Source organism: Corvus moneduloides, chromosome 5 (genome assembly GCF_009650955.1).
Source record: "Corvus moneduloides isolate bCorMon1 chromosome 5, bCorMon1.pri, whole genome shotgun sequence".
Classification (NCBI taxonomy): Eukaryota; Metazoa; Chordata; class Aves; order Passeriformes; family Corvidae; genus Corvus; species Corvus moneduloides.
The window spans coordinates 31727078-31871256 of NC_045480.1; the positions used below are offsets into that span (position 1 = coordinate 31727078).

The 144179-nt window shown below is 37.7% G+C and overlaps 1 protein-coding gene and 1 long non-coding RNA gene across 2 annotated transcripts; one reads left to right on the top strand and one right to left on the bottom strand.

The window, feature by feature from the left end:
• Positions 1-1366: 1366 nt before the first annotated feature.
• On the bottom strand, positions 1367-11505 carry LOC116444765. The gene is made up of 3 exons (XR_004240475.1): positions 11287-11505; positions 9244-9381; positions 1367-4818 (listed from the first exon to the last, which is right to left on the bottom strand). It is a non-coding gene; the product is annotated as an uncharacterized LOC116444765 (long non-coding RNA).
• Positions 11506-12840: 1335 nt separating this feature from the next.
• FAT1 (FAT atypical cadherin 1) lies at positions 12841-119036 on the top strand. The gene is given in 32 exon segments (XM_032110457.1): positions 12841-12922; positions 18798-22086; positions 48064-48378; positions 67122-67183; positions 70015-70344; positions 70859-71069; positions 75252-75391; positions 82892-83167; positions 83381-83591; positions 86036-90103; positions 90715-90911; positions 92313-92466; positions 93875-94108; positions 95370-95759; positions 97027-97241; positions 97642-97779; positions 98085-98228; positions 100476-100673; positions 106104-106905; positions 107846-107977; positions 108087-108250; positions 108806-109268; positions 109800-109953; positions 110185-110295; positions 110509-111140; positions 111385-111522; positions 113584-113643; positions 116375-116410; positions 117318-117623; positions 117626-117693; positions 117695-117739; positions 117741-119036. Coding segments are annotated over 31 exon segments (13866 nt in total). The 5' UTR covers positions 12841-12922; positions 18798-18818; the 3' UTR covers positions 117945-119036.
• Positions 119037-144179: the final 25143 nt, after the last annotated feature.

The window sequence follows — 144179 nt, forward strand, 5'->3', positions numbered from 1 at the left end:
GTGTCTGTTTCAGGATATATATTAACTAGTGAAAGGGTCATCATGGTATTAAGAAGTCAAACAAAATATTTCTTTAATAACAGAATGAACTGCATACATAAATAAACTACGAAGGTCTCACTTAGACTAGACCATGTTATATAGACTAGTTTAAAGAAATATTACAAGATCTTAACCAAATAGAAAAGGAAGCTAAATAGAGCTCAATCATTGGCTAACTCTTTTTGGTTTTAATAATTCACAGCTGGAAACTTGATAGCTGTCTTCTTAACAAATAAATAATGAAAAAATTTTTCTGTGGCTTGTATGTGACATTTTTCCTGAATTTACCTTAATCAAAAAACACTATTGATTTTTCTATGGTTTAAGACTATGCTAAATATTTTTTGATCTTGAATTTTTTTTAGGGTACAATTCTGCAACTGGTTTTTGCTTATGGAAGGAGCATTGTCCAGTAATAGTTAGAGAATTTCTCCTTACATTTAAGCAGGTAACTTTAAGGAAAAATTATTGTCTGTATTAATCTGCGAATAGTCTCGAAAACTCAAGTCCTCGATATCCAGAGCAACACAGAGGCATGGCAGTACAGGCTTCACTCTATTGCTATTACCCACTTATTTGCATTTTCAGCAAAAATGTTAGTCTTATGATAAAGTCCCTAGAAGTATCCCTTTTCATCTTCTGAAATTTTAGGCATGTATAAAATCTTTTTTTTTTGCATCCTAAACACATATCTACACAAAACTAGATTAATTCACAAACAAATTTCTTACAGCCAGAGATGAGCTATCAAAAGGCCAGTATATTCAGTCTCCACTGAAATGGGCCACATTCAAGTCAGTGACCTGGCTGTAAAAACTCCACTCTCTCTGCATGGAGTATCCATCATCTCAGATAGCCTTTTTACTATGTAATTATTTATTTCCACTAAACTCTAAAGTACTGTATGATGATTGGGAAAATACAGACAATTTAACTTCCATATTTGATATTTCATCAAAATGCAGAAAACTCTTTCATGATCAGAGCTTTTAGTCTTCTGTGCAGTGATGTTTGCAATTAGAACACAATTGGAATAAATACAAAATAAGAAATACAGTCCACTGTATGTGAAGATACTCTAGAAAAATATTTTAATCAAAACTGAAGACATTCAGTGTTGCTAAATATTAAAAAAGCACAAAATCTTCATAACACATTTTACAAATACAGTTAACATAATACAATCAAGTAGTGCTGTTATAGCCACTGAAATTTAATTATGTATAATCTTTTTTCAATGAGCCTGCCTGATTGAAAACACTCATTTTCATCAGAAAGAAGGACAGAACTAAACAAAATTTTAATAATACTTTTATTTATGCAGTTAGATAGTTGTATGGTCCTTGTCACCATACAGACTAAGCAGTTTAACAATGTATTTTACAGTTTAAATCATGCAAGATGAGAAGACTTGTATGCAGCAATACAATTTCACATAATGTAGTTTCTGCCTGCTGCCTCCAGTAATGAAATAAGAAGATAGCCAGAATATTTCAAGTAGTTCAGTAAAAAATTTATCTCTTGCCAGCACAAACATAGTTACTTACTGAATAAACGAACTTATTCTATTGCGAGAAAGTAGCAAGTCTTTTTCCAGTCTGCATTTTACTTCCATTTTGCAAAGGACTATGAGAGCATTGTGGTAGTGATTTCATGACAAATAATCGCTCAGCTGCTTTTGATTCCCTGGCATACTTCAACCCTGACAGGAAAGTACAGGTGATGATAAATTCTTGCATTTATTTTATATGGTTTTCTTTGGGTCACCAGTTAAAAGTGCTACTGTACAAATGTTTCTAGCTCAACACACACAATCCTTAGAATTGTTTCATTTGAATAGTGTCTTGATAATATAACATATAAAAACGGAAGTGATGGGCTTTACAGCACAAAAATGATAAAAAAAATCTGAATTCAGTGCATTTGCAGGAAGTTTCAAAACCAACACCTGAAACAGAAAGGCCTCTTATTTATATTGAGGAAACACTTGATATTTTGCTGACCTCAGTTAGATTTTCAGCAAAAGTTCAAACGAAAGTGCAGTGGAGTGCCATATTCCTGAACACCTATGGTGGTAACAGTAATAGGAGAGAAAACTAAGCAGGAAGAAAAGTCAATAACTTGAGAGCAGAGAAGGAGTTATCATCAAAGCCAGCCTTCCGTTGTGTACTCAGATTCCTATTACAGTTACAGGATTATAAGTACACAGAAAAGTTGAGACACAGAGCATTAGCAGAAATATCCTTAAAACCTGCTAAAAATGAAAGAGGGGAGGGGAACAGAAGAGAGAAATACAATGATGAGCAATGAAAAACAGGTTTAGGTATGATTTTTCTTCAAAATCATTTAATTCGATACTATGCCTGTAAAATGCCAAATGCCGAATTTCAAGTCATCTTTTTCCTTATTACCCTCCTTTACTAGACTGCTCTTGATTAACTGAAATACATTTTCTTATGATTATTACTTAATCAGTTTCTGTTGGATAAAATACACGTTGAAGTACTCTTTATTCCAGATTTTGGGCAGCACTGCAGCACTGTGATTTATTTTGAATATCGTAATAGGTCTGGTAGAGTGTTTGACTCATCAGCCTTGAATAGTATATCTGATGTTGCTTCCACAGGTCTGAAAAATTCCATCTGTGCAAGATGTATGTAGATGAATGAATCACCACAAGCATTTATTACTGGTTACATCTGCTTTCAAGGTACAAATAGATCTAACTATGCTGGCTAGTTGAAAAATCTGCATGAAACCTGCAAAAATTCCCGGGTACAACGGTAAGTTCAAACATCTTAACTGAATGCCAGCTCTGTAACTCACATAGTACCTTTTCTTAATGTGAAAATACTTCCTTCTTTCTCATGAAACTCATCTGCAGAACTCTACCCTGTCTACCTCACCAATCTACTTTCTTCTTTCTGCTCCCTATGTAGACCCTCTTGGCAGATATATCTTTCTCTGTAGTTTGAACTAAAACAAGGGTAATTTTTTCTGAACTTAAAGAAACTGCTTAGGAGTTGTGTTTAGGTGGCATGCAAATTTTATTACACAGCTTCAGCTTCCAAGATACCACCTTTACAAAGACTGTCAATATAAAGTAATAATACAGTAGAATTTTATTTTAAGGACAATTCATGCCTGAAGGCATGCTCTATAACTTGCTGTAGGTAAGCAATGATGTTGCAATTACAAACAGAAAAGGACACAATATATTTCTTGTGACTGACACACTTATATATGCTTATGATGTGAAAATGGGACGCATTGATATTGATTCTTAGTTAGACCCTATTTTGATATATGCTTTTATTTAACAGACATTGCCCTTTATGTGATACCATTTATATGAGGGAATTTTTCCATACAGCCAGAGTGATACAATATTGGGCTGAATGAACACCTCTACAGTGTTCATTATTTGGCTAATTTAAATAGTAATAACCTATCTGATGTGCCATAACAGTACTAAAGATTGTATAGAGTACTAGAGATAGTATAGACTAGAATTTAAACATGGCATAGCTGTATTATGGAAGATGATGTGTTATATTGGTCTTGGACATTCTGTGATGCTTTCAATGATTTAGTTATTTAAAATACAGAACTTTGTAAAAAAAGAGAAAGAGTAAAGAAGGCAGAAAATTATATTCTCTTTGTTTATAATGAAAGAGAGACAGAAGGTTAATGTGTGCTGAAAAATAGGAGAAAAAAACAGGTTGTCAAGTCCTATTCAGTAGCACAGAGCATATGAGACAATAGATAATTTTTATACAGAATATATATATTAATTCTTTTATTTGGAAATTTTCTTTTGGCAACACAATTCCTTTGCATATACCAGAAAAGAAATGACACTGCTCTATGACAAGAATTGTGATGGAAAGCCAAATCATGTAGAGTGGACAGACCAAGACCTTTTTCTTACACAGAGCTGCCAAAAAAGGATAGTAAATTACCTTCAAATACAGGAAAAGTAGATTTTATTAGCTTTTAAAGTAGAGGATTTCAATTAACAGTGCCTAGGCAAGACAGAAAACAAATAAAAAGAGTTCATAAAAGATTCTTTCTCTGCCCACTGTGCCCTTGCAGGAGAGGTTCTTTTTTCACATGCTGGACTAATTTCAGCTGGATGAGCAATGTTTTGAGAAGTAAAGAACTGCCCCCTAGTACTCATGAAGCCATTGTTCTATCCATGACTCCCTACAGATAACTGTGCATCCTTTTCATAAACTGTCCTTAAAACAGAGACTCTCATCTCCTTGCTATGACGCTGTACTTGAACTAGACATCGACAAGGAAAGGGGACTTGTCATGCTGAGCACCTTCTGTTAGTTCCTTAAATATTCAGGCACTTTCAAGATCCAACAGCCATTCATTGAACTCAGATTCTTTTCATTGATTTAAGTTGGATTTTAATCAATAACACAAAGAAGAACACCATGCAAGCAAAGGAAGAAAAGGTTTTTCCATACATACACTCCTTCTGGATCAGACAACTCAGTTTACAGTAGATAAGATATCATGTAGGATGGGAAATGCTAGTCAGGAGAGTCCCCTCTTACACAGGATGAAATAATATTCCCGAATACATTGAACTCTAGAAACTGGATACATGTACACAAGGCTTAATCAAAAATGAATCCTAATATTAGTAAAATGGTATTAAAACTACCAGTAAAGACCAGGAATCTTCATCTTGGTGAAATCTAAGGGCTCTTAGCTGTAAATCCAGATTAATTGCAGCAGAAGAACCAGGTATAATATTCCATTCTGTGGAAAAAAACATTGAGTCTTAGTGATGACAGAAAATGTCTTCCTTTCTATCTATCAGCTTTTCAAAATTCTGAATTCATATAGGTTTTTAACTACTTGGATTTGCAAATCCTAAACCAAACCATAACCTAAGAATAATTAAATCTGGATGAATAAGCTATCTAGTCTTAAATAAACATGAAGTTTATGACATGGCAGATGTCAGCAGTATACAGTAAATGAAGTTAATTGGGTTCTAGACTTACATGCTATATATTTTAATACTATAGATTTATAAGCTGTAAGTCTAGACCTAGTCTATTAAAAAGGACCAATGACCAAAATAAGAGACTTGATGACTTGGTCTCAATAGACACCCATGCCTTTCCTTTTTTCTCATAACCTGAAGAATTTTGAAGATATTCAGAGTATTACATTCCACCCTTAATCATCCTACACTAAATTAAAACCATCCTACCAACTCAGGAACATTAGGTAAATCCACTGCTTATGCAGAGTCCAAAACTTATTTCAGATGTTTATGAGTACCAGAGTCACTTGGTCCCTCTACTTCCTCTATAGTTCTTCAAACTCTAATTTTGGATTTGGGACCAATTCTAGAATCAAAAGGACCAATACCTTAGTGGCACTTGCACAACATCACTCTTTTACTTCATTCAATCCTATTTAATACTGCTGTCACCCAAGCTCTTACAACTTCAGTGTTGTGATCTCACACCAGCTCTGGGTTTAATGGAACCTGAACAATTAATTCCAACTACTCAAAACCAAGGAAGTCAAACTATCACTATTTTTTAGCACTATGTCACATAAACACCATCTGGATTTCAACTTTTTTTAGTGTTGAAAGATTTGAAAGCTCTAAAAGAGGTAAAAGACCAGCTCAAGAAAACAGGATGTTTATGATCCAGTGGAGAACAGATTTCTTTCATCTCCTTTTGTCCCAGAAAGTCCCAGTCATGTTGGCTCTGGGCTGGTGATAAAATAAGCCTGTGTTTGATAAAATAAAAAATACCAGCCTACATAGCTTAATGAAATAATTTTAAAATTAACAACTATTATAGCCTAGCCCTTTTCTGATCTTTTCAAACAATTAAACTGTCCTTTAATTAGTTAAATCTAAACTCAATAGTTACTTGTGTTGTAGGCATGAGACTGTGAACCAATGCATTTCTGCCTTGAGATAGGTGGATCTGAACTCTATAGAGCAGTCCAAGCACCACTCAGTAGGAAGATAACATCTGATGGAGAAGCAGACTTAGTCTACCTTGCTGAGCCAGACAACACAAAAACCCCTGCAGATCTCCATCATCTTTCCACCCTAGGGAATATTGAAGATAAGTGGGATGTTCACTTTTGTTTGGGATGAACTAGCACAAACCATTACCCTATCTTCAATCTAGATCTTTAACCAAAATACCAGTACTGTCCATAACGGTGCAGCTGGTTCTGTTCCAGTTGCCAGTATGGCATAGAGTAGACTAAATGTCATAAAAACAAACTTACATTATGTGATTTTTAAAATTATTTATGAAGGTACATTGGTGAAGAAAAGTGTGATGAGGAAAAGTGACCTGTTTTTGAAGGGATGTTAAAATATTTCTCAAAAGTTGACATACACAGAGGCAATCTGTAAGACCAAAATGTTGTAAATGTGAGGCTGCCTAGCTCACTCCTGTTTAAAGAATATATTTCTCCTTCCTGCTGCTAAAAAAACAAAAATGAAAAATCACTCTATAACAGATCAGCTGTCTATGCCAATTTAAAGGCTTAGAAAATTACTATTGGAATATTTGGATGTCCTCACCCTACTAGTACCTGAAGAACTAGAACCTAGAAACATAAAATGGTCTTTTAAGTATGTTTTAATTTTTTCCCCTGTAGCATTGCTCCAGGTTTTCTTTACTATTGCATATGTGTGTATTTAATACATATCCACAAATAGTTGTAGCTTGTAGGTTTAATGATTGAGTCGCCTCAGTAAACTCCTCTTTAGGTTCACAGGGCACACAATAAATTGTCAAGTAGCTGAGATTGTTTAGCATTTCATTATACCAAAGCTGATATATGACTATTATTTTGACATTGCTGCCTTGGATGTCTTGAATAGCCCTATGAAAGAATACCTAATCAAATAGTCGGTGATATTTACGCAGTAATAACTTTCTAGGGCAAAAGAAAGTCAATAAAAATAATTAAAATATGAAAAGTTAAATATCCTTGCTCAAATTCTGTCAGATAAAGAGATGTATGCTAAGGTAACGATTTTCAGGGGTTTTGAAAAAGTTTGGCTTAGGTAAGAAAATGTCAGCACTCTCTCAAATGTATATTTCATAGAGCTTGCCCCCTTTCCCCCCTGTAAATGGCAGAAGAGGGGAAGGGGAGGGAAGTGGACATTTGTAGTTCAGCCCAAGTTTTCGAAGAGTAGGCAAGAACAGCCAGAAAGACAGAATTATTTTTTATTGCCTGGGTCTGCATTTACTAGACAGGAAACAAACTAGAGTGGTAAAGGAATATATACCCTTGACTGCAGGCCAGGGAAAGGATAATTATGAAGTTTTGGGGAGTTGTTTTGTTTTGCTTTCCAAAGGCTACAACTAATTGAGGTCTGGAGAGTTCTTCCTAAGACCAGATGAGGAAAAGGAGAACGATCAGAGCAGAGCTGTTACCAAACAGTCTCCTTCTCCCTGTGTAAATACGGTTCAGATAAAGTACAGGTTTTGTGTTGGCCTTTTGTACTGTACAGAATTTAGTTCTTACTGTAAAACCAATCAGGTCAGTTCATATTTAATTGACAGAGAACTCACTTGAAACTGTGTCTGACCCCTTTACTGAAAAGATATATTTGCCCTCTGTCACAGACCCTCGATGTTTATGGCCCCTTTATTGCCCCTGAGGCACAGGCTGCTATTGTGCTCAAAAGTGCTTTTTTTGAAGCTGCACTTTGTTTAGCAGTTGCAACGGGTTTACCCTCATAGAGACCAAGACGAGTTATCCTCACCTTTGCCATCTCTGAGCCAGTGCAATTCAAAGTGCCAGTTTTGATCTTCAAAGTTTTATGCAGCTGAAGTCACAACTATTAGAAATTATCTTCTCTTTAACAAAATGGGAACTGAGAAATCAGTCCAAAATACTTCAGATATCATTCCCCAAGTGCATACCTCAAGCTGGGAGCAGGAAAATTTCTTTGGAGGACTCTTGAGTTCGGTATTTACTTCCGATCTTACCCAGCTAACTATCAGCTCCTCTTTGTTAAATACATAGCAAACAAGAGATGAAATCTGTGAGGCTAGGTTTTGAGATAAATTAGTGAGAAGAGTGTTAGTGCCATAATGCCTTAGAAGAGGATGATAATGGTTATGATTATGATTATGTGGAAATACAATTTCTATTTCAGTTTTGGGGAAATTCCAAAGTTGAAGGATCCATGTTTCTCTTGAAAAAAAACAGTCTAGTCCAGATAACTCTTTTTGTTTTTTTTTTTTTATTGATAGCTGAGCTGAAACTTGTTTCATCTTAGGCAATTTGATAAGGACAGACATATGTTAATAGATGACAGGGACAACCAAACATATTCTGCAACAATGGTTATAAGACTGGAAGATTTTCAGCGACGTGGATGGTGCCCTAGACAGCCAAGTGTGATTTCAAGTATTCTCTTTTGTACCTTTCCTATAGGTTAGCAAAAAACATATCACAAAGATACCCTTTCACATTATAGTGAAAGCAAACAATGATTGTAACAGCTTTATTGACACTATTTCCAAGAAAAAAATTAAAGGGCAGAGAAAACACAAAAAGAAAATGGAATATTCAGTAAATATCAAAATGACTTTGTCAATATTATTCAAGATGTTAGAAACCTGTTTTAGAAGGCAAACCTATCTATATTAAGCAGACTTACGAATAAACTTGCCTGGACATCATGGCTCCAACACTTCATGTGAAGTGCTAAGCACCATTACCCACTGTTGGAGAACGATGGCAAACCCCTTTGTTCTTCATCTAAAGTTCTTACTGTCAGCATAGCATGTGTATAGTAGGAAATCCAAATCAGAAGCCTTAAATTTTCTGTTATCTTCACCAGACACTATTTAGAGGTCTTCCTGTCCAACTTATGGGACATTATTGCAATTCTGCCACTGCACTTCTCCAGGCATTAAGAATTAAAGTTTAGACAAAGTTTAAGCAATCTGTGGCCCTGACCTTTCACTACTTAACTCAGCAATCAACCACAATATGGTAAGGAATCTGAAAGGTAGGAAATTTCATACACCAAAATTATGAAATATTTGCAACTGTATGGAGTAGAAGTGTGGTCTACATTTGTTTCTAGCCCTTAGCTATAATGGCCTAAAGTATTTCCCTTTTAGCCCTTTTCTGGAATGCTATTTTCAATGCAGTTTATTTTATGCAACTCACTTTGAAGCAGTTTTCACAGAAGAAAAGGTCATTTGGCCCAGTTGCACTTGGATAAGGACTCAGTATAATTCCATTTAGGGTCTTTAGAAAGAAGATGAGATGCTAAATAAATCAGTCAGCTGTGTCTGCTGTGGAAATCTATAAGGACAGAGAATTTTGACATTAAACTTTCCAGAGGTTTGCTCAAAGTGAACATTCCTAGACTGAAACGGCATGTATGCACTGCTTGGAAATGTACTTAGTATTTATATACTGCAGTTTGCATCTGCTCTTCCTAACCTAGAATCCTGCATGCTCATTTGGCTGATAGATTTTAGTGGTGTATCTTATAGGAAATAATGATCCAATGTCTTCAGAAGTCAATTTGACTTTTGGAAGAAGGCCATGACTTTAAGGTCCTTAGGGATAAATTGTTTAGTAAAAGAATATTTTACCTTCTGAGAACCTCAGAGTGCTTTACACTATAATGTACTGTTACACTGTATCTCTCAGGCAAATAACTTTTAAAGCATTTTGTGTAGTTTTCCTAAAATTTTATAAACCACGCCATTCAGGACCTAGTAAGGCCCCTCCTTTCAGCCGATCCCTGCCAATATGCAGTGCAACATCCCCTGAACTTTGTCGAGGAAGAGTAATTGGTGCTGACTTTGAATGAGGGAAAACCACATTATAAATACATCTTGCTTGCTTGTGATGTATTATTTTGTAGAAGGAGCTGCCCTTTTGCACATTTTTGGTGTGCTTTGAGAAATACACCTCCCTTGAAGAAAAAATAAAGGAAGGAAAAAGAAGAAGAAAAAGGAGGGGGAAAAGAAAAAAAGAAGGGAAAAATGAAAAAGAGGAAAAGGAAAAAGAAGAAAACGAGGAGAGGAGAGACTCTTGACTTAACGTGGGAGGGAGAGAATGAGAGATTCCCGTGCTCGGCCCACTTGGAGCCTCCCTGTTAAGCTCACGGCTGTGCCCTGCCGAGAAGGAGCCGCCAGGCGCTGCTGCGGGGCGCCCGCAGCGTGCGGCGGGGGCAGCGCCGTCCCGCCGACTCGAGCGGCGTTGCGGCGGCGGAGCCAGCGGGGCCTCCAAGCGGCGGCGGCCACGGAGAGTTGCGGCGGCGGGAGGCCGGGGCGGCGGGGGCGTGCCGGGCACGGCGCCTCACCTGCGGGAGGGAGGGCGGCTGCGGCCCCGGTGCGCGCCGGAGACCCCGCGCGGAGCCGTGTTGGAGCGCACAGCTGCGCGCTGCTCCCGCCGCCGCGCTCGACTGCAGCGGCGAGGGCAGGGAGGGGGTGGTGCTGCCGTGAGCAGGGTCCGAGGGGGACGGACAGAGTGCGAAAGAGGACGGAGGGAGAGGGAGGGGGAGAGGGAGGCGGGGGAAGGAGAGAGGGAGGGAAGGAATCGGCGCAGCGTCCCCAGTCTCACTCTCTCCGCTGCTGTAACTCCTCAACTCTGCCTGTTCTTTGCCTGGACATGTCTTAAGAAAGTTGGATCTCTCCCTCCCTCTCGCCTTTCGTCTTCTTTTTTTTTTTTTTTTTTTTTCTTCATTCTTCTCCCACTCCCCGTCTATTTTTCCTTCTCCTCCTCGTTCAAGTTTCAAGCAGCGGATGGGTCGGAGCCGACATGCCGCGCTGTGGCGGTGCGGCCAGGCGCCGCGCTGGCTGCGCGCCGGGGCCGCGCTGAGCGCCAGGGCCGCCGCGGGGTTCACACTCTAGAAGCGTGTGGCCACCGGGGCATTGCTCGCGCCTTCTCCAAAGGACAAAAAAGAAAGCGGGGGGAGGAAGCGTGCGGAGATGAACTGAGCTGGAGCGGACTTTGTGAGAAGAGTGCCGAGTCCAGCTGGTCTGGTGAGTTCTTTGTTTAATGAGTTTATTATCAGCAGGGTGCTGAGAGGGATGATTCCCTTGAGAGTTCTAGCGCTCTAATTTCTTGCGTTACTGAAAACAGCCGGGTCTTCGATTCAACCCGTAGTTCGTAAGTGTGTAGTGTGTATGTTTATGTATAAATCAATACGTGTATATATACCCGCACATCGACTGTATGCAAAGCTACGCGTACCTGGAGCTGAAGGGACCCCCAGCTTTACCGCCACCTTCACTGGGAGAGCGAGGCTCAAGTTTCCCGACTCGAAACCCTGCAGCTGGAGCCGGGCTCGCCACCGCGGGGCTACGGGCTCGGCTGTGTTCCCTTCGGAAGAGCCGGGGCTGGGAGCCGGGGCTGGGAGCCGGGGCTGAGAGCTGAGGCTGGCTGCCGTGCCCGCCGCCCGTGCGCTGTGGCGCGGCGCCCCCTGCCCGGCCGCCGCCGAACTGCGCCGCCGCGGGGCAGCCGGTGCCCGGCCCGGGGGCTGCAGGGCCGGCCGCGGGGAGGGGGCGCGGGGGCTACGGGGCGGAGCTGCCCTGCTGCGGGCTGGTGACCTCGAGAACCAGCGCTTTCTGACGGGGTCGGTTCCTTCTGACCTGTAGCCCTGGGCGTGTGAGGCTGTGGTTGCAGAGGGGCCCCCTGCGCATATTTATTTATGTGGCTAATAAAAGACGTGGCGGGGCTAATGCGTGGTAAATGCGCCCCCGCCGGCGGCTCCTGCCTGCAACCCGGCTTCGTCGTGAGTCTGCTGGGACGGGATTCCCCAGGCAAACATTTGATCGTTATTAAGTGTGATCACTTATTAATGAGAGGGGAATCCTTCAAGGACTGCTTCGGAATATTAATCTTTAACGGAGGGCTGACACACTGACAGACATCCCTTCAGCATGAATCCGGCAGGGCGCTTTTCCGCTTGAGGGTACGGAGAGGTAGCGTTTACCCTCTCCGCAGGCCGGAGGGTGGTCGCCGCCGCGCTCCCCCAGCTGTATACCCGACTCCGCACCTCCCTCTCACTGCCGCTGCTTTTCCCGACGCCGGAGCAGGGCGCGTTCCGTACAGCGGTGCCGGGGAGCCGCGGAAGCCTTGCTTTTGGCTTCTGCTGAGCCCTCCCTCCTCCGCCCGGCCGTTAAGCGGAGGCTCGCCCAGCGCAGCCGAGGTGGGGAGGCGTGAGCCCAAGCCCGCCGGCGCGGTCCGGGGGTGGCAGCCCGGCCGCCTGTGGGAGGGGAGCGGCCGCCGAGGCGCTGCGGTCGCCTCTGGGCGCTCCTTGGGAGTTGTCCCGGGCACCCGCTGTTCCTCGGACGGCAGAGCACCGCGTATCCCCGCGAGTTCTGACGATCTCCCTTGCCATCCCCGGCAGCAGCTCTCCGAAGTTTCTGAGTAGCCTTTCTTGGGGAGGACTTTGCCATATGCGAAGTCGCCCGCGTCCCTGGACCGGTACCCGATTCCCAGCCGCTCCCGTCGTGCAGGAGCGGGGCGAGCGCGGCGGAGGTGACGGGTCCCCCAACCTCGGGCCACTGGGAGGAGCAACTTGTGGTTGGGGTTCGCCCTTCCCCCGCTGTTCTTTTCCGCGTTTCGTCCTTCCACGGTGGGGTCGCGCAGAGGTGCGGGGGCTGCCGCCGCTCCAGCTGAACGCCGCAGAAACGAGTTCCGGAGGGGCGGCCGTCCAGCGCCGCGGAGGTATCCGGCGGCGGGGGCGCCGCGGCCCGCAGGGGGCGGAGAGGCACCGGCGAGGCGCGCTGGTGGCCGGGGAAGAAAGGGGGAGCGGCGCGGCAGGCACCGTGCGGGGCTGGCCCCGGCCCGCGCCCTCGCCCCGCAGGCAGCGAGCCGCAGAGAGGTGAGCGCCGGGCCAGCCGGAAAGTTGGGAGAAGTTTTGGCGGTGGGGGGGGGACGGCCGGCGTGGATCCCTCGGGAAGTTGAGGTTCTGAGGCGAGGCCGGGACGGGGGCGAGGCCACCCAGAGACACTGGGCGAGCGGCCGCCTCGTGCTGCGGGGCCCGGTGGGGCGGGCTGTGAGCGGCGCCGGCCCCCTGCCCCTGTTCCCCGCCGCGCCGGGGTGGCCGCCGGGCGTCGCGGGCCCTGGCGCCCCGTTCCCCCCGCGGCTGGCGGCGGCCGGCCGGGCTGGAGCCGGGGCCACGCTCCTCGGGGAGCCAGCAGGACTTTAGCGGGCAGGTTCCGCCTAAGTTGAGCAGAGGAAAAGAGCTGGCGGTGCTGCCGTTCCCTGAGGCAAGGTGTTTGTGAGTGCGTCTGATGGGCCATTGCAAACTTCGTTCCCGGGTGAGCCGGCAGGGGCGGTTCGCGGCGGGTGAGAAGTACCTTAGGATGAGTTTCTTCCTTTGTTCGCACTTCCACACCGTGTTCAGCGCCGGATTGACCGAAAGGTAAAGCGCCGTGCTGGCCAGGATCCGACGTTTGGCAGCGGCTTCCCGGGAGAGCCCGGCTGGACTCAGTCGGCTTCTGCTGCTTCTTTTGCTCTTCTTTAAGGCAGTTGAAGCAGAACAAAGTTATGTTTGAAAGATGCACTTTTTAGTCTCGCTCGTCAGTAAGTGACAGCGTGTTTTACCTCTGATAGTATCCCCCTGTTGTAAACGTTTTTTTTTTTTTTTTTTTTTTTTTTGGAAACGCATATAAGTTAAAGAAGTGCTGCCTTCTAGCAGCAGGTTTTCCTGCGGTTTGAATACTTGCATACAAGTTGTTCCTAGGGAGTGGCATAGGAAATACTACCTGTATTCTTTTACCACCTCTGCTGTCTCTCTGTAAAAGAAAAGAGCGTTGTATATTAGACGTCTATTTCCCTTTTGCTTTTCTAATCATGTTGAAATAATACAGCTTTTTGGTGAGTAGATACCTTCCTTTTATGCTGTAAACTATTTATTTTTTAAGTTTTTGATTTATTTGCTGTGAAATCCTAAAATCTCTTTTAGGAAACTGAAAGGTGAGCTTTAGTAGTCATCCCAGAAGAAGTAAAATGCCTTTAAACTCTCGAAGATTTACTTTTTTTTTTTTTTGAGTTTAAAACTGAGTTCAAAATCAGTAGAACTATTTTTGTTATCAGAAATTTTAAGGTACCATGCTAAATTTCGATTAAACTCTCATTTACACAGATTGGAAGTCTGCTTTTCCTTGCACAGGTGATGAGTTCAGCATTAGGCACACTACTAAGTAACTGCCTACAGATAAACAGTGGAAATTCTCCATGTGAATCTTTGTTTCATTCTGATTTCAGAATCTTTGCCTGCTATTTGAATATAGCTGCTGCATTTTCCTTTTAACAGCTAACATCTCAAAAATATAAATCAAAGTATGTCATGAGATTAACTCATGATGTGGGGAATACAAACATAAAACTTACTGGGCTTTAGTCACAAGTTGAAACTGTTGTGTTAATCTCTGCGACAATGTTCGTTTTTTGAATAACTTACCAGCTTTACTAAAGTAACACTACCATACACTCTCATCATGTGTTAATTTTCTGAATATCAAAATAGACACCCCCTCTCTGAAAAGCAAAAGACACTGTTAACTTGTTTGATTGGAAAGTGTGTTGAAACAGCTAAACCTGGTATTTCTTTTTTCCCATCAGACTACATAAATAATTGCTTTTAAACAATTGAAGAGGTAGGTGTAACCACAGTTAGTGCAGCTTGCAAAGTCACACGATCTCTCATAGACTGCTACACTGGAAATCCTGACATGACTGCTTAGTTTCACAGTGTGTTTCTGTCAGACATAAGTTGAGTGTGCTGATCAAAACTGACCTTTAAGGTAAATAGTTAATGTTTTGTGTGGTGGGTAGGTTCTTCTGGACTTAATTGGTAGAGCTTGCACATAGAAAAAGAATAGCAATGAGACCAAGACTCACTTGGGTATATGGCCTGATTTAGGACCTTTTTCTACCAGTGACTTCTGTTGGTGGGGGAGTAAACATGTCAGGGTATGCTGCCCATATAGATACATTATGTATCTATGATAAGCTTGGTTCAATGTATCTATGTTAAGCAAGATAAGCTTCCTTCGGTCTTTCTTTGCTTGCTTGGCATTGAAATTGCTGTTTACTAAGTTCTGTATTTTATGCTTAAAACTTCCAAATCTCAAACTATAAACTTTGAAATCCAAATACTGTAAACTTCCTGCTAGGAGAAACAGTCTTTTGTATGATTGCTATCTTATCCATCTTAATTTGTAAGTTATCAATTTGAGCTCTGCTATCTCCAGAATTAGACCTTTAATGTGAAGACAGTTCATATTTCTGAGTTGTGTTAGTATTTTTTCCCATGTACGAATTCTGCTAATGTTTTGATGTGTTAGTAGTTTTGATAACAATATAACTAAGTAGTAAAACTGTCTAACATATCCCAGTGCTGAATTTGCATATAAATAAAAATTATCTGAATAATAATTTCCAGATAGGAAATCAAAGTTTGTTTGAAAGTAGCTTTTCAGCATAATATGGTGTGCACTTCTTATAAATTTAGGGCTATGATGTTTTGTTAAGCAAATGGTTGCCTTATGCATTGAGCATAAATACAGAAAATTCTAAACTGGTCATATTCCAAAGCTAATACAAATTTAGGAGTACCAAGTGTAGCCTTTGGCTAAAATGCTTCTGAAATTCGGTCATTCTGGCACACTTTAATGAGCCATCTGAGTTTACATGTAACACATTATCAGTTTATCTTAATACTTCCATACTTTCTCTTAAGTAGCTAACTGTCTTTGTAACTGGAATTGCTTAATATTTTAGATATTTTCCAAGATTACACTATGTTGATTTTCGGATAATCCTAGTCAACATTTTTTAGTTTCTAGTAGCTATATGTAAATTATGACAAGATGGAAATAGTGTTGTGTAAAATAAATTGCTAACTTGTTTTTATCTGGCGGGGTTAACTGTTCAGCTGAGAGGTGCTTTTACGTTCTTGATTGTGACTCAGCAAGTCTTACGGGTTACTGCTGAGGAATGGATTCTCTTACTGGTGGTTACGTTATTGTTTGTAATGGGCTGCCTGTTGCTGGTTCTGAGCAGACTTGAAGTTATTACAGAAGAGCAGCAAAAAGTGCTCAAGGCGTTATGGCACAGAAAAACGTTTACAGTAATAGTAAAACATTCACATGTGTTCAACTTTGAATATTAATGAGAAGTTTGCATATCTTAATGTAGTTTAGTACATCTTAGTGTGGTACATGTCCTGTCTAAGGTGCCTGAGATGTGAGAAGCAAATGATAAAAGATACAGATACAATGTTTTATATTATAAATCTACCACTTCAAATAGCCTGTTGCCTCACATAAGCCTAGGTAGTGAGTTAGCACTCTGATGCTACGGCATCAGAAGTAAAGCTAGGTTTTGGACTTCAGTATAAATTAATAATAAAAATCCTAGTGTAACTGAGGGAGAAAAGAGGGAAGCATCTGATCAGATCACCATAAAATTTGATCATTAAATAGATTTTGGTAATAGGTGGCTTCCAAAATTCCATCAAGATGGAGAAGAAGCTGGGTTTGCTGATTGCTTAGAAATGGTGTTTTAAGCAATCTTCTTAATATTGCCTTTTAGGCCAGTCTGGTGGCATCTCGAAAATTTCAGAGTTTTGGAAGTACTGATATCAATTATTTATTGCAGAAATTTGGTTGTGTGTGGGAGTCTTTGTTTGTTGTTTTGGTTTTAAGCAAATATTTGTTGACTTGGCAGTATGCTAGGGCATGAAGCCCTGGAGACTCAAGTGTCTCTGTGTTCCCAGGACATATCATAGCCTGGGAAGAAAAGTAGATAGGGGAGGAATAATACTGTTAACCCTTTGAAACGGTGACTGTTCTGACCTCATTCATTTGCCCTCCCAACCTTTTCTTCATCCAGTGTTAAGACCTTGTAAGTATTGGTTCCAGCTAGTGATTTACTTTGAAGAGCTTTAAAGCTTTTTATTATTTGCTTATTCACTTTTTGTTTGCTGTATTTATAGCTTTAATTGTGAAACTTAAATGCTAGATTTGGAAGACAGGCACACTTTTCTTTTTCTCCTTCCAAAAGGATACTCCTTTTCATTACTTCTCTGCAATACTTCCTATAGTTTGTGTGCATCTGAGTCTTAAATTCCTGTTAAAATCATTGAGCTTGTAATGTCTGTGACGGAATTCCTTCTTCTGAGGTTTTGAAGTGAACTGTTGACACAAGTAGATTAATTTGCTCTAATATTTGCTAGTGGGCAGAGTCAGTCCACAGAATGTCAGCCATTGTGATCTTTCACATACCTACCTGAGCAGGTAGGAAGTAGGGATGGGAGAAATCACTGTAAGAGAAAATGCGAGTGGAGGAAGGAGACAACATGATGTGATATTATTTTAGCAGAGGTGGACAGAACTAGCATGAAGATAGGCACTTAGGAGTGGTTTACAGCCAAAGAATAGGATAAGGGCAAACTAGGGCTAAAATGTGGGGAAAAAAGGTCAGGAACAATGAAAAAAGGACACAGTTAGTAATTAGTATGATTTGTATAGCAGATTGGACAGGAAAGAAAACTCAGAAGGAGAGGTAAGGGAAAAAATTTGAGGATAAGTAGGGAAAGGAGAAAGAAATGAATGTGTACTACTTAATCAAAGTAATCAAGACAATGTTAGATTGCTTTCTACTTGCTGGAAAGAAATTTTGCCCCCAAGATCTTGTTGAAAGCTTGGGCTTGTTGAGGGAGCCTTCTGAAGCTTTGGTTTATTATCCTGTGAGACTTGGGGAAGTAAACACTGTCGCTGTAAACCCCAATGAAGAAGGTGATTCCAGATGTCTTGTTCCTGAGGTTTCTGCCTTTCTTCCTACTGCAGTCTTGCCTAGATTTAGGTAGTGAAAATGCTACACTGACTTCTTTCCTTTTGACAAAAGGCAAAGCCAGTGAGGGTGTGCCTCTATGTCTGTCTTGCTGTTCCAGGCTCTTTCCTTGTCATTTCTGGAGTGTGTTGGAGAAACTTGACTGAAATGTTCCTCCAGTTATTTTGATAGTTCTCAGAGCTCTTGATGCTAATTTGTTTCAGATCTGTTCTGAGAGGGGAATAAAGGAATAAGTCTCATTCTTTATGGGCTTTACAACTTAGTGGTGCTTGATAGTTTGTTTTTTTTTTTTTAATGATAAGCACTAGTCTTACAAGTGTAGTCAGAGCTGGAAGGAATACAATAAGAATTATCCTCTGTTTATAATATTTATAATTGTTGGAACAGGTGCACATAGGATACTTTAAAGAATTCATAGTAATATCAAGCCACCTCTTGCAGTTTACTTCCACATAGTTGGACATCAGCCATTTTACAGTCTAAATGAAATGACAGAGGAGAATATTTTACTAGAAGTCAATGTCATGTATGAAGTAGAGAACTGGAGTGAGTGTTCCCTACTCCAGATAAGTTCAGACCTAGTTTGTTTGCTCACAGCAGACATTGGCATGTTTCTTCTAGCATGTTGCTTCATGGGGTTGTTCATTTGAGCTTAACTCTGTGTTCCCCTCGTGTTGCATTAGTAATTCCTAGGCTTTTGATGTAATGGATTCTTGGCTTTTTTTAATCTGTGTTTCTATTACTGCAATAATTTTGAAGCTTTCTGCAAGAAAAGGCTATACTCTAGATGTGTAACTTACAGTTTTCTTAACTGTTAATTCTGAGCTAAGCATCAGTGTTTATTTGATAAACATTTGAACAGTCGTAAGTCTTACCACATCTCTTTCTTGTTTCAGGGTTTCTTTGTAATTGCTGCCATGGGAAGATACTTGACTATGCTGTTGCTGCTGATGCTGCTGGTGCAGCATTTTGGAAACTGTGAAGGAAATCAAAGGCCACATCATGCTTCATCAATGCAATTTACACAAGTACAATATAATGCCACTGTGTATGAGAACTCTGCAGCCAAGACTTACGTTGGGCATCCAGTGAAAATGGGCATTTACATTACAAATCCACTGTGGGACTTAAGATACAAAATTATTTCTGGTGACAGTGAGAACTTGTTCAAAGCTGAAGAGTATGTTCTTGGAAACTTTTGCTTTTTGAGAATACGGACCAAGGGAGGAAACACAGCTATCCTTAACAGAGAGGTGAAAGACCATTATATGCTAACTGTTAAAGCAGTTGAAAAAAATACAAATGCTGAAACGCGCACGAAGGTCAGGATACAGGTTCTGGATATAAATGACTTGCGGCCTTTGTTTTCGCCAACATCTTACAGTGTTTCTTTGCCTGAAAACACAGTAATAAGGACCAGCATCGCAAGAGTCAGTGCAACAGATGCAGATATAGGAACAAACGGAGAGTTCTACTATAGCTTTAAAGAAAGAACAGATGTGTTTGCTATACATCCAACTAGTGGAGTGGTAGTTCTAACTGGTAGGCTTGACTACTCGGACACTAAGCGTTATGAGATGGAAATTCTTGCAGTGGACCGTGGGCTGAAGCTGTATGGTAGCAGTGGCATAAGCAGTATGGCAAAACTAACTGTTCATGTAGAGCAAGCGAATGAACATGCCCCTGTTATTACAGCTGTTCCATTGACTCCATCAGAATCAGACACAGATCCAACGTATGCAGTTGTAACTGTAGAGGACAATGACCAGGGTTCAAATGGGGAAATAGCATCATTAAATATTGTTGCAGGAGATGCACTTCAACAGTTCAAAACAGTGAGGTCTGTTCCAGGTGGCAGAGAATACAGAATAAAAGCCATTGGTCCGGTCGACTGGGAGAGTCACCCTTTTGGATACAACCTTACCCTGCAAGCTAAAGATAAAGGGAATCCCCCACAATTTTCTTCTGTAAAAGTTGTTCATGTGACATCACCACAGTTTAAGTCTGGTCCTGTCAGATTTGAAAAAGATATATACAGAGCTGAAGTAAGTGAATTTGCCCCTCCAAACACACCTGTGATAATGGTGAAAGCTGTACCTAGTTACCCACATTTAAAATATGTATTTAAAAACACACCAGGAAAAGTAAAATTCAATTTAAACCCTCACACTGGTCTTATTACCACGTTAGAACCCATAAAAGCACAGTATGCATCCCATTTTGAACTTGAAGTTGTGACAAGTGACAGAAGAGCTTCTGCAAAAGTATTAATTAAGGTACTGGGCATGAATAGCAATCCTCCTGAATTTACTCAGACATCCTATAAAGCCTCCTTTGATGAAAATGTGCCAATAGGTACAAGTGTCATGACAGTAAGTGCAAAAGACCCTGATGAAGGGGAAAATGGTTATGTGACCTACAGCATTGCAAACCTAAATCCTTTGCCATTTGTGATTAACCATTTCAGTGGGATTATTAGTACCTCAGAAGACTTGGATTATGAATTGATGCCAAGGGTTTACAATTTAAGGATTCGAGCCTCTGATTGGGGTATACCATATCGTCGAGAAGTTGAAGTTCCTGTTACTATTACTTTAAATAACTTGAATGACAATATACCTCTGTTTGAGAAAATAAATTGTGAGGGAATAATCCCCAGGGATCTTGGTGTTGGAGAGCAAATAACAACTGTATCTGCTATTGATGCTGATGAGCTCCAGTTGGTAAGATACCAAATTGAATCTGGAAATGAACTGGATTTATTTAGCCTAAACCCAAATTCTGGAGTCCTTTCTCTCAAACAGTCACTAATAGATGGCATAGGTGCTAAAATGTCTTTTTACAGTTTGAAAATTACAGCTACAGATGGAGAGAACTTTGCAAAACCATTGTATATCAACATAACTGTAGCTAACAGTCGCAAACCAGTCAACTTGCCATGTGAAGAAACTGGTGTTGCCAAAATGCTTGCAGAGAAACTCTTACAAGCAAATAAGTTGCACAATCGTGGAGAAGTTGAGGATGTTTTCTTTGATACTCACTCTATGAATCTGCATGCACCTCAGTTTAGAAGTACTCTCCCCAGCAGCATTGAGATAAAAGAAGACCAACCTGTGGGCTCCAGCATAATATCCATGAATGCTACTGATGTTGATACTGGCTTCAATGGAAAGCTGGTGTATGTTATTTCTGCAGGTAATGAAGACAGTAGTTTCATTGTTGATATGGAAAGTGGAGTGCTGAAAATTTTATCTCCCCTTGACCGAGAACTAAAAGATAAATATACCCTCAATATCACTGTCTATGATCTTGGAATACCACAGAAGTCTGCCTGGGCCCTTTTAGATATAAAAATTTTGGATGCTAATGACAACCCACCAGAGTTCCTCCAGGACAGTTATTTTGTTGAAGTAAGTGAAAACAAAGAGCCCAACAGTGAAATAATTCAAATTGGAGCTACTGATAAAGATTTGGGGGCTAATGGAGAAGTCAAATACTCTCTTCTTACAGATACAGACAAGTTTACTATTAATTCTGTGACAGGAGTTGTGAAAGTTGTAGGGGTCCTGGATCGGGAGGAACAGCACGTCTATTTGTTGAAAATTGAGGCTAGGGACCAACCTACTGAAGAACCTCAATTATTTTCAACCGTTATTTTGAAAGTGGCTGTAGAAGATGTCAATGACAATCCTCCCAAGTTTATTCCTTCTAATTATCATGTGAAAATTCGAGAAGATCTTCCTGAGGGAACTATTATTACGTGGTTAGAAGCCTATGATCCTGATTTAGGCCAGTCAAGTCAAGTGCGGTACAGTCTTTTGGACAGTGGAGATGGCACCTTTGACGTTGACAAACTAAGTGGAGCAATACGTATTGTACAAAGACTAGATTATGAAAAGAAACAACTTTATAACTTGACTGTGCGGGCCAAGGACAAAGGAAAACCCCTTTCATTGTCCTCTACGTGTTACGTTGAGGTTGAGATAGTTGATGTGAATGAAAACTTGCACCCCCCACGGTTCTCCATATTCGTGGATAAAGGCTTTATAAAAGAAGATGCTCCTGTTGGCTCCTCAGTAATGACAGTATCTGCTTATGATGAAGATGCAGGACGAGATGGGGAGATCAGATATTCCATCAGAGATGGATCGGGTATAGGAGTTTTTCGAATAGACGAAGAAAAAGGTAAGGTGGCTTTCTGTTATTTTTTTATACTAAATAAAATCAAGTGCCAAGAAAGAGGTAAGAGAAGCAGCATTGTCACAGTTGATGTAGGTGTTTTTATTAGGACAAGAAGATGTCACCAACAATGTGTATTGTTGTGTCTGCTACTTTAGTGAAATTATTTTTATACATTTGATAAGTAATTTCTCTCTAATATTCCCACTTCCATCCAGCCTACCTAAAGCCATGCTTAAGTCTTAAAAGCTATGCCACCCAGAAAAAGTAATACTCTTGATATAAAACAGAGGTCTGCCTCATGTGAACACACACACATGCTGTCTTGTGGACAGTGGAACTGTTACACTTTTCAGTTTTAAGTGACATATCTTTTGCTCCTTTTACTGGAGGTATGAGTGGCTGTGGTATTGCCATACATGCTGGTTTTGTTAGTTACTTTCAGAGTCTACAGGTGCCCACCTAGAAGTCAGTAAGCAGCGCCTTCTTCATCGAAAGGCTTCTGCCAAAGAATGCACTGATGTAGCCTTAGAAAAACCTCCTATGAATCAAACAGACTGAACTGTTGCCTTATTTCATTAATAATGCATACACTGATGAGCAATGTGAAAATTTTTCCAGTGTCATGTGTTCAGAAGAAACATAATCTTATTTTCAGTAAAATTCTAGTGCTGACTTCTAAAATTTTGGTTGGATGTTTGTGTAGCTATCTATTTATTTCTTTGATAAAGATAGAGCATTGATACTTTGCAATTATCTAAGCATCTTGAAATAAATTGAGGAGGAAGCTTGTGCAGAATTTGTCTACAGGTTACATGTAGGTAAATGATGACATATGTGATCGATTTCTTAAAGAAAAAACTTGAAACTGAGAATAAAAGATGGGAGTGATGTCTGATTCATCCAGTAGTCGTTCTGTGTGTTCTATATGATACCCAAAATATTGAATGTGGATAATAGAGATTCATGAAGCCACTTTACCCTTTAGGGTTTAGGTGAACAAACTGTTCCTGACTTATTTTTTCTTCTATAGAAAGTCAGTTATTAAATTATGTGGTTTGTGGCTAAAGAACTAACTCTACAGGTTGAAATGTAACAATGCTTCCCTTAGCTTTGCTTTTAACAAAGCACATAGTTAAGATGCTGTAACAGATTTTCTAAAAACGGAGGATTGAATACTTTCTTTCCAAGACCTTGTAGTTTCACTTTCGGCCATTTGCTTTGTGTGCAAAGTATTAATTTGTGTATCATTATGCCTTTCTTTTGACATAAGTACATTAAAGTTCACTGCGTTATGGTATTTTAGAAGTGTCTCTAGTTGTCCTACAGAATGAGTCTGTGTTTGGCAATTTATCATCTGAGTGATAGATACCAGTAAGTGAGAATGAACCTGTTTATGGGTATGTGGACAGGTATGTGTGTTTTTGTGATGGTACTACCATGGCACAATTAGTTGTCTGCATGTGTTGCCTCTCAAGTCTTTTGGCATAAAGCTAGTTTACTTGACTGACGAATTGGTGTGAGTTTAAGTAAGTTGCTTTTTATCAGCTGGGTTTACAAAGTTGGCCCAGCCTGGGGCAAAGCCAGATTCTATTTAATAATATTGTCCAGAACAGTGGCTCTGTATTTTCAAGGCAGGGCAGAGGCATTGTCTGTATTCATATCTGGTATCTAGTGTTTGCAGTTCTTCAGGGATGAAAGTAGAGGGATTTGGTGGGAATGGGGTGGTGGTAAAGAGGGGTTGCTAGTTTTAATCTTATTGAACGAATTCCACTTATGACACGGGTGTGGGAAAGAAAGTGTTTATTTCAGTTTGGTTGATGTGTTTTTTCCATCAAATGGTGATCTTAAGGAACTCAGGAAAGGACACTGAGTATGTACAAACTTGACAATGTAGCTTAAAATTTGGATTGACACTTTTTATTTTGGTAAAAAGCCATCAGAATTGTTCTTGAGGGCACTCTTTATACTGCAGTGTCTGAATATTTGTCATGTTTTTCAAAATAGACTGGCCTTGATACAGGGAGCAGACTGATTATCAGCCAACAAAGTACATTGAAGACTTTGTGAAAGATCTGTCAAGCAACTTGCTAACTTTTTCAGCTTGCTGAAAGGTTCTTCTGACTTTACCCCTGAGCTGTGTCTCATCCAGCAGTCTTTGAAGAGCATCATACTGCACTATCAGTTCAAAGATGGATAAATCAGATTTAAGAACTTACTTTGAGTCAACACTTAACTATTAAGTGGCTCAGAGGAATTCTTTTATCCCTTGCTTATAAGAAATTAAGGACAATAATCACATTTGCAGGTAGACTAGATGATGATAGAAGCATCAAATAGCTAGTTCCATGCATTGATTTTTGTTGACTTTTGGGTAGTCTTTTCCATGTTAAGTTTGTTTTAATTTTACAGTTCAAAAGGTAGGAAATGGTATTAAGTGTTTGATATTTGTACCTGTAGTTCTGGTATTTTCACCAGGGAATTTAATATATCTTTGCCACTATGTCTTGAGTTTTGTTTTCCAAGACTTACCTTTGGTTTAGGTCAGTGGGTTTTCATAGGTTCTGTTATCTGCAGTTGTGTCCAAACCATTAGAAGTGAATCTCTTAACAGGGTGCACTAAACACCAGTATATCCAAACTCAGGAGCTGCTTTGATTACTTATTTCCCTGACTGCTCTGATGCTTTTCAAGTAGACACAGAAAAAAGGTACGTTAGGGGTGAATTTGGTAGTCAGTCATATTTTAGCTTTCTTAGTGTTCTTAAGCCTGAAAAGGCAATAATGGTCAGAAAAGGAGAAGAACAGGATGATAGAATTCTAGAAAATTGCAATAGTTTCTGTAGCACCTATATCTCTGTTTTTTTCAATGCAAGAAATAGGGCACACACAGTTAACAGGTTTTAAAGGAAGTCTTTTTCCTTTCCTAAGCTAAAGGGAAGTATTTTTCACATGAAGCGTAATAAAGTCATGAAACCCATTTCCTGAGGAAGTTATAGAGATTGAAAGTATGACTAAAGAAAATAAATGATACTAATGAGATTATTTTGAGGTTCAGTCTCATGCTATCTTCAGCTCATAAATTGTTAACTGGAACCCAAGTGGGTAAGGGAGAGAGATCAGAGGTCATCGCTCAATATATGATTCGGAAGTACAACAGTGCATTGTGACTGTTATTGCAAAGAAATAAAATTCAAATTGCATGATAAATGGAGACTTTGGGATATTATAGCAGTATGAGAGGAAAAATGCTAAAATGAGATTTTTGTGCTCTGAATTTATACAGCAAAACAAAGTTTCAACAAAGTATAAACAACGTTTGTCCTTTAAGTATGTGTTCAGGAGAATTTGGAATTTAAGATAGCTTTTTATATGTGAGCAGAATTGAAGGCTGTAAATTGAGGTGACCAATTGGCTATATAAATTGCCTGCTAAAGCAGCAGTAAAATATTTTCTCAAAGAATTTGATAAGGAGTTGAGCACATTGGTGTGTATTAATAATAAAAGGCATTGTGTTGATGCAGATCCCAGTGTGCACAAGAAAAACCCATGCGCCTTCTAAATCCCATTAGCACTGAGCAGTAAAAGTGAGATAAATCATGTCAATGCGATGCTGCTACTTCAATTTAGAAAAGCTCTAAAGAATTACAGAAGCAATTGCTAGAGGGGAACATAAAGCAGAAGCTTTGTGGGACCAAGGCAATACTGAAACTTCCTTCTCCCAGTTTTCATACCAGCGGGCAAGGAGGGAGAAAGGAGAATGTCTTCCTCTTTAGTTTTTTGGTTTTCAAATACAAGGATGGAGCATTTCCATTGAGTATTTGCACTTCTCAAAGGTTAGTTGAAAGATGGAAGCTCTAGTTTGTAAAAATGGTGTTGGGAAGAACTCTGAGTACTTCTTCCAGTTCTATAGGCAGGTGAACAGTGTCACATACAGGGCTGGATGGGACACTTATCGTGAGAGCACCAGCATGTGGTGAGCAAATGTCCGCACCGATTTTCAGCTGTAAAAATGAGACTGAGAAAAACTTGTAGCAGTTATCTGGCCTTCTCCAAAGAATTTTTGCCAAGCAGATTGCTCTTTTCTTTGCGATATCAGGACTTCTAGCTTATTATTGAGAGCTGTTTTTATCTTGTTTCAAGGTTGTTTTCTTATAGTTTTGCTTTTCTTTCTAGCGCTCAAAACTTAGATAGCTAAGGGAACCAGCAGACTCTGGGTGTGTAGATGCCATGGTCTCAGTGAAATGTGTAGGGAAGATGGGAGCCCATCCTGGAAAGTGATGTTCAGAAATGAAGGAAGGTTTAAGTAATGACTTCCACAGTGTCTGTTGTAACTAACCAGTTGAGTGGTTGCATTTACAATCCTTACACATGCGGATGTTGGGTCTTACATGTAGGCCCTGCACAGTAAAATTTCAAGCCACAGTGAATTTTATAAACTGATTGTTACCAGAAGCTTAGAAACTAGTTAAACTTGCAGGGCTAGCAGCAGGTGTTTTGTAAACTTCTGCAATTGAGTGTATTTCGCAGTACATAACCTAGTTCCAGAATGGTGTAAAGGATGATGTGACAGTCTGAACCTCATACATGATAGCCTTATTGCTTGTGTTCACAGTGTTTAATTATTTGTTACCAGGAATCTTACTGCTCTTTCATTAACCTTAATTAGAGTTATTAGGCCATAAGGGTTATAGAATAACAGTAATTCTGCTTTAACGATACGAACAAAGTTTAAGGTGATTAAACTAATTTGCTGACTTAAAAAGGTGTATGACTGTGGTTTATTAAAACAAAGATATGTCTAGCCTGAGATGCTGTCTCCAGTAGCATAGGCAGGCCACAGAGATGATACTTTCTTCTAATACTTTCCCAGTCTCTGGTTATTTTCTGTTTGGGGAGTTTTCAAGTCACACGTGGTTTGTAACATTCACACGCTTATCTTTTTTGTATAGTCTTCCCTTGAAGCCATGTCACTTTCAAGTGTAACCTTGCTACTGTGATAAGGAAAAATGATTTGTTTTGGTAAAGAATACTAAAGGAGCAATTTAAAAAAATTAGCTGGGGCATATGGAAGAGAATTAATTTTATTGCACTATCGTTGTATGCATAAAATAGCATCAATAAAGCTTAGTGGCTGCAGGATGCTATTTTTAATATTACCAGAACTACTTCCAGCTAGGAAGACATTCATTAAGGTGAATGAATAGGATTTTAACGGTGTAAAGCAAAGTACTGAATTACACCCATAAAAGGAACAGAGCATGGCTGACATGTAATAAGTATGTTAACATTGCTTTTTAGTGTTCATGTAAATTCATTAATTTAAAAACAGGATATGATTAACATTTATACATAAGGGATAGCTTCAGGTTCCATTTCTTCAGTGATCTTTGGATTTTGACCTTTTTGAAGACTGGCATTAGCAAAGTTTAAATGCTATGATCATCAGTGGAGCAGAACACAAAAGTACCCACTGGATAGTTGTTAAACCAGCACTATTTTCTGGAACAGAAACCAAATGGCCTGCATCTGTACCAACAACTCTCATACCTTTAGGAAGTGTGGCTGTACCCAGATCATCTGTTGGGAATGCTGATCCTGCAGTTCACTCCTAACTGTACCCCCCCCTGCTCTTTGAAAAAGTGGTAGCTGGCACAAACCAAAGCAGTTTAACAGTACGCAAGTTCCAGTGCTTGGGAATGTTTTCTGTCTGTTTGTTGCACAGATATTGTCGTAAAATACTTGGAGATAGGGGAGGCATTTTTAATCAAAACTGGGATTAGTATGATTTGGCTTTGAGTTAATTGTAGTTGAGCATCCTTAAAAATCCAGGATTTTCTTCATGCTCTTTCATTGAATGCTGCATCTTGTAGTTGCTCGTTGTGTATACTTTGTTACCCGTATTGTATAAGTCATGGATATAAACATCAGGATTTGCAAAAACTCAGTTTCTCAGTTTAAATTTAAAAAAAAAAAGAAAAAAAGGAAAAAAAGACACCAAGAAGTTCTTAAATAGTTTCCATTTTTCTACTATACAAGTTCCATGTTATATGTTGGCTTAGTGTTTATTCTGAGTCTTTGAAGATCTGTCAGATTGTAGTCACTGAAAACTATGAACAGAAAAATATATAGAGCAAATCCTTTTGTAAGAAAGCTGTTAAACATTAAATTAAAAATTGTAATTGATTAGGTGATGTTGATACTTTGGAAAGAATATTCTAGGTGGGTTTAATATGGTTATTCTTAGAGTATCTTCACCTCACAGACTAGGTTTGTTTACAGACATTGTGACAATAGCATTTCCTGCTTGGCTTCTGTCCACAGATGCAGTATCATGCATAGGTTTTGCAGTTAAAATTCCTTTTGTGAGTGTTTTGACCAGTAAAAGTGAGGGATAACTCGGAAGAAGACACTCACAGAATGGGTTCTTCTGACACCATTTTATTCCTGCAAAGCACAGTAGTTCTTCGCACTACATTTGAAGATTAAGAGGTTCTCTATTTCTGCAGAATACTAAGTGGCTGCAGCTTTTTGCACAATAAATTTTTACCCTACCTAGCTTGGGTACAGTCATGAGTGAAGCTCAGAGCACAGACTAATTTCCCAGGTATCTAATTAGCTTTTTGGGTAAATTTTTTTCCTCCTACACTGCATTCTGTACTGCCACATTACATTGTACTGAAGTTAATGATTTACCCATATAGCTATAGCAGCTAAATTTCTTCAGTAGCTGAGGCATACATGACTAAGAATGTAAGATTATTCTGATGCAATTTGGAAAAAAACCACAAAACCAACCCAAACTAAAAAAAAACCCAAAAAACCAAAACCCAAACCTAAAACAGCAACAAGAAATAGCCTGAACAACCCTCAACGTGCAAAACAGCCAAAACAAAAAAAAAAAAAAAAACACCCCAGAGTGATTACTAGGTTCTGTAAACTCCAAGTTAGAGTTAAATTCTTAAGCTTGTAAATGTTAATTTGGAAGGTTAATCATTTAAATGAGGGGTTGCATCAACACTTCAGTTTTCAATTAAGAGAAAACCTAATTCTAATGTATGCTGGAGGTTTGAATGACATTCTTGCCAGCAGACAGGAATTTTTTCTTAATCAAGGGACTTACGCAGATTATTCTTGGATTCTGGAGTTGGCTGGTCAGTTGTCACACTGACATCTCGAACAGAATTTCAGGTCAATACCTGAAATTTGAATACACACTGTTAAATTTATGTCTTTGGAAAATAGTAAAAGGGCAAGGATCTATTTGTTTGAATACTGTGTAATCAAAGCTCCTGAAAGAATTAAAGTAACATTTTCTGAGTTTGAGAGATGTATTTTTGTGTGTATCAGGATAAAAGTGTATGTTGGGTTGGGGGATTTTTTGTGTTTTGAGAAATTTTGGGAACATATCTGTTAAAGAAGTTTTAGTTTATCTGTGCTAAATAAAAATACAGCTGTTCTTCTGGAAGCATGAAGTAGTTTAGGTCAGAAATGCAGAAATAGTCATTTCTTTAGTCTTCTCTATGAGGAGAGTTTTGTAAAAATATCACTTAAAACACTTTAAAAAAGGGGGCGAGGGCAAGTAAGGATTACTTTGGCAGTTAACTGCTCTGGAAAGATATTTTAATGCTGATCCATGTTGAGGACTTTTTCTAGTGGCATATTTATTTTGTTCTTTGCCTGGGCATTCTCTCCCTTTGGTGTTGAATTGAGAAAGATGAGCAGCATGAGAACAACTTCACTGACCCTAGACCAGGTCTGCACATTTCAACTCTCCCACTGACACTCTTGTGAATCCTTTGCAGAAGAGTCCTTATCACGCTTCTCCAGAGCCACCAGAAGAAAGGTTGCATTGTGACAATAAATAATAAAGCCACTTATGATACTATGCCCACCCAAACACAATGACCTGTTTTTTAAAGCATTTATCCCATGTTTTTATGACCCCTGTTTCCTACCATAATTTTCAGTGGTAGTCTAGCATGCTATATATATGGAGCAGAGCTGAAATTCTAGTTTAGTCTGCAAGATGGTAGACATCTGTGTGGGACACTTAAATTGAGGAGGCATACTTGTGGTTGTTAATTACAGATACTAAAAAAACCTGGGTAGACTATTTCTAAAATGGGGTATTATTTTCTGCTTTCTAGTTAAGGATATCCAGTGGGTTTGCATGTGTTCAGTATGATGTTGAAAAGAGAGTGAAGATGATGCAGAATATGATCTGTATGATTTATTTCTGGTTTTATGGCATTTTTCTTCAGTGGCATTAAGGCAAACTTGTGCCATTGTGAAGAAGAAATTAGTTATGTTAAAAAAACCCCAAAAAGTAACTGTGCCTAAATTGAGTAGTATTTTGAGTTTAAAAAAACATTTGCTTCAAATTTCATGCAACTAAAATATATTTTCCGCCCATTTGTTATGGTTTTAAAAATGAGGCGTTTGGCACATAGATTCTCTTTTATGAGACAGTACAAATAGTTGTAACACCAGCCTGCTGAGAATGATTTTTGTACTTCTACATCTCCTCTAGTATTAGCAGAAATCTAAAATCTTGTCTTTTAAGAGTTCTGCACAATTTGTGTCTGATTAAAGAAATAAAGGTGAGAGCCAGGGACCCACTATCTGTTAGACTGAGGACAAGGCCTAAATTTGCTGCTATCCATGAAAAGCAATCCAGAAAGTATTTTACTAGGAGATAACTAACTTTCAAGTGTGAAATACTTTGCTTAGTTGCTGGTACCATGGGCTGGCTGCCTGACACCTGAATTTAGTCAAGTGCTTGTTAGTACTCCAGTTCAGAAGAGGTTACCTGGTTAACCTGTCAGGGACCGTCTGCTTTTGACTCCAGTTTGCAGCTTTGTGCTAGACTGGACATGGAATGTATTCTAAGGTCTAGAACTAATGATGCCACTGGGTTAAACTGTGATATGATGCTGTTGCATTTGTGTTTCTTTTTAGGTTCATCAAAGTAAGCCTGGCATTTGGAACTAATGTTGAGTTTCAGTTTGGCAGAGGTTAAAGAGGCCCGGGTTTGGACCAAGGTCCTGAGCAGCCTGGAGCTAGGGAATTACTTTTCTTTCTTAGGCTTGAAGGAAACCATGTAATTTGCATTTGTGATGGTGGCAACTCCCAAAGTGCTATTAGGTTGTTAATGCAGCTTTTAGAATGTGTCTTTGGAAAAAGCTGAATTAGTTTTAGACAAACATATTCATCATATGTTTTCTGTTGGCAGGGGCATCTTCCAAAATAGTTTGAGTTTTCTTAGGTATCCTACTGAGTAAAACATCACCTTAGCTGCCAAATAGGGATCCCGTACAAAAGCTGAGGCTCCCCTCCTCTACTGCAGGCATGCTGAAAGTAAGGGATTGTTCTGTTGTGAAAGGTGTTGATTGGGTTACAGCTTGGTTTGATGAAAACAGAGCTGCCTGGGGGTCGTGTCTCTGTAGGAGATGAACTGGGGCTAAGCCCCATGCGGTCCCGAAGATTGCCTTATAAACAGCAAACAGTTCGGGCAGCAGAATAGATATTAAGGGCCTATTAACTTGCTTGGGTCTCTCTTTGACTTGAAAAGTACTTGTGGGCAGAGGAATAATAAAAGGAAAGGGTTGCCAAAAGCTATGGAAGGTGCATCTTGCTATGTCACTGTTAGGACATCTGTCAAATTGGGGATTTATTTCCTACTAAGCATCTGCTGAGCTTTTGAAGTACATATTAAGGTCAAAGGAGGGGAGCTTGAAATGATTGCGTAATGTTTATTCTTTTCTTTGAAGATTTTAGGCTTTAATCATACAGCATTTGGACATACTTAACAAAGGACAAACCTACATAAGTATTTGGCAAACTCCCAGAACTTATTACATGCTGTAGTTGCAGCTTTAGAACTTGGATTTAAAAATACTTTGGGCTTTGCTGAAACTAGGTTTTGCAGGTCCATTTTTTAATCTGTATATCGTTCTTACTGCATCTGTGACTTTATTATACTGGACATCTGAATGTGACCAAAAATGAATTTTCAATTCATCACTCTCCATGTGCCTCAAGAAAAGAAAATCTCTAGCATTCCAGTGCCATCAGAGAGGGATTTTTGGAAAAACAGAAGTGTCCAAAGAATCTAGCAACAGGAATGCAACAAATCATTTCTGTGCTCAGAAATGAGGTTTCCCCAAGCTCCTTGTGTTCTATACGTGATTCTAATCGCTGCTTCTTTTTAATTTAAAATTATTTGTGAACAAGGATAATCAATATGTTCATGTTTCTTATAAGTAGTTGCGTAGTTTGGATTGGCATTAGGGTTAAAGAGCAAACTGCTGAGTTAGTGGATATTAATTGACTTGACCTACTAGTAGTGGTGGTCATTAACAGTTCTTTTGGCTCAGAGTTCTGTGTCTTTGCAGACTTGTCAGTGTGGTATTGCTGATAACAGAACTGAATATCTGCCTGTATGTTGGAAAGTTACACGTAGAAAATTCAGTAATTGCATTGCTTTGTTGACTAATCTTCTACCTAGAATAATCCTCAGTGATATGAATCATTTCCAAAATCTGCATGTTTCTTAAATCAATCATTTTGGGTGTTTATATAAAAGTGTTTTATTTTGCTGATGCAAGAAGCTTGAAACTACCTCTATACACAAGAAAGTGAAAATTCCCGAGTTTTGGTTTTGAAGTTGCTGATCATAGTGCACTTGTTCATATTTTGTATAGGATTTAAAGATTAAAAGGTTATTATATTACAAATTTCAAAATGCAAGAAGCATAATAACAGAATAGCCTTCTGATTTTAGTGTTACTGTTAATGTACATGAGCATTACAGAGCTGATCCAGTCATGTGGTAAAAAAATGAAGATACTGGTAACATAATATGCTGAAAGTGAATAGAGTGAATCAATAATATGCTAAAAATGAATACAGACTTCTTGTATGTGTTGCCTGTAGTCCTGGTTGTACTTATGAGAGAGAGGGAGTTTGGTAGTTCAGCTCTAAAGACTTTCAGTGCAAAAAAGTTTATGATGGAATTATGGATTATGGAATTTTGTATGTGGTCTTTATTGTTGATAGGTTGTCCCCTCTGTTTCTCCAAAGCTGTGAGAGTGACATATATAGCTCTTTCACAGGGAATACATCTCCATTCTACAGGGGCTTTATATTTATTTTTTTCTTAATCTGCCTCCCCACTTTGCCCGTAGATTTGCCACGACAGGGTATATCCTGTCTCTATGAAAATTAGAGATTGCTGTCTAATGATAAGGGTTTAATCTGCAACGAATCAGACATGTGGAAACTTCTGTCTGTGGAATTTTCTGTTTGATCTGAGAGGAATGCCCTTGCTGTGCCCTTCCTGTAATGAAAGCGAGGTAGAGTGAATCAAAGCGATTCTAGATAAGATTGGAATGTCTGCATTGGTTATGCCTCTATTATATTTGGTGTTGCAATTCTGGTCATATGTATTATTTTATTATTCGAAATGTTAGCAGCACAGTTCATCTTCTTAAAAGATATCTCTTTCTGTTTTAGCTAAAAGTGCTAGTTTTTTATTGATGAAATTTCTGAGTTAATTACTTAGGTTTGAACACAGAAAGTCTTGCTCACAACAACAAATATTGTCACCAAGATATTGAATGAGCTATGATAATACAGCATCTTTTTCTTACTGTAAATAATTTTACAGTATTCACTATATCTTCTGTTTGAAAGGTTTTATTGGTGTACCATTGTGAGAAATAGCTAGCAGTTTCTCTCCATCATTATTTCAAAACCAGTTAATGATTAACAAATGTCCAGCTGCCTGTGCAAGGAATGTGACTTACTTTGGGAGGGGGGAAGGAAAGATGATTATTCCTTTGCACAAGAAGTCTGGTATGATAGTTTACTTTGAAGGTAGTTTAAATATTACAGTGTCAATTTTAGTAGATTAATCAGAAGTGGAAAAATGACCTGTGCCTTCCTTTAATGTTTGTTTTATCTTTGTGCTTTCTACCTGTCCTTTTAGCTAGTACAGTAATATTTTGGGTTGCCTGTGGTTGTTCAGACAGTAATTTTAAAGTAAAAAAATATGTAAGAAGAGATGACAATTTGTTAATAAGTGGATTACTTGTGTATGGATGTACACAAAAGATGGCTCAAAAAAAAAGTGATAAAAATCTAAGCAGGTTATAGTCCAAACTATTTTTCACCATTCCTCATCAGATTTCTGAATGGGGCCTTGTCTGTTAAGTACAGAAACCAACAGATCAGGAACTGTGCTTGTAAATATTAAAAACAAAAACTATCGTAGAACTTGCACTTTTCAATTAGCTTTTTCTGGCTTCAAAATGTTTGTACTGAATGGTGAAATTCTGTAATGAAATTTTGAACTGACTTGAATCTTTCCAGATACAGTTAAGGTAGAGGAGGAAAGTGTGAGAAGGTTCAAAAACTGTTAGTGGAAAATGAGTTGTCAAGTTGTCATTGACTCAAATGACACATCAGTTTTAATGTGTGTTGTTTAATAAGAAGGGGGTGACGATTAGAATGAGAGCAAGCTTACTGCTGACTGTGTGGAGTAAAGGTTTGAGTGAATATTGATCCAGCATGTGATGATGGGAGGAAATGGAATAAGAAATACATTTCTGTAATTCCAGGATGATAAAAAAATACCTTGGAAACTGAGTCATTCAGTCTAGTCAAACACAAGAATGGCCAACATTAGAGAATGTTTTGGGTTTTTTTGACAACAGCTATGCACAGATACAGAGATTTGAGATGGTCTCCTGGTGCAACTCCATCTAGTTTCTGTGTATTCTGTGAATTTCTTAAATAAGGAAAAGTACTCAGTGGTTCAGGAGCAAAATGCATTTTGTGTCTAAATGGTCTACTGCTTACCTACAATATCATATTGTTCTTTCATTTACAGAGGGTTCTAGTGTTGGTTGACAGAGTTGATTTACTTCTGTTACGGCTTCATGACAAATTATGGTTTTATGAAGTGTTATTCATAATATTTCCTTTCTTTGGTATTGTTATGAAGGGTGCAGTTATCCAGCAAAAAACCTTTCTGTGGAGAATAATTAAGAGCTTTTTCAATGGAAATTCTGTCAGAGACACTCTGTGGTCTCTGTTCATCCAAATGCTTGCAGGTTCTACTAGTAAACAAAAAATATAAAGTGAATATTTTTACTTTTTAACTGTAACTTGCTTTCATTTCTACAACCTTTAGTAATTTTTTTTTATTCTGGAGAATGTTGATTAAAACCGTACATGCAGTTATCCATTATTTATGTGAGAAAGACTGAAACCATTTCCCAACAAGCAGCCAGAGCCCCCACACATAAGTATACTTGACATCTGGTAAGTAATCTCTAGTTTTCTAGTTACATGTCTTCTTTTTAGATGGTAGGTACTGATTCTTCAATGTGCTATAAGAATTTGCTCACAGATGGAGGATTTCTCATTTGCTTGGTGCAGTAATCATAACCAAAGAGAATAAACATAATTTTATGGTAGCAAAACTCTTTGCCTTCATTATTCCTCTAGTTTTAAGTTTTTACTCAAAACCAGACAATTGCAGAAATGTGTCTCTGTATGGCATTGTGTTTAATTTGATTCATATGCAAAGGCTAATAAGGCTAATAAAAAAATTAGTGTAACAGGTACTGATCAATGTAGAATCCCCGCTGGAACCATGTAGAAATAAAGTCTGAATAAATAAATGGATCTTTTGTAAGTTAATAAATCTGACTTTGTCAGAACAAGGATGAAAATGTCTTTTGATGTCACTGGATCCCAGATGCTTTAATTTCATGACTTTGTTGATTTGCTTTGTTCTCCTAGCATTAGCATGCCCAGAGGTATATCAGCTCTTCTTTGTACACAGAAATCTGCTTGGGAGCAGCATTTCTGTTGGAAGTAATTAAGTGCTATTGTGTATATAGCTACCTGGTGCAGTAATACGAACAGCAGTAATAGCCTGATTTCCAGTATTCCTCAACATGCTACCTGCCTTTTGATAACTATCAGTATCTTTTCTTGCTCAGTGCTGGTCTGGAAACTGTCATTGCTAACCAGCAGTTTCTGCAACTGAAAATATTTTGGAGACTGAAAGCTTGAAGCAAAATTGAAGCAGTCAAAACCACAACCATGCGTAAATAACACACACGTGCTAAAAAACAGTTTTTTGTTGTGGGTTAGTCATGAGCCAGAGTTGCTGTGGAACACAGCTGTAACTGCTTCTTACTGAAGGGTAGGACTGCTCTGTTGGGCTTGCTGGGCCTTCAGTGTCACTTTTGCAGAAGTAACACTAGGTAAGATGCAGTTTCAAATAGACACCAAAAATGGAGTCTGCGAGAAATGCTGTGTGTGCAGGAAAAGGATTCTTGGGATACATGGAGCAATTTTCCTTATTTAAGGTGGTCATTAAGCTCCGAGATTTACAGACAAAACCTGTAATCTGTAAAGTTTAATAGTTTCAAAGTGTACTTGTTGTAGAACTGTCCAAGTTTTAATAGTTTGCAGAGGTCTAAACAGCTAGATCCTTCTGGATCAACAAGCCAGTTTCTGAACAATTAAATGTGTTGCTCTTGTGCGTAATTGGCTTCCCATGCGTCTCATTATTTTCCTTGTAGACTCTTCTTCTGCCTAAGGGGGACTTAGGTTAATCTGTCAACTCCAGTTAGTTTTGAAATTCCTGGGGCCATTTGCAGAGGAATTTCCCCTTCAGAGGGTCCCCGTTTCCCAGCTAAATTATTAGACTTACCACACCCTTTGTCAACAATTCTTTACTAATAAGACGACTGATAGCAAAGTTAAGAGGGATTTTGCAGTCACTGGTGAAGCCAGAGTTCTAAAGAGCATGTATGTGTTCATTCGTGTATGTATTTAAAAAATTTGTATAAACTTTAACAAAGAACATAGAAATTCACCCTTGGCATTTCTCATGCAGAGGCTAGTACACATTCTTTATAAAAATTGATTAAATAATTTCCTTCTTTATCTTTGATGTTCATAAGTAAACAAACAGTGGTCCTGTAAAAAGCCTTCACTTGTTTGTGAATCACCAACATTTTAGTAGAAATTCTCTTGGTCATGAAGGTAACTTAGCTGAAAATAGCTTAACAATATTATCCCAAAGTGTTTTGCTTAAACATAGTTTCTTATTCTAATTTTATACTACTATGTAACTGTGTTTCATGAGACATAGAAACTGGTTGTGTCTTTATCTGAAGATATAAAACTGTCCTGAATAAGGGGATGGGTGATCAGAGCAACGACTTGCATCACATCCTACAAACCTTGCTCATGTAGTGTAGTAAGAGAAGCTGCTTTTGCAAGTACCGAAAGCCCACATGCTTGGCTTAGAACCTGCTGGCAGTTTGTTCTGCTTTCTCTAGTATTTTATAAACCTGCTGTAATTTTGGTGTTGTATTGCAGTCATGTTTTTTTCAGCAAGCTTTCTCTTAAATCATGAATGACTGCTCATGTTAACAGCAAAGCTTGCTTTGCTTGCTCTCTGTTCAAGGAAACATAGATTGTATGTGGTTGTATTACAATGATTTTTGCAATTGACATAGGAGTTAACATTACATTTCCCTAATGTGGACTCATCAGGGGGTTTTTATGTCTCTCCATATTGAGCTTTAGCAACAAGGTACTGTTCCTCTGTATAGCAATTATATTGCCTGTCCGAAAGCTTGACATACAAGCAGCCTAGCTGACAGAAATAAGCTGGAACTATTAAAATAACCATAAATGAGGCTGACAATGGGAGCTGTCTGCCATTGTCCCAAAAGATTTTTTGAACTGGAAGTAATCAGTTGAGTTCTAAAGCAACGCCATCACGGATCTTCTAATTGCGAAAATTCCCCCTCACCAACCCCCCAACTTCCTGGAAGGAAGTTCACAATTCTTGTGGACCTTAGGAGAGTCATTGCCCGTAGCCCAGGCTACCTAGTACCAAATCATAATTTCTGGGCATAATATTTTATGTAGACAATTTTAGGAATATATGTAAGAACTGTTTTTCTTTTATAAATGGTCTGAACACTGTGTTTTCCATTCATTTGACTTGTTTTTTGTAGAAATGTGCAGAAAGTAAAGTGGCAGGAACTAGAAATTAAAATGTTACTGCATATAATTATTTACAATTCTCTTTTTGCCCCATTTTTTATTCTACTTTACCCATTTAAATGCTATGTGAAAAATCTATTTTCTCAATGTTTTAAAATATAGTCTGTCTTTGGTGTAGAGCTTTAACTATCCACATCTTTGCTTCTAGGTCTTTTTACTATCTCTAGATGCTTATTTAAGGGATAGCTCCTCTTAACTGTTGAACATTCTGTATTTCTTCAAATCGACCAGGTCTAGCTGCCTGGTTTATAAGCTGTATATAACACAATTATACAGCTGAATAACACAATTCAAATTACTGCTGTATGTTCATAGCAAAGAAGTGATGCATAAATTTTTCTGTGTTTTAAGTTTTATGTCAAGGTTTGGATTTGACCATATGCTGAGGCTCTTTGGATGCCAAGTTTTTGTCCCCAGAAAATATTTTAAAAGGACTGTATTGATAACTTGTTTGGAAAAGTGAGACAGGATTCACTGGACACTGATAGCATCTGATTGTTTCACTGACTGCTTTTGCTGTTCCATTAGTGTCATAGAAATTCTTTGATTTCAAATACAGTAATTTTTTAATGAAATCTGGAGGGTTTGAGAGCTTGTACTAATATCACATTTACTTAAGAGACTGCTACAAAACTGGATTTGGCTATATATTTCGCTACATCTAGTCAGTTCAAATTCAACTAGTGAAGTTGAATTTGAGGTGTAAACCATCATTTTATTATGACTGAGGTTTTTTCTTTATTCCATTCAGGTTTGTTTTAGTTAAAATTTTAAATATGCTCTGCTGGTGATAGTTCTGTTTAAGGGTGGGTTCTGCCTTCCAGTGATATTCTTCCCTTCCCACCTCCCAGAATTTGCAATATCTGGTCCCTGGAAAGAGAGAAAGCAGTGGTGGACTTGGTATGTTTAAGGTCTTGCTACTGCTGTAGTACCATCAACTTGCTGATACTGATAGTGATTTTATTTGAAACTTCCCAGGCCTTGATTTGTTAGAAAATGAGAAATTTGTCCTTGAAACAGCAACAGGAGTTGCTTTCCATTTCACATTTCTAGCTAAGCATGACTTCTCAGCTGGTAGTACACAAGACACAAGTTGAAATGTGTATATTACTATGTCAAAGAGCTCTAAACAAAATTTAATTACATTTTCTGGAATCTGCCTTTATAGATTCTGACAAAAGACTTGTGGTTCCAATATGATACTTTCAGCTTCTTTTAAGTATTTTTTTTGTAGCTTTTCCTGAGACAAATTTTTCTGTGCATTCTCTGAAGCTGAAATTGTGAAGTTTAAGATTTTTCATTGCCTTTCTTATAAAGAAGAATTTATTTCTGATAAAGAAGAAGTATTATATGCATATAAAGTGAATTAAAGCCACTGTGTAGTAACTTACTGAATAGTTAAAGAAATAAATGTGTAAAATATGTAAAATATATGTGATAAGCTGTAACTATTAGAAGGAACATTTATATTGATTATGTATGTTAGATGATACTATCTTGGGGTGCATGTGAAAATCTTAAGTTTGTTGGTTGGTTGTTTTTTGGTTGTTTTTTCCCCCCTAGCATTAAAATGCAGTTAACCAGGATGCTTGTAAAGGTAAAGCACCAAATCATTTAAAAATAAATCAGAATGTGTTAATTTGCATGTCAGCTTAGGCAAAACAGAAGAATTTCTGAGTGGTTGAAAAGAAAAAAATAAACTACTTAAAACTAGACTGGATCATTAGTTTTGCGCATTCATATTCCTCAGACTTGTTTGCAGACAAGTCACCCAAATTCTTTGAGGTATGGAAAACACCGTATTGATGGTTTGTTGCCAGGTTACAGTCTTTCTATCTTTGCCTAATTAATACTTCTGGGGAAGAGGAGAGTGAAAAGCAGTGAACATCTCTTGTTCACGTGTAATTCAAAGGCAAGCAATAGTTGCTAAAACTTTTTGCTCTCCTTCAGGGCTGCAAGCAAGGATTATTTATATTCTGAAACTGTACTGTTTAGTCTGTGTGAATCTTCAGATGCAAGATGTCTGATACAAGTAGCTTGCATTGTCAGTGATAAGCTTTAAATTGCTATGGAGCTGAAGAGCAAATCATATTTCTCTGGGTGGCTTTTGCACTTTGTTCCATAGAGGCGTAATCACATAATGCTTCCTGGTGAAAGTGCACATGCGATAAAAATAAGGAACTTTTCCAGCTCAGCTTATTTGTCAAAAGTAATACTTCTTTAAAAAGAAGAGATTGTATATACTTTTCAAAAGTTCACACTGCATGCCACAGGTCTTTAATATTTCAGGAGTTAGAGTGCAGTGCCTCTCTTGGCATTCTGCCGTGTTTATAGAGTGGATGAGCTGACATTTCACTTTTGCAAGAGGAATCTCATTCTGTTCTTTCTTTAAAAAGAGATTGCTTCATGGAGTTACCAGGGTGGAGATTTTGGTCTTTTCAGCTGATGTTTTTAGTACTGATACTGACTAGTTTGTTGTCTCTGTGGCAGGACATATGTAAAATTTTCAGTGCTTAAGGATAGTTGGTCTGTGTAAAATTAAAGTGATATTGTGCTGTCTTTTTTTGGTTTTACTAAGTGATTATTTATGACACTTGAGTGATCAAATACTATTAAATTCTATTGACATTAGCATTGGATGCTATTAGAAGCATGGAAGGCTTAAGGTTTAGTTGTCCCTTACACACTGGTGCTTAGTAGAGGCCTGAGTTACGGTAGCACAGCAGCCTCAGGGAAAGAGTAATTTTTTTCTTCAGAGTTCAATAGGTTACATGTTTCAAAACCTTCAAATTGTAAAACTCTTTATGGTATGTAGGGTTGTGACTGCTGCTTCAAGGCATTTCCCAATGTCAGATTATAGTGGTTGCCAGAAGTTCCAGAAGTTATCAGAAGGAAGTTAACTTAACAGAAACACAGATAGAGGGTTTTTTTTTTAAATTACTGTAAAAGTGGAAAGAATCTGAGCTATGACACTGGCCACAATTAGTAATAAAATCACAATTTTACTGCGTATTACAGATGGGTGTAGTACTTGTAAATAATGCACTCTAGTCTGCTATAGTCTGTTTCATCTTGTGTGGTCAGATACCATAACTATTAATAAATGCACTCTTTTTTTCAAGTCACCTTCCTTCTTCTTAGCATTTCTGACAGGGATCATAAAGTGGAGGAAAAAAAACAAGTAAAGAATTCCCATGTGTAACACATAGGAGCACACGGGGTTGCACTTGCCAACTGTCCTGATTTGACTGTGCCTCTAGAAGTTACTCAAGGGGAAAAGGAGGACAAAAGAGTATGGATGTGTTGCTCTTCAAGGCATCTGGGGTCTGCTGAGAAGCAGACAAGCACTTCATCTTTTCCTGTGCCAGATGCTCTTTCCTGGTTTCTTGTGGGTGCAGGTTTTTGAAGGGTGGGGGGCTGGGTTTTCTTGGTTTTTAATCTTGTCTTCTCTGCTATAGCCTCTGTATTTATATAGCTCAGGAAAATGCTTATCATGTCATGGTAAGTAATAATGTAAGAAAAAAATCTAGGAAAAATAGAGCATATAAGAAGAGTTGAATAGGAAGTAATTAGTGTTCATTTGTGTTTGATCTGGATAGGCTGAAGAACTGGACTGTCATTAACAAAGTATTGGTTAGAATAGATGCTATTTTAAATAAAATGAGCTGGCCAAAAAATCAAAAGTTAAGTGGAAAATACCAGCTTTATAAAATATCTCTGTTTTCCTGGCCTCTTCTGGCCATGCAATTGTGGAGAGTTTAGTAACAAGCTGAAAACTGTCTGTTTTGAATTGTATAACATTAGAAATCAACGTATGATGGTATTCTGTTAAATAAGACTTTACTTAGGGAGGTAACCAAACCGCTAATAAGTGAGGCTGATGTGACTCTTTTTTTTATTTAAGAACAACTTAAGCAAAGTTTCACAAAATGTTAAGCAGAAATTTTCCCAGAAAAACTGGCCAGTAAACTTGTGGGAGGTGGGGTCCTTTGGACCCTTGTTCGTATAATAACTTCTGGAAAATATGTTGCCTATCTTGAGGTAGCAGAGATTCACATAGTAAACTGCAGTATGTGCTGAGCAATTTTATCTCTAATTCAAGAGTGTGCAGGCCTTAGTGATAGTTTACCCTGCAGTGACTTACTGTTTGTTTAGAATTCAGGAGAGTTTCAGTGTGGATTGGTGTGCTGAAAGTCTAGTGCCATTGAGGGACAGCATGTCTCCGTGTTTACAACATGCTTAATCCAGTGCCTTTTAAAACTTTGATTTGAAATGGTTGTTTGTTGAAGGTCACATTTGATCAAAACTTTTGTTCATGCAATTTGTAAAATATTGCTTTCCCTGTGGCCCCTTGAATGGCTTTTAAAGCAGCTGAAGAAGCTTTTTGATTTTCCCAACTTATTAGAAATTAGATTAATTGAGTTTGTAATCAGATTTCAAGCATCATGTTCCAGGCCAGGGATTTCTCTTAGTTTGTTTCAAATGTCGTTCCCGGGGCAAGTTCTGCTAAACTGCATTTTCATGCTTTGATGAGAAATGATAGCAGGTTTTGATTTCCATTACAGAATCATTAATATTGTTAATTAGAGTTCTTATGGATAAGCACACTTAAGGAGGATCATCCCTGGGAATTGGGAGTATTATAGTTTGAGCGTTTGTTAATTAGATAGAATTGGCATATGTAAGAGTGTCAGGTTTGAGGTGTATTTTTTGCGTATTTTTGTTTTAAGAGTGGCTTTGGTTATAGTGATTTGTGTTGTGGGATTGAAATTGGAGGAAGAGTTGGTTCTTGTTGAGAGTGGGGTTAATGTTTCAACTTTTTCCTCAGTTGCTATATTCATAGACCATCCTGTTCCTCCACATTAAATTCTGTCCAAATTCTGTTCTACAGTAGTCACTTAGGACTTTTGCCTTCCTTTAATGAAATTGATAGAAAAGTCCTATTGTATAAAGTGGGAACAATATCTAGTCTGAAATTTCAGACATATGAATATTGTAAAATCAGTTCTGATGTCCTCTTGCAGATGACTGAGAAACATTTCTTTAGAGCTCTTTTGTGCTCCCCTCTGGTGGTTAGTGACTGAATTTGAATTTCTTTTTATCCTGATCACCTGAAAGGCTGCAAGATTGCACAGCCAGTCAAGTGAAAAATGATTTTGAAATCCTCACTTCACCGTATGTTTTGAATAATAATGTTTGTAAGTTTTTGGGATTACCATACATGCTAAAGATTCTTTAGTAGATTTCTCCACTTGTCTTGCTACATAAAAAGCAAATGGTTCATGAAAGTCAAAATTAGCCAACTGCCTTAGCATAGAGGATGGATGGGAAATCTGCTGATTTAAGATTTTCTGTGAATGGGAGAAGAATTAGAGCAGAGATGGAGCTTTTACAGCATTGAAGGTACAATAGAGGCACTTAAAATGTACTCCTTAAATGTGCCTTGCACCACTTGAAGAAAAAGAAAAAATTCTTCCTAGGAGCCAAAACATGCTGTTGAAACTGATATGATCAGCATCCTATTGATGCTTAATGGATCTAGATGTTTGCAAGATTAAAGCAAATTAACTCTTATTAGATTTTTTTATTATTTCTGTTTGATATAGGAGTTCTGATCAGTTTTCTCTCTGTTGTCTTGAGAACCACTGGAATTATGAGCCAGTGAATTTATGAACTCCAGAAGTGCTGAGCGCTGGCTTTCAGACATCATACAATCTTACGCTGCCCTAACATGTAAAATAGGCTACTGTAGTCAACATTTGCAAAAGCAGAAAATTGACACACAGACCAACGGTACTTTAAGGACTGGTTCTAGACCTGTGATTTGGTAGGAGAATGATTGTTATCTCTGTAAAAAAAAAAAAGTAATCAGTTAAATTCTTTGAGCTTGTGTTCCTTAGAAGGTATAGCAGGCTACCTAAGTTTTCATGCATTTTTATTCATTATTGTTGCATAGAAATTAAAAACAAAGCTACTAGTGTTCTCATAGGCAAAATCAGGAAAGATTTAGTGTTAAACTGGCAGAAGCAGGAGCAATTTCAACTAGAGTAATGACAACAGGATGGTGTTTTGTAATTACTGATGTAAGATCAGGCTATTGAAGGGGCAGAGAAAAAACTGAAGTAGTTCATATAGTTATGTGCGTTTAGTTTTGTATTCTGTGACATAAATGCTGATGTAGAACCAGAAAACATTCAAGTTTTGATAGTCAGAGCCTGGTCCCCTCCCCCCTTCCCCAACATGTGCTAGATTAGTATATCTGTTCCATTTTATTGCTGGGCTGAAACATCAGGAAGAAAGCTGAGTCACATTAATAGACCAGTCATCCCTTCCCTTTCTGTTGCCTGCAGCTTTGAGCGATGAGGAGAGCTAGGTGTGGTGGCCTCTCCTTCATATGTGAAGGCTGAAGGGAAATTTTTGTTCCTTGTTTTCCTGTTCCCTTTTGCATAGCTTTTACGATGGAGGAATGTTATTTCAAGTCTTCATTTTTTATATTGTTAAAGTAATCCACTTACCTGTGATGCCTGTCTCTAGTAATCATGGAATTGTAGAATAGTTTGAGCTGGAAACAACCTTAAAGATCATCTAGTTCCAACTTTGTGCCCATGGGCAGAGACACCTTTCAGTAGATCAGGTTGTTTGAAGACCTATCCAAGCTGGCCTTGAACACTTCCAGGGGTAGGGCATCCACAAATACAGGTTTCCCAACTTGCATACTCATACCTGTCTATTGCATCTATTTTAAACTGTCTTTTGTGCCTTTAAAAAAACCCAAAATCATTCAGGAAATAACCTGTTCATTAGTATTGAACAGGTAGACAGTTTTGCATAGCTGACTGATCACAAAATTGTTTTCCTGAATGCTTTCTATTTCAGATTGGAATTATAAAAGCCACATAAAGAAAAAATGTTCACCCTAAAATTCAGGATCAGTTGGGTGAGAAACATGAGAAAAATGGACAAATAGAGATTTTGCATTACTTTGACTAATGCATGGTTAGAGTGTGAGTGGCCCTGTAGAAAATCAGAGACAATCTGAAAGCCAGAGCTATCCTATTGGGGAATCTGTTACATGATGCATCCAGTGGTCAGATCATCAGATTCTAAACCTTTTATTGAACACTCTACAAAGTCTGTGTAAAATATACAGAAGTAATATTATATATGCAGATCTAATTTGAAATTAAAAATTAACCAAAAGACAAAGTTGCCCATGTGCGCTGTATCATACTCCAAGTCTTTCCACATACTTCTTCTTGAGATGCTGTTTTTTGGGTGTGGTACTTCTTTCCTCTTCATCCCTTGTGACAGATGTGACTTAAGGGAATGGGCATTTGAGAACTGATACACTACAAAAGTAAAATAAGTTCAGTCATCTTTTTACTTGAGGGCTTTGATAACTAGTGAGGTAGAATTTCTAAATGTTAGGTGAGCAGATTGCAGGAAGTGAGCTTCATTTCCAACAACAGTCTATTTTTATCTTTCTTTAAAATCAGTCAAGGCTCTGTTAAAATTAATCTGCCACTTCTGATGCAGCTACTGTTTAGAAAGTGGGAGTTGTAAAATAGAAACAGTTGCACTTTTCAGCACTAATCACAAGCAGTAAAGCAGCATTGCTGGAACCCTTGCTAAAAGGGAATTAACACAATCCAGTCATCTCTTTGGTAGGACATGAAGAGTTTACAGAACTTTCCAAGGCATACATAGAGTCTACCCAGAATTAAGTGCTTATATGCTACATCCAGTGTTTAGATTTAGAAGTGAGGCCACAGTGAGTAACAAATTTGTTTACTCTCAAGCAAGTCTCCTGGCCGAAGTAGAGTCATGCAAAAAGTGTGCCATGAGTTACAAAGCAGAATCTGAGTAACTGAGTGCTCAAGGCTGTGTTCGTTTTTAAGAGCAAATTTGTGCAGAAACTACTCAGGTAACCAGTGAACAAATCCAATGACTACTGGATAGTATTACTTTTTTTGTTTAATGGTAAAACTGTCATCAAACAAAATATAAATTGTGAGGCAGAGGAACTGGAAATGTGAAATTAACAATGTATTAATTAACACCTGAACTAAGTTGTTGATGATGTTGTTATGAAAAAAAAAAAAAAAAAAAGGAAATTATAAAGCCAGTAGTTTACTTTCAGGAAAACTTTGCAGACTGCATGTATATTTTGAAATTGCAGTGCCCCTCCTTTTTATCCCAGTTCTGCAGCCTTTGACGCTATATTAAACCAATTTCCACACTGACATCTGGTGGTAGTTCTGAAATGCCATGTTGGTTGAAATGCTATATATGGGAATTTGCAGGTCTAAGCATCAGTTTCAATCCCCTCCAGCCCTTCTGAAGTGATCTTATTGACATCTTAAAATGTTAAACTGTCATGGTCAGACCTTTACGCAGCTTCTCATAAGGCAAAGAAAGTAATGAATAAATAAGTAATTCCTTAATATGTTGCTCAGTCAGTATAATGTATTAAAAAAACATGTCTGTATTGAAAGGACACAATACTTGGAGTTAATTCGTTTCCTGAAGATCTCCTGTGAAAGTAGTGGCATATTTATTTATTCACTGATGGTGTGTATATGTATGTATATACACATACATATATCTCTGTGCAGTAAATGAGCTCAGAAGGAGTGCCACATCATGCATAGTCACATTATGTAGCTTTATCCAGAGTTCAAAACTGGCTGTCATGGTGATAGTTTGACTCATCTTGGCTCCAATCCTGATTAAGCCTGGTGTGTGGAGTGTATAACAAATAGTAAGAGCCGTGACAAAGCCCTTCAAAATTTCCACTGAAATGGCTCTAAGGGCTTGTGCTGTCCCTCATCCTGACATGTAACAGGCTGATTTTAAGTTCTATTCAGAAAATCTCTCACATCAGGCACCCTGTAGGAGTGACTGGATCAGGAAGAGGAAAGGGTGAGCTTTTATTGTGCCATAGCTCCATGAATCTATTTAATATTCATCCCCCATGTTATGGTTTACACCATACCACATACCCTTTTGACACATGCATAATATGGCTGTACCTGTAGAGTAAGCTGCTTATAAAAATAAAATTGTATTTCTTCTTGCTGGGTAAATTCTTTAATCAGTTCTGGCTTAGACAATCTCCTGTATGCATAGCAGACAGCTTTTTATTAAGTTTGTGAATTGTGTAGTTGTTCCTTTTTTTGTAATTCATTTTATGTTTGTAAGATTGAGCAGATTTTTGCCCCTTTTTTTTTTCTGTCTTCCATTTCCAGAGTAATGGCAGCCATTGGTTAGTCCTAATGCTGCAAAGGTTGGCTTATGTATAACTTTTGTTTTCTTTTCTGTGACATTTCTGTGTGAACATAAATCAGGACATTAAGAAAGTTCAATCAAATAATTCATTTGGGCATGGAGATAAAAACATTTAAGTAGTTGCTCATTAATATGAATAATAGTAAAGAGCTCAAGAGTTTGGCATCTAAACCAGATAGTTTAATATGGTATAAAATTTACTGTAAGGAGTAAAGAGGGTCATTCAAATCCCAAAAGATTGTGAATTACACATTTGATTTAATCTTTCAGGCAAAACCAATTTTATGAATAGTGCTAACTGGTCTGATGTATATTTCAAAAGATGTTGGAAGGAAATCAAGTAGTATATTGTTTTAATATGTGATGCATAATTGCTGAAAACTGTTACGGTAATTTTATTTTTTGCGGCTTCAGGTTAGCCTTAATATGTTTGTGTGTGTATATTAGCACACGTTTTAGAATCAGTGTTGGTTATTTTAAACTTGTATTCATTTTGATTTATTAATTTATTTAAACTTGTTGCTTACTGTATTTTTACATATTTCTGCATAGTTACTGAGCATTTTCGATTTCTCTTTCTTCCTGTTGAACAGGTGTTATTGAGACTGCAGATCACCTGGATCGTGAGACTACTTCACATTACTGGCTTACTGTTTATGCAACAGACCAGGGCATTGTGCCTTTATCATCTTTCATTGAAATCTACATAGAAGTTGGGGATGTTAATGATAATGCTCCTCAGACCACAGAACCAGTTTATTACCCAGAGGTCATGGAAAACTCGCCTAAAGATGTATCTGTCGTTCAGATTGAGGCATTTGATCCAGATTTGAGCTCAAGCGAAAAATTAACCTACAAGATAACAAGTGGAAATCCGCAGGGATTCTTCTCAATAAACCCCAAAACTGGTAAGTACAACACAGTGTTTTATTTTATATATTAATAAACTAATGTATTTGCATAAATGCATAAACCAGGTGAAATCAAAATCTTTGTTTAACATTGAAAACATGCTTTCACAATAGCTGGAGTTAACCTGGTGTCTTGGGCTGTGTCAATATTAGTAAGTTATACAAACATGTAGAAAAAGATTTGAGAAACACTTGGTTCAAAGTACTAGATGTCTACATCAGGCATATCTTGTGAAGGCTTACTTCTGAGTAGCTCCACTCTAGACTGGTCAACGTCCATGCATTTTTATAGTGCAGTAAGTACCCAGTAAAAAAACGTATTTTAGTTTAGTTTCATCCCAGTTGTTTTTAGCAGTCTTCAAAGTTTCATGTGTAGTTTTTTTTGCCAGGCCTTGTTTTAAATTTTTTTTGTTGTTGGGGGCAGAAGCATTTATTATCTGCAGACTCACTTGTCCCACAGTCAGAAGAGACTTTCTTTGTAATTAACTACTGCTACTGCTAGAAATACGTAATCTGGAGGATTATTTTCAGGTATGGCTTTTATGCATTGGAAAGAAAGAGTTCACTGGTTATTTGGAAAGCTTCAGAAAAAAATACTGAGGTTTTAACAGGGGAGTAAAAATACAAGAAGCAGGTAACCTTTTAGGAACTGAATTGCAGATACTGAAAGGTGTGTAGGACAGAGAGACAGGAAACAAAATAACCAGTCTGAAGCTACCCAGTAATTTTGAAAACATTTTAAGGATTGCCTACCATCCCTTGCTTCTGAATGTAGAGAAAATAAGACATATACTGGATGTTTTTCCCACAGATTATTCCTGAGGAAAAGCTTGGTTTTATTTCAATAATATTTTGCTGGGTTGTGCCCAGTTTAGCTTTTTATGTTGTGTTTAGGTATTATTTCACAGTAAAAATTATGAGAGATGCTTCTGATTCACTCAACCAGATTTTTTTGCCCACTATTCAGAGATTTTTAGACTAGATGTCCTGCAGAGGTGTAGTGAATGACATTTATCTATTACAAATCCAGTAAGTACAAGGGAGCAGTAGAAGCTTTATTAATTTAGCTCTTTCTCATTTGTTGAAGCAATTTCAGGAGACTTAAAGGAGCAAAAATGGAGTGAAAAAAAATGTTTTGAAGGCTATGGCCTTCATTTTGTTTTGTAGTTATTTCAGTTCAGGGTATAAAAGACTTGTGTGCTTTATCAATTGTAATTGCTGTGTCAGCAAAGCTCTGAGTACAAACACAGGTATGTTATTTGGGTTATTTCTGACACTAACTTCTTTGTCAGCATGTGCTGCATTTGTAAAAATACTGCTAAGAGGGACATCTGAACTAGCTATACCAACAGAAGACAGTATAGTTAAAGAGTGTATCTAAACACTGTATTTACAAAATGTTGGGTTTAGAGAAAAGGCAGCCTGACAAGTAAAACAAGAAAAATTCAACCACAGTCTTGTAAAGTGAATGCAGAAAGTGTTTGTAGACTTTATTTCTATTTGGTTTTCTCTATGTCTCTGCTTTCCCTCATTTTACATGATGTAAAAGGAAAAAAAATCTGCCTTTTTATCTACTTCCTTGCCCTTTCTGATTTTGAAAAGTACTTTTGCCTGCCACTTTGATATTTCTTGTTGTCTCAATATAATACTGATAAAAATAGAAATAAAATTGCCTGTGAGTTGGGTGGAAAGAAGTGAGTGACTGCAGTATTCAAATTGCAAGGGAATATAAATTCTACCTCCATTCATTTCATCATTACTGTATAATTGGCCAGTTATTTTTGTTTGTTGTTTCCTTAAATATTCCTGCAGGTCATTTTCTCTTCCTCTTTCTTCTGTTCTTTTCCTATCCCTTTCTGCTCCCTGTATCATCAGGTGGCATTGTCCAAACTGTGTTTTGAAAAACGACACTTCTGTACCTCCCTTGCCGAAGTTTTGACATAAAGAAATATTTTTATTCCTACTTAATGGGTAGCAAAATTAGGGCACTGGGACATTGTGACTTGTCTTCAGCCAGAGTTTGCAGTTTTCCACGTCCACAGCTTCCTGTGATCTCATTTATGTTAGAAGGGGACCTTGAGAGAGCTCAACACACTAGATGGTGAAATGATAAGGAACACTTAATACAAAAGTAATAAAGATTTTCTGTCAAGAGAGTTTCTTACCTGCCTTTATTGCAGCATGCATACTGTAGAAGGAAGACTGCCATTCGCAGTCCTTCTCTGCTTGGTGTCAAAAAAAAAAAAGCGAAAGGGCAACTGGAAATAATTAAATCATTATATTATCAGAATGCAAGCACTGAGAAGAAAAGAATCTCCCTCTGGTTTACATTCAGCAGAAGAAAATCACTTTTTTCCCCCAATATAATTAAAGGCCCAGGCTTAGGTATTTACCTATCATGTGCCATTCATATCACCCTTCACTGGTATCTATTACTGTTAAATGTAATGCTAGATAGACATGCTTCTAGACACACATCTTAAATGTAATGAGGATGGAAAGGGAAAAGGTAGGCAGAAGAGAGAAGGGAAACTTGTTCCCAGAGTGTACTCAGGTAAGTTCAATGGGTATTAAAAAGCTAACTCATATATACTGCCTTCCTTAAATAGGACCCTGAATTTCATGTGCTCTAATGGGCCATGCTGCCTATCCTGTACATGATCAGTTTGAAATTGTCAATCTGCAGTGGTCGCTAACGTAGTGGTCGAGTTTTGATTGAGGTTATCAGGTTCATAGCTTCTCAAGTCTCTCTTCTGTTTATTAGGTATTGAAGACATTTAATCTGAACAGATCTTATTTGGTGTGAAAGCATTTTCAATAGAATTGATGCGTTAAGGAGTTGAAAAAACACTTCAAAAGACACTGATTATTGTTCTAGTTATAACAGAGTGTATTTTTTCTTCCCTGATTAATTAAAATAGGGCTCAGCTGAAGAGTACGTTTGACTAGAATTGGAGAGATCAAGTCCTGTCTTGTTTGCTTATGTGCATATATTATCCTTGTTATACCTTGTGAAGTTACCGCACTATAAGGTGTTTGTCCAAGGAAGAGAAACCTTCAGGGCCTCAGGTTTCCCTTCCAATCACAGGGGAGATAGTGCTGGAATACGAATCAAGTCTTTTTAACTGTATCCTGTTGTAACATTGAAAGCAACAGTATGAGTTAAGTGTGTGCTGTTGTGCATCCCCGGAGGTGAGTTGAGGACTGTAATGGCATTCAGTTGAAGTCAACTAAAAGCTAGTGTTGGGATGCTTAAAATATGTGGTGAGTGTTAAAAATATTTCAGGTGGTAATGTGTTATTATCTCTTCTCCAGGTCAAGGATCCATTGTTTTCTTTCTCTTTATAAAATTTATTGCTATGGTATTGTTGTCCACAGCTAGAATTCCCATACATAGTAGTAAGGCAGATTATAAATAGGAACAACCTACATGTAACCTCTATCAAGTGAAACACTGCATTCTATTTTCCTGATGTAGCTAATGCATTTCTAGAATTTTGTGGACTCCAGACTAAGATGTCTGTGTCTTAATGCAATAATCCTGAGTTTTTACAAACTCTGACATGGACCCGTGTTAGGATATAGTTCGTCTTTCACAAAAAGAAGAGTTTTCTTTTCATGACAAGAACTACTGACTAACTGGTCTGTTTCTCAGAAATGCTACTGGCTTAAGTAGTATCTGCATGCTTCTTACTGCTATCTGTTTCCAAGTATCCCCTTCAGTAAATCTTCAATGAGACTTAAAAGCGTCTTCTATATTTCAATTAATTATAAAATAACTTAAGGAAACACTGCTAAGTTTTTCTTTGCATGCTATTTCACTTCTTGGAGCAGGATATATCAGTACATCACAGGACATTTTTTAATCTTTTCACATATGTTTGGTCTTTCAAGAAAGCAAATTTTATTTATCTTTGGAGTTTCCATGTAATGAGAAGAAAGTGCTGTATATATGAACTATCCAGGTAGAATAAAAATAGTTATAATATTATATGCCAGAAAGAATGAGAACAAAGACTTAATTCCACAACTTTCATGCTCAATCTGAACACAACTGTAGAAAAACATGTAAGTTATAATAACTACTTTGTATCTGCTTAACTTCTTGCAAAATAGCTTGTAATTAAATACAGAAATAATTGACAAAGTGGAAGCATTTCAACTCATGTTAATACATTTAGATGGAAAGAGTTGAAGTTGCGCGATTTGAAAGCTGTTCTGAACACGCGTCCTGGGACTCTGTGGTTAATTCTCAGCACTTAACACTAGAGCTAGTGCACTGAGGATCAGAAAAGATCTGCACGTTTAGCAACATTCGTATAAGGCAAAGGATTATATAGCAGTAAACAAGTTCTGGGATTTGTACCTTGGAGCTCAAAATACATACACAATGCTTATATAAGCACATGTAATACATATGGGGTACATATAATAGTAGTCTAGTACTATTTCCGTTTCTTGCAGGTGTGGTTTATTTGCTTGTGAGCTATTTGGGTACTTGCAGAACTGAGAAGTTTTTACGTATCATTGATGTAAACTCCATGGCTGTATTTACAAAATACAATTGATTATTTTAATGTTTGGAATAAACTACTGAATGTTTCTATTGACATGAACACAGTCATATTGAGTAGAAAAATATATATTTTTCCTCATCTTTGTGCTTTTCATATTACAATATCTTAATTTGCTTTTTTGCTTTTGAGAAGTGTTGGAAGCATGATACTTGATAGCAGGATTGCTTTCTTAGAGAAGTGGAACAGGTAATTAGTATGACATCTACTAGTAATAGGTGATGATACCATTGTATATATGTGTACATTTATGAGTTGATAAATTATGATTTTATAATTTCTAATCTATTTGGATTTAGAAATTATATATTTAGAAATTGATTTGTTAGTGCCTATGCAAAAGAGTTATTGTATTGATTCTTCTAAAAGTTTTCAATCAAACCATGTAATTTCTTTCTGTCTGAGGAACATAGGACATGCATGAAATATGAGCTTTTTGTTGCACCCAGTAAGAATTGTAAGGTTTGTTTGCAAACTAGCTCCCCAATTTAAAATGTGTGCTTCCAGTTCCCCAGAATGACATTGTCAACCAAATTCTTTTCTTATCATTGTTTCCTGTTTTGTACTTTTCTTCTAGCTTTACTTTTTAAATTGTGGGATGACAAACATCATGTGAAATTAGAAGAAAGGTATTAACTTTTAAGTGACTAAAAATAACAACTCAGCGAGTCATATGTAAAACATGGAAATTGAAGAGCTAGGGAGGACTTCCTTAATTGCTGTAGATCTGGAGGCATTAGGCTGAACTCCCTCTAAACAAAAAAAGCTCACTGAATTCCCTGAACTCTGTATTAGTTTCCGTATGGATAGTTTTGCCGTGCCATGCTTTTTAAATATGGCTACTGCTCAGTGTTACAGGCTTTGTATGAATAAAATTGGTGAGTTAAGGTGCCTGAAAGAAGGTTATACTGCTTTGTGGCAGTGTGCACGCTAGAATGGCAAAATCTGCATTTGCATAGTGAAAAGAGTTCCAGCTCTCCTTAGTATTACTGGGCAAGAAAATGGAATCCTAACCAGGTATCCATATAGGGCCCTTATACTCCTTTCATATTACCTTGCCCATATATTCAGGCTAGAAATAATTTCTGATCTTTTGCCCAATTGGTTTACTTCTTTTCCCTTCCCCAGGACTTCTGTTACATTTGTTGTACCAACCAGATTTGGCTTGGGGAGGCAATTAGGGCTGGGTAGCATAAATCACTTTCTTGAGAAGTCATGCTTTACCTCAGAACTTTAAAACAGTAATAGCAAATGAGGAAGAGAGGTACCTGATATTGCTCCATATAACAATTTTGTGTCAGATTGGCAGAAATGCTGATTGCAAAAGTATAGCTTTCTATGCTTTTAATGGAACTTGGTATGAAAATGATGCACACTTCTCAAAACTAGACTTGGGGTTCACAACCTGGACAGGAGAATGCCAAAATTAGTTTTGAGTTGTTAATTTTCCCACACTTAGGTTTTGCAGGTGTAAAACAGAATAATTGCATGACCTAATTACTTGGGAGTGTTGTAAAGATACATTAATTTATATACGAAGCGCTTTGGTATTATTATGAAAATGTTATGGACATACCTTTGAGGAAATTAGTAATCCTATGGTGTTGGAGGTAGTCCATTTAGATAAGGATATTAATTGCGGAATTCAGCAGACGCTTTGAGCAATTGCCTGTTTCAGAACATAACTGTATCCTGTGCATTTTACACAGTAACCTTTAAAGCAGTGTGTGTGTGTGTGTGTGTATCTGTCTGATTTGGAGACTGAAGTGAAATGGGAAATGGGTACAGCTGCAAACAACTTCCATGGGTTTCCAATAACACTGGAGAATTACTTGGTGAGGAAATGAAGGGCCAGTGACCGCAGAGTAGTATTGGCTTCATTTTAACAAAAGAAATCTTTGTTCTTTAACTACTTGTGGGATTTAATCCCAACTGACGTAATACTTTGGAACTCAAATAAGACCAGTGCTAGTATATTGCACGATTATGTGATTTAAAATTAAATAAAGATCAAAATGCTGAATTTTTTCATGTAACTTATGTAGCTGGTAAGCAGTGCCAGGCTCAGTTATTGTTCGCTTACGTCACACAGCTTGGAGTGTATGTAGCAGCCTCCATGTGCTCAAGTGTTTACCTGTAACATGCAGCGAAATTAAAGCATTTGATTATACTGTCTCTAGAACAGTGTCATGGTTTGCATAGTTTGGGTTTTTAGTTAAAGAGGGCTCCATCAGCCACGGGAGTGATTCTCTTGCAAAGAGGCGCTTACAGCTTCCTCTAGACCTGACAGAACCAATCAACTGGCTAGTTTGAATATTGGCAACTTTTTTAAACCACTTAAGAAGCTTGACACGCCTCTGTGATCCACATTTAAGAATGAACGAACCCTGGGAAAGCTCTCTTGCTTCTGGCTTTTGGACAGGTAACTGGGGGGGCCTGCAGCATGGCCCAGCAGAGCCGGGCCAGGCCCAGCCGGGTCAGTCACAGCATGGATTGGCTGAGATCTCAGCCGCTCCTGCTCGCTGGACACCCGGCACAGCCCCCTCAGTGCAGGCCGGGCTGGCCAGGAGACAGCCACCCCGGAGCCGTGCAGCCCTGTTCCATCCGTGGCCCTGCTCCGTGCGGGCGGCCCCGCGCTCGGCCAGCCCTTCCCAGTGCGGCTGCTGAGATAAAATGCTGCACCGAAATGAGCTCCGGCCACCACCCGGCAGAAATTAGGTGACCAACAGCAAAAGGCGAATTCCAGCTGCAAGGCCTGGGTGAGATTAACTCTTAGTGCTGTAAGATTCTCCGGAACAGATGAAGCCTGCAGACATCAATCCTCTCCCGAGTCAGAGGAAGAGGAAAGGTGAAGGCATGTGAGAAAAACACCATAAAGACACCAAAGTTAGTGAAGAAGGAAGAGCTAAAACCCCGAGAGAGGAGAAAGAGGAGATGCTTCAAACCTAGAAGCTGAAATTCTGTTGTATAGCTATGGTGCTGGACTATGATACATCAGAATACCTGCTGTAATTTCATGAAGCATGAGGGGTGGAGTGTTCAAACGGCAACCATGAGCAAAAGTACCTGTGCTGAAACAAGCAAATGCTGAAGTAGCTGTGATTTGATAAGAAGCTTGACCAGAGAGAGATGAAAATTATGACGACCTTTGCTCCCAGGGAGGAGGAGGGCCTCTGTTCATAGAGATGAAGATGCTCCCAGATATGGGTGAAGAGAACCTTTGTTTCTGAGCAGCTCAAAATGGTACCCCAGTAGCTCAAGATTGGACCCTTGAAAGCAGTTGTGGGGAAAGCTGTAAGTCGAGCGAAGGGACTTTCACATGCGAGCAGAGAACCAACCCGGGCGGCTGTCTCATTGTGACATTGAAGCCATGAGAGAGTTTCTTGTGGAGAGATCTCCATAGCATGAGTAAGAGGGACTCCTCTCCCTAAGTGAACTGAAAAAGATTATTATAGAGGTGGTAAACTGACTGAAAAAATCTCAAGGGTTGTCTTTTTATGTTGTCAGTGGGAGAAGGGAGAAAGGTGAGAGGAAGAGAAGTGTTCTGAAGGTTTAGTCTGACTCTTACTTTTTTTTTTCTTTCTTTTAGTTCTGTTAATAAACTTCTTTATATTCTTTTAAGTTTTGTGCCTGCTTTGCTTTCTCCTAATTCTTCTCACAGAAGCAAAATAAGTAAGTAATGGATATTTCAAACCAAACCACTACACTTAATTGGTGTTTCCGCCCGGTTTACAAACTGAACCTGCTACAAAGAGATTTTTTTTTTACTGAAAATGTGACCAGAATTAGCCCAAATGTTTGTAAAAAGAGTTTAATTCTGCAAGAAGTTACTTCAATTTTCCTTTTTAAAAGCACTTGAAGTGCTATCAGACTACTGTTCCTTTTTGTAACAGGGAAAACAAGTTCATATCTGGAATTTCTAATAATATTTTCGTATCTACTCACTACACTATTTAGGGATTTAGCATTTGAAAATATAGAAATTTTGCTATAACAGAGGCAGCTATTTTAAAAATTATTTGAAAGTATGTAGAGAGCACTTCTTTTACATCTTAAGTGATGGTGATGGTGGGGCTTTTTAAAATTATTTTATTTGTTCTCTTACATATCTTTGGAAAAAGAAAAATTTGGGGAAAATAAGTGGGAAGCACAGAAGTCCTTTTCTTTTCCTTTACATGTCCCTGGAACTACATAAAACTTCAGGTCATGCTCTGAATGATCTCTGTTGTAAACCAAGAGTAAAAGAAAATGAAGTTCTCTTTCAATATTACCATATTCTGATGCAGCAGTCATGGAAATAAAGGCTTGGGTTGGAAGAGACCTTAAAGCTCATCTGGTTCTAACTCCCCTGCCATGGGCAGGAATGCCACCCGCTAGATCAGATTGCTATGGGGACCCATTCAATGCTGTCTTAAGCACTTCCAGGAATGGGGCATCCACAACTTCTCTGGGCAACCTGTTCCTGTTCTTCACCACCCTCTGAGTAAAGAATTTCTTTCTTACATCTAATCTAAATCTTCCCTCTTTCAGATTAAAACTACTCTCCCCCGTCCCATCACTATGTGCCCATGTGAAAAGCTGCTCTTCTCTTTTAGAAGCCCCTTTTAGGTACTAGAATGCTCCTATAAGGTCTTCCCAGAGCATTCTCTTTTCCATGCCAAGCAATCCAAACTCTCTCAGTCTGTCTTCATACGAGAGATGCTTCAGCTCTCTGGTCATTTTCCTGGCCCTCCTTTGGACCTGCTCTAACAGGTCCATGTATTTCTTGTGCTGAGGACCAGCCCCAGGGCTGGAATGCAGCACTCCGGGTGGGGTTTCACCAGAGCAGAGTAGAGGGGCAGAATCCCCTTCTTCAACCTGCTGGCCATGCTGCTTTGGATGCAGCTTAGGAAGTGGTTGGCCTTTCGAGCTGCAAGTGTGCATTGCAGGGTCACATCCAGCTTTTCATCCACAAGAGCACCCAAGTCCTGCCTCGCAGAGCTGCTCTCAAAGAGTTTATCTTCCAGTCTGGACTCATAGCTGGGATTGCCCTGACCCAGCACCTTGTGCTTTGACTTACTGAACTTCATGAGGTTCTTGTGAACTTACTTTCAAGTTTGTCTAGGTGCCTCTGGATGGCAACCAGTCCTTCTGTTGTGTCATCTGCGCCACTCAGCTTTGTGTCATATGCACACTTGCCGAGGGTACATTTGAAATGCTAATGGAGCCAGACTCTTGCTATATCATATGTTCTTTTGAGCTGGAGTATATAATATGCAAAATTATGATTTTAGCCAAGGAAGAGACAATGATCAGATGCTGTTATTACCCACTTGCAAAGTCCCACCTTCACACATGCTTTCAAAGATAACAGTCTTCACTTGGTAGCATCTCTGAGTAGTGTAAATTTAAGTTGTGTACATAACAATGTTATAACATTAGTATTGATTAATTTCATAATAAAAAACAATTACTCAGAATTAGTGCCCTGATTCACATCTAGCTTGGCTTGATTTTTTTTTTTTTAATCAATGAAAATAGAAGATCAATCCCAGAAAAAATGTAGTTCTATATGAAGTAATATAATTTTTCTATCTGAAAAATTCACAGTGGAGACACAGTTCGAGAACTAACTAGAAGTGAACTATAAAATTGTTCCTCAGTTTAGCTGAGAGCAAGACAAGATCTTTGGCAGCAGTTTACCTGATCATCCCTGTTATGAACATTGCATGATGTTCTTTATATGTATGGTTCAGTTACAAAAGCAGTTCCCTTTAAATCAGCAGATAAGACTGCAGCACACTTATTCGAGTACATTCTATATTGTAAATGTCAGAAATAACATAAAATTGAAAACAAAAGAAAAAAAGGGGAAGAGGCAGCAGCATTGTATAAATCTGCAAATTCTCACTTAGAAATTATTATTTTAGGGTTCAAATGTATAGGGAGTTCAGAGCACGATAAATAAAGTAAGATTATGTTGGGTTTAAAACGGTCTTGCAAGATGATGTTTGATTTTATGGTAGTAATTCTGTACTAATGGTAATAATAATATGGTAATAATTCTGTAATAAAGGTGTATCTCACAATGAGATGAAAAAAGTGAGTGATGGACATTAGGTAACTTAGAGTTAATTACTGAAGGCACTTTGAATTGGTGTGGCTTTTGAAGGCAAGAGTACTTCCACGAAGTAAGCAAAGAGGTAACAAAAATTTATAGTGTTCTGTTGATAGTAAGATCAAAGTTCATTCTAGAGGAAATGTATCATCACTTACTAGTTTCCTTAAAATAACCATACACGGGTTTTGTTATTTAATCTTTCATTCAAAATTATTTTATCTATTTGCTATTATTTATTAAATACTTTTTTTTGAGATTTTTATCTTATACTGCTTTTGACTTACAGTTCTGAGTTTTATCTTTTGTATGACAGAAACTAGCAAAAGAATATGAATGACAGTGAAACTGGACTTACCCTAAATGCTTTCAAGCACTCAGAATGCAGGATCGTAGACATACGTTTATTTTTTTAATGTAGCTATGTTTGTTGTTATTCATATAGTTATTTTCATTATTTCCCAAATAATTTTACTACTAAAAAATTACTGCAAAAGATGTTAATAACCCTGTCTTAATAAATCCAGACTAAAAATAATGTAGTCAGTGACTAATTATAATATACAAAATGACGTGGTTTTGCTTTATTAAAAACATTTGTGGGATTTTCTACAATGATATGATCACTAAACACTGATTTTACACTTCATTTGAAATCTAGCTGAAATTGAAGTTCTACAGTGTTTGTCGGATTGAATGGCTTAGCTGTTTATGTAAATTATTTTTTCTTCCTTATGCTGTACGTAAATAATCTTCGGTGCGTTGCTTGTCTGCCTTATGCTCAAATCACAAATATGATTAATGAGTGTTCTGCTCAGCAGATTCCAGGATGCTGTTAAAATAGTTCAGGTAAGTGACTCAACTTCAGATGTGCACCTTGTACTTACACATTATAGTAATAGTAGGACTGAGTAGTTAAATTGCCTGGTTACAGATAAACATGGTGCCTGGTGGTATGAAATATTAGCCATAGGACGAAGTAATCTACTTTTTGATCCTATATACAAAGCTTACAGTCTGTTCTGGTAACAAGCAACAAGCTGATAAACACTGAGCTTGACTTGATGATCTTTGTGTGTTCCTTCCAACTCAGCATATTCTGTGATATTATTGTACTTCAATAAATGTATCACACAAATACACCCTTATGGACAGGGTGTTATCCCTTGTTTGATGCAGTCCTGACTTGGGTAGGACTGAGATCTCAATTATTGCTTGACTTTTCATGGAGTACCATTCAGAAGGCAAGAAGTATTCATCTGGGACAAATGTGCCAATGGTGGTTTTTGTGGATGAAATCCAGAGCATATGCACCAGCATCTGAAACAGGAATAAGGAAGTACATAAGTAAAAAGGAAAGGTGATCTGAAGAGCAAATAGAGTGCATAGTTCTTAATGTGTTTTTTCAGTCTGGACTGTACTTAGGTACAGTACACTGTGGGAGTGTCCTGTTGGCTTTTGCTTGAACTGGTGCATATGAGAATTGAAGGGGAAAAGGCACCAAAGCTATGAAAGACTCTACTAGTTGAGTGCCATCATACTATACTTAACAAAAAGGGAACAGTGATTTCATCAGAGTGTACTGCAGTAAGTCTTCATTATAATTTTTCTACAGCTAGGGTGTTGTAACTCGTTTTTGTAATTAAGCTGATCAGAAAGTTTATGTATGAAGTGGAAAATAAGTCCTTTAGCCCCAAAAGTGCATTTAGACTACACAGAAAAACCTGCTAGCTACAGGCTGTGAGCTCTGCTAGGCAGAATTAGTCTTTGTTCTACCTAAACAAATGCATAGCAAAAAAAAAAGGTAAAATTCAAGGGGCCAGAGAGAACAAGCAAGCAACAGCATAACTAATGGACCGAGTATGTGGCTAGGAGAATTGAAAGAGGAATCCAGGCTCTCAGTTTTTCTTGAAAAATGGTATCATTTTTGTAGCCTTTATTGAAAGAGCAGTAATGATTGCTTTTACATGTTCTACTTTAGCAGAAGAGGGATTTGCAGCCATTTAAAGTGCTTTTAAATGAGATTCCTAGTTTCTTTCGGGACCGTATATTTACAATCCTATTTCAGCATTCGAAAATTACTGGTGACAATTCTGTTGCTGGTTTCAATGAGAGTTATTAAGGTGCTTAGAACAAGGAAGAGTTTAGGAACGAAAAACAAGTGAAATTGTTAAGGAATTATCTTTAAGACTATATAAACCAAAGTTCAGTTCCTTTATGATATGCTTCCAGTATGATAGCTTGTTGGCACTATCTTGTTTCTTTTTTAACTCAGCAGTCTGCCTTCATGGTGATGTATGAAAATGGTGATATATTACACTTTCTAGCTTATAGTCATCATCATTCATTACACGGCTAGTAAGACACAGAGTGTATTTTTTGCCAGCTGCAAAGCTGGAATCTGTTCTTCAAACCCTCTGCTATTAATTTTTACTGTTTTTATTAACCTGCTCACTTGTTTTGGTTGTGAAGCCTTTTTTTGGCTTGCGTAGAAAACAAGATTTGACTACAGTCTTGCCAAAAAGCTTATGTGAACATGTTTAGAAAGAAAGTGTGGGCCTTTTCTGATGGTCATTGATTCTAAGGTAAGTTAGGTGTAAAACATAGTTAACTTGAAATCAGTTGAAAGAAGACTGAAAAAAAAATTATCGTCTTCCTGTGTCAGTGATGAAATAATCATGGAGTATTGTGCTATCAGTCATTTTGCTCATAGTTTGGAAAGTGCTGAGATATTGGAAGCAGTTTAAAAGGATGTCATAAGAGTTCTTTCAGACAGTGAGACTTGACGCTCACTGTATTATGAGAGATGTGTAAGACATGACTTGATCATACCCCGTACTTCTGTGAGGAGGGAACTGCTGATTCCAGTGAACTTCTTAGTCTAGCATACAAAAGAGATATATTTCTCTGTCTGGAAGGGAAAGCTGTCTTGAATTGGATATAATACACTATTTCTTAAATGAGGAAGATTAGTAGGAAACCCTGCCTTGAAGTGAGACAGTATCTCTATCACTTGAAGAGACGTAACTGGTCTTCGACTTACAGAATATTTGCTGTAATTTGCCCAGTGCTTTTGAGTTGTGTTATGCAGTAGTTAACATGATCACCATTACAGCCACATGTAAATTTAAAATCCATACTTCCTTCAAATCTTAGACTGATTTGCATATTAAGACCTATAAGGTACAACAATATGTTAAAAATGAAAAAAAGAAAACCCTTTAACATTCGCTAGTAATTTGTTGGGTTTGGGGTTGAAGTGGGGAGACAAGAGCGAAAATAATAATTGACTACGTTGCAGTAATCATTACTGAGAGTTTAAGTTATAATTTATTGATGCAGTCCAGAGAAACCATTTCTACTGGTTAGTTATGGTTTATATTTAACACAGAGGACAGAAACCACATTGACCAAATATGGCCTCCCTGATATTTAGTTTATGTCTTGTATCTGTTAGTGATAAAAAAATTTTTTTGCTTCCTGTATTTTGCTTCCTGTATTCTTAATTCCTTAATGTCCTTAATTCTTCAGTGTCAATGCATTCAAAGATCAGAGAAACTGTATTTCTTTTCATATGCTGCAATTCAAATAGTGGTATGCTAATCCAAATTAAGCCTATCGGTTCAAACTCATTGGAGGCAGCATAGTACACTTGGCATCTGCTTGAGTCTTTTGGTTCATTGTGGGGGCTAGCCATGTCTAACAGGCAAACTCCCAGCTCCAGAATCTTCATCGTGTCAAGCTGAATGTGCAGTTGGAAAGTGCGTAGATATTTGTGAAAGCACAAATGCATGGGAATGCATGATGCATACAGAGCAAGATAAAAACTTTGAGCCTTCCTCCTCGCCTTGCAAAGACCGCTTTTTCTGATGCCACTTCTTTCATCACTGATATCATCCATGCCATAAAGATAGCTAATAGATAATTCTTAACACAGTGCCCACCTAATAGTCTGTGTTTTCTTAAAGATACTACCATTTCAGCATTGAATGAAAACTGTTGGTGTGCTAGTTTTTAGAAACAGAGGTAATATGATGTAGCTGGGAACTGAGGTGAAATAAATCCCTGCTAATATCTGATCTCTGGTGCTAATTTCTGTTCCAAATGTAGCAGTTTTATTTATATTTACATAATTGTATGCTGTAGTTGCATTTTTGTATGTTTGTTTTGCTACTATTTAGAATAGAAATCTGAAGTAAGTTTTATCTGAATGCAGATTTATCCAGAGACTCTCTAAATTATTAAGCTGCTATTGTGAAAAGGTTTCTGATGAGGCAAGTTTTTAAATATTACTAAATACAAAAACTGCACCAATTCACTGGAGATACCATTTCCTCCTCATTATCTTAGAAATGTTTGTTATAAACTTGCATTTCTCAAGAATGCTTGACCCATCTTGCCATAGTGACATTGATTTCAGGTGAAATAATAGTGATGTAATTTATAGAAGCTTATTGTTTCTGTCAGTGTTGGGACGGGGGGGGGAGTAAAAGGAGGCAGAGGAAAATGCAAGAATATGGAACAATTCTCTGAGTCAGTTTAGGTTTGAAATAGAATGGTTTGTCACAATGACCTGTTTCCCATACATGCTGTTATTTCATTCAGCAATAAACACATTCTTCCCACCTCACAACAAGGATTTCAAAACTGGTTGTTTTACAGACTTCTTCACAGCTTAATTGAAATCTTTTTACTTGCCACTCCCGTGGAGATGTGGTGTTTGCAAAAGTGTGGTCATGCATTTATTTTTGTAGAGGGAGGGGCGCAGCAAGGATATATACAACGTGTTACAGAAAAGAGAAGGAGCTCAATCTAAAAAACTTAAGCGCAGAGCAGAGTGGTGGCTTTTGTTGCAGGGAGCTGACTTACAATAGATCCAAAGATTCTACCCAGCCCTCTTAACAGGCAGTCACAGTGCATAGGAACGCTTGACCTTATTATCACAGCTGTATTTCGGAAAAGCTCTTCAACAATGGACGAAATCTATTGGTGCAGCATTAAATATTCTGTAACATAGAAAAAGTTGGCAAAAATAGAAAAATGTAGTGATTGCAATAATCAAACCTTTTATAGTCTTAAGCTGAAGTGAAATACTTCACTGAAGCTAAATTTGCACTTAGGAAAGTGTCTAGCAGTAAAGAGTTAAATAAAAAGAATGTCATGCATGTGTTTGTGATTCTAAATCCAGAAGTGTTACATTTCCTTTGTTGGCATTAGTTTCTGCTGAATATACAGGATATATATGGTGAAGACTAAGCCCTTCTGTTACTGGTCTGAAGTGTTTTAACAGAAGTGTGGCATGCTTGGCTGAAAAGACTGGAGGTTTTAACAGATCAAAGCATATATATTTTGTTCTTGCAGGATATTTTCCTGCTTACCCATTTGAGTTGTATTGACCAACTTCATTAAAAGGAATTTTATCTGGAACAAGACTTCCATTAACAATCACTAGTGTGTAAAGTAGTGGTGCATGGTAGAATTTTGTCTTGAGTACTTACAGCAAAAGCTTTTGAATTGTTTTTTGTTTGATATTTTTTCCCTCCAAGTATTAATTGCCATTTCTAAGGGTGGCACCAGTCTTTGTGGCTCTTGATGACAAAAAGATGGATAGGAAGCTATTGAAAGGTGCCATTTGTCTGATCTTATGTAATTCTCTACTTGCTGCTGCTGTGAGAGATGGAATCTTAATATTGTCAGAGGATGTAGACTAACTATTGAATATTCAGGGAAATGCAAGCATCATGAGATATTTCTGCTAGGATTGCTTTATTTTTCCTGTGTTTTTTGAGATTTTCCCCATCCTCAACCCAGATGTTCAACAGCCAACTCCTTTAGTGGCTATGCTGCAATCTACTCTTTTTCTCTTGTAACTGTGGTGAGCCTTGAGATTAATGCTTTGTGGGAGGGCTTGTGCTGCCTTTCTACAGAGGTACTCAACAGAAAGATGTTTTAGGAGAACTTGTGTTTTTTGAAGTCACCTGCAAGTCCTGTTGCTGGAAGGACGCAGATGAGGCATTGGCTATGCCACTTGTTCACTTCCAATTAACCGTCCTATTCTGTTTCCCATAGAGCCTGTGAAAAGAAAATGTTTTGCCCAGACATAGCCAGGAAAGGAAAGCTTTTTAGAATATGTGACAATAAATATTTTCAGTTGTCATTGTTCACAGCTCTGTTATCTCAGTGTGAAAATATTACCTCAAGAAGGTTAATAGACAACTGTCACATCATTTTCTTTTTTCCCCCCTGCCCTTCCTAAATTCACAGTACTAATACAACTTTTTTTCCGTGTTATTTGGTTGGTTGGTTTGTTTGGGGTTTGTGAATGTTTTAATTTTCATTCCCTCTTTCTTTGTAACTAAGGACAACTAACTTCATGATACCAAAAGATGTAACCTAACAATAACAGACATATCTTCTGTGTGCTGTAAAAGCATAAAAATATAAAGCAGGAGAGGATGACCCACCGTTGTCTAGAATACTAGATAAATAATGGATTTGATACGATGGCAAACAAAATTGCTGCAAAAACAAGGGCAGATTTGACTGTAGTTGAAACAGCTCTTATTTGCACTATCTGGTTTTTGGAGAATAGTTGTTTGAACATTTGACAGCTGTAATATCGCCTCATATAGGTTTTGTTCATATTATTTAGCACAGGCTGTCTATTTTGTTGGTATAAGTAGACTACAGCTGTTTTTGTCAGAAGCATTGAGTAGCTGTGCACCTGTGGTATACAATCCTGTTTCTCTTGGCCTTTCTCTTTTAAGTGAAATTGAAGTCTTTATTGCTTTTCTTACATACTCTGCTTTTTATCAGCTGAGAGACAAAATTGAAGGCTTTTTTGTTGTAGCAGACCAGCTTTGAAAACTTTATAAGTGGATTTTAATTTTCCTTATATAAGGTCATATTAATAAAAAAAATTACACTATAGCTGGAAAATGGAACATGAAGTATGCTGCCTGTATTTTGATCTCTCTTTCATCCTTTATTGGGTAATTGCTTCTCTGTTTTCCAGTTTGACAATTAAGGATCAAGATGGCAGTGCTTTCCTTTCACTGTCAAAAGCTGGGATAGTTGGATAAAATATCTCCTGACATTGCTGTGTCCTCTGTGTTGCTGCTTTGGAGAATATGGGATGCTTTGATCAGTAGTTGGTTAAGCTGGGCAAATCCAAACCTTGCTGTTTGCTTCATGAAAGGCCAGGTTGGGTCTAGCAAGATTTACTAGCACAGCGTCAGTCCCATGTGAACACAGCAATGGTATTTGTGGGGCCAACTTGTACCTGCAAAAAGGTTAATGGCTTTTGTGCAGCAAAGAAATGGAATCCTCTTGTGGCTTCATCCATGGCACAGTTAACTAACACAAGAGCAAATCATTCCGCTGTAATTGAGAGTTGACCAAGTTTACTTTTCGTGAAACTCAATAGTTAAAATTCTAAACTAATTGTTAGAGAGAATTAGTTCAAGTAAGAGCAAAGTCTTGTGACAAAATATTAACATCATACATCAAAAACTTGTGGTTGTTGTCTGCTATTGTTGACAGCAACTGTTTGACTGCTTGTCATTGTGAAATTAAGCCAACACAGACAAATTGCTCTGTTTTCCACTCTTATTGCATCTCTTCAGGTTATCCTTCTTTTGCCCTTATCACTAATATTACAAATAGGTGTTTATCCTGAAGAGATTGGTAATTAATTCAGATAATGTCCATCAGCACCTTTTGAAAAATGCTTATGAATGCCCTCTGAAAACAAGATTTCATGTGGGAGAATTACATTCATTACTTCTGTCAGAAATGGAACATGCACAGATGTGTTGAAACACTGAACTGTGTTTGTCTTAAGTGTTACAACAGCTTTGTCTTCAGATTGCAAAGAATATTTTCACAGCTTTTAAGGATTGGAAACCCCTCACCCCTTCCCTTAATGAAAGCATAAATTCTACAAAAAATGGAAGTGACCACCTAAGAAGAAATTGAGATTGTGGATATCAGTAACTGCTGATTTAACCTAACCTTCATTCAGATTATTTTCTTGAAGGATCTGATTAATTATTCTCTTACGTTTACAGGGCTAATTACAACCACATCCAGAAAACTAGATCGAGAGCAGCAGGGGGAGCACATACTGGAGGTAAATAATTTATTTAGCTTGCTGAAAAACAGTGACTGTAAGCTCATTGCTCATTTACAGAGAATTAAGTTTGCCAGACTTGATTACTATATGAAGAATGTAAAAAACTGGATTTCAGAAGTAATTTCCTTCTATGTTCATTATGTTGCAATGCAGATAACCACCTATCTTATAAAAACTGTGTGTTGGGGGGTTTTTGCTAAAAAAGAGTAAAGGTACAGATTGAATGCAATTTTTTTCCTATATCTCAAAACAAAGATTTTCATTCAAAGGCATGTCCTCTTTTTATCTTCCTGTGTAATTATTGGAATAGCTATTTCACCCTAACTTTTGCTGAATATAGGCTTCTGAAGAAGAAGTGCAGAATGTTTTTATAATATGGAGAATACAAAAGGGTGGTATGTGAGTAGCCCTATTTGCTGCATAATGTGTTTACCAGTCATATCAGTTGCAAGACATGCGTTATAGAGCCGGAGTCCTAGAGCATGGAACTTGTGGCATAATGCTTTTATTTAGCTACATTTAATTGACTGGAGTTTATTTAAGAGCTTTTCGCATTCTCTGTCAAACCGCATGAAAGGAAAACACACAGAGAACTTGGAGTCATCCAGTTTCACAATGTTGTCAAGTAGTGTAAAGGCATGGTTCTTTACCTGTAGTGAAGATTTAATATTCACAGCGATCCTTATGTCCTAAGATTTATTTGGAATGTTTATTGTGCCTCTTGTCGTGGGTGATAGATAAAAGACCACAATGGGAGTTGGCCTAATTAATGTTAAAGACAGAGAAACAACTCTAGACTTACTCAGAACTTGTGAAATCCTTAGAAAGGTGTTCCAATAGGAAGGCAATGACTGCAGAGACTTGGAGATGAATGTAGTTATTCCCTGATAGCACAAACTATCCTTTTGCATAATTGCAGTATATGTGCAGTCTTTCTGAGCCTTTTGTATCCCTTTGGTACATTGCAAGCTGGATTCATGCAGCTGTTGGACCAATTTTTTAATCGTTATTTTCATTTCTGTATCAGCTTTGAAAAGAACACTTTGTAGCTAAGCAGCAATGGGGCAGAATTTCTACAGTGTGTTTCTAGAAGTAATAGTAACAAAATTAATTAAATGGTAAATCTGATTTAGTACTCGACATAGTATTCCTGTAAATTTTAAAGTAATTATATAATTCTCTTTTCAAATTGCCTCATCAAATCTGGTTGTCTCAGTTTTCCAAAGCACTTCATGTCCATTGTGTCTTATTTCTTGACCACTGCTATGTATACTGGTTGTAAAATTAGCATATCATGACTTTTACTTCTCTATATATTATACTGGGTTTTGTATGAGATTTATACAGCATATAAAATGAGCTGTGGATTGTTTTCTGATCCTGAAGCCACATGGCTCATATGGCTTTGATAGCTTACGCGTTATCCTTGGAACAGGGTGTCCACATCCAAGTTGCCTGTTGAAAATTGTGTCTAAGTTGTGTGAATTCTCAGGCTGCAGCTAAGCAACGTGTGTGTCTGTGTGTGTGCTACTTTTTCTGGGCCAAAACTTATGCCAGAGGTCACACTCATGGTGTAATGTTATGGGCAGTTGTCTGCTAGCAGTCATGCTAATTTAAGCTTGAGTTTATAACCTTAAGCTAACATGTACAGAACTCAGAAAGTTTATTTTTAGGATTACAATGTCACGTCAGGGTACATAAATCTTCCTGCTTTCATCATTCTGTATAAAATAGCAGTTTAAGCTCATTGCTCTTTAGGTTGTAACATTGTTTATTGCCTGCTGGTGTAATTTATAATTCTTCATTCTTTGTTCTTTTGAACAAAGAATGAAGAATTATAAATTACAATTATAAATTACAAAATATAAATAGGTTGTTAAAGTTTTAACTAAAAGTCTGTGAAGTATCTGACAGAGGAACTCTTTAACTACAGAGCGATACTGACAGCCCGGCCTAAAGTAGCAGTTTTCCCATGCATTAGTTTTATGTTTACAACTGTGATAATAGGTGGGAAAGAAACCCAGAAATGCACAGAATGGTGGACAGTATTATGACCCAAGTGCTGAGCATCTGGCTAATTAAATGAGCATTGAAATGTTGACCAGATGGGTTGGTGGGTTTATTACTTTTTGCTATTAAATTGATCTTTGATTGCACTTCTGCTTGCATAATATTAACTAATATGCCCCATGTTTTTTATTCCCAATTTCTAAGTATTTTCTGAGTGCCAGCTGGCACTTTCTTGTGCAGTTATTATAGATTAGCTTCATGTTATTCTCTCATGTCATAGTATTCTCTTTGTTATGTCAGTAATGCCTTCAAAACTGATGTTGCATTCAAATCAAATAGATTTTTCTCAAATTTGCCTTTGTTTTTTGCTTGGTTCAGGGCAATGCTAATTTTATGTTAATGGACATGTTATCCCATACCCTTTGTAATTTCCTCATTTGGAATATGCTTTGGTTTTCTCATTGGGTTTGGTTGGGGGTTTTTTTGTGAACTGAAAGGTATGTGGAGGTGTTCCTTTACAAGTACTAAAGGGAACAGATATTCATAAATGTGGAAATCATACCATCTGTTAGAGATGAGCATGAATATTTGCATTTCATGTTGCATTTCATAAGTCAAAATATTAAGATAATAGCTGAATATACTTTTGTAGTGCCTTTTGTGAATACTCACCTAATAGCTTTAGGCAACTGCTTTAACTGAAGCTAGGGGATAACATTGCAGTTGTTTAGGCAGTTGTAGGAAAATGTCATTTAGGGAGGAGCATTGTTGGAAGGACCCTGTTTGAGCACTAACTTTACCCTTTTTAATAAAAACAGGTAACAGTAACAGACAACGGTACTCCTGCAAAATCAACAGTTGCATGGGTGATTGTGAAGGTCTTAGATGAGAATGATAACAAGCCTCAATTCTTGCAAAAATTCTACAAAATTCGGCTTCCAGAGCGTGGTAAGCCAGAGCGAGAGAGAACTGCTAGGAGAGAGCCAATCTATCGAGTTATTGCTGCAGATAAAGATGAAGGCCCCAATGCAGAGATCTCCTACAGCATTGAAGATGGTGATGAACATGGCAAATTCTTTATTGAACCAAAAACTGGAGTGGTTTCATCAAAGAAATTTTCTGCGGCAAGGGACTACGATATCCTTTCAGTGAGTGAAAATCTTGTATATCATGAATATGTAAAGTGTTCTTTTATCTGTTCATTTCTTATTCAGTAGCTGGCAGGTGAGTGACTGCAGTATCTGAAGGAAGAAAGCTTCAACAAATCCAGAAGTAATGTTTTGTGTGTTTGTTTGGTTTTCATTAAAGGATTATTTCAGATGTTTGTATTGTGTATCAAGAATGTCTGTTCTTTTTCAGAACTTGACAGATAATGTATGTCATGAGGGAACATAAACAATCAGTTTGACTCACCTTTGGGAAGAAAGCAAAATAAAAGTGAATTTATGGTAACATAACAGTTTGTGCTCCTATCAGGTGCTGCATACTTTTTCTCCATTTGCTGCCCAGATAATGAAGGGCAAGTGGCACTTTGAGAGACACTTAACCTTTCTGGAAATATCTCACACGAGCAAACATGCTTGGAGCTTATTACTGCTTTCTATTTATGTGACATAATGATTTATGTGATCCTGTAGCCTAAAAGATGTGTCTGTTTCACAGATTAAAGCTGTAGATAATGGTCGTCCACAAAAATCTTCGACTACACGGCTTTACATAGAATGGATTCCAAAGCCCGTCCCACCCACAGAGCCTATTTATTTTGAGGAATCATTTTTTTCTTTTACGGTGATGGAAAGTGACCCAGTTGCTCACATGATTGGTGTAATAGCTGTTGAACCTCTTGGAACACCACTTTGGTTTGACATAACGGGTAAGGATGCCTTAAGGGCCTTTATTATTAGAAACAAATGCATGGAGTCTGAGATACTGTAGGGCTCACTGCAGCTTGGTTTTAATCACACTTCCAAATAATGCAAGTTTTTGAATTCTTTAAATGCAGATGCGGACTTTATAAGTCAAAATTATTTAATTTTTATCAATGCTTTTCTGTATCAAAGATTAAAATTAAGTTGCAAAATATCTGCTGTGTTGCAGTTTTAAAAATGGCTTGTGAGTATTGTGTCACTGAAGTTAAAACTAATGAAGTCAATCTCCTAGACTGTATGATAGGAAAGGAAATAAAATTCTAGTTTTCTGCAGATCAAGATAGTACACACAAAGAGAGATTGTACCGTTCACACGGATTTCTTCTTCTCTGGGCTGCTTCTCAGTTTGCTGTCCTCTGATTCAGTACTAAAAGGAAAGCTTGCAATGTTCCTAACACCAGCAATCTTCTTCCTGTACATATTCTTTCTACTAAATCATATCTTAGCCTATACCATTGAAAGGGGATTTCTAACCAGTAATATGATTATATGTTGATGTCATGGTAACAAAATTAATAGTACATTTTTGAAGTTTAGACTTAGCCACTAGACTTGTGAGCACCAGTAATACACAGAGTGTTCACTGCATAGCTGATAGTAAAACCAAGTTCTGTTGTGTGTTAAGTGTGTTAGAATCAAGGAGAATGGCATAGCTTTGTTTCAGGAGATATGCCTTGTAGTGAACTGCTTCTAGTCTTAAGCAAAATCTTTCTGTCAGTCTGTCAGACTGTGATTTTTCTACTACATTCACAAGAGAGAGAAGGATCTTTTTCATCTTGGTTACTACTGAAAACTTTAGTCATTATTATGGTGTTAAGTTGCTGGGAAGAGCATATTTTAAATGATTTCTCAATAATTTATGTATTTTAAGCATCTGGTTTGCTGGTGTGTATTTCCTGAGCCATGCTGAGAACAGCAACAGTTAAAAATAAAGTTTATGAAACTGACACATGTAGCAGGAATATATATAAATGCCAAATACTTTGAGGGTGTTTTCAAAAAATTTTCAGGCACATGCAAACAGATACAATTCTTCCCTAAAATCATGCTTCATGCATGAACAACCTGTGATGATATTGATAATCATTGCTAATGCATTAATACTTACAAAAAATTTTTTAAGTGGTTCTTTCTAAAGTATTCTTGAAAAAAGTGTTCCTGTCCAAATAGATTATAGTTTAATAAAAAGTTTTGGTGTTTAGACAAATCTAGGGGTTACAAATCTGTACAACAGTGTGGAGGAACTAAAAAGTTGGGGATGCTTTCTTGCATTCTCATAGGAGCAAAGTTCTGCATTAGAGGTATTTTGGAACCGAGGCTGCTCTTTCACTGATCTCCCAAACAGACCTAAACACACAGATATGGGAGTAAAAAAGCAGAAAGTATAAACATAAGTGAGCAGGAAAAATTAGAAGGTATCATGTACTCCAATTCAAATTAGGTTTATCCTAATTTGTCAACAGCAAACATAAATATCTGTAGACTGAAATGAGTCCATTAAAGGAAAGGTTAAGAGTGACATGGCCAGAACAACATGAGCAGTTCATGGAGATGAAAGAGAGTAGATAGAAGAGGCCTCAGATGTTTTGGGAGTTTGAACACAGTACAGTAGAGATGTTTTCTGAGGCCTTTTATTAGCAAAATTTGTTAATTAGATTGAGGACGTACTTTTCTATAGTTCTTAGTGTGCTCCAACTGCTATGCACTCTGAACAGTGTGTACATCTGAATAGAATTCTGGCTGATAGTATTATTTCGATCTGCTCCGTCTAAGTGTGGAGCAGTTTGGTCATTTACATATTTTTATTGTATGCCTAATGCAGAAAATGAATGATCTTTTCCTGCCCTCTTTGGAAAGACATATACAGAAAACTCCGTGGGGAAAGAGCATAACTAGTCCAAGCATTGTAAAATAAACATTTTATTTTGACAGTTTTCTTAGTTAAAGTGTTTTAGAAAGTTTGATATGTGATCATGTTGTGAAGTTATGGGCTACTCTTACAGGTGGTCACTTTACTACCCTCTTTTACTGTTTCTAATAGCATGAATGAATTTGATTGACAGCTTTCCTTTGTGTTCTGTGCTTGCTTTCCATGCTTTCTTTCTTTTTGGCTGAGCCAGGAGACAAGCTTGCTAGTGAAGTATTTTACATCTTACAGATGGCTTGTGACCTGAACTGTACAGCAGAAGGTATCTGCTGAGATCACATAATTTATTACCAGATTATGAGATCTGAAATGAAAGCGTACATTTATAAACTATTTATTTTATTAACCCTTCGGAAATCAAAGTGCTCACGGTTGCATTTGTGACAGGTTCGTTTTTGTTTTGTTTTGTCATCGTTACATTTATACAGCATCAATTCTGAGCATCCAGTTTTGGCTTTGGCCAAAACTGTTGCTGTTACACTTTCAGTGTACTCGATGCAGAAGTTTGGGTTGAGTTCTGCTTCAGCGGATAACCAGATATAACTATTACTACAAACATAGGCAAGGCCCATTCTTGATAAGGAAGGGAAAAATTTTGGTTAGGGAGCTTGTCCTTGTGTCAGGAAAACTGATTGTGCCAATTCATACCCATTCACTTTACTCTTCCCTTAAAATATAGAGGACTTCATTGAGCCATCTGAGAAAATGGCAAAACTAGATTCATCTTCTAAAACTGACATACTGCACAAAGCCCATTAAAAAAATTCATGTACATCTGTTAAGAAAAGAAAAAAGCTGCTGCCTTTCATGCTGTCTAGTTTCTATCCATTTGAGTGATTCAGAAACTGCTGCTGGGCTACTAAGAGGAGTTGACTTTCGATTGAACTAGAAAAATTACGTGATGTTGGTCATTATCAAATATCTCAAATCCAGTGAAGCAGAATCCAGCTCATCTTTCCTAAAATGATATGTTTGTCATGCAGTGGAACCTTCTAAAGGTGAAATCCTTTTTACATGTGAATGGGGGCCCATTTCAGTATTTACTGTTTTTTTCTTGGACTGAGTTCAAATTTGCAACCTTTGGAATTTCACCCTCTCACTTCTAACCTTGGCTTTTCATAAAAGGCATTTAGTGATTTGCAAAGCTTAGCATGTATAATCTTGTTAAAGAAAAGAAAAAGCACTCAGATGATATCTGAATGCTATCTGCTATTCTTGTGAAATATAATTAGAAAAACACATGCCCATAATTAGGAGAAATTGGTTTGCCATATCTAGCACTGGCTTGACCAAAATAAAAATTGATTCTTCCATTTCAGGCAGTTTATTGAGAGGTCTAAAGCAATTGTAGTTAAATGGCAGTATTTATCATCACTAATAGTATTTGGACTTAATGGACATTGTATTCTCAGGACAGTCTGCTCCAGGTGACAGGATGATGATCAATTAAATGTTTAAGCGACTGAGTGTAGCTATTGATCTACACAGTTATTTAACTATATTTCAAAGAGTAATATGAAAGTTTCACAAGGGAAATTAAGATAATTTGCTTCAGAAAAGGAACTTGGCCATATTTAAACATTGGGCATTTAAACCTCTAGCACTATTCTGAATCCTGCCTATCTCAGTAGGAGTGAGATAGTGAATTCTTTAGATACTCAACATTAAGATGAGAATCCTTTGGAGGTACTGCAGCTTTTTTGGCCTTATCTATAGTCATATATGAATGTAATAATATGTACTCTGCTCCGAAAGACAAAAATTTGACTGTATGTCTGATTTGGGATTTTAATTTATTTTGATAAAAAGTATGTTTTTCACTTATTAGCTGACAATCTGCCCAAAATGAACTATTGCATCTGGCCCAGTAATTCTCAATTTCCTGCTATATGGAATGATTAAATTCCGTGGATTTTTTTTTTTAAGTAGAGAATCATGCTAATAAGAATTTACCTGCTGACTTTCCATGAGCCAGACAAATCAGCTTTGTCCAAAACTACTCAGTTTTAAATATCTATTAGCAGCATATCATGTTACCAGGAAAAAAACCCAAAGTGTTTAAACTAAATGTATGTATAAGTATGTGTATATATAGTTCCACCTTCATTAAGCATCGGAAGACAGAACATGATCATACATGAAAACAATGAAGCAATGATGCATTTTATTAACTTTTCCCTCTCACAATTCCCTGAACAAGGTGGCAACTATGACAGTCGATTTGATGTGGACAAGGGCACAGGAACTATCATTGTTGCAAGACCTCTTGATGCAGAACAGAAATCAAATTACAACTTGACAGTAGAAGCAACAGATGGAACCAGATCTATCAGCACTCAGGTAATGAACTTTCTGATGAAGCACTTATAAAAAGTGTGTGTAGCTGGAGGGTAGGGAAGGTGTTGTATTTTCTTCTTACCATTTTTTTCATCCTAGACAATGAACATGGTTTATTTAAATTAGGGACTTTGGCTAAAATAGAAGTAAGTTCTGTTATTCACCGAGCCATATTGTTTGGTGGTTTAGGTGGAAGGTTGTGTATTACTATACTGTAGTCTGGACCAACAGCTTTTAAGTTATATCATGTTCGTACAGCTAAATAAATGAAAACAGAAGCTAAGCCCTGGCATGCATGATTTTCTCACAAGAAAAGGATTAGTGCTACTTACCTGAATTACTCCTCTTTACCCAGTTCCCCCAAAGTCACTAAATAAATTGATTGCTGTACCTTGAGGTTTAAAGACAACCATTGTAAAATTTTGTTGTTCCCCTTCCCCTGCAAGATCTGTGGATGACTAGCTGTACAATGTCCAAGTAATGTTTTATGAAACTGAGCTGCTTCTTCTGCATAATGTACATATAGAAACAAGATTTAGATTATAACATCTCTTTGTATCATCCCAAATACCTTATTTTAGCTTTGGTGGAAGTAGAGATTGCTAAACAATCTCCAAAAACCAGCAACCTCAGACAAATCAATGTTTTAAAATTACCTTTTTACTAAGGGTCTGTGATGGTGGCAGTTCTTTGCAGTTGGACTAATAAGTTCACTTGAAGGTGTAGAAGCCTTTTGTGGCAGTACTGGAAATAATTCATAGTAAAGTAGTTTATGATGTATATCCTGCCTATTTTCCCCATCTAGTTTCTTTCCCCAGCCCAGAACCTAAATATGTTTAAGAGTACAGTTTTTCTGAGCTTGGTGTGAACAGAGCCATGATCATAGAGGAGCTTCTCTGTTCTTTCAGATAGGAAGGAAAGGCTTTGTTTACCGATTAAACACTGTTGGACTTGGACAGTGATGTGTCTGTGTTATCTATCCCTATCATTGACCTTCCCCTCAGGTACTCAAAGAGCAATAAGTGGATTGCTGCTGTCTTTTCTGTACATAGAGATCTGCGTTACAAATGCAATTTCTTCTTGTTCAGCTTCTGTGCAGCACATATGTTTTTCTGTTATCTTTTCTAATGTCTTATATGTTGTCTTCTGCTTTTGGCCAGAGGAAAAGATGTTTCTTGTCAATGTTCAGGATTTTAAACAGAATCTTTATTGAGCTGACTGCATGTCTGGAGGCTTGATAGGTCAAATAAAGTAAATTTGATAGTAGAAGGTAACCAGATTTAGCAGTTTCCTTTGAAAAATGCCTTTTCCTTTAGTGATGACAATTGTGAGTGATTTTTCTAGACCATGAATCTTCAAAGACAGCAACATGTTTCCTAGCAGGAACTTGCTGCAATCATAGTTGTGGTTCCATTGCCTCTGGTGCTGATAACCACCATAAGATGTTTGGAGAATCCTGCTGTAAATTTATTAAATTTGCCTACTTGTAGTAAAAATATTGAGCAGATCTACTGATTACAGAATGCTGGATAGAAGGCAGGACAAAAAATAGAAGAAACACAAATTCAGCTAAAAGTCAAAAAGATAGTAAGAGGCTTTTCCATACACATTTCCCCCCCCTTCCAAAAATGCAGTCAAAAATGCCATCATACAGTGTGTTTTGGGGCAGCCCAGGGACTTAATATGGGGCCTTGGTGAGTGCAGATAGCCTATCCAGTGCTGCTGCTTGCATAGCTGAATCTATGTAGACATCCTGAGCTGTCACAGTTGAACCATAATCTGCTTTGTCTTTTAGAACAACCAAGAATTGGAAGGTCAAAAAATTACTTTAACCCTCACCACTTCTCTTCCTCTCAGTCATGTGATTCATTTAGTTCTTCTTGAAAGTGCACAGTGTACCTTTTGTTCAAGTTCTTTAAATGAACTTGTTATTTTAGCATTTTGTAAAGCTAAGTGAACATTATAAACATTTACCACAGCGCTCTTCTCCAGAAGAATTGGAGTAGTCATCTCAAATTTGTCATTTCTGTGATCGCTTTTTCTGTGATTGTTTTTCATATCTTTGTCTTCCTCTCTGTTAGGCTTGGCAGGATCAGAGATTGTGGTTTCTGTTGCAAACAAGCACAAAGACTTCCTTTGCGTCGTCTTCCTTTCGCCCTGCTTGTGGGATAAGCACAGGTTATGCTGTTGCTGTTGGAGTCTCATGTTAATATGGTGCAATGATTGAGAAGTGTGGATTAGCTCAAATTCTGCAACTGTTGGTGCATGATCCTGATTTTAGTTGATTCTCTTATCTCCCCCATAACTCCTGGCCCACCCAAATGGACTCATCTGTTAAGATAACCCTCAGGACTATCACTCAGAAGATGCATTTCAAATCAAGCTTAATTTAGGGGGTTAAAAATGTTGATACAAAATCAAAACTGAAGGTGTGATTTATGGCTGCCAGTGTGTAAATTCCGTTGCTCATTGCTGAAATACTGATAAAACTTTAAATGTTCATGTGGCATTGGATTCTTCTAAGAGCTGATAAACAGTTAAAATGGAGTGACATGCAAAAGAAATTCTGAATTCTGAATGCATGCATGAGGAACAACAATAGGCCATACAGAGCTTTTAGCTTAGAAAGTAATTGCTATAAACCCTGGATATACAGTAAACAATTTAACAGACCTTGATTAACAGCAGAGTAAGTCATTTTACATTTAATTTGAAAAAGGAAATGACATTTGCAAGAAATAGGGGAGGGGCACAAGAAATGAAAATCTTATTGTGTAAAAGCAGTGTATTGAATCTGACTTTAAACTGGAAGGCATTTGCTGGCCTTGGGCCATTAACATCTGTAGGGCATTTGACTCTTTCAGGACTTCAGTTAAATAGCTTTTTTGAAAAATAAAGCAATAGTAGGCGTGGAGGCTATTAGAATTTTGCATGCATCTAAATACCAAATGCATGAGGCAAAGCAAGGACAAACAAATTCCTACAGTAATGGTATTTGACGTTATGTTAGAAATGACTAGTGTCACACTTCAAAGGATTATGATTAAAAATAAAATAAAAATACAGAAACTAAATAACTGAAAGCCAAAAGTCAGGGTACCTATGTACTGAAACAGAAAAGGTTATTCACAGACTGTAAGTAGCAATAAATGAATTATTGAATTGATTTTGGGGGGAAAACAAAAAGTAAAGGTCCTGTTTCTAGCTGTAGCCACTTGAAGTCATTGCTATGTCTATCAATTTTTTACATTGAAAGTAATACCTCAGATGGTTTACGGCTAATTGCAGCATTTTACCTATTGCTTTGCTATTGCAGAATATTTAATCTTGCTTTATGCAAAATTTATATGGATATGATACTTTGGGAATGAAGTATCGAATAATCTTCTAATGCATACTAAATATGATTTTTGCTTGCAATTACACTGCTCTACGGAGACATTTAGAACTGGAAGGAACTTAGATTATATCTGGATAATACAACTTTTTATTTATGAAAATTATTATAAACATGTCAATGTCACTAATGTAATTATGGGAGAGGAGTAGACTTTAAACTCCACATAGAATCAGTAAATGAAAGATTATATTAAAGAATCTGAAGGAACATTATGTTTAAATATTGCACATTGAGTATGTTTTGTCAATGGCACATATTTCCTCTATAACTTAGTAGCAATCAGTGCATCCCTATGCAAAATTAGGTTTCACCTGCCAGATTATTAATATATTTGAAGTCCTTCCTCAAAATAATCCTGGGCTGCTTTGTTCTCTGTATAACCAGTGTGCATTGCTCTCAGTGGGATCTGTGGGCAGAAAGCAGCTGTGCAGCACAGCCCTTCCATATCTTTGCAAAATGAGTGAAGTTTCTTTAGTTCCAGAACATTTTGTTTCAAAGATCACATTATGGTCTGTTAATGTCAAGCTTTTCTATGTTGTGACTCTTTAATGTGCAACTCTTTCTTAAGAGATAACATCAGTATATTTCATTTTAATTGAATCTTATAATTTCATTGAGAGATGTTCAGTAGCTTATTTTATGCTATGTTATGTTGGAATTACACAAGTTCTTCATGTGTTTTGTTCTCAGACACACTAAACCATATTTTTCTGTGTGGGCCTTTAAAACTGCACTCACAATTATTAATTCAAGTGCTTTCAGTTTAACTTCAAGGTCTTAACAGTTTACATGACAATTTGGTCCTCTTACGTTTAAAAGGTAATTGCACATCTAGCACCTGTCACCCTCAGTTAGAATTCTGACTTGAGAGTAGGGTTTCCTTAGTAAATTTATTTAATAGTTTACATTGGAAAGAGCCCCTGGAGTTCAAGCTAAAACTCCTGGTCAAAGCAGAGCAAACTGCAAAGTTGATCAAGTTTTTCAGTGACTTGTCAGGTTCTGACTGCCTGGGATGACAAGGCACAGCACCACTTCCTTGGACTTGGTTTTATGCTGGTGTTTAACAACTGTCCTTGAAAAAATTTTTTTCTTACGTCTAGTTGTATTTTCTCTTATTGGAGCTTGTGAGTGTTGCCTCCTGTCCTTTCACTGCATCTCTGAGAAGTCTGGCTCTCTTTCCTGCACCCCTCCAGTGGACAGATGGCTTTTCAATCCCCACTGATTTTAATGACCTGTCATTGGATTTGTTTCCTTTTGTCAAGATCTCTCCTGGACTGCAGGACTTAAAACTGTAGTTGATCTACATTCCCACCAGTGAGTGTCAAACAGAAGGGGGTAATTTCTTCCCCTTATTAAAGCAGCCCAGTGTGCAGTTAGACAAGTTACCAGAAGGGAGCCCATCAGGTCACATTATGCTTGTCCACCAGAACCTGTGCAGGGGCATAAAGTAATAATATCACTGAAAGAGATGAATCCTAGAGTATGTAGATAAAACACTTTTCACTTGAGTCTAAGATAAACTTTGGATTTCATGTGCATTTAAAATCATTGCACTAATATATCAAATTGTGTATTTGTAGTTGTGTTTACCAGTGTGGAGAAAAACTGCAGCCTGAGCAAGTAATGTGACAAGTAATGGAATACCTGAGCTAACTATTTGTAGTGACTGAGTCATTATATTTATTCCTTAGCAATATTTTTTTTTAATAATTCATATTTAATAGTGCTGTACATTTTGAGGAGCTAACTCCTTATCTGTTTAGCCCAACAGTACTTTTTGGAGGATGTCTCCTTATGTGTCATTTTAACTGCTTTGCTAGCTAATACCAGAGTTGCTGCTAAATCCTGATGGTATGATCAACAGCTTACTTTTCAGTTAAGCTGGTTCATTGGATATGTGGTTAGTCCTGCAGGTACTGATGCTGGTTTTACAGTCATTGCATTCCTGGCATTTAACTTAGTAGTTTGCATGGGGTCTTTTTGTGGTGCTCCATTCTAGAAATGCTGTTTTTCTTTATTTGTTTTGTGTAGTACCAGGAGCACAGGTGGCCATGTCTTCTGCTCCATAGATTCACTTTACAGAGTTGCTCTGTAGTTGCATACCCTCTCACATCGAATTTTAACAAAAGTTTCTGTATTTCCTCATTTGGCAGTAGAAATAGACATGAACTTAAATAGCAATTTTAATTTAAATTCATCGAATTTGGCACCTTTTCTTTGCTTTTCACTTGCTTTTTTTCTGAGTCTGACCTTAATAATTTCTTGGGGGTGGAAGTTTAATAAAAAAAATAGGTGATGAGTTCATTTTGAAAGCATGCTATCCATTAATGAGATGTTGTAATTGTATATGACCATTAAAACTTTCATTTATACAAAGATGTTTTTATAGTTTGATTTGTATTGAGTGTTGGGGTTTTATGCTGTTTGGGGGTTTTTTGTTGTTTTTTTAATTTGTTGTTTATCTTCATTTGGTATCATTTTTCATTTTCCTGAGCACCATTGTTTAGTGAGCAGGTGTTTTTACTCAAATGCTTTGTGAGTGTATTAGACCCTTCTGTCTTACTTCTTTCAAGAGGCATTAAAATGTGTTTTATTTATACAAAATTTAAAAAGAAACTAACAACTGTGCTTGTGTTGCTTTATTGCATCCTGTCTAATCATGAAAATATAAAAAGATCACATTTTTAATATAAAAATTCCTTCTTGCTTTTCATTTTCCAACTGAATTTGTTAGTTAATGTATTAAAAACTTGTCCTAATATGTATCCTGGGTCACCTACCATTAATATTTCTCCCCACTGAAAGTCAATATTTATTCCAACTATTTCTTTCTTTTCTTTAATCTGTTTCTAATTGATGACAAAACCAAACTTCTTAGTCTCCATAGCAACATCTTGCAAGGGATTTTATCAGTGTTCCAAATGACTCAGTTTTAGTGTAAGATGCTAGTTTTGCAAGGTTGACATTTCTTCTTCCTATAGCAAGAGGTATGGCATTTCGTAATTATTTGCCACCATCAGGATTCATCTCATTTAGTTTCTACTGCATGGAGTTTGGTACCTTGTTTAAATTACATCCGTAGACTCCACCAGTTACCAATGGAAATCAGTAAGTGTCTTCAAAGGAAAATTTAACCCACTTACAATATTGTAAGTACCTATTTTACAAACCATTTTTTAGCCCTTAAAAAACTTATACAAAGCACCTAGCCTTTGGATGGATAAAAGCCTGGCTGTACATGTAGCCCATAAAGAACCTGAATTTAGCTGTGTGTTGCTGGAGCTTTGCTGTCTATTTGCCAACTCCTTTGCATTACTGTTACTTGTCTGATGTTATCGCTGTTACAAAACAGGATGGTGGCTATCTGTCTTACCCTTTTTATACTAAACTTTGATGCTGTGAAAGGCAAGTGGAGGTGCAGGGATCTTGTGTGGTTCCAGTGAGCAACATTATACAGACAAAGATGCAATTCAAGCCATCTGATTTAATTTAACTGTAGCTTCAGAGAAAATGTGTTGGTGACCAGTGAGCTAGACTGAAATCATGCTGCATTGCTGGAGAATAGTAAACAACAGCACCTGCAGTTCTTCTAAATAATGCACTTTTGTGGGAATTCCACCACTCTTCTATTTTTGCCTTGCAGATGTAAAGAGCTGAAAGGGGACTGTTTTTACATGAGGGCAAGGAGGAGTATTATGCATCCACTGCCTTGAAAAAACACTGCTTAAAATTGTAAATTTGCACCCCAAAACAGGATTTTTACCCACTCTAGGATCCATATTGAGTATTTTTAATTCCAAAATTAACAAGGATTTTTTTTTGTCTTATTTTAGACAAAAATCATTCCCTGTAAGATGTCTTATGTAAGATATTTCTGGTTGTACACATTTCTAGTTTGACTTTGGGGAAGGTGAGGTAGATTTGGGTTAAGTGGTATTCTTCTTCCCTACACATCTTGGCTCTCTCCTCCTCCCAGAAAGGTAAAATTGTCTTGAGGTGGAATTACTTCAGTATTATGGTCTGATTTTTAATGAAATATCCTCCTTTCATTTCTTTTTACCAAATATCATCTATGTTTTCCCCTTCCTATTGTATCATTTCAGGTGTACATCAAAGTTATAGACACAAATAATCACAGGCCTCAGTTTTCTTCTTCAAGATATGAAGTTGTTATACCTGAGGATACCTTACCAGAGACAGAAATTCTGCAAGTCAGTGCCACAGACAGAGATGAGAAGAATAAACTGATTTATACTATTCAGGGCAGCACTGATCCCATCAGTCTTAAAAAATTTCGTCTGGACCCTGCAACTGGCTCCCTTTATACTTTAGAAAAACTGGATCATGAGACCATGAACCAGCATATTCTCACAATAATGGTAAGCACGTGTGAGATTTCTTCTGTTGTCAATGACAAACAGTTACTTTTTAATGTCTTTTTCATTTGTCCCCATAATTCAAACATTTATTTGTATGTTTATTTTTTATGCAGTCTTTGACTCTGTGACTGATTGAACCTTGAATTATTACTAATATGTGGTGAACTACTGAAATAACAGTGCTAATTACTAGTGATGTGCTGACTGTTGCAGGTTCGAGATCAGTATGTTCCTGTAAAGCGCAACTATGCCAGAATCGTCATTAATGTCAGTGACACAAACGATCATGCTCCGTGGTTCACCAGCCCTTCCTATGAAGGACGAGTGTATGAGTCAGCAGCTGTTGGATCAGCAGTACTTCAGGTTACAGCATTAGATAAGGACAAAGGAAAAAATGCAGAAATTATGTACTCTATTGAATCAGGTATATTTACTTTCTTATATTTTCAGCCCGTGGAACTCGTAGATACTTTTTCAATTGTAGATGTATAAAAACATATCTGTAAAAAAAGGGGGGCAGTGCAGGTTTATGTGCCATATTCTGAGATGTATCGAAGATACAAGTCTCAGAGTATTTAAAAGAAAACTACAAATATTCATCTCCATTCTTTAGCTATTTATGTTATTCTCTAGATACATTTGGAATATTTTAGTAGTAGGGGAAGAAAAAGCCATCTTGAAATGCTCAAAAGGAGTAATATCTTCAGGAATTACAGAATCATTGCATTCAGGTCTAAAAATGCATTCTAATATTGTAAATCTTATTTTTTGTAGCATAGGCAAAGCAAGGGTTTGATGAATAGAGTAAGAGCCTGAGACAAGTGCTTTCATGTTTGCTATAACGGAGAAGTAAGGAGCTCAAAAATAACCTAAATATTCATGTACCTAACCCCTAAATAATCCCAGTTTTTAAGTTAAACTTTCTGATGATGCAGCAAGGAAGGTGTTGCTTTGCATACTTCCCTCTGGCTGATTTTAGCAGTGGGACCGCTATTCTGTCTTATTAAAATATTTGAGAAGTTCCTTAATAGTTGGTCAGTGTGGCAGTTAGACTCCTTTCACATTGCAGGCCAGGAAAGAACTGCTCCTTTTTTTTAACCTCAGAGTATCTTTCTGAACTTGCCTACAACAATATGATTCAAATGATGGCAATTTTTAATATTAGAAAATAAGATGACATTGATAGAGTTCACTTACCAGACAGAAGTGGGTTTTGGTTCAGTCCATTAAGTCTAAATTAATACGAGTCTGCCATTATCAAGGTCCTGAGCTTTGTAGACACCATGACTGGAAAAAAAAGTTACTTAAATTTCATTACACATGTGAAGTACTACTTTGAAGGTAAAAAAGTAATTTAAAATAAAAATCCCAGTAATAAGCATAAGAGACTGTGTATTAAAGAGAACAGCAAGTAAAAAGTTATTCAGTTACTGTTGCATGCAAAGTGGTATGTGCAGATGCTGTTTTTCATATTTACATAGGTTGCTGTGTAAAGGATAGAATTGTTTACTGTAAATATTTTCTTCCCCAAAGTGCTATTTTGATATGAAAACATATGTTAACACTGTATTAAAACAAAGCTGTGATTATGATACTCTGAAAAGAATTAATATTTTTGAGTGTCTCATTAGTTGCTTAAAATACATGAGGTTTTTTTGTCATTTCTAGAAATATGACATTTATTAAGCAGGACACTAACATCCATGAAATTTTTCTCTTGCCTTTCCCATTTTGTTAGTGCTTGTTTTATGAATCTCAAACAATGGCAAGAAAAAATGTGTGTGTCTGCAGTATAGAATGAAATTACATGCTGTTCTCTTCCTTTCTTCTAGCTTTTTGTAGGAGTAAATGTAAGACCTGTAAAGTTTATTTTACAGGATTGTGATCTACTGGGAGGTTAAAGCATTATAATTGATATTCTAGGCAAATGGAAGGAACATTCCTTAAATGCTTGTAATGGCTGCTTAGATCTGTAATGGGATATTCTAAGAATGCCACTGTGTTTAGAGTCTCCTCTAAAAAAAACCAAAACTATCCAACCAAAAAAACCACAACAGTATAAAAACCCAAACAAAACGCGAAACCTCACTCTTGCCTGCTTGTGTGCAGAAATCAGAAGTTCTTAATGACTTTTTCCATGCTGAGATCATGGTTTTAGTAATGTAATTTTTTAGGTAAGTAAAATGTTAAATCTTAGCATATTTAATACATGAGCAGATTCTTGTATGCAGGGTAGTTCATCTGTATATTTCAAAATTTGAAGCAAACAAGTGTTTGTATTAAATGGCAGCTGGTTCTTCTCAGCAGTCATTATTTTTCTTCTAATACTGTCACAGAGAATAATTTGTCTGTGTATCAGTAGGAAGTTAGGAGAGATGTAACTATTTCTCCAATTCAAAAAGTTTATTTTTACAGTAGTGGTTTAAACAATACTTGTGTAAACAATTAAGAGTCACAAGGGTTTATTCGTTACAACCCTTCTTTTTTTTCTTGTCCAAAACAGTCCAGTTATTTTAGATTATAAAATGTAACTTTTATTCCACTAATGTTAACTTCTGAATATAAGTTCCTTTCAGCTACAGTCAATATTTAAGTCTGCTAAAAGAAAATTTTTGCATTTATTTTCAAGCCTTGGATGTCTTTGCTAACTATATTTTATGCAGTATTTCCACGAGTAAACTTAGAATTACTGCCAACTCCTGATTACAGAAAACTTTCCAGACAGGCTAACAAATGTTTATCAAGCAAAACTAAGCAACTTTCATAGTCTCCATGTTCTCTCTATGTCTCTTTAAGTATAGAGCTAAATAAGCAGTCTTTCCTTAAATTCTGTATACCTCTTTCTTAACTGCTTTTTTTTCTTCACAGGGAATATTGGAAATTCCTTCCTTATTGATCCCATTTTGGGTATGATTAAAATTGCAAAGGAATTAGATCGTAGTAACCAGGAAGAATATAACCTGATGGTAAAAGCTACAGATAAAGGACATCCTCCAATGAGTGAAGTGACCTCTGTGCACATATTTGTTACGGTTTCTGATAATGCCTCACCAAAATTCACAGCCAAGGAATATTCTGCAGAAATCAGTGAAAGTGCCAGCATTGGCAGTTTTGTTGGAATGATTGCAGCATACAGTCAGTCTTCTGTAGTTTATGAAATAAAAGATGGTAATACAGATGACGCCTTTGCTATCAACCCGAACTCAGGTGTCATCGTTACTCAGAAGATACTTGATTTTGAAACTTTGCCTTTTTATATTCTAACTGTACAAGGAACAAACATGGCTGGCTTGTCCAGTAATGCAACAGTTTTGGTACATCTTCGGGATGAGAATGACAATGCACCAATTTTTATGCAGGCTGAATATACAGGACTCATCAGTGAATCAGCTTCAATTAACAGTGTGGTTCTGACTGACAAGAATATCCCATTAGTAATTCGAGCTACAGATGCTGATAAAGAATCTAATGCTTTGCTTGTTTATCAAATTGTTGAACCATCTGTCCGCCAGTATTTTGCCATTGATTCTAGCACTGGTGCCATTCGGACAGTAATGAGTTTGGACTACGAGGAGACAAATATTTTCCACTTTTCAGTGCAAGTACATGATACGGGGATACCACGTCTATATGCAGAATATGCAGCTAATGTTACTATTTATGTGATTGACATCAATGATTGCCCTCCTGTGTTTTCAAGAGAGCTATATGAGACATCCATTCTGGTTCCAACTTATAAAGGTGTGAAAGTCATCAGCGTAAATGCCACTGATGCAGATTCAGGCATTTTTTCCCAATTAATTTATTCTATTATTGAAGGCAACATTGGAGAAAAATTTTCAATAAACCCTAAGACTGGAGATATAATAGTACAAAACACAACTCAGTTAAGAAGCAGATATGAATTAACAGTGAGAGCATCTGATGGCAGATTTGCAAGCACTGCATCTGTAAAAATTAATGTGAAGGAAAGCAAAACAAGCCAGCTGAAGTTCACACAGAGTTCTTACTCTGCAACAGTGCAGGAGAATTCCACAGAGGCAAAAACAATAGCTGTTGTTACTTCTATAGGGAATCAAATAAATAAGCCTTTGTTTTACCATATTCTAAATCCAGACAGCAAATTTAAAATAAGCCAAACTTCAGGAGTCCTCTCAACAACGGGAATACCATTTGATCGTGAACAGCAAGAATCTTTTGATGTGGTCGTAGAAGTGACAGAGGAAAATAAACCATCAGTTGTTGCACACATTGTAGTTAAAGTCACAGTGGAAGATGTAAATGATAACGCTCCATTTTTTGTCAATCTTCCATATTATGCTGTTGTTAAAGTAGACTCTGAAGCAGGTCATGTTATTCAGCGTGTGGCAGCAGTAGATAAAGATACGGGCAAAAATGGAGAGGTGCATTACTATCTCAAAGAACATAATGAACATTTCCAAATTGATCCCACTGGTGAAATCTCCCTGAAGAAGAAGTTCGAACCAGACACACTAAATAAGGAGTATCTGATCACAGTAGTGGCAAAAGATGGAGGAGATCCTGCATTTTCAGCTGAAGTTACAGTCCCAATTTCAGTTATGAGTAAAGCTATGCCAGTGTTCGAAAAGCCTTTCTACAGTGCAGAGATACCAGAAAACATTCAGCTTCATAGTCCTGTGGTACATGTACAAGCAAACAGCCCTGAAGGACTCAAGGTGTTTTACAGCATCACAGGTGGAGATCCTTTCAGTCAGTTCACTATCAACTTCAACACTGGAGTTATAAATGTTGTTGCCCCTCTTGACTTTGAGTCTCACCCAGCCTATAAACTGAGTGTTCGAGCAACTGACTCCCTAAATGGGGCACATGCTGATGTGTTTGTAGACATAATAGTGGAAGACATCAATGATAATCCTCCTGTATTTACAGAGCAGTCTTACATTGCAACACTTTCTGAAGCATCTGTCATTGGAACATCTGTTGCACAAGTGAGCGCTACAGATGCTGATTCTGGAACCAACAGGGGAATTTCCTATCACTTGGTTGAGGATAATAGTGAAAGTCATGACTACTTTCACATAGATAGCAGCACTGGACTCATTCTTACAGCAAGAACTTTGGACTATGAACAAATTAAACAACACAAGTTACTAATAAGGGCCATAGATGGTGGCATGCTGCCCTTGAGCAGTGATACCATTGTAACTGTTGATGTAACTGATCTCAATGATAACCCCCCTCTTTTTAGCCAATTGCTTTATGAAGCTAAAATTAGTGAACTGGCTCCTCGAGGACATTTTGTGACACGTGTGCAAGCTTCAGATGCAGATAGTTCAGATGTTGACAAGCTGGAGTACTCCATTCTGACAGGCAATGATCAGAAGAATTTTGTGATTAACAGTAAAACTGGTATTATCACCATCTCAAACCTACGCAGGCAGACACTGAAGTCACATTATAATCTTAACGTGTCGGTTTCTGATGGGGTCTTCAGAAGCTCAGCCCAAGTCCATATAACTGTAATCAGTGCCAATATGCATAGTCCTGTTTTCAGCCAGAATAAGTATGAGGTTGAACTAGCTGAAAATGCTCCATTGCATACTTTGGTGACAGAAGTTAAAGCAACAGATGAAGACTCTGGTACATATGGCCACATCACTTACCACATTGTGAATGACTTTGCCAAAGACAGATTTTATACAAATGAGAGAGGGCAGATATTTACCTCTGAAAAGCTTGACCGTGAAACACAAGCAGAAAAAGTAATTGCCATTAATTTAATGGCCAAAGATTCAGGAGGGAAAGTTGCTTTCTGTACTTTTAATGTAATACTTACAGATGACAATGATAATGCTCCTCAATTCCGAGCAACAGAGTATGAAGTAAATATTGGGTCAGATGTTCCACGGGGTACGTCTGTTGTTAAAATCTGGGCATCTGATGCTGATGAAGGTACAAATGCAGACATCACATACGCTATTGAAGCAGAGTCTGAAAATGTAGAAGAGAACTTAGAAATTGATTCATTGTCTGGTATAATTACAACAAAAGAAAGCTTAATTGGTTTGGAAAATGAGTTTCTTACTTTCCTTGTTAGAGCAATTGATGGTGGATCGCCCCAAAAAGAGTCAGTTGTTCCTGTCTATGCTAGAATACTTCCACCTGAAGTGCTTCCTCCAAAATTTTCAGAACCATTTTATTCTTACACAGTTTCTGAGGACATTCCAATTGGAACTGTGATAGATGTTATCAAAGCAGAGCATAATCAGACTTTGGTATATAGTCTGATTAAAGGGAACACTCCTGAAAGCAACAGAGATGACTTTTTTGTGATTGACCGACAGACTGGAGAGTTGAAACTTGAGAAGAATCTTGATCATGAAACAACTAAGTGGTACCAGTTCTCTGTTCGAGCACTGTTTGCAAATGAAGATTATAATGTTGTTTCCTCAGTAGAGGTAAGCATTCAAGTAAAAGATGCAAATGATAACAAACCCATTTTGGAGTCCAACCCATATGAAGCATTCATCGTAGAAAACACACCAGCTGGAACAAGAGTCATACAGGTTAAAGGAACTGACTTAGATTCAGGGCTCAATGGGCAGGTTACTTACAGCTTGGATCCTTCTCAAGAGCTAGACATAATAGAGTCTTTTGCCATAAACATGGAAAATGGCTGGATTACCACTCTCAAAGAACTTGATCATGAGAAACGAGACAAATACAAAATCACAGTGATTGCATCTGACCGGGGTGAAAAAATTCAACTGTCTTCTATGGCTGTGGTTGAAGTTACTGTCACAGATGTGAATGACAATCCTCCACGGTTTACTGCAGAGATATATAAAGGAACAGTCAGTGAGGATGACCCTCCTGGTGGGGTAATTGCTATCCTGAGTACAACGGATGCTGATACAGAAGAAACCAATAGACAAGTCTTTTATTACATTACAGGTAAATCTTTTTGGGTAATGTCAGAATAACCATTTGAGTGGTGCTGGAATGATGGGAGATACAACTTAATCTTTGAAAAGACTGGAAAGTGTTTGAAACCATAGAGCTGCAAAGAGAGAATGTGTGTGTCTTAATATAAATATTAAAAACTTCAGTGGAAAATGGAGTTTTAGTTGGCTTTGTTTCATGTGTGCCTTGCTTAAAATGCCTTTCTCTGTATATTATTTATATATCTAATTTTATTTTAAAAACCTATACTTGGATTAGTGATGTAGAGAACAAATGAAAAGAATTTTCACAAAATAATAGGCTATTAATTTCCAGTGGAGTATTTCATTGGTTTTATTTAGCATATGTCATGATATGATGTTTTCTATAATGCTACATGAATTTCTGCATCAATTTTTATAGATTCTGTTGGCCGCAGTTGAATTTGTTGTATGAGCATCTACTGACAATTTCTACCCAGGAAATGAAGCTGTTTCTGTGTAAAGCCACAAAGAGTGGCTACTTATTTGCATTTACTTTTTTTTTTTTTTAACTATATCTTAGTTTTGATTGAGTAACAGTAGAAATCTCTGTCTTTAAATAAATATCTTTCCACCTTTCAGGAGGTGATCCTTTGGGACAGTTTGCTATTGAAAATATACAGAATGAATGGAAGGTCTATGTCAAAAAGCCTCTGGACAGGGAAGAAAAGGATCATTATCTTCTAAATATTACAGCTACTGATGGGACCTTTGCAGCTAAAGCTGTGGTGGAGGTTAAAGTCCTTGATGCTAATGATAATAGCCCTGTTTGTGAAAAGGTAGGCAGAGTCTTGTATCATCCATGTCCAGCTGCTTTCATACATAAAATCTACATTTTCTCTGAAATTGTTTCTCAGGAGACTGACAAACAGCTAGTCCTTTTAAACCAGTAACAAAAATTTGGACTGTTAAGATAGAGTGCTGTGAAATAAAAGATACTTCACAGACAGATTTTTTTAAAAATCCAAAGACAGTTCATTGACATTCAGTGGCTATTTGAAAGACACAAGGAGAATTGTAGTACCTTTCTCATACATTAATTCTTTTCCAAAAAGATTGTTTTAAGCTGCAGCCATCATAGTTTATATGCTCTCCTTTATGAAAGAAGCAAAGTCTCAAAGAAGGCTGAATCCCATTGCTTAGTTGATATATGTGTGTATTTCCTGTGATAAAAGAGTTGAAAAGACTGGAACATTACCCTGCAATTGCAGTCAACAGCACCAAAAATCTGTAATCCATAAATGTTTTCTTGTTACAAAGCTGTCTACCTTCCCAGATTTTATAGTCCGCAAAAATGTACATGAAAAATAAGGAATGGAAGAAACCCAGAAGGATTGCCCCTGCAAGATGTGTAATTGCCTTAATGTGGAACTCAACTTTTTTTTTCCCTTTTTTTTTTTTTTCCTCCTCTCTAACACATTTGGACCTCTCATAGTTGAACACAGATTTGATATTACTAGATGGAAGTCTTCGCTTGTACTAGGAAGGACAAGAATATAGTGAATATAGGATCCTTTTTCTTAGTTGATGTTTATGTTGGTTACTTCTGTGTAAATGGTTGCAGTTATAAACAGACTGGCAAGTCAGTATTTTTAGCTTTTTTCCCCTTTTATTTTTCCCTTTGTTAATATTGGTGTAACAAGGCTTAGTGCTTCTAATGTAATGCCCATTCCTGACATGGTTGAGCAGTAAGAGTGCTTAGTGCCATTAAATTATGAATCCTTTTTCTTATTTTTTATTTAATCTAGAAGCTTTTGTGTCATTAAAAAAAAGAGCAGATATCAGTTTCTTGTAGATTGAGACAGACCTAGAAAAGATGATCCACCAAAAGCGCTAAAAATGAAATTAGCAAAAATTTATAACTCCTATTTTGGGAACACATTTCATTATCAGTTAATCAGTTACAAGTGTTTTGAGTTCTTAGCAATGCAGTGATGTTCCAAAGTCATATAGTTGCAGTATTAAATACCTTTCTGAATAATCTAATAAATGGGACGTAATTAATTAGAAAATCATAAATTCTTTTAATTTTCAGGTATTTCATCCTCTGATTCACATTATGTGTTACCAAACATTCAAACAGAATATTATTTCCTCTATCATTCCTTCTTCCTATCCCCTTTCTAAGCTCTGCTTACTTCATATGCTTAGTCTTTCAATGTAACTTTGAAATCTTGCAGACTTTATATGCTGATTCCGTTCCTGAAGATGCCCTTCCTGGCAAACTGATAATGCAGGTGTCTGCTACAGATGCAGATATTCGTTCCAATGCAGAAATTACTTACACACTGCATGGCACAGGAGCAGAAAAATTCAGACTCACTCCAGACACAGGTAATAATACTTTATACACTATACAAGATTCCAGTCATCACCTCATTTTATAAAATGTTTTGCTGTTACATTAAGGCGTACATAAATGTCAGTACTTAAGACTCTTCACTGAGGGTTGGTTTATTGTACAACAGTTTAAAATGTGAGTTTCTACTACACAAATACTAATAATATATTGAATAAAGTCAGGCAAAAGGCAAGTATTTTAAAATATGAGGAACTAAAGTGTAAACAGGGTAATTGCCCTTAAGCCAGAAATTTCCATGCTGAAGTGATTGGAATAAAAATACGACATAAAATTTGCTCTTTTTATGTTCATTGTAGCAGTAGCAATAATGGTTTGTAACTGAAAATATCTTCATTCAGATTCTCTTTGCCATCATTTGTTTTGGAAAATTAAATGGGATGAGGTCAGATGGAGCAATAAATTTCCGTTCCATAGCAAACACCAAAAGTGGCCCCAGTTTTATTGGAAGCACTATATAAATGATATTAACTTTTAACTTGCTTCACTTTGGTTTTCATGGCATTTGTGTGTTTTTTATTATAGTATAGGTTACAGCTATATGCCAAAATCCTGTACTGTGCAGGCTGCAGTAGATAAGGAGTAGGAAGATAAACAGTGTAGAAAAAATGGGATGACTACAAAAGTGCAATGCAGGTAGAAGAGATCAGAAAATTCAGTGACAAAATAAATGAAAAAGACCTTACTTCATGTATTTGGGGGACTTTTTAACTTTGAATGTCACCTGTGTGATGTGCTACAGTGTTGTTACATAAATTGAGAATTGGTAGGGCTAGAACACTCATAAAAAGTGTTCCATAATACTTTCTTGAACTGGTTATAAGGAGACAATGACTACACTTAGTAGTAGCTTCTCATGTTTTCTGTCACTTGAGAAAGAAAGTATGTGTTAGAGTTCTAGAGGTTTGTCTGTAGCTGTGGCTATTCACTGATTGTTAGAGGAAGAAATATTAGTAGTTGTGGAAGGAATACAACTAAATAGCCCAGAAAAACCAGACATGGATTTAACCTTGCATTTTTTTAAAGACAGAATTCTAATATTTTAATTTTCTTTGCACAAACACACATGGATTTTTGCATGTATACACATTCTCTCTCTGCACCATCAGAGAGCTTTACTTTAGCTAATATCTGTTTCAAGAGCATTAGAAAAAAAATAAAGGGTTTTAGTGCTTATTCTTTTCAAGCTGAAAAGGCAGGTCACTTGTATGCTTTGCCCAAAGTGGAGTTCATTAATACAGTACAGCTGTTGACTTAGCCACTGATGAAATTACTGTGAAGAAGAAAACTGTTGTTTAGTTTTTCTAATTTTAGGGGAAAACATGTTAGGGGTGCTTAAGTCTTGCACCTTGCATCAACTTATGTGTGTTATGCTGTTTGCAGGTGAACTGAAAACATTAATGGCACTTGATCGTGAGCAGCAAGCAGTTTATCATCTGCTAGTGAAAGCCACAGATGGAGGAGGAAGATTCTGCCAAGCTAACATTATCCTGACTCTAGAAGATGTGAATGATAATGCCCCAGAGTTTACAACGGATACTTACTCCATTACAGTATTTGAGAACACAGAGCCTAAAACCCTTTTGACAAGAGTGCAGGCAACAGACGCAGATGCAGGTATGCATTCTTTGACTGATACTTTGGTCATGTTCTCAGACTTACAGTAATATTTATTTAGTTTTATCCTGAGATGTGTCAAGTGTTTCAGTAGAGCTGACAGGTGTTCAGTGCCATTCAGGATTAGACTCCTGAAAGATATATTTAGGTCTGCTAAATCATGTGACACCTGACTTCCATGTGCGAGTAGCCTGGAAGACATCCCTGTAGTGTCTCTGCAAAAATGAGGAGAGCGGGGAGAGACAAAATGTAGGATATTTTTAGTGTAATAAGGTATTAATGTTATGATCGATTGGGTTCATCCTTTTACTCCTGATGTAAGTAATAGGACTATGAAGCCATGACTATTCATGTAAATGGGCATTCATAGATTTTTGATGGTGCTTCTCAGGACAGCCATTGGTGATCATACCATCAAGAGAAGCCTGGTCAGCTGTAGCTTTATGTATATGCTGTTAAGATTTTTACTGTCTCCTTATCTTCACTGTTCAGTTACAAATATTTAAGTGAACATGAACTGAAAATAACATTAGGAAGAGTTTGTTCATAGGCTTTGTTGTAAGGAACACAACAGCATAAAGTATTTTTAAAAGCGTGTGCTTTCTACATCTCATCAATTTATTAATTGAATAGGATTAATGAATAGTTGGCTTAGTCTCATAAAACAACTGACCTGGTTTGTGCTATGATAAAGCTAGGTTGCTCATTTGGAAGGTAAAAGACAAATGTTTTCATACTTCACTAGTCTTTGAGGCTCAGGAGAACCAAAATACTTGCCCCTAAAATCTGTGAGTCTTTTTTTGTTTTATAAAGAAATATTGCTAGAAATTATGTTCCTGTTAATTTTGGGGCATGGTTCTTAAATAAACTTACTGGTTTTGAGTCTAATTAATTGATGCAACCTAACTCTCCCATATCCTACTCTGCTATTATAAGCCTGCTAAGCAGATTCTGTTGTTCCGAAGTTATAACTACATTTATATTACTAATTGTTTCATATTAAATAGTGCTGTAACTGAAGCAGAACCATGGTTCATGTTTTCTATATGACAGAAAATCAGTGCAGTGAAGTGTCAGCTTAATTTTTTATGGACGTAAGTCTGCTCTTCATGAGAGCCTTTAACTCTTTCTGAAGTTTACTTTTAGCATGAATGATAATATTTAGCATGCATGTCTTATTTCTGTAGCTATCAAATGGATTATTCTGTTGTTATGTATTTTAATGGCTGCTTCATTCTTGAAAATTGTTTTCAAAATGCAGGCTTGAACCGCAAAATCCATTATTCACTGGTGAACTCTGCAGAGGGGCAGTTCTCTATTGATGAATTCTCTGGAATCATTCATTTGGAGAAGCCTTTGGATCGGGAATTACAGGCTGTGTACATGTTAACTTTGAAGGCTACAGATGAAGGTTTACCTAGAAGACTGTCTTCAACAAGTAGTCTTATAATTTCTGTTTTGGATATTAATGATAATCCACCCGTATTTGAGCATAGAGAGTATAGTGCAAGTGTATCAGAGGACATTTTGGTTGGAACTGAAGTTCTCCAGATCTATGCTGCAAGCAGAGACATTGAAGCCAATGCTGAAATCACATACTCAATAGTCAGTGGGAATGAACACGGAAAATTCAGCATCAATTCAACAACAGGTAACAGGTTACAACTGTGAATATACTTTAGGCCAAGCAAGCCTGGTTGTTAGAGGAAGAAATATCTCAGTGCCATACTGAGTTCTTCCGTAGTTCAGCCAGGTTATGTATAACCTATGTGCATCATCCTGGCTATGAAGTTGCTGCTGCTGTCTTTTCACCCATTTTGCCAGCATGCTCCCTAGAGGAGTGCAGTAAAATGTAGAATAGGAACTTTATTTGTTGCTTCTATTTATTAGATTATTACTTGGATTAGATTCATTTAGTTTGCAAGAGGCAAGGGTTTCCTAACTGGAAATTCCCCACTCTGGGGCAGGTGGGTGGAAAGACATAGATCTGTAATGACAGAAGCATAGTATTCTTTCCACGAAAGATATATAATCAGCAGGAATGGCCAGAATTGGCAAAAGAAGGATCAGAAATAAAATTGGTTGGGAAGACTAGTCATTTGTCCACAAAAGCAGTAATCCTAGAGAAGTTTGATATGGCACTAAAGAGAGGTTGGAATAGAAATATTATGTTCAACCATATATCCATCATGACAGTGGAGATTTTAGGCTTGCGTGATAGTCAGATTTAGTATCAGGGACTATTTAGGTTCTGTAGAGAATTCTTCCCTATTAATGACAATTTTTTGTTAAAAATTATTATACACCTCAATTTTAGTTTTGTTTACTTACATAGTTCCTTTTCTAGAGCTAATTTCTGGTAAAATTGTTTGTGTTTTGAGGAGGGGTTTTGTTTTGCTTTATTTTTAGTAAGATTTCTACCCAAAAGTTAATTCTAGTTGACTTTTAATAGCTATTTAAATAGTTTAGTACTTAATTGTACTAGTGTAATGGAAATTACAATTCTCCTGCTCTTTCCAGTGGACACACTGGTAATAAGGTATAGAAGTACTTTGCCAGATAAGCTTCGTATATTTGAAAGGAGTAAAAAGGTTCCACAAAAACTCTTCCAGCAAATCAGAGTGCAGTCCCTAGCATACACAATCTTAACTAGCTGGTTAAAAACTAATATTACAAAATGTAAGCCAGGTTCTTTTAAACTGTGAATCTTTTGTGGTAATGGCAGGAACTTTGCATCTTTTTACTTACATGTGTAAAGCATAATCATTTCACTGGGTAGCTCCAGCTTTACAGTGACAAGTCAAGCCCTGAAGAAGCTGACTGTTTGTCAGGTCAAAATAAAATGTTGCAATACATAATACTACAGCAGTAGCAGAGTTTGTTTGAGGCTTTCTTTTTTTTTTTTTCTTCTTCCATAGGAGCCATTTTTATCATTGAGAGTTTGGATTATGAAAGTTCTCATGAGTACTACTTGACAGTGGAAGCCACAGATGGAGGCACACCTTCATTAAGTGATGTTGTAACAGTGAATATTAATGTCACGGATATCAATGACAATTCTCCAGTGTTTAGCCAAGACACTTACACTGCAGTAATCAGTGAAGATGCTATGCTTGAACAATCAGTTATTACAGTACGTATTGGTTTTTTACTTTGAAATACTCTGTCATCAAGATCATGCTTTCAGTCTTGAAGGAATAAGTATGGATTTGAAGGTGAACATCAATGAATAGATTTTTGCCACTGAGTGAATTGAAAATTTACTTTGAAAAAGTTTCAGAAGTAGGGACTTCAGATACTGTGGGAAAGTAGATAATATTTTGTGATATGTTTATGAGTCCGTGAGACCATGACTTAACTTTCAGAAGAAATTCAGGAAATTAAGTGATGTTGGTATGTTCTATTGAGATGGCATTTCTCCTGCGAACTATGAAATTTGTTAGACTGAAAGAGCTCATCTTCAGGATGAGTTTATCTGAAAGATGTTAGAGTCTATTTCAACCTGTTTTAAATGAGACTGTAATGCCCCTTAGGTTATGGCAGATGATGCTGATGGACCTTCCAACAACCGCATTCACTACACAATTACAGATGGCAATCAAGGAAATCCTTTTACAATTGACCCTACCAGGGGTGAAATAAAAGTGACTAAGCTTCTAGACAGAGAAAAGGTGAGTTTTTCATGCTTTTTGGGCAGCTGGGATTAATTTACCTATGCATAATTGATGACCACCATTTTCTTATTCTATTTGTAAATTACCATTACATGTTCCAAAATTAATATAGCTGTAATAAAGTGAAAGCATCTATTTATATCAGTAGTTTTGTAGGACTGGGAGGAAGAGAAAGTATTAAATATATGAAGGAAAGCTTTACTGGGGGTTGTGCTAAAATATTTCTTCCATAAAACAAAATCTGGGTTTGTTACTTTTTTCCTCTTCAGTAAATGTTTTAATTATTTTTATTATTTTCTTAGATTTCAGGATATACCTTGACAGTTCAAGCTTCAGATAATGGAAACCCACCTAAGTTTAACACAACTACAGTTAACATTGATGTTTCTGATGTAAATGATAATCCTCCAGTGTTCTCAAAAGGAAACTATACTGTTATCATCCAGGTAAATACAACTAGTGAAGTAGTTAAATCAATAACGTTATTGGATTGTGAATTTGTGACTTGAATTTTTCTGTATTTTTAATTATTTAATGTCACCAGTGAGACTACTTATCAAATAAGTGCTAAGGGTTATAAAATTCCTGTTTGCAGGTTATTTAGAAACTTACGTTGCAAGTTCTCAGAATCACAGAACAGGTGAGGTTGGAAGGGACCATAGTGGGTCATCTGGCCCAATCTCCCTGCTAAAACAGGGTCATCCCAGAGCATATGGCACAGGATTAAGTCCAGACAGTTCTTGAATATCTACAGTGAGGGAGAATGCATAACTTCTCAGGTTCTTTTTCAGATTCCTTGTGTGTACATGTATATATATTACACATTCCATTTATGCATAAAACATTCTTAGAATCATACAGGGATGTTAAAATACATAATTATTTTGCTATTTCATTTTAGTCTTAAGAGTTGCTGCTTAGAAAAAGATCCTTTAGATACCTGTTACTGTGAAGCTAGTGTTCTGCACCATGGCACATAGGTTAAGACTTAATTCCCGTTGGCCTCCTCTGGGGTCTGAAGCAGTTAGAACAAGAGTAGAATTTCATGTGGCTGCATATCAATCCTTTGACTAGTTTTACACCTTAGCAGTAGGCCACATTCTCAAGTGTCTGGCATGTACTTGCCTGATTCAGAAAACTGCTAAAGCAAAGACAGCGGGGGCAGCATCTATACTTCTTGTCTTCCTGAATCCAAGTGAAAATATAAGGAAGGCAACAAAGGAATTGCACTCAGACCTTTGTAGACTAGTAATGTAAATGAGCTCAATCCCTTGTGTCCTTTTGCTGTTTCCTGGCCTGATACAGTAGACCAGTGAGGATCAGACAATGTTACCTGGTGCACTGTGCCATCCTAACATACCACTTGTATTTGAGATGGTGGGCGTCATTTGTAAAGGCAGGTTTCCGAAACAGGGCAAAGTGAATATATACAATATACACACAGTATGCAAATAAGATGTCCTGGATCTTGCTTTAAAAAAACCAACCAAACAAACAAAAATAAAAGAAAAAACTGAAACAACGGATTCGTGTCTGTGTGCTATCTTCTTTTCCCCAATTACAGTCTTTCTTGAAATGAATGTTCATTAATATATCTCTTAAACTGCAGACTGTGTAGCCAATGTCTGTACTATTTCCCTTACTCAATTAAAAAAGACGACCTCTGCTTTTATAATTCATTCATATGAGCCTGTCCTAGTGGAAGGTAGCAGAGAAAAAGCTGGAGGAGTTGCCCAAGAATGCTGGTGTGTATTTCCTCCTGTATTGGAGGTGGATATATTTGGACACAGTAAAAAATGTGCTTAGTTCTTAGGAAAGTCAAATTAATTTAGATGTTCAACTACAAATATTTGTATTTTAAAGTGATGGTCTTTGTTTTGCTGAAAGGGAAAAAGCTTCAGCTGCAATATCTGATAACTAAATTTGACTTTGTCAGAAACAGAGTATTGTTATTATTAGGGGTTTTTGCAACTGTGAAAGGATGGTATTTTGTTATCGTTGTACTTCAAAATAATGTTCCTACTTTCCTTGCTTTTGAAATAAGTATGTATCTGGCCGATACAGTAGAGCACATGTATTCTGGGAGAGGTGTTACAAGTGTCAGATAAGGCAGTATGTGTGTGTAAGATACATGATAAGCCAGAGTATGTGAAGTGTCTGTGAAACCTTAGGCATCCACATGATGCAAACTTGAAGGGATTTTATGATGCAAATTTTAAAACCTGGATTTCATATTTTAACTGGATGGTGGTTGTAGCAGCCACAGCTGTAGCCAGAACACTAATTAGGGGCACAAGGAGTCAGAGGGAGGAGCATATTTTTCTAGTCCTCCCAACAAAGGCATTAGATTATTCTTAACAGGTGTTTTCACTAAATTTCAAATCTTTGATGACTTGGTAATTAGGCTACAATAATATTAATTCAGACCAGAAGTGGAAAATGTAAAGTGTCAAGGCTGAACTACCTTCAAAAATAAAATCGAAGTTTAAACAACTGCCTTTCTCCTTTTACTGTTTTTGAGTCTTATTCTCAGAGGGTAATAGTTTTCCTGAAGCAATATTGTCATTCTTATTTCTTTTGTACTGATTAACTGGTTTGACAGCAATTTGTTGGGGTTTCTGTTGAGAGGAAGAAATCAGCATCAGACCACGTCCTCAATTATAACAAAACCAACGTGTACTATGTATCTACAGGAAAATAAGCCTATTGGAATTAGTGTGCTGCAGCTAGTGGTGACAGACAAGGATTCTTCTCACAACGGCCCTCCTTTTCTCTTCACCATCCTGAGTGGAAACGAAGAGAGCACTTTTCAGATTACCCAGCAGGGAGTTCTGACCACAAGTGCTGCACTGAATCGCAAAGTGAGAGATCACTATTTGCTTCATGTTAAGGTAGGATATGATTCCTCTAACTGTTTATACATTGTAAGTATTTAATTAGCTTTTTCACTCATATTCACTCCACCACTTGCCTTTCCATTAGGAGATCCTGACATGCCAACTAGTCACTTGAGGCATGTCCCATGAGGTGACATCTTCCTAGACAAAGTCTGTTGGTTTAAATACTAATCTACACAGATGCAATGGAAAGTTCAATTAAAATCACAGTAGAAGTAAGGTGTAAGTGAAATGTTAACTGGATGAGTAGTCTTGATAAGCCCTTTGCCTTCTGGTTGAAGTGTTGAAAAAGCCAGCAGGGACAGGTCCCTTGAGCCACTCACTATTGACTGCAGAATTCCTCTTGCCACTATTGTTTTGACCCTGGCTATGTGCTGGACTAAACGCACATGATGAAAGCAGGGATATTGCACAACATAGCAGTAATGAAAAATTTTTCTGTAGTGCCACATTCTTTTTTCAATTGCAATTGAAAACATCTTTTTTTAAGTTTGGACCTTTCTTCATAGTATTTTCAGTAGATCTTTTTTCATAGCATTGAAACTTGCAGTGCAGTAGTTTGAGATCTCAGGATCCTGCAGTGGAAAACACAGCAAAAAACTCAAAAAATGACCCTGAAGTGCTACAATATATGCTACATTTGCCATTGTTGTGCAGAAAGACCAGACCATGTCCAAGGTTAGATTAACCTGGCTAAGTTCTCTCAAATACTTTTTGTAACCTAGTGTGAGAAAAGTTCAAACTAATTGTTTCAATCTTATCTAGTCCTTTTAAATTCAGTTATAAATTAAGCAGCTGGGAACAGAGGACTTAAAATTGGTAGGCTAAAAGTAGATGGCCTTAATTCTTAAATTTCATTTCCTGATTCAGGTTTTAAGAAAAATTCTTACCTTCATTTTCACAGGAGGAATTTCTTTAGATCGCCAAATTATTCTTAGGCATACTATTGCAGATAATTTATGAGTAAACATGCACTTGCAGAATTTTAGAACAATACTGTTTATAACAGTGTATGCTGAATTCTGTCAATATTGGGATAATTGTGACATATTTACACAAAGTCTGTTTTCTTTGGGAAAAGAAGAAAAAATTCCCACAGATACTGTAATTTGCTGTTTGAGTCACTAAAATGCTAGTAACCAGGAACCATCAGTATAAGGACGGATATAGTTTCATTTAAATGTAGTTTAGTTTAGGGTTTAAGATTTGTATGAAAAACGTATATCATTCCTCAGCCATTTTTTTCCTCAATAGTGATATGCCAATTCCCCCAAAGTCACTTTTTTGTTTATCAATGTTTTTCCTGTATGTGGAATCAGTGTAGTACAAGATTGATATGTTTTATTTTAAATCTTCTCTAAGCAGTAACTAATTTCTATTTAATTTGCTTTTAAAATGTATTCTTATAAATGCACATATAGGCAGTTATGTTTGTTCCATATAGACTGTTACACTGTCTTTGTCACATTTCATGATTTAGCTGCACCTTTGGGCCTTCCTAACGTGCCTGGCTTTTCTTAAGTGTGAGATGCCTGTCTAACATCTTCCTCTGGGTGGAATCTTGCAGTTCTTTCATTTCTAAACCACTTCTTGGTCTCTAGGCTGCTTGTAAACAGCCTGTCAGTACTTCAGCTATCTTGTCTTCAGCACAGCAGCTGAAAAGTGCCTTTTTATTAGGGAATGAACATGGGCTATTTTAATGGCATCCAGTAGCTAAACAAGTATCTTAAAACAAATGTACTCATTTAGAACAAAGACTTCTCAGAGATTGTAAATCATTAAAGCAGACTGTACTAATGTGCATAATTTGTGTGCTGTACTACCCAGTCTCAGTATTTTGGACCTGTCTAGTCTGTTGATTTCCAAGTTTCCCAACTGATTCTGGAAATACATCACTGTAATTGCCATTTGTCATTTTACACTTTGCTAGTTTTTTTTCAATAGACGTGCTGCTATTATTTGCTGTTATGTTACGATACATGGGTATGAAGGCATCCAAGACTAAAACTAGCATTGTCCTATCACAAGACTCCAGTTCCAATGATACACACAAAACTATAGGCATGGCTGTTGAGGAAAAATATTCTTCCTCTGTTCGTTTAAAATAATATTTTTTAACATCAGTAGGAAGGCATTTTCTCAAGTTTGCATTGTGTTCATTTTCTGCATTTTGATCTTGCAGATCACAAGTTAATGTGATTTAATGGCTGTGTCTGATCTCTTGATACCTGTTTTCAGTTTTTAACTGACCTTCACTGCTGTGCTTTTCAGTATTGACAGCTTTCACCTTAGTTGCTTTCTGAATGGATTGCTGAGGTAGTTGTGTGTAGCGGGTTCGGTTTGTAACCAGGCAGAAACACCAATTTAGTGTAGTGGTTTGGTCCAAAATACTCATTACTGTTTATCTTCTGTGAGATAAGAATTAGGAGAAACACAAAGCAGGCACCAAACTTGAAAAAATATAAAGAAGTTTATTAACAGACCTAAAAGAAGAAAAAAAATCATACCACACCTTCAGAACTCTTCTCCTCCCCCCACCTTCCCACCTTTCTCCCTTCTCCCACTGACAGTGTAAAAAGACAACCCTTGAGATATTCAGTTCTGTTTACCCACTTCCATAATAACCTTGTTTAGTCCATTTAGGAAGAGGAGTCTCTCTTGCCCATGCTATGAAACGTTATCACAAATGAGACAGCCCCCCGGGCTGGTTCTCTGCTCGCATGTGAGTCCCTTCCCACGACTTGCAGCTTTTCCTGCAACTGCTTTTGAGGGTCCACTCTTGAATTACTGGGGTACAATTTTAAGGTTGAGCCATTCAGAAATAAAAGTTCTCTTCACCCATCTCTGGGAGCATTTCATCTCTAGGAACAGAGGCCCTCCTCCTTCCCTGGGTGCAAAGGGTCCTCCTCATCTTCATCTCTAGGACTATCTCTGGGAGCATCTCTAGGAACTGAGGTTTTCTCCTTTTCCATTTGGAGCAAAAGTCCTCATCGCTTCCATCTCTACCTGTTCAAACTTCTCATGAAATTACAGCTGCTTCAGCATCTGCCTATCTCAGCACAGGTGCTTTTGCTCACAAGTACAAGTTGAACACTCCACCCCCCATGCCTTCATGAAATTACAATGGGTACTCTGATACATCATAGCTTTACAACAGAATTTCAGCTTTAAGCATCTCCTCTTTCTTCTCCCTCAGGTTTTCAGCTCTTCACAGCAATAAAAGGGTTAATCTCACCCAGGCCTTGCAGCTGGAATATCGCTTATCGCTGTTGGTCACATGATCTTTTGCCGGACAGCGGTGTAGCTTCAGCTGAATCTTGGCCGCATTGGAGAGGGGGAGCCGGGCCGCTCTATCTGCACATAGCAGGACTGTGGGGGTTCCGCAGGTGGAACAGGGCCCATCGGCTCCAGGATGGCCGTGACCTGGCCCGGCCTGGCCCAAGCAGGGCCTGGCCGGGCCCGCTGGCCCCCACACGGGGCCTGCAGCCACCTGTCCCAGCACTGGAAATGAGAGAGCACTCTGCCTGGGGTTTGTCTATTCTTAAGTGTGGATCACAGAGGCAGTCACAACTTTAAGTGGCTTAGAGAATTGTCCATATTCAAACTGGCCAGCTGATAGGTTCTGTCAGGTCACAGAGGAAACTGTAAGCACCCCTTAGCAAGGACATCCCTTCCGGGACTATGCTTGCTAACCCATGACATTGTGGTTTTAATTTACAGGCATGCTTTCATTTGAAAAAACTCAAAACCAAAAAGAAACTCGTTAAAACCACAGAAACTTTCCCCATATGCACTCTATGCACCCACTATCTCCAAAAGACTTTACTTTTGTCATTTTAATAGAAATAAGAATTTTTTTTATTTCCCAATGGTCACCTTATATGGGCATGCCACTTGTATTTGCTTTCCCTCTCTGCAAAGGAAATAGATTGTCCATTAGCAAATGTCTCACAGCATTAGTGTGCAAAATCCTCAGCTATGAGTCATGCAGTCCTTTGTGCCACACTCTGAAGTCTTCAGTTTAAAACCACAGCACATTTTTAAATATCTGCACTATTGAAAAACCATTTCTCCTGGGGCTCTTCTTTCCTACTTGCTGCCCATTTGTTATAATTTTGCTTGTCTGTTTGTTTTGCGCCTTTTATTGTTTCCCTTGGGCATTTCTTCTGTAGCTAAACTGCCTGCCTTGTCTTGTTTCCAGGCAGAGATCTAGGCAAAACAAAATTTTGCCAACTTGACCCAAAGCTCTCCTTATTTGTTTGGGTAACCGGAGGGCAAGTTTTTAGCCATGCCTGTCTTTTGGAGTTAACAGATGAAGACATGTAGTTCCAGAAGACACATACTACCTTTTAAAAATGCTACATTTATGTGCCCATCCACAGATAATCTTGTGCCTGGAGTTACCCCTCTTTTGCTTAAATTTGTATGAAAAATCAAAAGCAGTGCCTCTGCGTGGATCTTCAAAGTGTTCTCTGTAAAATTATTGCAAAATCTTTTAAACAATGCAGAATACCTTCTACTTTCTGAGCCCTGTATATCCCCTCTGTACCTTCAGATGTCTCCAATTCTTCTTTAACTATTTCTTCAGTGTCACTTTCAGTAACTGGGAGAGAGTTCTGGAAAAAGGTTAGATGGGAAACAAGAGGTGAGAAATAAAACGAAAAAGTGAACCCAAGGGAATGCTCTTTTCTCACTTTTCCACTCTTTTTTTTGTACTGTCTTCATACAATAACAGTGTATGTCTTTGTCCAAAAGAGGTGGAGAATAGGGTGTTCAAAAAGGCTTTGAAATTGAATTAGGCTGATACAGTTAAAGATAGTTAATTAACTGTCTGAAGCAAATAGCACTACGGGTGGTTTTTTTTTACCCTCTCTGTGACCAAAAATCATGAAAGGCAACATAATTAATTGTAGCTTTCTGCATGCATTTTTTTCCTTTTGAAGTATTGTTTGGCACAGTGCATTTAGTTTATCTTCCAGACCACCTCCTAACTGTGGTGAAGCATGTTGTAAATTTCTAGTGCATGACTCATTTCAAGTTTGTAATGTGTTTCCATGCTTGATATCAAAAGGCTTCAAGCACCATCTGCTGTCTGAAATCAGCTACTGTGCATTTCCTCTGTATTTGCTACCAGTGTTAGTAGCTTCCTGGCATTTTCAGGTAATAAGAGCACTGTAGGCTTTTAGTCTTGGGAGAAGTGAAAACCTGTTTGTGTGTGCCTGCTTATATACGCTTTTAAATTTTCAGTATTAACTTTTGTGTCAGGAATTGTGTTACGGAATTTATGTAAAGCATTTTCCAATAGGACTTTTTGGCAGGGGTTTTTTTGGTACAAAAATACAGCTCTACTGTATACAGTACCAATATCTACGGTAGAATTTGAGATAAAGCAAAAGTGTAAATCTGTCCTCATCTTTCCTTTAGGTGGCAGATAATGGAAAACCACCGTTGTCATCTTTGACTTACATTGATATTAGAGTTATTGAGGAAAGCATTTATTCTCCAGCAATACTACCTCTGGAAATCTTTATCACAGCCTTTGGGGAAGAATATTCAGGTGGTGTCATTGGAAAAATTCATGCAACCGATCAAGATGTTTATGATACCTTGACATACAGTCTGGACCCCAAAATGGAATCCTTGTTCTCCGTTTCCAGTACTGGTGGCAAACTAATAGCACATAAAAGGTTAGATGTAGGACAGTACCTCCTAAATGTCACTGTTACAGATGGAAAATTTACAACTGCAGCTGATATTACTGTACACATCAGACAAATCACACAAGATGTATTAAATCACAGTATCGCAATACGCTTTGCAAACCTGTCCCCTGAAGAATTCATTGGTGATTACTGGCGCAATTTCCAGAGAGCATTAAGAAACATCTTGGGCGTGAGGAGAAATGACATCCAGATTGTTAGTTTGCAGCCTTCTGATCCTCCTTCTAATCTGGATGTCCTCCTGAATATTGAAAAGTCTGGTAGCTCTCACCACCCAATGAGAATTTTGCTCCACAAGATAAACTCTTCTGTGCCTGACCTGGAGGAGATTTTGGGTGTCCGGATAATTGATGTGTTTCATAAGCTCTGCGCAGGCCTAGATTGTCCTTTGAAATTTTGTGAAGAAAAAGTAACAGTGGATGAGAACATCATGTCAACCCACAGCACAGCCAGGTTGAGTTTTGTCACTCCCCGTCATCACAGAACAGCAGTTTGTCTTTGTGAAGGTAAGAAACACAGTAAGGAAAACTGTATCCTTGAAAAGATTGTCCTGGTTTTAAAAGGCCGTAATCCACAGATGGAAATTTATATTACAGGACAAGATTAAGAATGTTCTGTAACTCTCTCCACAGTATTTGCCTAATTTTCTTCATAGAAAAGAGTAATTCTTTCTTATATCATTACCTCATTTCAAGAGTTTACATTATACAAGCTTATGGGAGCAGATTTTTATTTTTTTATAGGCACATCTTCATTTTCCATTTTATGAAGTTAATTTTTTTTTCTTGCCTATCCTATATTGATGGCCATTTTCAGTCTTGTGTGCACAAAGGTAAGTTCCTGCAAAGCACCTGAATACCTCCTTTTTTCTGCTTAGAGGAGTAGCCCACACAGTTTCCAAATTCGGTTGGCAATAAGAGGGTAATATGGAAAATGAATATTCATTAAAATATATTTAAGTATAAAGATTTCTTACAGAAGATTAATTTATCTTTATCTCTGAGGAAAACAACATTGCTTTTTAAAACCAGGACTTAACCTTGCTGGGTGAACTTGCCCATGTGAACTAAATATTTAAAGCCTGTTCCTTTCCTGTCTCAAATACAGACATGCTTTTCTCTGCTCTCCCCAGCCTACTCGGTCCATGTTTAATATCTACATGTTGGGTTTTGTGGCGAATGGTTCTAATGTTAAGCCCTAAACCACAACACCAGTTTCCCAATTTTACCAGTTGAATTGAGTAATCAAGATAAAGATGAGCATCAGCCACTCTATATGCTATTTGTCTAGTCTGTGCCAGTCATGCTCCATTAACTGTTATTTCACTTCCTTGTCTGAGAGTTAGGAATATCATTTGGGTTACTTTCAGCTACTGTACTTAAGAGTTCCTTTTCACAAAATACCATTACCACTAACAGAAAAGAAATAATGGATTTGGTTTTACAGAAGGGAAATGCCCCCTGGTGAACAGTGTGTGTGAAGGAAACCCATGTCCTGAAGGTACTGAATGTTTAGGAGATCCAAAGGAAGGAAAATACACCTGTGTTTGCCCAGACAGCAAAGCTGGACAATGTCCCGGTAAGGATGTAACTCTGAAAAATTCTGTGTAAAACTATATTACTTTCCAAACAAAAATTTAGTTCCAGTCCTGTGCTAATACTTTTTTATGCTCTTCTGTATTCCTAAGCATCAGCTGGCTCTGCTGTGACATTTACTGGGAGCAGCTATGTGAAATATCGTCTCATGGAAAATGAGAACAAAGAGGAAATGAAGCTGACAATGAGACTTAGAACTTACTCTGCTCATGCAGTTGTTATGTATGCTCGAGGAACAGACTACAGTATCTTAGAGGTATATTAAAATCTCCCAGTGCCTATCTCCTCCTTTCTTCCTGCCGTCTTACTATTTTTGTGCCAGATTAAGAGATTGGGTCACAACATTTCTGTGGAATTGCTATAATTGAAAATTGCCTTAAAGGTAGGGTGTTACACATCCAGGTGACAAACTTGACAAACAGAATTTTTTAAATGTGTAAATAAACAAAGCTTCCTGAGTCATCTGTTTTAAACAACTTTAAATTTATTTGCTTATAATATTGAAGTCCATACAGAAAAAGTCACTTAAAGCACAAGATGAAAGGTATTGAAGTATTGTAATACTTTGATTATGATCTGTGACTGCTTTACTAGAGGAAAAAAATGCACAAAATGTACATTTCAATTAAAAGAACCATATAGAATAAATCACAGTTGCTGTGACTGTTTGGAAAGCAGTGTTATTAAACTACTCTTTATGAACACCGCCATCATCCTGTCTTTCCAGCAAACGTAAACTTTTATAGGCATCAATATTTTATACTCTTTAAGTGTGCAGATTATTTATTGATGTTGTGGCTTTCCTCTGTAGATCCATCATGGAAGACTGCAGTATAAATTTGATTGTGGCAGTGGACCTGGGATTGTCTCTGTTCAGAGCACTCAGATAAATGATGGCCAGTGGCATTCCATATCTCTTGAAGTGGATGGAAACTATGCACGACTTGTTCTGGACAGGGTGCATACTGCATCTGGTACTGCTCCTGGTACTCTTAGAACACTAAATCTAGACAATCATGTGTTTTTTGGTGGTCATATTCGTCAGCAAGGTACAAGACATGGTAGAAGTCCTCAGGTTAGCAATGGTTTCAGAGGCTGTATGGATTCTATTGTACTAAATGGACAAGAGCTGCCCCTAAACAGCAAGCCACGAAATTATGCACACATGGAAGAATCTGTAGATGTCACTCCTGGATGCTTACTGACTGCCACAGATGGCTGTTCAAGCAGCCCGTGTCAGAATGGAGGCATCTGCAATGCACTGTCAAATGGAGGTAAGCTGCTCTTTATTTTTCTGCTTTTAGTTTTCAAAACTGCTTTTCAAATTCTCTGCTTTGAAGGACAAAACAACTTCGTGCATAATTCTGGCTTTCCCGGAGTTGTAGAGGATTGGCTGTTGAATAGGTAGGAAGGCTGTGTGAACTAGATTCAGTTCCTTGGGGCATGAAGTGGATAAAGTCCATCTGGCAAAGTGGGGATTTGATCTTCAGTGCTGACACCTGAGGTCCATCCTCTTAACTGCCTACTTTGGAATCTTTCTTTTAAAATTCTGAAATCATTGGGACAACTTGCATTTTGTGAGAGAAATGGAAATTATCCTTCAGTCATGTTCAAGAAAACTCTTACTGTTAGACTTGGCCTCATCTTTCGATAAAAACCTTTCTATTTTTTCTCATCCTTTCTCTCTTTAACAGGTAGTTGGGTAGGGAGGAATTTACCTTAAATCTGTAGGTGGGCAGGGAGGATTTTATCTCAAATCCAGTAAAGCTGTGTGCATCTTTCAAAAATACTGTATTTGATTTCAGGCTACTACTGCAAGTGTGCACCTTTGTTTATGGGAACTCACTGCGATGTAAGTGTCAACCCATGTGCTTCCAACCCCTGCCTTTATGGTGGGACTTGCATTCCAGTCAGTGATGATTTTATCTGCCAGTGCCGAGGACAATACACAGGTCAAAGGTATGTTTGTATGGTTCATTGTATCCATGAACCCCTTAGAAAACAAGCTATAAATGTAACACTTCTGTTTCCTTTTTTTATCTGTTTCCTACTTAAAGCTCAAACTTTGAGACACACTGGAGGTGGCTGAGGTTAACAGCAGCCCCTGTGTTACAGCCCTGAATCCTTCATAATAAATTCACTTGCAGTAAGGTAATGGTTCATGTGGTTTTGTTTGTTTTGCCTTTGCAGATGCCAGCTGGGTCCGTATTGCAAAGACAATCCTTGCAAAAACAGTGGCAAGTGTATTGACAGTTTGGATGGACCTGTTTGTGAGTGCGAAGCAGGCTTTCGTGGAGAAAGGTAGGTAGCATTCCACATATATTGAATTTTAATAGTATTAATTGACAGATTAACAGTTCAAACTGGTTGAAATCTGGGATGTTGATAAAGTAGCAAATTGCATGTTAGTGTGCAGTCCCTTATATTAAATATATCTGAAATAGTTGAGAGCAAGATTACAACAAAGACTATTGATGTAAACTAAATATCACTGCTGTGCTCTGTTTCTGATAGGTGCCTGACTGATGTCGATGAATGCATAGAAAACCCATGTCTCAATGGTGCCCTTTGTGAGAATACTTACGGTTCATATCACTGCAACTGTAGTCGTGGATTTGGAGGCAAACACTGCACAGACATTGTTCTTAATAAATATGTTTCAACATCTTGGAACATTAGCTTAGCTGAAGTGATTGGGATTATTGTTTTCATCGCAGGAATCTTCTTGCTAGTTGTGATTTTTGTCGTTTGCCGCAAAGTGGTTGGTAGAAAGAAGAAGCACCAGCAAGAACCTGAAGACAAGCAGCTGGGAGCTACAACAGCCTTCTTGCAAAGACCATATTTTGATGCAAAATTGAATAAGAACATTTATTCTGACATCCCACCACAGGTTCCTGTTCGTCCCATTTCATACACTCCAAGCATTCCAAGTGACTCCAGGAACAATCTTGACAGGAATTCTTTCGAAGGGTCTGCTATCCCTGAGCACCCCGAGTTTAGTACTTTTAACCCAGATTCTGTACATGGCCACCGGAAAGCTGTAGCTGTTTGCAGTGTTGCACCAAATTTGCCACCTCCACCTCCCTCCAACTCACCTTCAGACAGTGATTCAATACAGAAACCCAGCTGGGATTTTGACTATGACAGTAAGAGATGTTCTTATTTTTTACTTTCCTGTTAAATGTGTATGCTGGTACAATTTTAATGAGTACAAAGTCTCTGTCTATACCTCTTAGGGTAAAAAAGGCATTATGACTACTGGGTTTTGTCTCTGATCAGGCTTCATGCTCTGCTAAGTTTTGTAAAAACGTGCTGATCTCAACTTTAAATTGTATTGATTCTTTAATCTAGAATCTATTCATTGTCTCACATGAAACTTTTTTCTTCCAGCTAAAGTAGTAGATCTTGACCCCTGCCTTTCTAAGAAGCCTCTGGATGAAAAGAACTCCCATCCTTACAGTGCTAGAGAAAGCATGTCTGAGGTCCAGTCTCTCAGCTCCTTCCAGTCTGAATCATGTGATGACAATGGTATGTGAAATGCAATCATTCTGTACTGCTGCTTAGGTTCATTTGTTCTGTCTTTGCATCTGTATTTCTTAGTAACAATAGGATTTACATATGTTGAATATATATTAAATAGTAGCTTATTTAATATATATTTGTATTTACTTACATTAATACCCAGATCTATTAATTTTTAAAAAAATATTTTACCTATCTTACATCTCTTGTTAATTACTGTACCTTAAAATTATATAATCATTCTGCTGCTGGAATATTACAGTGAAAATGCAACTCAAGTTGTTCAGAGCCTTATGTTTAAAACATATTAAAATTTGGTAAACTCTTCTAAGTTATTGTTAGTTATCACCTTATGCGAGCATACAATGAATTTAAAAAAAGACCTCTGCACAAATATAACTTTTGCTTTGCCGTTCAGCTCTCAGTAAAAAACTTTTTGGTGTTACAGTTTCATTTGTTTCCTTCTCTTTTTCTTGCTGCGACCTCAGCTCCCATATGGATCAGATCAGTTCTGAGTGAGAGCAGAGTTTAAGGGACTGCTTGTAAGTTTGATTACTTTAGTAATGAAGGAAACTGCACAAAGAGGAATTTTGTTATAATAGAACAGTATATTTGGCTTTCACCATGATTGAAATGAATTCATAAAAACATTTCATACATTGAAAAAAGCCAATACAAAAATATAAATATTTTGATCACACCTCAAGTCCATCAAAATATAATCAACATACATATTTGTGGGTTTGATTATTTTTAATTGGATGTCCTTTCCATTGTGATGACAGATGCTTTTATAGTTGATATGAATGCATCTATGTATTCAGAAACATGTCATACTGATTGGACAAAGCCACAGTTGTCTCATAACTTAATTCACTAAGTTAAGGTGTTTTGACTCTTTATTCCAATTTCTGCTTTTGTCTCTGCCTGGTAAAAAAGAACTTGAAATTCCTTTAGCTTAGGAATAAAGAACATTCTGCTTCTCAAAGAAGTAGAGTGATTTGTTATTAACAGCATGACAAAAAACCCATCTGTTTAATGATTGGTGAAAGTAAAATGGTATGCTTACAGTCCTCATCATTTTATCAGTAGACCTGATACCAACTTCCAGCTTTTTCTCCTGTGGTTTTAAGTGTTGTGTGGTACATGTTGTTCTCTCCTCCTCACTGTCTCATATGTTTAGTATATTCCTTTTCCCATTTCTTGTCATGTATTGATTACTCATTAATACATCATTTTAAGAGAAATAGCTGTGGCATCATAGATACTGTTCCTTCCTTCCATTTTGGTAGATTTAGTATTCATTAGCTTGATATTTAATCCCTGAGCTGTGCAAACAAGTTGCATGTGCTTACTTCATTTTACCCTATAAGAATAAATCCTTCTCCATTCCAAAACTATCTTGGGGAAGAGGGAAGACATAAAAAATACATTCATTTTAGGTTTTTTTAAAATAAGCATCTAACAGCCTGAATTTAGTATTCCGACTGTGATATCCCTACTTCATACAAAACTTAAGTAGATCAGTAATAGAAGTTTTCAGTAGGTATTTTTCATATTCTATTCTTTTAGTTCATTTAAGGGAAAATTTCTTTCCCATATCTTTCGTTGTCAGGGAGGGAACGTAGTTTACATTTTTAAAGGAGAACTTTAATTTAAAGTAGAACTCCTTAATTCACCCAACACAAGCCTTTAGAAAAGTCTAGTTTGTTGCTATGTAGATAAAGTATTATGCAAATGAGTATATTTAGGCAACATTTCAGAAATTCTAAGACAGCTTAAGCAGCCTTGTACTCATGCAAAATGTGCTTCACGAGTAGTTACAAGTACTTTTGCATGTTTAGCAAGAACAAAATTGAGCTTTAGATTTGTGTTTTATGTATTACATGCAACTACTTTCTAGGTAGAGAGTTGATGTGTATGTACACCAATAATCTTGCTCTATAAAATGGTAATGAACTGCAATTTCACAGTGTTGATGGGGGGTTTTATGTATATCTGTATGTTGTTTAAAGTGATACTAACTATAGGTTTGTTTTAATTTGCTCCTTTTATACCTTTTACAAGCTTCCATAGTGACTGTAATACACCTTGTCAATGCTGTTGTTGACTCGGTGGAAAAAGAAGGTATATACATGTTTTCATATTTATTTACTGCTTTGGCAGCATAATGCATGTTTGTCTTCCTACATTGTCTTCTAGTAATGTAGCCCTAGCCAGATGCGAGTTATAAAATATTATTTACTTGGACTTTCTGATAAGTTTTAGCAAAAAATATATTTATATTGTATATCTGTTAATATTTTCTTGCATATCCTGTAGATGCCCTGTGAACAGGTTTCAAAGTGTGATTTCTTGGGTAAAAAAGGATTGGCATAAAAAGATCTTGGTGCTTACTCTCTTCTGAAAATATTCATACTAAAGCTGCCAGCAGAATTGAAACATCAAAGGCAAATACATACAGTAGTGTAGTTGAAACAGCAGCAGCCTCCGCTTCCTTTTCTTCTCCCACCCACACCTGTCGATACCTTGTCCAGCTGAGCAGAATCAGAATGGTCTGATATCAGTACTCACTTTCTTGGTCTTCAGATCAATCTGTCTCATAAGCTGAAAAAACCTGATTTCTGTCTGCAGCTGAGATATATAGCCCTCTCAGTTTAAGTAGTTCATTACTATCCAGCCTTACAACAGTACCTAAAAGGTATGTTTGGGTGTATGTACGTAGACACACATACATTTGTGTGTGTAGTAGGTATTTGGAAGTTAGAAAGAGGCAAAGTAGGCATTTTCAATGGTATTTTATTTCATTTCTTCTAACATTTAAGAACTAACCACTCTGGAAAACACAAACTCTTTACAAAATAATAGTAGTAATAAAAGTCCCAGTGAGTCTATACAAATCCTTACTATTGTTTTAATTGACTAAATAGTACTTTACGTTCCATTAAAAGGCAAATGATTCACTCCATGACCATGAGTTTGCAGAGATTTCTTCTGAAATAACATCCAGCATATGCTTCCTATTCGTAGATATAGAGTAGGAAACATTGTTTTTTACTAAGTCCTACTTAAAATGAAGCCATTGTAAGAACATAAAATTGATTATAGTAGCTAAAGTACACCCTTTTTAATTTACACAGACACGCAAAATAAAGTAGACAAATGCAAAGACTTCTAATTACTTGAGAGTATTTCATTAATGAGGGTGCCATTTCATTAATGTGTACCTATAGACAATAGTTCTCAATGCAGAAAAATTGTAATGCACATTACTTGGGAATGGGAGAATTACAAGACTAAAAGAGGCCAGATCTACCAGGGGAAATATTAAATAACTTACACAGATTTTCTCTGAGATTTTAATTGGTAGAATCTAAAAATTATGGATGTAGTTCTCAAGTCAAAAGTATTGCTTGGTGTTTTAGTATCACCATAAGATAAATACAAACACTGTATGTATTGTAGTCATAGAAAGATTAAGTATGTCCTACTCAGCTGCTTCTTGTCATTTGAAAGTTTCTGTTCTTAATAAGCATTTCTTCTTTCAAAGCATCTTGGGTAAAGAGTTCTGCTTTTGAGCACCCTCAGGAGGGTGTCAGTTCAAGCAGCAGAGATCCTTACTCAAGCCTTCAGCAAGGTCAAGTTCTGGGAATGATGGTCCTTACCTTTAGTTTCCCCAAGTGTTTCTGTCCAGCAGGTATCCTGGTAGCATGAGCTGTAGCTAATTTCATCAAAGGACAGTTTTAGGCCTGTGTTCTCTGCACTGCTCCTCAGGTTGTAGCCTGATGCAAATCAGCAATGCTGAGTGCAAGAGAAAATATAGCTCCAATCTAGCAGATTGTCACATAAAGATGGGCACATCTGGTTCTAGTTTGTGTTTCTGTCATTTATGTTAAAAGGTCTTTGCTTCAGAAGAAGAGGAAAACCAAGATCTCTCCATTCCTTGGTAAAAGTGCTCTAAATCATAAAGCCTTTTGGCTTTAGTTTTGCACCCAATTTCCCAGGAAAAAATAAAGAATGTTATCTTCTAAGCAGACTAGTAATCAGAACCTTCTCCTGGACTTGAGGCCAGAGATGTTTTAAGAGTCTCAGAACTCAGACTGACATCTCCATTAGTCTGAACAGTATTTTTCTTGTCTGGGCTAGACAAACTTGAAAAAACAGGAACTTCTCTCCAAGGAGTCAACCTCTGTCCCTTCAGTCTTCCAGCAGATGAAAGTATGAATTCTTAGGAGAAGATTCTGCTATTAGGATAGGCATCGCTCATCCTTAGAGACTTTAATAGGGAATATAGATTTCTGAAGAGAGAAGGGTTTAGTATTTGTCAGATAACACAAGGCAGTTCTCTGCTGAGCATGAGTTGTTGGAATTGCCGTACAAAGGGAGGCAGGTTTCCTAGTGCTTTGTGTGTGGAAGCCAGACGCTAAAGGAAGAGTTACCTTGATACTCGAGGAATACTTGAAAGTGTGCCAATAGATGGAGCCCTGTACAGAAAAACAAGGGCAGATACAAGGAAAGAAAAAAATCAGATCAAGTCCTGTTACCCTCTGTAGCAGAAGTCCTGCATATACTGATACAAGGATTTCAGTGAACTCCAGACTGCAGATTTTACCACAAGACAGCCATATCCCACATGGGCTGTACATTAATTCAGTAGCTGTCCTACAGTTCAAGTCTTAACAAATAAGGAGCTCAGGAGAAATTTTGTTTAAAAAGCCAACTTTAGTATTGCTAATTAAACTGAACAAAAGCAGCATGAATGTCACAGTGGCTAGTCATTGTTTGTCTTCATATTGGTTCTACTATTTGATTCCTAACTACAGATGTTTTCTCCTTTTTCTTATTCTGCCACCTAAAGAATCTTTTGCTGTTCCTGACCTCAGCAATTCAAGAGGTGACTTCTGCATGCAGTTCATTGATGTTCACCAAAATATTTGGTTTTAACACTGACTTACTATCAGTTGCTTGCTGTGCATTTGTCTGCAGTGATTTCCCTTTACTAGATTTGCACTATATTACAACAATGTGGGGGTTTTTTTTTTTTGGTATCCAGATGAGAGAAACTATTGGTTTTTAGTGAGTTTAGGCTTACATCTAGTTTCCAGCAGACAAATACAAACTTATTCAAATGGAGTTTGTAAGAGAGGATCAAGTCCAGTCATTTTTGCATGATTAAGTTTGATTTTGCTGTTTTGTTCTTGTATTTGAATGTGGAATGTCTTTACTAATAATCAAAGATGTTTATCAGAGGTGTGGCAGTTCCTGTAGAGCTAACAGTATTTTTTGAAATTAACTTTTTAATTTGCTTAAGCGGTAAAGTCAATTTAAATGGTCTGAATACTTTACCAAATAGAAATTGCTTCTTTTATGTAATAAGGTCATGGGTTATATGTGCTAAATATATTTTAAGAGAACTAGGCCATTGTTATCACCTTAACTAATTCCTCAATAACAATTAAGTGTTAGCTGCACCAGGCAGGGTGTTGATTCTTTGCTATCCAGTGAACAATTCTATACCATTATATATTGTGACAGCACATTCCATAGGTGACTACAGCTCTTCCCATGTTAGGTGTTATGTCTGAGAAAATGTAAAAGTTCAAGTGTGAATGATGCACTGTCTCATGCATGGCATAAAGTAGAGTTGAATGTCTTTTGTGCAACCAGGGCAAAATGCTGATTAACAAGTAGTGTCCTAATCACAGTGATTATTGTCTTACTACATGTGTTGGTTTCTCAGTTCAGACTGACTTGAATACAAGATAGTAATACTACTTTTTTTTTTAAACTAACTTTTTTAGGTTATCACTGGGATACATCAGATTGGATGCCAAGTGTTCAGTTGCCAGGTATCCAAGAGTATCCAAATTACGAAGTGGTTGAGGAGTCAGCTCCCCTCTACACAGATCCAAATGCCATCGATACAGACTATTACCCTGGTGGTTATGACATAGAAAGTGATTTTCCACCTCCACCTGATGACTTCCCTGCACCTGATGAGCTTCCACCGTTACCACCTGAATACAGCGGACCAGTTGAGTCAATACAGCACCCCAGAGACATGCCAGCCGTAGGTAGTTTGGGTTCTTCTACAAGGAGCAGGCAGAGATTAACCTTAATCAGTACCTTCCCCATCACTACCCTGCAGACATGTCAGAACCTCAGACTACACCCAGTGGGTGGCAGCGGCAGCTACAGAGAACCGTACGCTCCATACTCACTGGGGTTTCAATCAAGACTTTGAAGCACCCACTGTAGACAACATGTCCATGTCTGTGTATGCTTCCACAGCCTCCTGCTCAGATGTGTCAGCATGCTGTGAAATGGAGTCTGAAGTCATGATGAGTGACTATGAGAGTGGAGACGATGGTCACTTTGAAGATGTGAAAATTCCTCCACTTGATTCCCAGCAACATACAGAAGTCTGACACACTCAACAAAAGTGCCTGGACTCTAACAAACTTTATCAAATCTAGAACAATTTTCAAGAGCTTTTTTATTTTTTCTTCTTTTTTTTTCCAGCCACAGTGAATGCTTTTGTTTCAGTGAGCTAAACTGGCATGGCAGCATTGGATCATGCAGTTCATTTCACTAGATGAACCTCTTTCCATTTCCTGACCTACTATATTTGGAAAGTTCCAAGATTTCCATTGGCTGTGCCATTTCTGAACATCCTTTATGTACTTACATTGTTCTGTGTTTAAGAAAAATCACATACCACTTTTCCATGTTAGCATGATGCATATATTTATATAGTTCTAATGCAATTAATTTTCTCCTACTTTTTGTAAATTTTATGTACAGTTTTGATTTTAATAGTTTTAACTAGATTTTGTAGAATATTTTGTGAATTTGTTTTCCACTTGAAACTAGTGGTGTTAGTGTGCCATTAAAAATGAGCACCCTGACTTACTACAGTCAGGGCATCACTGTATGTATTCCCCTGAAAACTAAGGTTTGACATTCATTGTAAAACATTCAACATATTTTACAAAATTTCAATTTTACATACATTAGGTCTGATATTTTTCTGGGTCAGCTATATGGAAATGTCTTAAATGGGTTGCTGTATTTTAGAACTGTAAACATTTTTTTTCCCTTCTTGGAAAGTGTGTTGGGGACCTTCTGCATACCAGTTTAGAACCAAAACCACCGTGACACAGTTTTTATAGTGTCTGTATATTTGTGATCCAATGGTCTTGTAAAGGTTTTTACTGAAATTACCATTAGCCAGTCTTTCTTACTGACAATAAATTATTAATAAATACTTTAGCTTTGCTCTGTGTATCTCTATTAATATATATACCATTGACAAAGCATTCAGTGCAGCATTTTTTAAGTCTGTATATGTTTTGTACTGTATTAAGTTACTTGCTCCAAGCAACTCGTTTTCCTCTCCTCCAAAATCAGCCTGCAGCTGTGTTAGAGATGCTCACAAGATGGCAGTGTGTGTCTGCTTAATGGTGTTTTTAAAAGTAATCGGGCCAGTCTGAATAAAGATTGATGGGTATCAAACTGCAGTAGCCTTCTCGGTAGTTTGCATTTTTCTTTAAACATATAATATCAGCTATGTAAATTGCTGAATATTTTTTCTCAAGTCCCAAAAATATATACAAAAAAAATCTCCAAGATCTTTAAAGCAGTTTCTCCCCTCCTTTATCACCTGAATACTTACTTTCATGACTAGTTACCCCTTGATTGTGCACCTGCATGCTGAAATGGCCATGTTATTGTCTGACTTTGTGCTAAATAGTTGGTGGTTTCCTGCAATTATATTTCAGTTGCAGTTTCTTACGTTAAGTTCACACTAGAAGTTTACCTTGAAGAAGTAAAGATGGAATACAGGTTCCCTGTGTATTATCTAGCTGGTTTTCTGACTAGAAAAGAATAAAGCCTTTAACAGAGTTCTCTAGCATAAATTTGGCCTGATGGTAAGCTAAAGGAATAATATAACTGTCTTCTGCCTCTTGCTTGAGGGACGCTTTTTAAGTTCAGAACAGATTTCCTGGCACATTAGTGAATTTTTAATATAGCCTGGAATCCTTTCAGCTCCACCTCCATTTTGTTCCTACTGTCATAAAGTTCTGTAGCCTAGAAATATACAATATCAGATTCTCTCAGTCATGAGAGCTAAGCCTCAGCCTTCCACCATCTAGGGGAACAGGGTACTGTATTTGGAGTGCTATTTATATACAAAATGGAACAACTCCCAGCTTGGCAGCTGTATAATGGAAATGGAGTGGATTACAGGACACAGCCAGGCACAGACATTCCTGTGCTAACTTGCCCATATGCAGGTTAAGAATCTCATGACTTATGTAAAAAGGCTGAAAAATCAATAGGTTTAAACCCACACTCTGGCTGTGCACTGCAGTATTCACCCTGGTAACTAGGAGCCTTTTGTACATCAGGCTGTTAGAATTTTGCTATTTAATAGCTTTAGAAGAATCTTACAGACCCTGTGAGCGGAAGGTGTCACACACTCTGTAGTGGTTCACATCCCTGCTTAAGGCCCATGTCGAGTGAGGAAGGTTAAGCTTAGTGGCAGTTCTGCTCAAGATTCCTTAATATCTGCTGCTCAGTAGGAATGGTCTCAGGAGTCAGCAAGAGGAAGACGCTGCAGAAATTTGCATCATTTCTCAGTTGATCAGGATTCCCAGTAAAGATGAAAGCCTACAAATACATTTTCTAGAGTTACTCATTTACAGAAGAAAGGCCTGAAGACATATTTTTAAAACTGAGAGGTGTGAAAGGAATATCAACACTTAAATATACTTTTATTTGTAGTACTGTGAACTGAAGGCTAACATAGAACATGAAGCTCAAAAGGAACAATGTCTCATTATTCTACAATGAAATTCCATGTAGGTGTATGAGAATGTTTTGTTGAAAGTATATTTTTTTTTTACCTCTTCACAAGAACTGTGCTGCTAGGCAACATGCAACATCCAGGTTATACTTCACAGCAGAAAACAAGGCTGCATCATAACACTCACTTATGGAAATAGCAGGCATTTTCAACTCCACAGCAGCTTTGCTGTTGGTGTGTAAAGCAAGGACACATTGGACAAATGCTCCCTTTGTAGGGAGCATTTATCGCCTAATTCAGGTCCAGTAAGTATAATTAAACCTATTTGCCCACAAAGAGCTACAGCAATGCACCAGATGAAGCTGGTGACATTTTAAACCCAGTTAAAACTGATACAGCAGAGCATTGCTGTTGGACTCAACAGTAGTCCAATACATCAAAAGCATTGGCCAGGTGATTTATTTTATAAACCAAACATTTTAAAATAAGGAATTTCAGTGAAGTCACACATTCACTATTTCAGTGTTCATCTGTCCTCATGTTGTCACACCAAGAGGTTTATGTCGAGATGTAGTTTCATGTGTTTCAATTTTTCCCATTCCTTCTTACCCTGCCAAAGGGCACCACTGAGAAGAGCCTGCCTCTGTCTTTACAGCTTCACATCAGGTATTTATAAACATTATTAAGTTCCCCACTGAGCCTTCTTTTTTCCCCAGATTTATCAGCCTCAGTTCTCTCAGCCTCTCATATGAAAGCAGCTCCAGTCTCTTACTCATCTTACTGGCCCTTTGCTGAACTGTAGTTAGCTCCCCCGTGGAAGTATTTTTTTTCTATTTTAAAATACTTATAAGCTGGTAGCATTTAAAGTTTTACTGAGCAGATTTGAGTCCAGCTCATTGCTGCTTTGACCATTCTACATTTTGAGTGAATGAAATGTCACTTTGCCTTGAAGCAGAGAACCTGGTTAAGAGTAATTGAGGCAGAAACAACAACAGACAACCCTATGAAACTTCTTTCATTAAGTATTTAACACACCTGGTCTGAGAACTCCAGGACTCGGGCATATATGTTTAGTAGAAGGAACATGAACAGAGTGTTATTTTTGGCCCCTTTTCCAAAGATATTTACTCGGATTGTTTTTCCACTGTTCCCTGTTCTACCTATGGCCTCCATGAAACACATACTGTCCCAAGAATCCGTATCTAAGGAGAGTTCTTGCACTGCCCAAAGGATACAAATCTGAATCCACTCAGGCCAAAGTAGGTATGAAATCTGTCTAACTGCAAGCTCCATTTTGGAGTAGAGGGGTAAGAAGAAATGCACTATTTCCACCTTGAATCTACCTGTAAAGCCCTTGAAGGAAGACAGCTGCAGGAATTAGTCCATGTTGTATCAAGGGGTCGTGGCTCAATGCCTGTCTGCAGACAGACCAGTGCCGAATAAGTGCAGTTCACCAAAGTGCCTTGCATGACTCCTGACTCAACCTTGCCCCTGGAGAAGCTATGCTGACTGTCTTGAATCACCTCCCTGTGCCTTTAGCACAGCTTCTGGGATGACCTGTTCCATGACCTTCCCAGACAAAGAGGTGAGGCTGACAGGTCAGAAGTTCCCAGGGTCCTTCTTTCTACCCTTTCTAAAGATGGGCACTATTGTTTCCCTTTTTTCCAGTCACCCTGGGACTTCTCCCTGACTGCCATGACTTTTCAAATATCATGGAGAGTGCCTTGGAAACGACATCAGCCAATTCCCTCAGGACTCTAGGATGTACCTCATTGGGTCACACGGACTTATGTACATTCTGGTTCCTCACAAGGTCATGAACTCAATCTTTACTTACAGTTGGAGGGACTTGGCTCCTCCAGTCCCCATCCTACTGTCCATCCTCTTGAGAGGTGAAGGAAAAGAGGTTTCCATTGAAGACTGAGGCAAAAAACTCTTGAGTAACTCCGCTTTTTCTTCATCCTTTTGTGCTAGAGTGACTGTATCAGCGGACAAGGGAAGAGCTACAGATCTCATTTATCTGGACTTCTGTAAAGCCTTTGACAGGGTCCCCCACAAAATTCTTCTCTCTGCATTGGAGAGAGAAGAATTTCATGGGTGGGCTGTTAGGTGGATAAGGAATTGGTTGGATGGTCAGCTCAGAGTCATGATGGACATCAGGAGGAGTGGTGTTCCCTCAGGGGTCTGCACTGGGACCAGTGCTATTTAATATTTAAACAATAAATAATATAATATTTAGTATTTAAATAATTGATATAAATATTTTTATTATTAATTTAATATCTTCATGACATAGATAAAGGGACCAAGTATACCCTCAGCAAATTTGCAGATGACCCCATGCCGAGTGGTGGTGTTGACACACCTGAAGGATGGGATGCCATCCAGAGGGACCTGGACAAGCTCCAGAAGTGGGGCCATGGGAATTTCATGAGGTTTAACAAGACCAAGTGCTAGGTATTGTACCTGGGTTGGGGCAACCCCCCAGTATCAACACAGGCTGGGGATGAACAGATCGAGGGCAGCCCTGCCAAGAAGGGACTTGGGGTGCTGCGTGAATGAGAGGCTGGATACGTACACTTGGAGCCCAGAAAGCCAAACATGTCCTGGGCTGAATCCATCTGCATCACAGCTCTGCACACATCAGCTGTGAACATCCACACCAAGGTACCCGCAGCCTCCACACAAGGAGTCTACATGTATCACTGAAAGCTCCTGCACACAACTCCACACGTCAGCTAACCAAGAGGTTGGTGCCTCAGTTTCTCTTCATAGCTTTTGCCAATTTTTAGCATTAAATGGCTTTCAAGCCCACATAAGCCTTCATAAAAATACTAAAAAGATGAAGTCCCCATTAAACCAAGCATGCTGAAGCAGACATAAATTTTGTCAGCATTACTCATTCTTCCACAGCTGCAGTGGGGGAGAATAAAAATCAGAGAAGCACAGTGCAATATCCAGTGCAGTTGCAAAGCAGGAAAATGGGATATTTGCTTTGATCTTACAGAAAAAAGTTTAAGAGAAAGATAATGAGAATTATTTCCCCTCATGTAAGGAGAAAATTTGCTGATAATCAAAAGCTTATTAATTGCCAATGCCCAGCATCCATCACTAAACCTCCTAGCACACATCTAAAACTTCATACACAAGCAAGTTAGGCATTGGAAGCAGTCACCCAAGAGTCGAGGCTATCAGTAAGAACATGACCTTAGAACAAGAGCAAGCAGTCTCATTTAACATTATCAAAGCTGAGCCATATGCCTTTCTAGACTTTTTGCTGGAGATGGTCATTTCTAAGTTTCTTATATTCTTATATGCTTGGATTGAAACCTTCAATGTGAGGAAAAGCACTGAGAAGCCCAATTATGTGAATGAGTCATTCTATCCTTAATCCCCAGGGTCCCAATTGGAAAACACGCTAAGCAAGATGAATTGCTTTCAGAGCTTGAATTTAACTTTGAAGAATATGTAGGGAAAGATTGTGCTGCTGCATCAAAAAGTTTGTTTTGTAATTTCATCTTTTTCTAGAGAACTTGAAGCACTGACAATAATTTTTAGCATAAAAGTTTAAAGGCCTCCTGTTTAAACAACTAATACATCATGATGGCCATATAGGTAACAGGAACTTCTGTTTTAGCTTTCACTGGGGAAAAATACCTCCACTCACAAAGAAAAAGGCTAAAAATATAATTAGCCTGACAACTGGAGCCTGATTGCATGTATTGAGCTTTTTTTGGTTTAAAGCCAAACACTGTTCAGTACCACTAAAATTTCACAGAACTCACCTCCAAACACTCAGTGTAGCTGTTCAGAAACACCTAGAAAGAGGGAGAACAAAGTTGACTTTGGCTGAGTTGGATTAGACACCTAAAGTGTTTCAATCCACATCTTCCACTGATTGCCCACCTCAAGAGCTGGAGCAGCCTGAGGAAGCTGGAAAGCCATCTAACCTGGGCAAAAGGAAAAGATAAAGGCAAAAGATGCACTTGATGTCCTAAGAAAACAAAAGCAACAAAACAGCTACAGAAAAAGAAATCACAAACACCAAAACCACACAAACACGTAGCCAACAACAACAGGAACTTACCAGCTCAGATTCAGGTATGCATAGAAGCAAAGTGTGAGGAATTTTGAAATTCAGAGGAAGTAGCTACTAAAAGCAGAGAGCAGCTGCAGCAGAGAGAGGTTTTGCTTTAAGTCCAAGAAAGTATATCCTAATAACAGTTTCAAAGTCTTTTAGTAGGCCATGTCTTAAGTATTTTAGACACTTAAATTCATAGCCTAGAGGGTTCCTCTGATTTAGTGTGGGCTAATTCTTGCTCAGTGTGGAAGCTTTTCCAAGAGCTAGATGTGGGAGCTGTGTTCTCAAGTAAGTCCCATTTTATCTGGAGACAGCAAACCTTTCTAAGCTGTCCCTCAATAGCCTTCCTAAAAGGAAAATATTTTCCTTCTTAAAAGGGCTACTATTGCTGCCATGACTTTTCTACTGGCCACCCTAAAATCCCCACAATCAATATTTTAACACTACAAGGCCTCCTCAGTCCCACAGGGACAGCAGCTCATTTCCCCTCCATTTCTTCAGTTCTAGGTGACATTAATAAATTCTGCTGCCAAAGCCCTGCTAAACAGCCTACAGCTACTTTGCCCCTCAGCACAAGCACACAGGAGGATTTATATCTCCAGACGGCAATGGTATTCGCAATTATTGTTAAAACAAGTGGAGGAAAGGTCTTGCATTAAGGGGCTGATATTCAGCTCCAGCTGTATCTGAATTCAGATATTACTGAGTCACCTCTCAAACAAGGAAAATGTACAGTTATGCTGTATTTTAAACACCAGAGATTATTTCCCTGTATCTGGAGTGAAGCATGTTATTTTAAGCACCCCTGAGGTTTAGAGTGTTTGTTTGGGGTTCTTTATGGGAGGTTTTTTGGCTATAACTAGTTAATTCTCTTGGGAAAGGGCAGAAATATCTTCTCCCCTATTCATATTTGTTTTAGCCGCTCTGCCAAAAATTTGTTCAACTCAATCCATTTTAGTACCCTGTACAAAAAAGAATGGTCCTCAGGTAAAGGACTCAGGAGTGTCTAGCTGGGCCAACCTGTCACAAGAGGGTAAGAGTCTTAAGGAAAACTTGTAACAAACAGGTTTTGTCTATCTCTTTACAGAGTTAGCAGAAAAGATGCTCTACGTATGCAGGGTATATTGAACAGTTCCATCCAGGGAGTAGTGTACAAAGTTTAAAAATATTTAATTCCTATACTGTGTTTAAGTAGGCTTTGCAACTGAGAATTGCTAGACCTGTTGATATTCACTAACAGAAACACCTACAGATTTTCAAAGAAGAAAAGAAAATTTAAGATGGAATCATCTGAAAAGAACTTCACGGGGTAATTAAAAACAATTGGTTTGGTTTGTCCATGTTTCCCTTGTATTGTTCATTTACCACAAGCTTAACTCTACGGTACCTTGCCTCAGGATCAGCAGGGTCCCTATGGTCTCCCCTGTTCCCACCTGTGTGGGTACTTCATGCACACCCACATGATGTACCACATCTTTCAGCCCTGTCAGCGGCTCCTTCACTGCGGAAATCAAGCCATGAGCCCCTAAGAGCCAAATCAGTTTTTCAAATTTGTGCTTGCAGTTCACAGTACCCAATGACTACGGACACTACTGAAGACACAGTATTTAACAAAAGAGTTTAAAAATGAAGCTTTGTAGGAGCATCAAAAGCCAAAACTTGTAACCACCATGATCAAAACCATCTAAACAACACAGAAGTGAACAAATTTTTTAGAAAGAGCCAAGAGAGGCAGCTAAAAAGGCAATTTTTGGAAGGGAGCACAGAGTGTACAAAGATGTCATATTGGCAAGCTTGTACCATTTATTTCAGCAAGAATGTTGAAAGACAAAAAGGAGAATGACACAGTACAACAGGAAAGCAAGGACAGCTATGAACTCCAGGAGGTGGAAATTGTACAAAAATGAGGAAAAGAAGGAGCAAACTCTGGCAAGTAAGATTATTCAGAAGTGTTTGAGGACCAATTTACAGACATCAAAAATTAAAGTTTATTTTAAAATACATTAAAAGCAGAAAGTTCTGCCAGCGAAACTATAAATACGAAACTAGTGGAAGATCAAGGTGTAACAGGAACCTTGGAGAATTCAAGACTAGCACATATCTTCCCCACTGTGTCTGTGTCCACTGCGGGAAAAGCTGAGATGTTTCACTGCTTTCCAAATGGCTTAACATGTAAATCACACAATAAAAAGATATTCGTGAACAAGAATAAACAGTATCAAAGTCAATATGGCACTGGCTGAACAATTCTAAATCATTTAAGGATCAGAGACCCAGGTCAGAGTCATAGCCAACTAAAACCTCCTCAGGACCTCAAGACTAACCACTGGCAAAGACAGGATTCTGAGCAAGATGAATAAGTACCAGCTTCTCACAGATGTATATTCTTCTACGAAAGAATGAAAACACTAATAGCAGAAGCAGCAGCAAGCAATTGTGACAATTAAGACTGTTAAACGGAGATTGTTAAACCATCAATGTGGTCCACTGCTTGTAAAATGAGAACTGAATGAAATCACATGGCACAAGTTTGGGCATTTGCACATTGTCTGTACAATCTTTTCATGTTTTCTTTGTTCCCAAACATAAGAGACAAAAGAGCACCTGCCAACATGACCATTATCAAAAAACATTAATCCAAACAGCTTGGTTTTATCTAACAAAAAAGCAGATCTCCCATGGGCACTGTGACATTAGGAGTATAATCAATATCGGGGGACAAAAGCTACTCATTTCTGCTGTCAACCAGACAGTTGTGGAACAGGGACAGAAATTCAGGTTCAGGTAGAAATATTAGATTAGAAGTACTGCCTAAACATAACCAGATTAGTATTTCCTGAAAGACAGGTTTACACAGCAGTCAGTTCTAGAAAAAAAGGAAAGGGGAGAAAAAACTGTCCTATATGTAAAACAGAGTTTTTTATCAAGATTTCCCACAAAAGGGAAAACCATTTTAGCAGTTTGGAGCAGCAAACAAAGGTGTGGAAGAGTTATACTAGTGCCTTTTCCCAATTTTTATGAATTATTTCAGTTCTGCTCCTTCACTGTTTTGTTAAATAAATGAAACAAGATGTTTTCAAGGTGGACTAAAAGTTCACTTGATCCAAGGGTGTTTTAGTTGGTTTTTTAGTGTTCATTTCAGCATGATACAGGAGCTTTCATACAGCTGTACTGAAGGAAATTTTCAGTTTGGTGTCTGAACGAGGGAGAAGTTATTTTTACTGCCCTGTTTCTGAAATTGCTTTTCATCTCTGTTAGTATATGGCAGTGCTGTCAGCTGTGTCTTACAATGAAGTTCCTTCTATGTTTTTTTAAGGCAACCCAACACTGAAGAAATATTATCTCCTACAGTAGAAATCACTGCTACTGGAGCACTCTGGCATAGTTTTGTCAATGTGTTAATTTGCAGTGTCAAATCTTAAAAGAGTCATGGGAAGCAGACTATTAGCTGTAATTGAAAACCTCTATAACTACTTCAGGGCTCTAATCACCCCTTCTGCTATCCCTCCTTTATCTAACATTAAATATAAAACCCAGGTAAAGTTGATATCAAACTGCAGCCTGAAGTTAGTAACGCAGTCTCTCAAAAGCACATAGACTATGAGAATGAATAAATAAAACTGAATTATGTTTGCTTCGCCTTTCAGGGAACATTATAGGTGAAAGGAAGAGTTTTTTCCCCCTAATATTCCTTCTATGTATTTCTGTTTCTACATAGTAGAAATTAGTCCAGACTCAGTGAAGTATCTTTTCACTGGGATTTACAAAAAGTCAAATATACCTTCTATTTAACTAACAATAAATAACTACTATGTTCGATACACTTATGACTCAACAAGATTTTATCCATCAACATTTTTATATTTCAGTTCCACTCTCATTCAAAGGAATGATGTGACAAATGCAGATCAACACAAAACAGCCACACAGGGCAAAGGAGCAGTACCAACAGCACGGGTTTGGAAACCTCTGGCAGCCCTAGCACTGGCACTCAAGCCCAAAGACCTTCCTAACTTCTCAAATTCCAGTTCTTTCATGACTTATTGCTGCTGCTTCCTCCTGAGAATTTCAGAAGCATCTCACACAGCACAAAAAACACAGTATGTGGAAAAATATTTATTGCACTTGGTAAGGTGGAACATTTCTCCATCATTATTTTCCTTTGATACAAAAGTGCTATAAAGTACATTACTGGGCCAGCAAACCCACCAACAAAAAAACCCAACAGCAATCTTGGAGATTCTTCAAGGGCTCAGTTCTAGGTATGACACTAACTATGCATGCTTCTGGAGGGGTCAAGGGCCCAAAGTAGCCCTTGCTGCTGGCCAGTCACTGCCTTCCAAAACATTTCTCTTTGTGAGACTGGATAATCATCGAAGGAAGTAAGTCTAAAGGAGGGTAGGTTTACATTGGATATTGGGAAGAAATGGTGAAACACTGGAACCAGTTGCCCAGAGAGTTTGGAGGTGTTCAAGAACAAGCTGGATGGTGCTCCATGTAACCTAGTCCAGTGGAAGATTCCCTGCCCATGGAAGGGGGGTTGGAACTAGATGATCTTTAAGCTCCCTTCAAAACCAAACCATTCCATGACACATTCCAAACCCCTCCAGAACTCCAGTTCTGTCTCCCCTTTAGGTGCTTCACTTCCATAACTCTACCTCTAGGCTCTTTACCAGAATTGATGAGCATGTGGGGAACAGCTGGTGGTCTGGCATTGACATAATTGCTTTCATTTCCTTTTCCTTTACACTCTGACCCATACTTCTGCCCCTAATTCAGCTGTGGATCTTGCAGATAGCAAGAGGAGACATCTCCCCATCCAGCAGCAGCTTGGGAGCCTGTTTAACCAGCGCTGCTCATAATGAGAGCCTGAGTGCCAAAAACTCTTCTTGCGGTCACAAGGGGCCGCTGTTAACTGTTATAATCCAGACAAGAGAGTTTGGGAAGGCTTCCATGCATCAGCATCAAGCAAAATTCTCAGAGCAAGGAAATTGAGTGTTCAGAAATGCAGGAACAGCTCCTGAACTAGAAGACATATAGGTTTCTTCCAGGTGAGAGATGTCTTTTTTTTTTTTCTTTTTTGTTTCAGGATTTGGATTACTGCTACTGTTATCAGGGAACAGAACCAGCGTACCACTACTATGCTGCTTATTAAGAGGCCACAGAATTACCAGTAATACTTGAACTGACCTTTAGATAGTGCAGATGGCATGCCAGCCTGAATTAGTGAAACTGGATATTGTCATGGTTGGCTAGTACACAAATTAGTGAGAAAAACTATTCCCTGGGGAAAACAAGCACATAAAGACTTTAAAGTAATGTGCATGCAAGCTTCAGTCATAGTCAAAATATAGGATATGATGCTGAATGACACTGAACAGATGAAAGAAACCCAGGGGACCACTGTATTTGAGACCATAGGATGGGATCAAACTGTGCAGCTGAGAAATCGTCACGTAGTCTGACACACCTAGACCAATGATTCCCTTATGATTATTTGTATTACTAAAGCAGCAAGACAGGAAGGGAACCTCAGTCTGAACCTGATTCATAATTATTCTCTGAAGCATCTAACAAAAGTATTTTTCCTAGTTCAAATTAAAATATAAATGGATTTTAAAATGACTGCAATTTGTCTTCACCTTGTGATCACAACACCAGTCTGGTTTCTTGTGCTTAAAGGATCTGTTCAAACATGTCTCTGCTATTCTGGTTATACTATCAACTTTGGAACTTGCCCAAATGAATTGTCAGGAAACTCTCAGGCTGAAGGAGCCTGCACCCAGACTTTTGGTCTAAATGTCTGGTGGTGCTCACTGCTGCTTGGGTAGGAGAAACACCCAAGATATTACTCATAAGAACTAGGATTACAGAACATTGTTCGGTTTGAACTTCAGTGCATGTTGCTGTTCACATACCAATAAACTTCTGGTTTAAGCTGCAGGGAGCAGTCCCTCCTCACATTTTAGAGAAGCATGCATCAGTAAGGGTGAAACAAGTGATCACATTATTCCTCCAAAGTAACAAGGATCTAAACTGAAAAGCAAATCAGTAAGGACATGTCATAAAATTGCCACACAGTCCTGAGTGCTGCACAAACTGACTGGAGGTGGGCATTAGAAGGAGCAGTAGTCAGTCCAGAATCTGCATTAGTAAACAATATCAAAAATGTGGTGAATTATCTTCTCCAGGACAATAATAAAACCAACACAAGGAGGTCACAGGGATAGCTGGACTAATATCTGTTCTTTCATCATGCTTACACACATCTTCTCCACCTCCTTTTCAGGAAACTGGATTAGAATATAGACATTTTTATCCCTTGGTCAGTCTGGCTGACCATCCAGGCTCATGTCCCTTCAAATCAGCCCCCAAAGTAGCTCAGCTCTTTGCAGGATTCCCACTTCCCACACAGCTCCAGCCAGACAAGCAGCCCTTTTGCAGCTCACCTCTCCTGGAGGCATTACCCCCAAAAAAGCTTCTCTCCTCTGCCTGTTCCAAAATGAAGGCTGTGCCAATCCTCCCATATCCTCACCTTAATCCTACCTAACCCTCAGGTGCAATGCAGGACACTGAGGACACACATTCCTATTAAGCCTTCATATCAACATGCAGTACTGATGCAAAGCTTAATTGGAGTAAGTTTTCAGGAAGGATCTGAAGAAAATTCACATGGCAATCTAGATGGGGGGGCGGGGGGAGCGGGCAGGAAAGGCAAACAAGGATTTCAGGAGTTTGTGGCTTCAATTACAAAGGGAAGAAATAACAGGCCTTTTAAAATAAGGATTGTGCCCAAGCAGCTCAGAAACAACTGTAAGATAAAAGTGTAGCCCTTTGCTTTATTAGTCATCTAAACAGACAGAAACTGATGTCAAAATGAGACAGACTAATTCCCTTCCAAATATATGCACTGCAGCCTGCTTAAAGTCTCTATGCATTCCCTTCAACCATGAACCCACTGTTCAAATTCCCACTCTGGCTATCTCCAGCTTGAATGCATCCTTCTTGCCACTGTGTATTTGCAGTCTTCACAGAACAATAAGCAACACCACATTATCCTTTAAGATTTACCCCCTGGTAAATCCCCTTGCTAGACTCATCTAGCTTGTTAAAGAAATTCTCTTCCTATATTTACTGCAGATAAATTTGGATCAGCAATAACAACATTTTTTTAATGTACATATTTGTTTCTTTATAATTCCCTTTCTTAAATTGTTCACATTTGTCCTTGTTTACTCATCACCATATATCCTGACTCTTACAATCGGGTTGAAAGTTTACAATTTTCCAGTTCTGTCAGCCAGCAAATAAACCTCAAAAATCTCAACACCAATTCTCTTGTGACTGATTCAACTCCTAAAACATACAGTTCATTGGTTTTAACAGCACATTTTCTTTCACACCAGATATGGTGTACAGTTACACATGGCACCAAATGCAGAACAGTTTTCCTGAAATAGCAAAATAATAGTTGTAAACAACATAGTATTTGTATAGTATATGGTCTGAAGTTGTTGCTTTATTTAGAAGACAAAAAATTACACAGAATCTTTCTGGAGGTTTTTTCTTCCCCATGCATATTTTTGTGTGTGTGTGTATAAGGGCATTTCTCTGGTCTGTAAATAGTTTGTTTGTCCGTATCATTTTTTAAACATGCTGCACTGCTGAGTGAGCAGCACCTCAGGGTTTCATCGGCTCTTTGCTGTAATTGCTGTAATTGCTAATACTCTGCTCCATCATGAAGGATATCTGTTTACTGTATTGTAACAGCATCCTTAAGAGATGCATCCTTAAGCATCTCTTAGAGAGAGAGAAAATTACCTTGAAAAGCAAATACAAAGACAGAGGTGTGTTGGGGTCTCCCCCTGCCGTGGGGTCCTGGGAGAGGGGCCCTGGGGGTTTCCCTGCCTCTGCTCAGCCTCGTTCCCATTGGTTGGTTTGTGTTCCCCTGTGCGGGCAAGGACCCTCGGGTCCCGTGATTGAGCAGTTCCTCGGCAGAGCCCCGGCCATGCGGCTGGAGAAATAAACATCTCTGAAACAGCTATCAAGAATCGGTCCATATCTATTTCTTTCCACGGGCCTCGTTGTCTGATACACGTGTTGCAGTATCCCCACTTTAACAGAGGTGGACTAAAGGCTACAGTAATAAGAGAGTCCATTAAAAAGACAGTTAAATCAATAGAGAAAGACAGAAAAATGGGGTAAGTTTGTAGAGCACTCACCAACACTTAATAACATGTAGTTGCAAGGGACAACTACATCAAGTCAGGGAAAAAATCCTTTTTTTAAACATTTTGGCTATTATGTAACTTCTTTACAGTTAAGTTGTGTCCCAAAGGGCTTTGTCCATAAGAAAGGATACAAAGCTATTCTAGGAGACATGGATGCAAGATACATGGATGCTACATTTTCAGGGACACCTCACAGCCACTAAAAAAATCCCATAGTTGTCAGAAACCCCAAACAAACAAACAAAATAAACCAAAGAAAAAAAACACATAAACAAGCAAAGAAGCCCCCAACAAAAAACAACCAACCAAAACAAACAAACAAACACAACAACAAAAAACCCCAAACAAACAAAAAACAGTTCTGGATGTGTCCAGACAATGTAATCAAGAAGATCAGACATGTTCAGTGCACTGTGCTGGAGTACCATAGCCTGTCCTGGTCAGCTTCGCTGCCCTTTCCCTCACCTTCCTCTGATAAATCCAGTTCCTCACCTCTCCACTACCTTCTGCTTGCACAGCCTTTAGAACAAAACCAAGGAGTCCATGTGAGACAACAGTCGAACTTACCCACAAAAAAACAAGTACTTCAAAGAGCTGAAAAGAGCGAGGATGATTAGAGGGCAAAAAGTTAATTTCCATTTTTCTATATGAAGAACAATACTGTGTTTGTGGCATTCTCTAAACCAGTGAAGCATTGCTATGATTCCACAACCCACTGAGATTTTTTACCTTTCATAAGTATTTGATCAGAAAAGATACATTCTCCACCCCACACCTACCTTGTTTCGAGCACTCATTCCTCCTTCTAACTTGTAACAACTGAGAGGTCTTTGTCACACTGTTCTGCTGCAGAGGAAGATATCTTCTCTCTCCTTAGACATAGCATCTGCAAATCATCAGTTGCTTCATCTCTCCAAGTGTGTCTTCTAGTACATGTCATAACAGGGCTAAGACTCAATTTACAGACTTTTTCTTAAGAATTGTGCTGTGTATATTGATACAAGCTTTAAGGTTCATCTGGTGTACTTCAAAATTTCTTCCTTAGCCCTGGAGAAAAATGCAAAGCTAACAACATACAGGGTAATAAGAGATGGAAAATGCCTTCCTTAATGATTAAATATATATTTATACTAGGGTTTATCTCCCAGATTCAGATGTTTGCTAGGTTTAAGCAGCAAGCCGTTTTCCTTGATTCATCTACTTTTTTTTTTTCTTTCTCCAGGACTTAAGAAATGCATAAATATAATAGCTGTCCAGAGTGAGACACATAAATGTCTCTAGTATTTAACCTGCCTCTCACATAGCATAGGATTTTCTTTTCCAACTCGACTATATACTTCTTTATTTTTCAGTTCCCAAAGTGCAAGATGGGCTTTAGAGGAGAGGATTACAAGATCCATGTTCCCAGCGTATCCAAATGCCACACATCCTAATTCCATTCTAAAAATCCTTCATTCTAGTCAAAACCAGAACACAACTAGCTTACTAAGGAAGAGCCATAAAAAGGCTCCACAATGGTAACAAGAACACTTTATTGCTATTAAAGCCATGAATCATCACACAGAAGATTAACTATTAACTGTATCATTACTTCATTTGTTATTACCTACAGTAACAGGATAGGTGTTAGGAATAATACAATAGAAAAGGCAGCATGATCAAAGAGGACGTGACATCTACCCAGGGCTTGTCCTTCCTCTTATACCTCACTGCACAATTTCCCTTGCAATGTTGACATCAGGACAATTGACTCCCTGATGGAGTTGTGCCAGGGTCTCGAACACTACTCCTGTCCAAGCAGATCCTACTCCTTGAAGCATGACAGGAATTGCATATTTTGACAGCAGATCTGCCTCCTTTCCTTCTAGAGTAGGTTCTCCCCGTACCAGTGTCCACAGAAAAGTCACGTTAAACCATATTACTTTCTTTTTTTTTTTGGTATCTGCTTTTACTGAGCATAGCTTTACACTCATTCAAACAGAACAGGAACATATAGCATAGCTGGCAAATTTGAAGAGACTATAGTAATTAGAAAGGAGTAAAAGAAGAAAGAGCTGGCTCTTGTCTAGCCAATGACAAAGAAGGTTTTGTTACATTATTGAGCACTCTCTTTTTCATACCCATTTGAAAAGAGTATTTATCTCCCAAAAGAAAATTTTTGTACATCAGAGTGCTTTCAAATGGAAACACAAGGCATATGACAGAGGGACAAAGGGCTCATGTGAGAAGAAAGCTTTCCCAGATTTTTCTGCCTCTCCTGACAGACTTCGACAAGCAGAAAGGTTCTTAAAAAGAGAATTTACCTTGATTTGGCTCTTTCTCGTGTCCATCAACTCCATACATGAAATGAGAAGACTCAAGCAAAACTTCCAGACCCTGGCATCTAGGTCTAGAACAGACCTTGCCTAAAAGCACAAGCAAAGGATCTGCAAATACAGGTTTCTCTACCTTCACACAAAATTTCATCTAAGAACAAAACATGCACTCCTCACAAAAGTCTGACAAAACTCAGATATCCTTTCCTACAAAGGGGACACCTAACATTGTTTCCATGTGAGCTCCGAGTCACTTCTCACAGGAAGGGTATGGTTGTGGAGTTCAGGATCCCAGAGTTCCCGTTAAATCCTACAGCTCCCCTGTGAAGCTCCAAAACCACTATTTTCCTCATTAACAGGTGAAGGCAGCAGGCTTTACACTGACCTGGTAGTGCAGGGTCACAACGCTGGCTGCGCCTTGATCCAAGCTGCTTGTATCTGCAGGGGCCAGTAACTCCTCCTACCCTGATCTCCAATCAGCACCAGGCTCCACACCCTGCTCTGCATAACCCGGGGGATCCCTTCTGCTTGCTGGTCAACACATATGTCCAAATCTCAGTTACCCACTGTGTTCTTAATGTCTACATTCAGAATGGAATTTGTAGAAACCAAACATACACAAAACAATAACAAACCCTTCCTTCTCCTGCCTTCTGTAGTACCCACTGCAGACTGTATGTATGCTTCCTTGTTTTTTCAGCAGACTGGGAATATGTATCACCATCTTCATTCTAAGTTTTAATTCCACTACACTGAAGTTCACCTTGCACTTCAATGACAACATATTTGCTGGGTTGTGTCCTCCAGCTTAGCTCTGTGTTGTGCAACTACAGCTCACAATGCATGTTCATTAAAGGCAATGTAACATGCACCTCACATGGTCATGCAAATGCAGGCTAATCTGAACAAAGTCACACAGAAAAGAGACATTAAACAGCTGATGACTCAATGAAAAAAAAAAGAAAAGAAAAAAAAATCCAACTTATTTTCAAGTGTGGAATTTGATTACACATTGAAACCTGTCTTACAATACTGGAAAAATACACACGACTTCATTAGGCAGCCCTCTAAATCTAGGTTGCCTCTCCTACACACAGAATAAAATAAGACACAGATTCTCTCTGGACTCATCAGTAGCATGTATGTCTGTGAGGAAAGCCTAACAATTTAATTTTTCCCTGACTATTCCCTTGTTTTCTCAAGAGTTTTCCATTTCCTGCTTCTGCTGCATGGTAGAAGTGTAGCTTACATTTAGTGATTGCCATTGCTGCAAAAACGATATGGGGAAGAACACAGTGGAGGAAAATGTCTGCTTTCTCCCATAAGGGTCACTCATGTTTTAGCCCCACTTGCAGTGATCAATTGCATCGATTTATTGGTATTTTTTGTGTAGACTTCACTAGATTGGAAGCAGATTATACTTAACTCAAGCTTCCAGATTCAAAAATATTTAAATAAAAATGTTCTTCTGCTACTGCCCATAGTTTTATCTGCCTTTAATAAAATGCATGACAATGGAAAACACCTGAAAACAAGTCTAGTAATCACTGAAAGTGTGACAGCCAAAAATTGGAAAGGAATTTTCCTTTGAAAAAATCATATTATAGATGACAAAACCCACTGAAATAAGAAAAAAAACTGTGACACCAAATGCATTTCATTTTCTTTTACGCTCAATATACCTGTAATCATGCAACAGGCATCCAACAAAGAAGTAAGAAAATCCGTAACTGTGCCAAGGATTTCAAAAGTCATTTAAATTGCAAACCTGTTTCAACTGTTTCTTTGATTTACTCCTCAAAATTTTTTAAATATCAAAAGATTGGGCAGTCCCTACAGTAAGATAGCTCAGCACTACATGGTGAACTTTCTTAGTGATTCTTGAGGCTTTAGTAGCACTGACAAAAAATTTACTAACAGTGCATAAGACAAATGCACAGTGAAAAAAAGGCCTGACACTTGTTTTACTTGGAAATACTGGAAATACAGGTTCTCTACTTCCACACAAAATTTCATCTAAGAACAAAACATGCACTCCTCAAGAAATTCTGACAAAACTCAGATATCCATTCCTAGAATGGGGACATCTAACATTGCTTCCATGTGAGCTCCAAGTCACTTCTCATAGGAAGGGTACCTTCTATATCACAGAGCTATATCAAATTATATCAAATAATATAATCAAATTTATTAATTTACCTTAATAAATAATAGAAAAATCTCAGCCCATAGACCTTAGCAAATGTTTTTATTCTTAGAAAGAATATACAAGGAAAAAAGAGTACCTTCAACCTATTATACAACTCACAAATTATTTCAGCAGGTTAATCAATAAGACAAGAAAAGACCATAATTTTACTAACTATGGATCTTCTCTCTATAGTGACAGCTCCAGGTAATTATAACAGATTATATTTTTTTGTTCATTTTCTTATCTGACAGACTTTGCTACAGGCAAACAAAACTCATCATAAAGCACATGATGATTCCAAGAAATACCACTACACCAGGGCCTAAATACCTGGAAAGAACCAAGGCAAGAGATAAAAATAAGTCCTCTTGTATGCTAGGAGAGCCTGTTCTTCATAAGTAGCAATCCACACGTCAGGCACAATGACGGATATATTTCTGTATGATAGGTCAACCTGGCAATCCATTTTCTCATATAAGGAAAAACCTACAGCACCTGAAAAATGACAGTCAAAAATAGAAGGGATAGTTGATAGTGAAAGAAGCTCATAGAGACTATATACAAAGATACATGAATACATCATGAAAGACTTTAAAATTGTGGTTCAAAAAAATAACCTTTTGCAGACTTCTCTCAGAAAATAAAAAAAGGAAAAGAAAAAAAATCCACACAAATCTCCAAACTTGGACTGGCAGGTTTTGTACCACTTATTTTGTTTATTTTACTTTATTCAGCAGACAGCTTTTTGCTGCTTTGTATTTTGGGTCATTTCCTCCAGATTTTTAAAAATGAACATGTACTCTAATTGAACAAAACCAGCCAATAATGCTATAAAAATTTTGCCAAGAAAAATAGTATTGTGGTCAAATTATTCCACACTCTTATCATTTGAAAAGTAAAAAACTTGGGAGTTGGCTTTTAGATTACTTCTTCTCCCATAAAATCACAAGAGTTTTTCAGTCACAATGAAATAGCTGCAAGTTCAACCGTCTCAATTAAAGCATTTTAAGTATTATATCTGGATGCTTTATTAGTCAGATAGTTGTTCATCAAAGATAATTTTAAGTGGATTCAGTCTACAAATAAATTGTTGGGTCATTAGCTATAGAATAGAAAATTTCTCAACAGACTAATTAAAAATATTAATAGCTACCACTCACACATGCTAGCTGTAACCTTGAGTTAAACTCACAGATAAAAGGGCAAGTCATTTTCCACCTCCATTGCTTTCTTATTGTGTCAGCTGAATTTGCTACAAAATGCTAATAAAAGGAGCTTTTCTTCTTTGAACACTGCTTTGATCCATTAACTAGATGTAAAGCACTAGTTTATTTCATATAAAACACTGAATGGTGAACATTTATCAAGTAAGTCAGATGGACTAAACATAAGGAAAAGAAGTCTTTTTAGGCGATGATATTTTTATATGATGTCACAGCTACTGGAGTTTAGAATAAGCTTCAGTGTTTAATATCTGAGGCGGTTTTTTGTATTCTCCCCCACTTTATATATTATTAAAAAATATATAGTACAACTTTAGAAATCTTCTTTCTTATTAACAGCTCCATTGTTTCCTCCGCTCTTGGAAAAATAATAAATATGATTGGCATCACTGGCATGTACCTCTTACAATAGGCTACAAACCAATCCTTCACACATAAACAGGGAGATATCACAGGAATCAGAGTCAAAATGTTGGTCACCCATTTTCAGCAATGAAATCACATATTTGTTCCAAAATAAGTCCAAAGGATATGTGTACCTGTCTAAGAAATCACAATGAAATAAATACAGCTAAAATCTGCTCTGAAATTCTAAAGCAAAAAAGCTTCCCTGAAATGGGTCACTATACCAATTTCAGTAATAATTCAGATAAATTCAACAAAGTCAATGCACAGTATCATAGTGACAGCCTTTTTTCTATGTCCCAGATCACATAAAAAGTATATGACAATTTTATATGATGTTTTACTTTATTTCGTTTTAAAAACAAGCCTAAAGGCAGTATGTCTTCATAATGGAGATCAAAGTTATATGAAAAGTTCTAGAGATTTTATCAATGGCAGAAAATCCAAACTTTAGAGAAAACATACCTTCAGCAGACCTTGTAGCAAAACATTGCTGAAATTAATCACTCATGTCAACAAAGTAGATATGTACTAATCAACATAATTGAAATTGATGGTACTAAAAATTTCTGGCTAATATATAAATTTACCTAGCACAGATGACTTCTGAACACAATGTCTGCACTTTCATATGTAGGTTATTGCTGCAGAATTTTTCATAGTTGGAGTCCCAGTAGGTAAAAAATTTAGACAAGGTGAAATTGACAACACAAAACGGATCAAACACTTCACTCACTACATCACAGACTCATAGAAAGGTTTGGGTTGGCAGGGACCTTAAAGATCATCTAGTTCCAACTCCCCACCATGGGCAGGGACACCTTCCACTAGTTCAGGTTGCTCCAAGCCTTGAACACTTCCAGGGATGGGACATCCACAGCTTCCCTGGGCATCCTGTGCCAGTGCCTCACTACCCTCATAGTGAAGAAAATGACTACAAAATGCTCTGTTAGCACTTTATTTATGTGCATGCTCAGAATTTAAGTAATTCCTTGAGTTTTTTCATAACTTTGAGGTTTTCCACCAAGAGTGACTTAACGGTTCAAGCCTGTTTTTCAAGGGCTGTAAAAAAACATCATTTGACCACGACAGACTAATAGGTATTAAATCACAGGTTATTCTTATTTTATATAGAAGTTTAAAAGAACTTAGCCCAGAAGCCTGGTGCATATAAGTAATTATACTCTTGTGAATAGTTTCTAGCATTTTCAAGATTAGATGCTAACCGGGTACCTTTTTTTAATAAACTAATGAGAATACACTTTATGGTAACTATCACAATTCTCAAGGAGTAAAGGTTTTTATATTAATTTTGATGATTTCATTTCTATGCGTGTTGTCTTCTTATGCAGTTTTGATTTGCATATTGTCACTTTTTTCATTTAGTTTTAGAATGCAAAAGAGTTTCAGCATAACAAGCTTTTTTTTTCAAAAATTAATAATGGATTAATGATGTCAGATTTCTAAGCCAATAGATTTAAATGGTATCCCCTTAGTGAGTGTGTGTACTACAACTGGTGTTTATTGACTGATTAATCACCAGATTTATTTTATTCTGTTTTACTGTCTTCCCATTTTTCTTCATCTTTTCTGAGAGCCATTGGAGGTTTCTTGTTGAAAGAGCAGAGTAATTACCAGGAAAGAGCATGTTCTGAAAAAGTAGTGGGCACAAATTAATAAATACCTCTGTCTTATTGTCCCAGGTTGAGGATTCAAGGATGGAAGTGAAATGAAATTAAAGTGCAGAAAGTGCAGAAATTAAATTTTAGGGTGAAACTGCCTGAAAACTGAAGAGAAATTCTGTGGCTGAGCATGAGGACTGTGACTAAGTCAGGCAAACAAACTGGATTCCTCAGCAAGAGGATGGGATGTGTAGAGGGAGATAAAACAAATACTAAAAAATGCTGCAAGGTTATTAAGTGTTAGATAAGCACAAGCCCACACAAATATCTTGACAGGAGGATGCAAAACCAGCAGATGAAATGAATACAATCAGCCCTGAACAGGACGTGTGAGGAATCACAAGACACAGTTCATGTTACCCAGAACAAGTTGGGTCAGAGTGATGCAGTGCTGACCACTGACTTCAATAATATTTTATGGCCTCCCATCACCACTCCAGATTTTTCCTGAGCAGATACAGGAAACAAGACATGTCTTACATGTTCTGAATAATATTAACTATCTCAATAGAGCAGGTATTCTGGTTGCAGTTCCAAAAAAAATAGCAAGTTCCTATTCTGAAGCCAGAACTTCCCTCTCACACATCGTTGCCTCCGAAATATATATTCAGGTACAAGAGTAATAGAGACAGCATTTCTATTCCCTGGATGTATTGTATCTTTTCCACATAGAGGCAACATTTCTTAGAGCTGTTACTTGTCTCTTTGAAGAGCACTGTATCAAAAACACAAAGGTGTTTTTTGATTACTGAGCAATACTAAATGTGTTCAATCCTTTCTGAAGAACCTCTGATGTGTCACTTGTTTAGTCTTTTGAAGAAAAAATCACATTTGGTGACTTTGAGATCCCTGAGAAGATTAAGTAACCTTTGCTGAACTCGTGGTTTATTTTGTGACTAGGTTTTATATTGACACAACTCTTAACTACCTGAGGAGTTACTAAAACTAATATGGATGAAGTCTAGTGCATCACACTGAGAGGGAATTAAAAGGTTACAGCAGAAGTAGTCACTAAATCCATTTTTGTTTATTAGTGAAACAAAAAGAGTAGAAAATAAATTAGATGAAGTATGAAACAATATGTTGAAAGCAGTAAGCAAAATTAATATAAATAGCTGCTGAGCAGTACACAATTGCCAGCTCAGAAAAATTACTTATTTGGTCTTTCTAGCCTCTATTTCTTCATAAACATTCTGTCCTTCTAGAATTCAAGTTTAGAAACTGATCACAGTGGCAAATCACCTGGATAATTTAGTAGAAGTTTTGTCATTTTCATTGGAAAATGGGGAAGGCAAATCGCTGTCATGAACCCTATGATCATCTACAAACTTCATCCAAGCCTACTCCAGGAATAATTGGGGGATGTGTGTGTATGTAAGCGCATGTGTAGGGGGAGAAGGGGGTGTGTGCAAACAGAAACAAACAAATGAAAAGCCCCCAAACCTAGAAGTTGTTATTTGTAGACTCAAGCCTGAAAAGGCCTCTGGAAACACTGCAGACAAGGCAAACTGTTTAAAAATCTCTTCCTTGATTTGCTGATGATACTCAAATTGAAGAAAATGGCTCAACTCATATGTGCTGAATAAAAAATTAAAAGCAACTATGTCGCTGATTCTTTTTTTTGGTGAGATTCTATAGTGACAAAACCATTCAATACTTAGTACAGCATCTGAGGATTTCAGTTCAGATTAAATCTTCGTGTTTTTCCATCAATTCTAATTGCAAATGATTCCATATTTCTTAAAGGGTCCATTGTGAAGTGCGCCCTAGCATTATATCATGGAATTGTGTCATCACCGTTTCAATCAAGTCTTATTCCGCTGATTTCAGTTCTTTATTAACAGCCTGAAACTAGAATATTGACTACACACAACAATCCTATGCTTCTCCATTTTAAGCATTTTAAATTCTTCCAATCCCCCAGACTCAGCACCCCACCCTACCCTTGGCTCATTCTTTTCTTGCTTTATGCCAAAGACTACCAATTTCAATTTTTCCCATTCATTTCAACCGTTTCCATTGTAATTTCTCCATGCACTCTCTGAGGCTGTATGCATTTTTCTGCTTTTCTACACTTGGTAAGAACTGCACTGGCTGGATTTTAATACTTAAGCTTTACTACAGTCAATTCTTTCTGTAGTCCCTTTCCAGTTCAGTGATTTCAATTCAAGACATGTTCCTTTTATTCCCCATATTTAAACAAAAGGAAAGCCAAAGAAAACATTCACTCAGACTGACAAAAGAGTCATATAAAAGAATACAAGGGGATATTGAAAGGTTTTAAAGTAGCTGCCAAGGAGGAAAAAAAAAAAAATAAACACACAACAGCAGAATATTCAAAGGTGAATATAAAAATATACAACAAGAAAGTGAACGTTATTTCTATTTTAAACCATTCTGTATGCTCTGTTAAAGGAATATGCTATTTCCCTGACTGTAATAGATTCCTGTATAGAAAAAAAAAAACCAAAACAAATTTAAATGTTAAGTAGACAGGCTGGATTTGGTCAGCACAGTGAGAACATCAGAGAAATGGGTGGGCTGGAATCACTGTGAATTTTGGAGCTTGCTAAATAAAAAAGCTCCGTAATGGCATAAAAAAACAGGCAACAGCCTTGCAAGAAAAGAATACCAGCTAACAATCTGAATGTGCAGGTACATTCTGGCTTTTGGCACAGCTTTTATTTTATTGCAGGAGTATTTAAACCTCTATAGTTAATGCAAGTAAATGGTATCTACCAGGAACTGTGGAACTGTGCTCAGGGGGCAGGGCAGAAGAGTGACATGTTGTCATGACACTGTAAAATGCTACTGCCATGGAAATCCTTATTCTTAACATTTTAAATGCAGAGTTGAAGGAAGCTGAAGGCAACCACAAATAATAGGACAGTTCTGTTTCCTTGGTGCACACACGTGTGGTAATACAGAGTGCCCTGTCTCTAGCAGCCTTGTTTGTTACTGGACTGCTCACATTGTGGAACAATCTACATCAATCAGCTCTCAAAAGTAGTTGCTGGGGTCAATATCCTGAAGAATCCCAGGACAAAGAAATGGACCTGGCAAAGAAATAGACCAGAAGAACAGTCTGAGGTAAGCAACCTCACTCCATATGTAGCAAAGTAGGTCTCTTAGTGTGATCTACCACGAGATGCACTGATTTAGAAGTCTTGGAGCCACTGAAGATAAAGCTGAGTATTAACTCACCTATCTCAGCAACTTTGGTCTGTGACTGTGGGCATCAAAAAGTATCAGCTTCTGATCAGGATTTATAGCCCTGAACCTTACCCACCCTCATCTCCCCGACTTCAAAATTAGCTCCAAGTTAACCTTTAAGATCAAAATTATGAGGTAGCATGCTTAAAACAGTCAATTGCAATATACAGCATTGCACTTTCCTACCCTAAAATACAGATAAGCTGACATTGGTTATCTTTTCTGCTTGCAAAGTGTCATAGGTTAGCAAGCATAGTCCCGGAAGGGACGTCCTTGCTAAGGGGTGCTTACAGTGTCCTCTGGGAACTGACAGAACCTATCAGCTGGCCAGTTTGAATATGGACAATTCTCTAAGCCACTTAAAGTTGTGATCACCTCTGTGATCCACATTTAAGAATAGGCAAACTCCCCCTCCAAGCTCTCTCGTTTCCGGCACTGGGACAGGTGGCTGCAGGGCCCCGTGTGGGGGCCAGCGGGCCCGGCCAGGCCCTGCTTGGGCCGGGCCGGGCCGGG